The following is a 121,570-nucleotide window of genomic DNA, read 5'->3' on the forward strand; positions in this document are numbered from 1 at the left end:
AACCACTATCTCTTCTCCAGGGAGAAGCCTGGAAGTACTTCTGCCAGAGGAAGTATACAAATCCTGGTTTAACTCAAAATCCTACCTTCCCATAGACTACATTAACATTCTATTCAATACTATCAGGAGAAATAGAGACATGGCAATTGATACGAAATTCAGACTCCTGTTTTTTCTGCCACCTGTGCTAAAAAGAAAATTCTTCCAGACAATGAATGTTTCCTAATGTCCCATGCACATATGCCCATAATTTCCTCTTGTTCTCCAGTCGCTAGCAAAAGACATACTCTCACATCCTATCAAGAGATGGAATAGAGTTCTATTTCTGGCACATATCTGTGGAATTATACCAGAAAGGTCAGGATGAACAAACTTGCCCCTTACAGTGACCTCTTCCATACAAAATCTATTTATTTCACTTAATTATTAAATATTCTCTTCACAGAACTGAAAATAACATGGTTAGGATTGTGTTCTTTCTTTCCACTGGTATTTTCCTCATTTTGCCCAGTGAGACAACCTTTTGCAGTCTCCTGCTGCTTTTTGACCTAGCACAGGCCAATATGCCCTTCTAAAGGAGTTAGACCCAACCTCATCTGTTAAGTATCTGATAAATCCTGTCTGAGACCAAACATTTGTATACAGGTAGATTATAAAGAGTGGTGATTTTGTGGTGCAGGGCCATTACAGAGCCAAAGTTATGGGATGTAGGCCAGTTTCTCATCCCTGGGCTTCTGGCAAGATCCAAAAAGTTAAAAATCAAAGCTAAATGTGTAGAAAAGACTTCTAGAAAAGGGTGATGGATTTGCTGATGTTGCATAACACTGTCCATCTTTTCTGGGTGACAGAAACTTCATAAAACTCAGCAGAACAAATGCTAAGTACTTCCCATTGGAAAGACAGAAGACCCTGTAAGGTGGAGTCTGGCTAGAATGAGAGCAGCTCTGCAGGGCAGGATCTGGGGTTTTTGAACACGATTCAGCAGTGCGCCCTTGAGGTAATGAAAGCTAACCACATGCTAGGCTGAATTAGCAAAAGGGCAGCCAGCAGCTGGAGGGAAAAGGTTATTCCCTTTCAGTTGGTATTTGTGAGGCCACATGTGTCATAATGTGTAATGTCCAGTTTTGGGTTTCACAATGAGAGGCGCTGGTATGCTAGACTAAGTCCAGTGGAGGGCCACAGAGTCAGTGGTATAAGGCATTCAAGAAAAGCTGAAGAAACTGAGTTTGTCCAGGCTGAAGAAGCAACATCTTAGTAGGAGAGGGAGCTCTGATGATACTCTTCAGCTTCATGAAATGATGCTACAAACAAGACAGAGACAGTCTTCTCTCAGAGTCATGAAGCTAAAAGGCAAACATCAGTGGTCACAAGTGTAGCCAGGGAAATTCTCATCAGGTATGAGAAGGGAAAAAAACAACATCAAACAGCAGGAAAGAGTGGTCAGAAGCAGCCAGTGAGGTTGTGGAATCTCCATCCTCAAAGATTTTCAGTGCTTGACAGGAGAAAGACACAAACAACCTCATCTGACTTTTGAGTTTGTCTGACTTTGAGCAGAGGGTTGGACTAGATGACCTCCAAAGGTTATTTCCAGTGTAAATTATTCTGTGATTCTATAAATAAGATAGAGGTTGTAAGGAAAAGGACCTAAGTCAGATTCAGGAGTGGCATGAGTCTTTCCTGTGTTGAGAGATCAGGCTTGCAAGCTGTTAATACCAGTGACCTCCTAAGGGCTGAATGATTGAAAACCACTCTTGGGCGCAGCAGAGCATGTGTTCCTGGCACAGTGCTTGCACTGAGCCCTTCCCAAGTTTCTGTAAGCAATGGCTTTATCTGGGCGGAGTGCTGTCACTCAGGCATTTTTTCCTTCATTTTTCCCTCACAGCCTGTCATCAGATTACATGAAAACCAGTCTGTTAAAAGAACTCACCAAACATCCACACTTCAAGAACAGGAGTCTGATTTTTGCAAGAATTTTAACTTTTTCGTACCATTTTCATTTCTCAGAAAATCTCTTTTGCCTTTGGTAACCGAAGTATTGCACAAGTAAATAGGAACCAATCACACACAAATTCAGGTGACCTCAGAAAGCAATGGACTGAAGTTACAACATCTTTTTTATGGTGGATAGCTTAAACTGGTGAGATGTTTGCTCAACTAATTAATAAAAATGAAGTTCTAATACATCCCTTAGTAAAGTTTTATTTGACCATCAGCCACCTGCTTGATACACAGAACATCCCCCTTTACCTCTATTGAACCAACATTTGTTGTACTTTAAAAAAATAAACATTGTGTTCAATCTGTAGACTGGTCAGCTGAAGACAAAAAAAAAAACAACAACATTTTCATCTGGTAATACCAGCCCTCCTAGGGAAGCCAACAGACTAACACAACTGTCTTCTTATTTTCTATTTCTTATCAAGTAGTACCGGAGTATGGATTTTCTTGCATAAGAAAGGGTTTTAATTGCTCCCTGCTTATTTTTCATAGAGTTGACACCTATGAGAGGAGTAAGAACCTATGACAACAGTATCAAGAAAAGGTTGTGACTATTAAATTGTCAGAATATATAGGATTTTATCTCATGATGTTCATCAACTGATTGTTTAAAGTCCCTAAATTTTAACATTTCAAAGTAGTTCCACATTTTTTGTCCCCCATTGTAGGAATGTCATTTTGTGTTAATTCTCACATTTCATTAGGTTCAGAATTTGACACTGACTTGCCACAGTTAGCCATTTTGCTTATAGACAACAGAAAAAGTCAACAGAAGTATTTACACTATAGATGTAGCAGCAGACCAAAAAATGTAGGCTCACAATGGGAAACTCCACAGTATTGGTCCACATTCAGTCTGAACTGCAGTCTGTTAGTCCAGATGGAGCTAAAACTCACGTTCTGATGAACCAGACTCAAGATATCTTCTGGAAACTGTACTATTAACCTGATCTGTCCAGATCAGAATGGAAGCTCGGATTGCATCACAGTGCAGGTGTGACTGGGCTTTACCCTTAGCAAGCCACAGCTGAAACCAAGCCTATGACTAGTGTGTGGTTGACATGCTGAAGTAAAGTCATGCAAGTGGCCTTAGTTGGCAGTAGAAGAAGCCATGAGCTGGTAAAAATTTCAACCACAACTGAGAAATTTTTCCTCTTTCAAGCAGACATTTATTAGCTTCATTATAATGTCTTCTACTTCATCAGTTCTATTTTCGGTTTGATTTGTTCCTCCCTAGTCCTTACATTATTCAAATGCCTTCTCTCTGAAATCCATTGCAGTGAACATAATCAGTTCAAAAACAGTCTTCATCTGCAAGGGAACACAACTGTAAACATTCTCTTAGTCTTTAAATCTGGGAACTCAAAAATATGTGCAGATGTTACATGTAATAGAGCACAGAAGGAAAAGACTGCTGAAGTTAGCTCACATGTCCCAGACTCTTATCTAAGCAGCCTGCAGTGTTGAGAAAATCACACACATTTTAGTGTATACTGACACACATATCAGTCCTTTTGAAATGCATGGCAAAAAACCCACTGATTTCAGTACTAGTAGGTCTCAGTTCAGAGTTGGCAAGCTTGGAGAAAAAAATAAAGCAAAAGTATTTCTAAGTTTCCAAGTTAGAACAAAAAGCACCTTAGAGGCTCTATATCAAAAGTGAAAACTGAAGCCAGCAGTTAACTCCGGCTTCATGCGTACTTCTAACCTTTACACCAGTATACTGACCAGTTTCTTCAAATACAATAGAAACTCTGCCACTTTGAAGATAAGCCCTCACAGTTTGCTTAAAACAATAATTCTGTACTTTCTTTCCTGTTTCTAGATTTATTTTAAGCATTAGTATAAAATGTCAGAGTCTGATAGCAGCCAGATCAGTTTGTATAAAAATCGACTGCCTGTTTGTAGTATATTACGGGCTATATTTGACACAGGAAAGCACTTAATCATGAATGCTATCAGCATACCACACCCATCTTTGTAAGTGCCTTATAAGATAGATTTATCACTGAACTTGAACTGGATAGAGACAAGCAATGATGCATAGTGCAAAGCCCTTCTGTGGAGGTAGGGTTAAAAGTGTTTTATCCACAACAGACTTGTTCAGACGGCATGTTCATGTCTGTCAGCTGCACAGAAGCAGTAGGCCCAGCACTCTTTTCCTTTGTGCTGATGGCCTTCTCCCATTACACTCATCAGGTCTTGGTGCAGATAAGAGCAAGAAAAAAGAATTTGCCTCAAAAAGATGGTCACACAGATTATGCCCTTTAAATATCTTCTACTTTTGGCTTGTTTTATCTGCACAGTAGAACTGACAGCCCTTTGGTATCACATAATCCTTGCTATGTGTTACATATACTTTCATTTCAAATATCTGAATTGTTAGGCTTATTCTATCTTTGGAGTTCTAGTGTACTACTAGGTTTTATTAATGTATTAGTTAAACCTAAACTCGATCATTTTTCCATGTAGAGGAAAATAAAGCTTTTTTTACACTGAGTATCCTCCAAACCTAAACAATGCTTATTGAAATAGTGCTAAACTCTGCAACACTTTGAAAGTAAAAATTTCTGTTCCTAGTGAATCATTTCCCTTTTCACAGATGCCTCTTATTAAGCTTGAACAAGAAAACTACTGAACATCATGCTGACATCTATTTTAGCAGTTCAAGATTTGTACTAACAGCAAAACACAAATATTCCTTAAGCAGAACAGTGCTTTCTTTTCACATAGTCATAGAATCACGGAGGTTAGAAGGGTCTTGAAGAGATCATCGAGTCCAACCACCCTGCTAAAGCAGGTACCTTCCAGCAGGTCACACAGGTAGGTGTCCAGACAGGTCTTAAGTATCTCCATCAGAGGAGATTACACAGCCTCTCTGGGCAGCCTGTTCCAGTGCTCCGTCACCTTTACCGTAAAGAAGTTCTTCTACATGTTTGTATGGAACTTCCTATGTTCAAGTTTTAGGCCATTGTTCCTTGTCCTGTTACCAACAAGAAAAGCCTGGCCTTTTTGGTGAGAAAACACTCCAGAGTTTCCAATGGCCAGTTTTATGCCTCATCCGAAAGATGTCTTTATCAGAGGACTGTGCCCATACCCAGTGGTGACAGACTTCTCTGCTGTGACTCAGAGGGCAGCATGCCGCCCGCTGTGCGGTCATCAGTGCTTCCTGGAGAACCTGTAACCCAGGCGGGGTCCCCAGGTGGCCCGACCTTGACAGCTTGGGATGAGGTAATTTGGCTGCAAACTAAATAAGGAGAGAAAACAGTGAATCAAATTCAAAGGGATATAGCTGGGAGGCATCATTTGAATTTCAATAAGTTGAGGTTATTCTAATTTAAGACATGACTCTTACCCTGCCACACAAAAAAGACACATATACATTCACAAAATTCTTTGTTGATGTTATTATACAATTTTTATTAAATCTGTGATTTTTTCTGTATATATTTACTGGACCGCACAATACTGCATCTGGAAGAAATAAGGGGCTTAGTACTCAGCACCAAAAAGCAGCATGACACTAAGAATTGTGTCCTAGGATGTATTTTCCTTACCTTGTCACTCTAACCCTAACTTTTTTACTCACAGAAGTGATTCGTGACCATACAACCAATTAACATCTTAAAAAATGCAGATACATTGTTGGCTGGACCTGGTAACAAAGACTGTAGGCTACCAATTCATTCACTAGGGGTAGTCATCTTCACTTACTAGATCTAAGTTCAAAACAAGGCATAGGAAAAAAAAATCCATTAATAAGACACCGTTGATATTCAGGACCTTACATTACATCAGATGTTAAACAAAATAAACCAGGATAAATTGTATGTACAGAGCTATCAAGATCCTCACTCAACTCACTCCAGGTCAATATCACTAATAGCTTTGGGAAAAGCAGGTCTAGGACTCTGAAAAGTCTCAGGGCCAATAGATTGAAAGCTCAAGTAATAAAGTGCAAAGATTTGGAAAGTCTGGGAGTTTGGTGACAGGTCTCACCATTGGGATGATCTCTGAGTTTCCTCAAAGCATTTTTTAGGTAATGATTTGGTTATAATGCACAACACCCAGAGATCTACAAAACTGAAAAAATGCAGACAGAGAACTAACAGGAAATAAAGGCAGTACTTATGATGTGTGAAAGCTTACGTTTTCTATTCAACACCAAGTTAATGGCAACAAAATTAAATTACTAAGATCTATTCATTTCATACAAAAAGCATGAGAAAGAAGAATCAGTCAATCCCAACTCATGAAATTGCTGGACCAGCTCAGCTACTACTTACGCTTGAATTCCTAACCCCACCATCCCTGATGAAAGCTGCATTTCAAGGTTTTCTAGACAGATTTATGCTTAAGAGTACATAGTGACCCGCAGTTAATGACACAGAAACAAACAAACAGAAAAGATTGTATCTAATAATCATTCTGAAAGTTAAAGAGATTGATTAGCCTACTTCATGTTTTCTTCTTTTTCTTTAAAGTGAGCTTGCATCATCTTTTTTATCTAATCTCTTTTTTTTTGTAGAAAGTCAGCCTCCAAAATGCCTCTGCTTCCATTACAGAGAAACTGAGAATCAGCTGGAAAGGGACTTGACAATGTGGATACATCTTCCGATCAGGGGCCTGAAATGAAGGCCTAAGCAGTTCTTTACCTTCTACCATCTTGCTACGCAATACTTCAAAGAGAAAAAGCTTCACCCATCCCCTAAGCACTTACTATAAAATTCAAGGGATAAAGCAATAGTGATGGCCCTAAAAAAGAAACTGTCAAGAGCTGTTGAAAGTCTAGCACATACACCACATAAGGCTTCAAAACCACATATGATCTAAATCCACTTAATTACTTCCACAGCTATTCTTTGTACATGTCTGTTGCTGCAGGTTCTGGAGCCTCCCCCAGTATTAGTCCACCACTATCAACTACCCCAGGTTGTGTCAAGGAGCTTGTCCTGCACATGAGGGTGTCCAGCACACACAAAGAACTGCTAGCTTGTTCTGCTCTGGCACACACATATCTATCCAGGTAATCTTTTAAACCCATCCAAGTATCTGCAACAGCTCAATGAACAGCAGGTGAAGCAAATGACCAGTTATTCAGTGGCACTCATCAAGCCATTGGGAATGGAGACACCCATTGCCATCTTCACAAAGAGCCTACATCTGTGTGCTCCAGCTCAGATACATCTGGGCTTAGGCACAATTGTTACAGGGAGGGAACACTGATCCATTTGGCTAATGGTTTCTTCAGTCTCTCTGATTTTCTAGCTAATGTAGTTCTGGGTCTGCCGCATTTATGCTAGCAGGAGCACTATGAGTGCTAAGAGCTTCACTCTCCAATTTCTCTAGTCAGGACATGCAGCTGGAGACTTGTAGAGTCACAGAATAGAATCATACAATGTTCTGAGTTGGAAGAGACCTGCAAGGGTCATTGATTCCAACTCCTTGCTCCACAAATGACCACAAAAATTTCAGACTGTGTGTCTGATAGCATTATGCCTTTGTCCAAAGGACTCAGGAGATGGTGTTGAAGTCCCACAAAGCAGGAACATGTCTCACAGCACTGACAAGCATGGTGGAGGCAAGCTTAGTGCAGATCTGTTACTTACTATATATGTTGTGGAGTCTCTGTGGCCTCCACAAGAGCAAACCAGCATTACTGGGGCAGTATGAGCAGCAGACAGGAAAATACCAAGTACTCATGATTATAATGATTATGTAGATGGAAGCAGATCTCTATCAAACTACACAAAGAGCATATCTGTTGGCCAATGCCAAGATTAAAAAGAAAAATTTCTTACAGATCTAGAATAAGGTAATTTGCTGGCGTCATTGTATAGAACCCCAGCACATTAGTTTCATAGCCAAGAATTTAGCATTCAACTATCAGCATGGTGCTAGTAATGGCAGAGATTGCTGAGTGAAGTGCAGTACCTTCTGGGGTATGATGAAGCTGCCACTTTTGCAAAATCCTTTCCATTCAACTTCTCAGCTTTCACTCCTTTATTATCATTATTTCAGTGTAGCCACAGAGTTTTCCAGGGATAAGTGAAGTCCAAATTCTTAATATTAAAGAAACAAACAAAAGGAATGCAAACAGAAAGAGAGGGGGGGAAAAAGATCTGGAGGAAAACCAGATCTTTCAGCAGTACAACACAGTCAAAACAAAACACACCCACATTCCCCCCACTTTGTAGGTCACTTTTATGTAGAGCTGTGTCCAGCAGCTGGAAGCTGTCTCTCTGTTCACACTGTGCATGGGGATGTGCCAGAGATTCCCTCTTACTCCCCTGGGTGGGATGTAAAGAATTCCTCTGCACATAGCTGGCATTCCTATTGAACTGAGTCACTTCATAGCCCAGACAATAATGCCAAAGTCTTATCCAAACATTCGGAGATAGATATCCACTGTGATTTTTTTCTAATGATATAATAACAAGAATGCCCATTGGATATGAAGCTTCCTGGCCAATATCTGTGTTAAAAACCACATAGCCTATGCTCACCACCTGCAGTTAAGAGACATATTTGACCATCCCACTTTCTCAAGATTAATTATTCAAGCCTGAGGAAAAGGGGCCAAAATTACAGCGCATGTGTTACAATAAATGAGCTCCAGAAGATGCAGACATCATGTGTTCCTTCCCCCTGTGGCAATCAGAATAAGCACCAAACTGCTCTGTTGGTTTTTGTTCCTAACCATAAACCCTCACAACCCTTTACCAGTAGCTTTGGCAGAACATCTCATCTTTGCTATGTTTGTGCTGCAGTGGCAGGACTCAAACAGATTTATTTATTTTTTTACTGAGGCCATTAGTTGGAAATACAAGTATTAGTCAAAATTGAACTTGGGTCACAAGATGCTGGAGCTGTACTTTTACTTGGAAGACATTACTAGATAGATGGAAACAAATATCGTGATCACCGTAGGGTGAGACCTGATGGAATCCAATGTGAGGAAGAAGAGGAATGGAAAAAGAGGTGGCTCTGGCCTCATGCTTTGACTCTTTTTACTAAAGAACTAAATAAATAAATAAACAAATACAAATAAATAAGAATGTTGATGTGCAGATGTTTGTATGTGTGGTTCTGGAGCAAACTGCCAAATTAGGGTTTGCATTTTGCACTGCTTTCCCTCTGTCCTTCTGGGTTGAGGCTGCTGGTGTTGATGACTGTCAATTGGGCTTACAGATCTGTGTCTGACCAGGAGAGTACCAGAGCCCTGCGTACATTGGAGGCATGCAGGGTGTTAGCCCTGTTATGCAGTATGAAGTCATCAGCTATGAATTATACTTTATTACACAATAAAGACCTCATCAAGCTTCTCCCTGTACTTCTTACTCACTCAAAGATTCCTCCTTTCTATACAGAACTCCCCACAGAAAATAAGTTCTGAAGATGTATTAAATGTGTAGCAGCTTTTCAATACCAGGGTTTTGGATTCTGTCCCAGAATCTGACAAAGGAAATTTGGAATTATCCAATATGGCTTCCAAACTGTGCTGAGAAAGGCTATCTTGCCATTCAAGAGTAGATCTAAGTAAAATTGTAGTATTAATTTTTGCACAATGTAATATTTTTACAGCAGTTTACTGGTGCTGTAGCCCATGAGTGAGAGGGTCAGCTTCTCTACAGAGCAATGAATATCCTGATGATTAGGTCAAACCCATTAATTAGTCCTTAAATTCCTGGTCTCAAGTCTCAGGGCTGCTTTGCTGTTTCTCAGTCTCTCTGGCTTTATATACACTAAACAAATAAACAAGCAGAAAAACTGCCCCATTACCAAAAGGTCTACCTAGATACAGAGTACCTATGGGATCAGCTTTGGAGGTTGTGTTACTGTATAAATAGACATTTATGAGTACACACTTAGAACATCAGAATGTGCTAAGGGGATATCTGTGCATGATATGCACTAACTTTCACGGAACACCATTTGTGTTCAGCATGTTCCTAAGCTTTTAGCTTTGGCTTTTAGCCAAACGCAAACACAAGAATAATGAAGTCACTTACTGGAACTAGACTACTGATTCACTTTGGGGCAGTTTTACCACTCAGCCCAATGCTCAGGCAACAAATGAGTCCTTTTCCTGAGCTGGCAGCTGAGGAGGTGCCAGCTGTGGCCAGAGGCAGCCAGATCTGCAGGGCGAGGTGGGATGGGGAGCAGCAGGCTGCAGGGGTAGGTGAGGAGCTTACTGCTGAAGGACGGACCAGTAATTCATCTATCTGTCCAAACGCACATTAAAACACAGAGTATCAATTACAGAGCACAAACACACCAAAGTTCAGCCAATAATTTAAGTCCCGTTTCCTTGGTGAATACAAAACAATTTTTCAGATATGTTCTTCGAACAACCTAAACACATTCTTACTGCGAAAGACGCCTCTACACGCAGCGAGGATTACCCTTCCTTTGTACAGCAGCGCCTCATTTGTTTGTTTTGATTTTTTTTTCTTTTATTTTTAGAAAAACAAAAGCAAAACCAGAGTGCAGTCCTGTCAGAAATATAGGAAGTGGTGATACACAACATAATAAATCTGTGTCCTTCGCAGAAGCTTTAAGCAGCACACAGCTGCAGCTCTGTGGCTGCTGGTGAGCAGGGGACATCTTGTTCCATGAGCGAGAATTCAAAGAGCCATTATAAAAAACCTCTTTATCGTCACACGTCACAATATACAATACTAAAAAACATTTCTCTGCTTTTTGTTGTTTTCTTCCTTCTTCCTAACGAAGTTCCCGATAGCATTAAACCAGGCACATATTTGATGCAATAACTGAACTTCCATTAAGGAAGAATGAGGTATTGCTTGTGATATGGATCCAAAATTAGGCATCTGAGATGCTCAAAATGATCGTCTTTGCTCACTCTAATTACACCGTATGGATAGCAACTGTCCATCAATACACAATAAAAAATGCCAGCCTCATTTTTTTTTCTCAAACGCTGAAGAAATACGTAATCAGTTAAACAAGTTACTCTAGTGACCCCATTCCACAGGGAGAAGTGATTCATGCCTATAGCCCTCTTCTGCTTCCTTCAGTTTCACCTCTCTACCTCTACGTGTTCACATTAGATTTTGATGCACCAGCCAGTAGCCTTGTGACTAAAAATCATCTAGTCTTCCTATTTTTGTATGTTAAAAAAATTGTTCTTTCTAATAAACATATTGTAAAATCATGTCCCATGGTTTTGTTTATTTGCTTATTTGATTGATTGTTTGAAGCATTTTCCTTTCATTCCTATCTGAAAACAGAATACATCCTTGCTGTAAAAATCTGACAGCAACTCCAGACAAACGTTAAAGAGAGGCTGGCTTAGAAATGCTATTTTCTTTATAGACTTTGCAAGCTCAAAAACTGTGAGTGAACTGTGCCTGAGCTGAGAGCAGGTCAGGCAAGGTTCCTGGTACTTCACCCACAGCATGGTCATTCTGTTGGATATGCAGAGCCATGCCTCAGCAAGAGGCTTGGAGGTACCCTGGATTTCTTTGATCAGGCTCTGATGCATTCATTGAGTGCTGACAGGAGCTGTAATGCTGTGCATTGCTCCAGGCACTTCGCACTTCACCAGGACATGGCTGTGGTCCCATCTCCTGAAGAATCTCCTTTAATTGGGCCAGGTGGTGTTTCTTGGAAGTGAGCAAACCCTACATACATTCTCCTCAGCGAAAAGAAGGGGAAAACCTTTACAGCTGTGGTGATATACTTCAAACCTCAGCCATTTCTGCAGGCTATCATCACAGCCATTATGTGACTCAGTGCTCTACAGACACCAGGTTGCCCTGTAGACCAACCATAGGAGCATCTCTGATGCACCTCAGTGTAAGACACTGCTTAGGACCTCCTCCTTTACTGGTAATGAATATCTGGCCACTACATACAACACAGCAGAGAAAAATAGGTAAATAGTGCTTTGAAATGGAAATCTAGTTCTCATGTTCACTGAAATATTTCTCCAGTCCCCTGCATCCCTTTTCTAGAGGTGAATTTTTCTTGGAGCTCCTTTACATTAGAGACACTTTAGAGATAGATTTACCTGCACTTTGGTTTGCAACTCTGACATGCTTGCTTCTCCCCCTTTCTTGTGCATGTGTGTGTGCTTTTGTTACTTGTATTGTATAAGGTGTCTTGGGATATTCGCATCCTGTGCATTGTGTGGCATTGTGTTGAATAGGAGGTACAGAAATTAAAAGCAGGTCTCCTCCTACCCACATATGCCTTTTCTTTGCAGGTTTTCCTGGAAGTTTTGTGTGGGGAGGGAAGGGAAGAGGTAAAATATGACTTGGCTGAGACTGCCGGATGCTGAATCAGCTGCGATTGCCTCACGTTTTCCTTTCTTTTAAAATAAGGGGTGCAGTTTTTGAAAATGTCCATTTGATTTCTCTGTAGGCCCTACCCAGTCCATCACCTCTCAGCAAGGCACCTTTTTTAAATGGTGCATACGCTTCTCAGTCACATGGGCACCTTCTAAAAGCACCTTTAGAATCCCTTGCTCCTAGGCCTGGAGGGTATGTGTTCCAGTCTTTCAGCAACTTGGTACAGCTGCTGCAGGCTGGTACAGTGCTGGTATTCCTCCCCTAGATATCCTCTGCAATAAAAAGAGGAGGAGGTAGTCAAACCCATTAGCTCAATAAGAAGTTCACAATCCTCTAAGTTCCACATAAACAAACAACCTCTTAAAGTGTAACTGTGCCATGCTGCTCTGCTGTGGTTACGAAAGCTGATGTCACCAGTCACAACTCCCTGCTCCTCATGGTTGCACACAGCTGGCTCTGACAAGGCTGGCAATAACTGCATGATTATGCCAATGTCACTGCATGGAGGTGTACTGTGGGAACTGAAAACAGAGAGTGCAACATCACAATCCTATGAAACCCCAAAGAGAGTATTTTTGCTGGGAGAGGAGAGGAGAGGAGAGGAGAGGAGAGGAGAGGAGAGGAGAGGAGAGGAGAGGAGAGGAGAGGAGAGGAGAGGAGAGGAGAGGAGAGGAGAGGAGAGGAGAGGAGAGGAGAGGAGAGGAGAGGAGAGGAGAGGAGAGGAGAGGAGAGGAGAGGAGAGGAGAGGAGAGGAGAGGAGAGGAGAGGAGAGGAGAGGAGGAAAAAGAACAGTTCGATTTCTTTTCAGGACTGATAAAAAAGGGAGTTGTATTTGTATGAGTGGAACAGCTTACATTTGGATCAAATCTTGTTTTGTGCAAATTCCAACATCTAATAAAGATATTGCTGCTTTTGATCATTAAACACCTAATAGAGATATTGCTGCTTTTGATCATTAGGAGCTAATAGCAGATCTCTGGAGAAACAGCACGTGTCTTAGCACTGATTAGCGAGTATTTTGATTCCACAACACCCCTATCTTTAAAAGTGAGGAGCCTTTAAGTCAAGGGAGATGCAACCCTGTTGCACTCAGCCCCACGGTGCTCATCTGTTCCAAGCTCTCTTCCCTGCAGTGAACCACCCCACTCAGCTCTGTTGAGGTGATCCCCCACTGGAACATAGGCAGAAGAACAAAGGAAATGACTTGCCAATGAGGGCTGTGCACCATGAAGGTGTGTGAGGAACTGCTATCTGCCAGGCAAAGTGAAGACAGTAATTGCTAGTTGACATCTTCCTTCCTTCTACTTTGCAGAGATGTGAACATATCCACTTCATACAGTCAGCATTTGAAGCTGCAATAGCTGGTTTTACATGCTCTCCTAAAGGTTATTAATTCTTCCTACACCATTCCCAGTAATCTAGAGTACCTTATAATATAACTTCCTCATTAACATCAAGAGCTGTGATTATGTGGTCGTGTTACCAAGGGCTTCAAAGCCACCAAGCCTAAATATAATCTTACAGTACCTTGTTACAATACAAAGCACATCCTCTAATACATTTTTTTTTTGTTGTTTGCATAAAATGCAGCACAATAATGGTTTGCGTGACCTCTGCCCCCAGTATGGTTCATTGGGACATTGTTTGGGAGCACACGGTCTACATTTCACAGGGCACAGGTGCTCGGGTGCATACAGGCCCCAGGCCCAGCCCCGCAGCCCGGCGCACCGCCGCTCCCCCAGCAGCTGCACTCAGGGGACCGCTTTTGTGGCCCACCAGGAATTTCCTGTGATAGAATATCAGAAGCCTACTGGTGACTGCTAGGAGGTGACTTCACAGGGCAAAAGTTCTCCCTCCACAATAAACATTCTCCGTGTTGCCGTGTGGATTTCCTACACTGGGCTGACAGCAGTGAGGGACTTGTCATCTTGGCAGAGAACAGATCAGGGAAGGCATCGCAGTGGCTGCTTGTAAGGCTTTGTCACCAGAGGGGTGAAGTTGACCCTCCACCACCATTCTGGGAACACATCCCAAGAAGAGGAAGAATTTGAAGTATTTATACTGATTTAAAAAAGAATGGACAGTAAAAATTACACTAATCCACAGTCAAACATAAAGCATATACTCAGCACTACAAAACCTGGCAATACAGTATGGACACTAGTAAATTTATTATATCTACATACAGTATAGACAGAATATCTATATAGTCTTGAAATTATAGAATTAAAGAATCATAAGGTTGGAAAAGACTTCCAGGATAGACCAGTCCAACCATCAACCCATCCGTGCCCATTAACCATGTCCCTCAGTGCCACATCTATATGTTTCTTGAACACTCACAGTGATGGTGACTCCACATAGTACAGATTGACAAAGAACTAACCCAGCAATTAGGAATCTCTCCATACATGGTTTTCCATGTGAAAAATACATAGGGTTGATCAGCTACTGGCGGTAGCCCTGGGACTGTCACAGCTCACTTGGCCAAAGGAAGGCAGGGGACTGTCTGAGGGCACCTGATTTGTTTGGCCAGCTGAAGTAACGTGCAGCTCAGGCAGCCTGCAGCGAGGTTTGCCGACTGAAATAGCTTTGGGGAAACAATACATTAATTTCCTGTGGAAAATACATCTATTAAAATTGGACAGTAGCCTTGGTTGAGTCCCAGCACAGTAAAACTGCACTCTGTAGAGCTTGAAAGTAAACAAAGCTCCATGCTGGTTTCGAAGTCATGAAATGATGAAAAGTACTCATAATCCTCAGAATCGGGGCCATGGCAGGGTCCTCCTTGGTACAGGCTATGAGGAAGAGGGCGTCCTTTAGCTGTCTCAACTCAGCATACCTCAGCATTCATACATACCTTCACCACGGACTTTCCTGATCACAGAGAAAAGTTTGACGCAAAGCAGTGTGTGTTTATTTTGCTGTTGACATCTCATACCAGATAATGGTCGCGACCACAGATAGGTCTTAATTACAACTTATCTGGAAGACGAGGAGGTAAAAAGGTGGTGAGAAACCTGTAGGAAACTTAGCAGCACTAGCGATGTTTAATGCCACCCAATTGTTTGCTGTTCCTGACACTTCTCCTATAACCACCGCCATTTGCACCATCACACCAAGCACTGCCTGTTCTCATCAGAGCAATCTGTGCCCATTTGTGTGGGTGTGAGGATGGAGTCAGCACTTCAGCTCAGGTGAGCACAGCTCTACGTGGAACAAATCCCCACTCTTAAGAGTTGCTTCTCTTTATATTCTTAAATAAACTTCTCCCCCAGCCACGTACAGCCTTCCAAATAGCTTGCTTTTTATGAGAACACTAAACAACCCCTCCCAGGAGCTCAATTCCAAGAAATAGCATCTACCTTATGCCACAGCCTGTTCTTGATGGATTGAGAAGAGACCACATTGTTTGGCTTCAACGTTCTAACTGAACTATTAGTGGGAAATAGATGTTCATGCTGAAGGAAGACTAAATCCATCTGTTGAATGTTTTTCTTTCCTTTGTGATCAAGCTGATATTTTTAGTCTCAGTGACTGAACTTCAAATCAGTCACTATGTACCCAGGAGGAAGGAACCAGTTTGGTTAGCTTTTTTCTATTTCACAGCAAGCAGAACACTGTATTCCACTTCTGTGGACCGTGACATCCCATGGCATATTAAAAGCCTTATTCAAACTGCAAGACAGCCATATTTTACACTCAGTAGGAGACTGTAGGAAGAAGTATGAGGCCAGGGTTATTCTGACTCCAGACAGCTTGTCAGCCTGAGTACTAGGAACAAAGCTTAGGACATTCTCTGCCTGTTCATATGATCCTGAAACAAACAAGTGGAAGATTGTCTCAGCAGGAATTTTCTTTATATCATCAGAGACTCTGCATATACGCAGGTTTTATTTCAGAATGGCTGAACCCGCACTTGTGCTTTTGTTCTACGTCTCCATCCATTGTGCAATATCACAAAATCTGTGAAGAAACTGAGGGCAGATCTGAAGGGTTTTATTTTCTTGATTAGAGCAATTAAACACTAAGTTTTCAGGCAAGTTCACAGGCCATGTTCACTGATATCTGGGAAGTCTTCTTTGAACAACATTGCAAGTAATTATACCTTAAATCTGTACCAAATTCATTCAGTAGGAGAAGGGCTTGAGAATTCATTCATTAGCCTGCTCAAATTTTATTCCAGTTGATCTCTTCAAAGAGATGATGACTTCACTGATTGATAGAAACTGCAAGAATCTCTTCCAAATGCCTTCTGAAACAATACGTTGCATTTATTGAACTCAAACACGTGGATCTCCTGCATCATTCATCATGTAAAGGCAGAGTACATTATATATCCTGCGTCTATCCAGTTCACTGTGCTGGAGACAGGGCTTGTGCATTTTCACATGACAAGAACCCTTCCTCTTCTTTTCTTCCACATCTTTTCTTCCACAGTCACTTGAGACAAATAGAAGTTGAAAAGTCTCTTCAAGTGTCTCCTTACTTCACACACATAAGGCTGGACTAAAGCTGGGCAGAAACTGATCTGAGTATTCCCAGATGATATTGCTCATGATTGTGTTGTATCAACTAGAGCTATCAACCACAGTAAATAAAATTATCCAACCTTAGTTATGCACTTGAATTTCACACTTAAGATGCACACAGTCCAAATTGCCTCCTAGGCAATTCACTTCACCTTGTTCCAGAATGCTATGATACAGCTTCTTGTCTGATGAAGCTCATTGCAATCTGCAGGGCACAAGCTGACAGACTTTGCAGTGATGTTTGCTTCTGAATATGGAAAGTACTTTAAGGAGTCTGTTTTTCATGCCATGCAGGAGGAGAAACTCATAGATACATTTCATTGTACTGAGGAGCAGAGGGAAGACAACGGTGACTGCTGTCAGATCTGTGCTGCATCATTTCCTCAGGGCCATAGCTGGAGGAGTTGAGGACAGCCAGTGCCAAAGCTCTTGCTATACTCTACAGAAAACATGAAGCTGGCATTATATTTCGCATCTAACAAGTTATCAGATTGTAGTGGTGTTATGGGAAGGCAATTGAGTGTAGGGAAACACTGGCTTTCCAAAACCCAGAAGACAAAATGTTGTCTTCAGCAGAGCTAAGAACAAAACAGTTCCCCACAGACATACAAGGGCTGCTCAGAAAGTAATGCGTTCTATTTTATTATGTGAGCCCACAGTGCCAGAGGTGAATGTTTGTGGTAGGGCAGTAGAGGCTGAACCTTCCCATCAGTATCCTATTATGTTCTGTTGCTGTGTGACAGATGGCAGCAGAGAGGCAGTCTGACAGAATGGTGTCTAACATGGAACTGTGTGAAGCAAAGGTGTGGAACTGAGCTCCCCTGTGCTGAAAAAAATTACACCCAGTGACATTCATTGGTGCTTGCTGAACATTTATGGAGACCAAACAGAGGATGAGAACACAGTGAGGCAGTGGGCGGTGCATTTCAGCAGTGACAACAGTGATGTGAAAGACAAGCCACATTCCAGGTGGCCACGCACAGCTGTCACATCATGAAATGAAGAGCGTCTCAATCAGCACATCTGTGTGAATCAGCTAATGGGGTGACTGTGTTGAAAACAGGGTTTTTTTAGCTGAGAACTTGCACTGTCATTTAGTGCTATTGTGATCTTTGTTTTAGTTTCAGAGGTAATAAATAGGAAGCATTACTTTCAGAGCAACTTGTATACTTATTCTGAAATACTGAACTAAAAGATTTCCCAGGCTTGAGGAAATCTCAAAATATGACTTCACAATCCATTCACTTCTTTCCCAAACATGATGTGAAGAAGAAATAGATGACTCACTGATGGTAAAGGGAAGATAGATTGCTCTCCGTCCCAGCCTAACACTGTCAACTGCCACCGAGAAGGAAATACATCTATATTCCAGAAATACAGAGATGCTGAGGAGCATGGAATCAGCCACTTTGTGCTTGGGTCCACAGGGTGAAAAGCAGAATAGACACCTTTTTCCCTATCAGTATATACTTACAAGGCTTCTTGCCACATTACAGTCATGGGGCACACCTCACAAAATTGCTTTCCCGTAGTACTTCTGTAAACAATTCTGTAAACAAACTTCTGTAAACAAACATGAAAACGCCGTTCATTTGTATTGCATCTGATTCCCCAAGGCTTCTCGTTCCAGCGCTTGACTGCTTTCCTGCAGCACTAAATCTCTGCGTACCTTTGGTTCCTTAATTTGTAAGCAGAGCCCCAAGGGGATGAATTGACACCTGATGAACAGCAACTGTAGAGGCATCTCAGTAGGACTGTGTGCAGATGGGTGTAGGGTAATGTAATTCTAAATAGGTTAAGAAGTGGCCTGAACATCTCCTGCTTAATGTATACTTTGTATCACCATTTATTTATGGTAAGAGAAAGAAAAGGTAAATGTATAAGGAGCCCTCACATATTGTCTTGTCAGGTCTTCTTTTCGTGACAAACTTAGAAAGATCTCCACGGCTTCATTATTTCGTTGTAAGGAGAGCATTCATCTGTCCAATTCTGACTTAGAGATATCCTCAAAGACTGCGTTTTTTAACACCAGGAAATGTGAAGGTAATAGAGCAGCAGCTTTCCCATTTACGAACCATTATCTTACAAAACCCTCCTTTCCGCCCCAGCCCCGAGTTGTTGCCTCATTAATCTCCATGCACGACTTGAAGCGTTAAAAGCTTTTTATGATCGATTTATTACCAAGAGACGTCCCGGGGCACTACCGACGGCTGTGAGCAGCACCGAGCCCTTCGGGGAGCCCCTGGGGGCACCTCCCACTCCCCCTGTGCTGAGCGAGGCGGCGGCCAAGGGCAGCTATGGGTCGGAGCGCGGCCCCACACCTCCCCCCAGCGGCCCGGCCACAGCTGCGCCTCTGGGAGCTTCGGAACTGGGAAAGAACCACGCGATGTACTCAACGAAAATGTTTCTCGTTAACTTCTGATGGAACGATTTGTGGATTTGATTTCACTGCTTCCCTTTCCAGCTAGGCTGTTTGTGTGCATCCTTTACAGAGCTGCAGCAGGAGGAGATACGTGGCAACTTGGCAGCCGTACCCCTGGGAATGCATCCACTGGTGCCTGCAAGAGCATCCTAGCTTGTCTTCCCCAGGCATGCCAGCTTCCTCTCCTATCTGGCTGCTTGGCTGGGGAAACGTCCTCTCTCTGACATCTACAGTATCACAGAATCGCAGGGGTTAGAAGGGTCTTCTGGAGAGCATCTTTGTTTAACCTCCTGCTAAAGCAAGTTCCCTACAGCAGGTTGCACAGAAATACGTCCAGGTGAGTTTTGAGTATCTCTATAGAAGGAGACTCAACAGCCTCCCTGGGCAGCCTGTTCCAGTTCTCAGTTACCCTTCACTACTGAACTGACAGATTTTCAGGCAGAACAGTCGGATGAGGATTTCTATGCCAAACATACACAAGACCTGTCTGCTGCTGCTTCTCACCAGGAGAAGGCCATTCCTTTGGCTTGCAACCCTGCAAGCAGCAGGTTTGTTTAACCCAGTGATCTGGGTACACCGAAGCTGCTCCCCTCTCAGGTTATAACAGCAGGGAGGATGATGTGGTACCATGTACTGAGGTCATGGGTTCTCCATTCACTTCTGCATATGCACCTGCATCCCCACTGCTGGAGCTCCATGCTCGGTGGTACTTTAGGAATGTATGGATCTGGCTCTTCGCTCGGTCCCCTGCTCTGTGGGTAGTACTGTGAGGGTACAGGGACCTGTACCTACCCATAGAGAAGCAACTGTAGGAGGTGCTCTCCTTTTCTTCCCTATAATCACAAACCTTTACTCTGACAGTGGAAAACTTTACTTTTCTCCCCAATACTGCTTTGAACAAAGACAGGAATCCTTCCCTAGCAATCTGAAATAATGAAAACAATTGGCTCAGTATGGCCTATTAATGGAACTCCCATTACCATCAAAAAGTAGGGAAAAAAGAAATAAAAAAAGAAAAAAGAAAGAAAATAAGAGGAAAAAAGAAGAAAAATTAGAGGATTAACCAAGTACTGCATTTCTTCTAAATACAAAGATTACATGCAAGGCACTCGGGATAACACATATTTAGATTTCAAAACTGAGAATTACTTATAACTAATCGAAGTTACATTTTACCTGTTCTATGAGTACTGGCTCTGAACAGATCATTTGATCTTCGGTGTGAATGATATTATTATAAGTTTAGGGCTTATTTTCAAGAATTTTAAAAATAGTTATTCAAATTAATTACAGAATCACAAAATTACCGAGGTTGGAAAAGACCTACAAGATCATCCAGTCCAACCATCCACCCATCACTAATAGTTCTCCCTAAACCATGTCCTTCAACACAAACTCCAAACGTTCCTTGAAGACCCCCAGGGTTGGTGACTTCACCACCTCCCTGGGCAGTCCATTCCACCACCTGACCATTCTTTCAGAGAAGTAGTATTTCCTAACGTTCAGCCTGAACCTCCCCTGGCACAGCTTGAAGCCATTCCCTCCAGTCCTATCACCAGTTACAAGAGAGAATAGGCTGACCCCCAGCTTACTACAACCTCCCTTCAGGTAGAGAGCAATGAGGTCCTCCCTGAGCCTCCTGAACATTCCCAGCTCCTTCAGCCACTCCTCACAAGGCCTGTGCTCCAGACTCACTCCTCACCAGCTTTGTTGCCCTTCTTTGAACATGCTTCAGGGCCTCGATGTCTTTCTTGCAGTGAGGAGCCCAAAACTGGACACAGTACTCGAGATCTGGCCCCACCAGTGCTGAGTTCAGGGGGACAATCACTTCCCTGTTCCTGCTGCCAACACTGTTTCTGATACAAGCTAGGATGCCCTTGGCCTTCTTGGCCACCTGGGCACACTACTGGCTCATGTTCAGCTGAGCATCAATCAATACCTCCAGGTCCATTTCCTCTACACAGTCTTCCAGCCACTGTGATGCAATGACACAAATGAGTTACCTTTTAGCCCTCTTTCTCTGTGAGCTCCTTTTGAAGAGAAACCAAGTACAGATGCATACAGCAGTGAAAACAAAAAGCAGGTTTTCATTCAGGCACACATTGCTGGGTGACAGTGCCGAGACATTTGGACAAACTGCACCAGCAGTGCCCTGACACAAAGAACACGAACATCAAATCTGCACTAACAAACACCTACGACACTGTTCCTTTCTCTCTAAACAACCATAGGTGCCACTTGGACTGTTTGGAGGTAAGCATTTCTCAGTGACTTGACTCTGCTGCCTTTGGCAAAGGTTTTTGCTTGGGGAATTTGTTAACACATCCTAACAGAGGATGTGGATTTCAAAATGCAGAACCTTTTTTTTTTTGCCTTGAGCTAATTAGAAACACACTACAGGTACAGAACCTGAGCTGCCTGTAATGTTCTGAGTCAGAGGTAGGAGATTATCTGAAGGAAAAGAAGCCTGCTTTTTCCTTTCAGCAACACAGGGCTTGTGCAAGTTCCTAGTCATTTCATTCAGGAAGAATCAAAGTTTCCTTTCAGCCACAGAAAAACATTGAGATCTGATTATGCATAGACAAATACAGTGCTAGGAGCAATGGCTAATGATTTCAATGGGGAGAGAAAAAATACAGGAGGACTGAATCATCAGTCATCTCAGTTTGCTTAGAGCAGCTGGAAGGAGCAGCTCCAATGAGAGTGCGTGCAAAACCTGCATGGCTACAATATTTGAACAAGACTTCAAGGCTTCTTAATTCGACCTTTAGAAGAGCTATTCACTTCGGAGTCTAAATTTTCCAGATTAAGAGGTGACCGATGAGTGACCAAACCAAGAGCGGGCGAATTCCCTTAGGAATAAATGCATCTGGTCACTAGGTGTCAGCATTGTCTGTACCAGGAGGACAGTAGACCTGCCTAGCCCGGTGAGTAGATGCAGTTCTGAGCAAAACAGATCATCAGAACAGTCATAATTTGGGCAAAGGATGCTGTTTGCATGGGATGGTTATGCAACAAGAAAAGCAGTGTTCTGTTGAATATTATAGGTGAGTGTCGAATGTTACTTTCACACTGGGAAGGCAGGACTGAAGGTTGAGCGTAGGTACAGCAGAGGAGCTATACTTTCAAACAATGAATAAAAACCAGCTCTGGTATAAGATATGAATCAGTAACTGTTCTGCAAGCCTTACAATATTTACTGTTTATCCTAAAGAACAAGTTCCTGGAACAATGCCACCACACGAAAATGCTGGCACCCGCTTCTTAGATTTGTTTCTAGCCCTGTTGGATACAGGAACAATGCTTGGAAACAAGATTCCTGCAGGGCTAAAAGCACTAAGGACAACAAAGAAAACCTAAAACGTATTCTTTCAATGATTTCTTGAACATTTATGGTCCACAACAGCACAGTCAGCAAAAAAAATAATAGAGAGCAATTATGTATGTGGCAGTTTGAATGGTGCTTGCAGAACACTCGGAAGTTTTCTACTTTTGGAATCTCCTCAGATGGAGAATTTCATACTTTGTTTCTCATGTTCTCAAGTCTGTGAAAATTATACTTTACTTCAGTACAGAGTATGGTGCCAGAGCTGCCTGACAGTGCCCACAGTGGTTTGGTAGCATTCCTGGTTCTGTACACAGCTTCTTAATATGCTGCAAGCTAAGCCAGCCAGCTTTGTTGAGAGCAACAGTTTGAAGTGGGAAAACATGCGCTTTCACAAGATGCATCAAAAATGTCTTGACAGCTCTCTTCCCTCTGTTTTCTTCTTGGGTTCTCTTAATGGACAGATTATGTTTCCTACAGTTAGTAGACAACACATCTCTGTGCTTTGGTTCCTTCAGATGCGTACAAAGGAGTGCAGAATAACTGACATGGGCAGAAACGTGCTACATGTTCACATCCTCATTACAGTAATTTATTTCTCAATAGTAAACACTTGGCTGGAGCTTTCCAACAACAACAAAAAGGCAACAGAAACCAACAGCAAAGACGCAATAAACATTCCTCAAGTCCTAGAAGTCAGGGCAGCAGCAATGTCATGTAAGCCAAGGCTAACATAAAACCAGTGGAATAATATTTTGGCTGGAGCAGTTTCAAGTCTAGTACATGGCCCATACCCAGGCTGCTTGCTGTGGTGATAAGTACTATTTACTTAGGAAAGAAAAGACTGTCTACGCACTGAAAAACAAATTTGTCTGTGGGGTGTCGGGGATCCAGGAATCATCGACATTAGGAGGAATGGCAAGTCAAAATCTGTAAAGGAGCAGTCCCATATAGGTCTTCTACATTATCAGATCATCAGAACTCATCCCCACAGTCACAGGGTGACCCTGAGAGACACACTGACTGCATATCTCAGAGAGCAGTGAGACAACACCTACGTTTAAGTATCTGTCACCTGCTCCCATGGCTGCATGCACCATTTGCTGAAGTTCATACTTCAGAAGGGCGCCAACCTGCTCTCCCATTAGTTTCTGAGTTGCGTGTTCAGGCAGCTCTCATTTCCATGCTTTGCATACAGAAGAAATGCATACTTTAGAGTCAGCACAAACAACATCAGCTGATTGCACCAAGGAGGTCAAGAAGATAAGCAGGTTCTGAATGGCAGTACCAGTGCAGAGCTGGGAAATGGAAGTCATCCACCTGGAAAGAGTCCCTGATCTCTGCCTCAGAAAAGCTTCTGTCTCCAATAGCTGCAAGGTAATGCTCATCATATAATTGCCAGAGCTTCATCTCTTGTGGCATTATGACCTCTGGCTTGCTTTTCATTGCACCAGCGTGCTTATTCTTAAGGACTTGGTGCATCAAGCTTCAGAAGTTCCTAATGCTGATCTAGGTGACATGTGGTTCCTTCAGAACATCCCATCTCATGCTTGCAAGTCACTGAAGACACAGAGATTGGGATTCAGCTCTAGATGCTTTATAGCACAAATGCACTGTATGTCAAAACTGCTGATAGGGATAGTGGAGCCTGGAGAGCACTTCAGCTGCTCAGGTGCCTACTCCAGGCTAAATGCAGTGAGTGATCAGGCTCCGCCAACTGACAATCAGATTCTGAGGACTACAAAGTTAGCTGGAACAGTTGTCTGCTTGTGAACAATGCAAGGGAGATAACGTGCTAGTGTTCGATAAACTGATGCAAACTTGCCTATGCTTATAGATTAGTGATCACAGTCAGGGTGATCTCACTGGGAGACTGCTATGTATCTTACAGAGGCTGGGTTTCCAAAAGTGCAAGCACAGACTGGTTTGGGCACAGTACACAGAGGTCTCTGTTGAGACGTGGATCTAGTGTGTATAATTCTGAACTAAGCGCACAGAACTCCTTCCACGAGTGCTCTCCACACTGGTCAGCACGAGTCTTGGAATCTATGAGGTTAACAAGTAAACAACTCTGCTGTTGACATTTTTAACAACAAAAGCAACACCAGTTCAGGAAACTCAAGCCACGAGAAACCCCCTCGTATAAACAGATGCAGGAATGATCAACACTTTTCCTGCTCCAGAGGCACATTAAACAAGCAGATTTTCAAACTCGGAGTGGGCCAGACAGGATGACACTGTGAGAATGATTGAGCCCTGCAGTTCCCACAACTACAACAGGAGAAGTGAGAAGAGACCGCTGAAAGACACAGATGCAACAGAGGAGACAGAATAGATCTGAGGAGAGCTTGCTCCCATCAAGGAACTGACAGCTTGCTAGACAACGCCACACATTTCTGCTACAAAAGGCAACGATGGCCGCATGGACTAAGATGAAGGAGCTCAACGTTCACGGTTTTCCTCTGACGGGAAAGGATTCTGCCACACCAAGACTTCCAAGTTTAATACTTTGAACAACAAATAGTGCAACTATTTCAGATTAACGTAGGCAAATCTCACAGAACATCTGAGTGCTCAGCAGCGCAAAATTAGCTCTGGAGCAGCCTTTTAATTAAGTAGCGAAATAAAGCCCAATAAAACAGCAGTGGGAAGCTATCTTCGTAATTGATCAGCATTATATGACTTCCTGGAACACTGACATCAATTATGCCCGTATGTCAAAACAATGTTGGCATTCTGCCAGTGAAGATTCAGGCCAGGGCCCATAATGAATAACGCCTTTGTGTCTTCGGAAATCAGTGAATGGTTTGGTCAGCTTTTGACTGTTAAACACTAATAATTTAATAGGTCGTGTAATTAATGAATGACAAGTCAGAAGAAAAGACATTCATTTTAACTAGCTTCACTTCAAGCCTGCAGCCACTGGCAGGTACAATAGACACAGACCTAATAGTTATGGAGCTAGATAGTTGTTTGGAGGCCTTTTCCATTCCAGTCTCACATACATAATCCATGTTATCAAGGAACCATTCAAGCCTGAAGTTGATAAGATATGAACACCACTTCTGGTATTATATGGCACTAACATGCTTCTTCTCAACTAACTGGTAACACATCTCAGTTACAGCAGATTCCGGGCTTCTTGCAGTGCAATTAATTGTTACATATGAAAAACAAAACCCTATCCAAACAGGATATCGAAACCGTTTATCTTACCAACATGAAAACATGGCTCGGATTCCTAGGCAGAGGCTGCCCGTAGATGCCAGTGCTGGTTTGCAGTCCTGCATTGAAGGGGCTGACCATTGAATAAATGACAGCCCACTGGGAGGCTGTTTATTACAGATTCATTGGAAACCTTGTCAATAACATGCGTTTTTGATAATTCCGTATCCAGTTGCCAGGAGACTTGTGTTCCTGATGAGATAAAATGAACAGGAAATTCTCTATAGCTTTGTCACTTTTTTTTCACTAGTAAATAAAATCAGAACAAGTGTTATAAAATGCTAGCTACTATAAACAGAAAAGAAAAAAAAGATGAGCGTTGCATATTTTAAATAAGCAGCATGCAGCCCCCTTTGCCCTCTCCAATTATATGATGATAAAAGATCACCTTTATAAAGTAGAATGACCGGATTTTGTGGAACGTGGCTGTTTTGGCTCCAAAGTATTTGTAGCATTATAGTATCAGAGCCAGGATACAGCTGCCTTGTGACTAAGATGTCGTTCACTTGAATAAGTGCTATCCAATCACCCGACGTCACCAGACATCTGTTTCCTGTTTTCATTCTTTCTTTCACTGTTATCATTTTATCCAAGCTACCCTTTCACCTGAAAACCACTTAGAAACCTATAGCAAGCAGTGCGTACACATAAGTGTAGGTATCAAAGAAATTGATTGAGGAAAAAAAATGTCTGAGAGCAATTTGTTCATTATAATACAAAGAGCAGGAGTAGAAACAAGTTGCCTTCCCCCTCTCCTCCTCCCAGAAATACACAATGATACATAAACACTTTTGTCTTCTGGTCTTCACTAACATGACTAACTTCCTCCTTTGCTTCCAGTTAAGTAGCTTTCCTGTTGAGTACCACCACCACCTCCACATAACACAATTGTGAATTGATTCATAAAAACAGAAACATTATGGCACAAATAAGGGAAGGCAATAAATACTCTTCCCCCTCCAACTCCTTCCCAAATGGAGGTGGCAGCATTGTAACAACAGCAAGGAAAAAAAGAAAAAAAAAAAAAAAGTAAAAATAAGTATTGCTTGTCATTTAAGTTTCCAAACCTACAATCATCAGGATGCAGAACAGGATACATCTAAAGCGAGAAAGTTATTTACTTCACATTCAAGTTAACACTCACTATACTTTTTTTTTGGCACCTGCCATGTGCCAGAAATGCGTTGTGCGCCTTATAAAATACTGATGTTAACACCAGCGAGAGCAAATTCCTGTTATTCACAATCCAGTTTCATATAGGTGTTGTTTTGCTACGCTTCACCTATACTTAAGCTATAAATCAGGAGAACGCCCATTATTAATAGCTTCTCACACACATTAACAGACAATAGAAACCAAAGTGTAAATTGACACACAAAAAAAAACAACCAAACAGTTACTTTCCATTGCTAATCTCTGCATTCTGTGCTATAGTTATTCGGCACGAGAACATTTCACTTTGTCTTGCAATTACAGATGTTCATACAGATTGCCAACACCACTTGCTGAGTGAAGCAGAAATCTGAGTGGTTGACAAACACCAGCCAAAAGAAAAAGCAAATGCTTTTCTTATTGAAGCACAAAAGTGAGCTGCAGGTGTTACAAATTAGAAGCAGATTCTGGCACCTAGAAGGCTTTCCCTGGGTGATGGGGTGGTTTGTCTGCTACAGGAAACTATAAGCAGCATTTCCAAAGGCACATAAAAAAATTGGAAAGCAAGTGTTATTCTTATGTTCTGGTCTTCCGGACTGCTTCCTGCATCTTGATATCCAAATTATCCCTATTTTAATGCCAAACTCAGCTTCCATTAAAAGTCCAAGTTGTTATGAAACACCTCACTAACTTGTGAAGAGCCAGATCGGTTACTGTCAGATTAACTTGAGATTCACCTTTCAATTTACTGCATGGTTTGTCATCCCAAAATGCCCAATCCAAAGCATCCAGATAAAACCTAGGCTAGTAATACTTCAGTATTATTGATAAAACAAGCAGTTGTTGGAAAATCTTTACCTGTTTTGTAACACGTTTATCTTGTTATATACTGTGTTCCATAAAAATAATTGGCAATTTTTTTTACAACGCCTACATTAATCTCCTACCACACACAGACTGTGACCAAGTTGAGAACTGAATCCTTACTGTATGTTTTGTCCATCACATACTTCCTTTATACGTCCTTCACAATCTGACATCACTGGATGCACTACTAATATCCAGCGTCACTGAATTCTGTGCACGTTCAGCAATGACATTTTATCCGCATCAGGACAAGTTTTAAGTTCCATTTGAAGAAAAACAGTTGTTACAACAGTTATCTTTTGTTTCTGAGATTCAGATGAAGTTCTTCCAAACTACACACTATGGCTTCCTCAGTTCCATCAGAAGTAATGACTACAAGACCAAAAAAAGAAAGAAAGTTGAGATTTTTTTGGCAGTGGCAAAATCAAAAACATTGCTAGAAACTCCAAGAGGTTGATTCATTCTTCTGTACTTTGATAGTTTCCACTGTTATTTTATTTTCCCCATCCAAGAAAAACGGATGGTTTGTGCTTTGGAAGTGTTCAAGGCAACATTTTCTACAACATCAATTGGAATGCTGTATAACAAGTTTAAAACTAGTACTTGCTTTTGGATTGAAGGGAAAGGATATAAACTAATTATTAAGTCAAGCTACTCTTCGGAAACATCCACTGAAACATACAACACCAAACTATGTCTTCTGAATAAAATAATAGGCAAATAACAGCAAGAGAAAGTGCCCAAATACACGCTTTATTTCAGACTCCACACTGCTTCCAAATGTTAAGCATTTTCATATGCAGTATTATGACAATCAAAAACAGCAAAAGCTACACCAGTAGATTACATAAACAAAAACTACTGTTTTGTCTGCTGTAAAAGGAGTCTTACAGAAAAAAAACAAACACCACTTTGTATCCATTATTTCATATCCAGATGTTTCCTGTGCACCTGCAGTCGTCTCCAGTCCTGAATTCACGAGCTATAGTATTTTAGCAGCCTCTCATCAGTTGGCTTCAGAATTTTCTTGTCTGCCATGTTTACGATCCATCCTGGAGCAAGACCAAAAAATATCTGCCTAGGGTCTTTGCGCGTACTTAACATTTTGAAGAGCTCATCCTTAGTTATGTCTGGTAGGGTATAACCATATTTCTTGGCAAGTTCAAGTCTGGCTTCCGCAACCTTCGATGGATCTGCCAGGTACCCACGATTACTGGCATCTGTGTAGTAACGCACAAGGTCCTCAGGGGGAAGCATTCGCTTTGGAATAGGTTGGCCACGCAGAAAAAACGGGACTGGCTTAATTAAAATATCTGCATGCAAAGAAAAGGGATTAGATACGATCCTTTATAATCAATACCTAGAGGCAATAAATTACAGTCACTTAGTATTTTGTGCTAACTAACTTATTAAGCTAACTTAAGCTAAACCAAGCAAAAAACAAATCAAGTTTCTCCTACCCAAACAAAGAACTGTGTCATTATAAATATCAGTTAAAGCAGTCTAGATGAATTGTTTCTAATGCATTTAGAATGCCTTCATTGGAAAGATAACACTGAAGAAGATGGCATCTTCTGGCTTAAAGTACTGGCTGAAATGTTAAAAATCCCTATTTACACAGTCAACAAGTGATACCTTCAGTGTTTCTTTAAGTATTTTAAACAAAGAATCAATAGAAAGTTTATTTAAATTGGACATAAGGAAGAAATTCTTTACTCAAAGGCACTGTAACAGGTTGCCCAGAGAAGCTGTGCATGTACCATTCACTGGCCCCATTCAAAGCCATGCTGAATGGGGCCCTGGGCAGCCTGAGTGGGTGGCAACTCTGCCCATAGTGGGGCACAGAGAGATTGAACTAGACAATCTTCAAGGTCCCTTCCAAGCCATTCTATGAGTCTGTTTGGACATTTGAACATTTGGGTCCTCGCCTCATTTTTTGCTAGAGTTGACAAATAACATTTCAGATGTTTTTAAACTAAATACTTGATCATTTCCTGAATTAGGGAAGTAAAAGAGCTTGTATCAGTCCAGAACAACATATTTTGCACAAAAGAAGCCTATTTCTCTTGTCCTCAGCCTCATTCACACAAGAAAACTCCATTATTGTCAATACTAATGGCATGAATGAGTATCAGGCAGGATGCAGCCTCGAGCAAAGCAAAGTCACATTCTTCAGTGAAAGTGCTCTCAAAACAATAGCCATTTTTATTGGAATGATTCTGACCTCCTCTAACTTAGTTATTTCCTCATTTTAACTGGAAAGCAATTTTAAATTAAAAACATCATCAACCAAGTGTCATTTAAATCAACCTTCCCCTGCGTTTCCCAAGGGCTATTAAATGTGTGGAAAAGTTAAGACAAAAATTCAAAGAATCAATCCTTTATTAGTTCCTCTGCTTACACAGCAACTGACATTTCTTAAATTGGCTGATAGTTAAATAACCATTAACCGCAGAATCATAGAATTACTTAGGTTGGAAAAGACCTCAAAGGTCATCAAGTCCAACCTCAATCTAACCATGGTACCCTATCTCTAACAACCCTCTGCTAAATCATATCTCTGAGCACCATATCCAAACAGCTCTCAAACACATCCAAGGACAGTGACTCAACCACCTCCCTGGGGAGCCTATTCCAGAGTTTAACTACCCTCTCTGTAAAGAAGTGTTTCCTAACGTCCAACCTAAACTTACCTTGGTGCAACTTGAGGCCATTTCCCCTCGTCCTGTCAACTACCACCAGTACCTACCACCAGTAGAGCTAAACAAACGAACATCTTAAGAATAAAGAAAAGAGAGGAGACAGCGCAGCTCAACATTTATATAACGTATCTTTTCTTAAGCTTTTAGAATGGATGAAGTGGATGACTTTCCAATAAAAACTACCTTTGAAATTTGGACCCTTAATCTTCATATTTTAAGAAGTCAGAAATGAAAAGAAATTCTTACCCAAACTCCTTGGATCGTAGAACGATGTTGTAACAACACCTCCATTTTTTTCTATAGCTGCAATTGCTAATTCAGATGCCCTTTGCACTTCAATGTTTATTTTTGCTGCAAAGATATCAGCACCCTGTAAGTTTCAACACACATTCGATTAACATTAACAGGAGTATTTTAAGGCATACATACATTTATCTCTGTAAAGTTATAAGAAACATTTTATCCTGAAGAACACTACAATTTGTCTGTTTACCATCCCAAGAAGGGTAAACAAACTGCTCTCCTTTAGTCACCTGGGTTCAATTAAAAACGTTTGCCTGTCCAAAATTCTCATACATTTGTTTTAGAATGCTCTAATCTTCTGTCCCAAAATAATTTTTGACCTATCATTATGTTTTTCTCAACTATTATTTTTGTATACTCTCTCCGGTCTTAAAACATCTCCCTAATGTTTTGCTTGCCCATACTGCCCTCTAGTGGGTTAGATATCATCAATTCTACAGAAAACTAATTTAGAAAAGCAAGGATGCTTCCAAAGCGGTCAACAGTCTAGTGTGAGAAAACTGAAAACCCAAGGCTTTCTGCTGCCTGAAATCATATGTTTTTATTGTATGCCTACCTCTTCCACCAGCTGGACACCATAATCCCGTTTGAGAGGTTGTATTGTTACACCTCTAGCGTTAGTAAGCTGTGTTAAGTCAATTGGTTGCGTAGGGTCAACTCTACCCAAATCAATAAGGTACTGCAGCCTCTGAAGACTGAGGGGATGATACTGACGTCGGCAGCTGGAGAGGAATGAGGGGGGGGAAAAAAGGAACAAAAAGAAATGTACAAAGTACAAACTTTAATAGAGCTGAACAATGATATATAGCACACATTCAGTTTTCTACCTCGTCTTAAAACAACCAAGTACATGCTTAAAACAGCCTTATCCATAAGCCAAATTGGCATTAAATTAAAATTACAAGTCCCAGTTACAGACCAAGACTGCACTATATGTTCATACATTACAGTGATCCTTTTGCTGTTGACAAGCTGGTTGGTTAAAGGAAGCAGCAAAACATTATGAGTATAAGCACTTCTTGGTAATTCAACAAGATTCTAAATAACCAACACACTGAAGTGAATCCAACTTGGTAACATCACTAATGCCTTTGGAAAATCTGACAAAAAAAATAAATCAAGACAAACTACCACCAAAGAAAATTGAGTGTTCTCTCCATAGCCATCACCTTTAGCAGAATTTTCTGTTGCCTTTTATGAAGTTCTAAGTTACTTAACTACATAATCCGATCCTCAGAGTAGTTTCCCCTATTCCAGTGTCTCTGCCTAATGCATAGGATTCCTGCTGATGCTCAACACTATCCTCATAAAGTTTAATTACTGCTACTGGAAATCCGTGACTGTTTGTAGAAAAACAGACACTTATCTAAACTAAGCCAGGAAAAATAAAAAAGACAAGCAACAGAATTAGCTCAGTCAGACAGCTCCTAACAGAGCAAAAGTTGAAGAAGTAGAAGATGAGAACTGCAGGTAGGAAAAAATAAATAAAAATGAGGTAAGGATAAACTCTAGAGACATTGTTCACTATGCTCTTATTCTACCACAATAGTCTCACTTCAGTTGAAAAAGTACCTTTTGTTATTGTTTCCATGCTTACCCAATGCGATTAAAAAGCACATTAAAAAGGATCCTTTTATTTTTGCCACCACAGAAGCTTGGATTTTTGTTGTTTATTAATAAACTTATGAGCACTGCTAACATGAGAAGCTCAGTGCTTGCATTCTACAGCATGTCCTTTGTGGATGAAAAGTGCTCTACCTCTACTGTAAATTAATCAAAATAGAAATTGGAAATCTGAAACATTAAATCAAACTGCAAGTTTAACAGCTAACAAAAAAAGACATCAGTCTTTTCATTCTTAAACTGTCTGCATTTGTGGCATGTTTCTGTTACTAGTACCCATAACAGCACTGTATGCATATAGAAGTTTTTGTGACCACGTGTAAAAGGAACAAAAACCGACAACAAAAACCTAACAGCTTTCCATCTGTCAATATAGTTAAGAAAATTAATATAGAGACCAGCACACAGATCCGCCACTAAGAAAGGAGACAGAAGAAAAAAACAAGTTGGGTGAAAAATGTTAAAAAGCTGGAAGAGGGACAATGGCACAAACAAGCACAACATGAAAAGGGGACAGAAGCATTAGACAAGGCAGAGCACCTGATGAAAACAGTAGCAAAAATGATTTAATGTCTGACAGATTTGTTATAAATGAGCTTTTTAAGATATTGAGCAGAACAGATGGAGCACAGATAGACACAAATGCCACTACTGCAGGGCTAAGTGAGTAGAACAATGAAGAAAAGTAGAACTGCTTGGCTAGCAGACATCAGAGTTCCAGGTGAATAAAGCAAACTGAAATACAAAGGAAAGCTACACTTATGAAGCCTGACATCTTCACAGGAGTTCATTAAAGGCAACATGCCCACTTCCATTGAGTCCAATCAACTATTTGCTGTGAAGACAGGCATGGAGAATAAGTAGCATGTTTGGAAGAGGTTCTCAGAAGAGAAATAGGATTAATTGTAGGGGATACACTGCTACAAATGAGGGACTGTGCAAAGAGAAAATGGCAAACAAGAAGAGTTGCAAAGCAAAATGAAATAATTTACTAAAAGAAGTACACCATGACAATGAGGAGATTCTGCTTGTAGGTAACGTAACTATCAGATATATCTAGTCTATAACAAGGTTTGTTTTTGCATACTAGACAAATTCTGGCTTCACAAGAAAGATTAAGAAAAGCAGACTGATTAATTCGTGTGCTACTATGAAAGAACTTACCTATGTCCCTCATTAAACCCATATTTTGGTATTGACAAATAAAATGGAGTTTGGCCACCCTCAAAGCCTAATCGGGGGCGATTTCCTCTTTGTCTTTCCCCTTTGTGACCTCGACCACACTTTCTACCTCTGTATCGTCCACGGCCACGTCTTCTCTCCTTGAAAATAACAAACAAAACATTTAATTAACTACTTTCTAGAGAAGAACCTATAAACACAAGATTTCCGAGACATAACCAACACAACAAAATGACAGTTTTTGACAAAAGCTACAGAACTCCAAGAGGCACAACCATATCTGCACACCACTTTGATGAATGCATTTAATTCTACATAGTTTTTTTCCATTTAAGCTAGGATTCACTGGAGTGCAAACGCACAAAAGGAACAATGCCATATTGCTTACACTCTCGTGTCTCCACAAGTATTTGCTGTGTTCCACTGTATTCCTCAATTTGAATCAGTCATACTGGGAAATACGTAAGGCAACACAAGTTAAACGTGATTTGTAACGTTCACAAGCAACCTTTGATACGATAAGTCACTCCATAATCACTCTTGATTCAAAAATAAATAAGTCACTAGCAAATAGATTTCATTAAGTCTCTTCACATTCTAATTTTCTGCATCCAACACTCAGGCAAACTGTGGACACTCCTAATACCATAAAGCACGTTTTGCAGTTATACTGCAGTGGGGAATATTTAGTAAAACTAAGGTTTGAGAACTGTCACAAATACATAACATTTGTTGTTTTCTGCTTGTATTAAATTATGGAACACTTAATGTGCACTGGCATATTAATAAAAAAGCCAATATTGCTATAAATAATTAAAAAATTATAATTCTTTTCAACCTATTTGAAATAAGGCAAAGCCTACCTGTATTGATATTAAATAGAACAGAGTTCAAGTGCAAGTTCATGCTAGACTACACTGCTGGCACTAATGGAAGCTGTCTCATCCCAAACCCACACACTATGCTACTTTATTTACAGAATCTCTTGTGCTGTAAAGCTTTGCATTAGATAAATCAGGAAACTAAACTGGATGACAAGTATTTTTTGTCTAATTGGTTTTCAGCAGTTTCATCCCTTGATCTGGCTCAACACACAACCTTCAGCACCAGCACAAATACCCAAAAGGAATGGAAGTACTTGGAGGCAAAGGGAGGGCACCGCTGGCCCATCCTTTCCAAGGGCTGCCTGCACATACAGCGATTTGTGGTCAAACATAGAAAGCAATTGGAATATTGACCAGATTTTAGATTGTCGGTGGGGCTAATGAAAACACTTTGGTTCTTTTCACAACATCTGTTTGTGAAATAACAGCCTCTTAAATACACTCATTTGAACTGATTAACTGCAGAATAAAACCATCACACACCAAAACAAAAATACCAGGGAATGCCAGATGAGATCACCCCTACAAACTTTAACAGATAGCCAACAGGTAACAGGAACATGTAGGAGACAAACACCGATCAACACACACCTCATCTCCTATCTGAAGTTACAAGTTACTTGCTAAAAACCCAACAAAAAAATCTCATACATAAAAATCTCTACGTACTAGAAACAATAAATGATTTTCAAAACTCAGCAGCTACTTTGTGAAACAAAAAGTCCCGAGAACAAACGCTGGGCAGAAAAGCTCCTTTATACCTCAGACAACATGGGCGCAATTAGCTTGAAAAGAAACCAAAAAGAAGGATATCAGTCCCACACAGGGCTTCCTCTTCCAGGTCGTTATGACCTTGACAAAGCTGTATCTAGAGAAGCAAATTTACAGGAGAAACCCTGACAAAACAGTGGTGAAGAATATCTGTTCTATTGCCTTGCCACGGGCCTGTGGGATGCACATGCAGAACTCACCAGGTCTGCTAGCATCTCTGGGGAGCACTGCCAGGGATACCCTGCCTGGTGTTCTCTTTGTTCTTTATTCTTATGACTCTTCTTGCCCCCATATCGGTTGGGCTTCTTTTCCTTACTTCTCTACTGTTTTATAAGTAAGGAGTGGAAGAGAGAATTCAGTTTCGCTTTGGAACAATCACTACTAATAACAAATGCTGGCTGGAACGACTTTCCCTTTTTGTCTAGCCTCTCGTTTTTCACGCATTACTATCACTCCCAATCATAAACGTTTGGGTATTCCATATACTTTTTATAATGTCTCTCAACCACTGAGAACCCTGAGGCCTAATTAGGGCTGCCCATCAGCCAGCTGTCCGTGGGGATGGCCATAAGAACACAGGTTTAAGGGCCAACACACGTCACCACCTCACCTCGTTCCGCCTGGGCAACTCTCCCGGGCCCGCCGCAGTCTCCCAAAGACCTTAAGAGCAACAGGGAACCGGAGACCCACACCGACCAGCCACAAGCACTCACCGTCTTTTTTGAACCCGGGTTGGGCCTCAGGTTGGCCAGGCTGACCTTAGGCAGCGTCCGCAGCAGCTGCAGAGCCCCATGCACGCCATTCCCGCTCATCGCCACTGCCCTCACAAGGACGGCGGCGGCGCTCCGCAGGCAGAGCTGCTTTACGGCAAGAGCCGTAAACCGCGCCTCCAGCACTGTCGCGCGGTGCCGCAGCCTGAGGAGGGCGGGAGGGAGCAGGGGGTGCGGAAGATGGCGGCGGTGTGTGGTTGCTCAGTGGGATAGCTGCGAGTGAGCTACGTGCTGCGAGAATGGGGAAGCGCGAGTCAAGCGTCAGGCAGACCTCTCAGCAGACAACGCCAATGGCTTAGGTCTCAAAGTGGACTCAGTGCTTCACTGTTCTGTTATTCGCATTGCTCTCAGCCCCGTGTTTTAAAGCCAAGCTTTTAAAACTTATAGGCTGTATAAGAGCAGGAGTGGCTTTAGGGCACGGAGCGCATCGATCTGCTGGAAGTGAGCAGGCAGCTCAGCCTGGTAACCTTTACTGTGCTGCCAGTAAGCAACAGGTGAAATGGACATTTGGAAATGGAGTTACGGGATGAAGGCTGTATTGCTTCTCCTGGTGTTCAGAAACACCAACTATGTGGCAATACATGTAAAACGCAGCTATGGGAAACCATCTGTGTCAATTTCAGCCACAAGGATAGGGGAAAATACACAGCTTAGAGCATGTTCTGTCTCGTAAAGCTCCCAGTAAATTAGGTAAAAAAAAACATATGCAGATATATTTCACTGTAAAGACTCAGAAGCTTTTGAAAGATCCACAATTCAGAAGCTTACAGTGGTTCCCTTAGGAAGCAAGGCCCCGTGCTTTTTTGCCTGCAGGCAGCAGGCTGCCCTGTGCCCCACTGCCCTTCTGTTGTGCAACTCCCAGCTGCCCTATGCACACAGAGCCACGTTGCTCCAGCAGCTCGGAGCAGCACTGGCAGGGCTGGCAGTTCAGCTGAGGTCAGCCCAGATGCAATGATCAACTGCTTGGCCCAGCTGTCAGCAGGCAGGACAAAGCAATTCATTCTGGCAGCAGCGTGTTTGCCATACACATTCAGAGTCGGTCTGAGTTCTTGGAAGGAACAGATGAATAAGAGGCATTCACTCTTTGTCCATAAACCACGATTTAATTCACTGATGCAGGCATCCGATCTGACGGGGATAAATGAGTTCTGTCCAACAACGTTGCCCACTGTTGGTAGTTTTTTATTTCGCTGTTTTTCCTGCTTCTCATCATTTCACATTGAATATCTCCACTTAAAGAATATCGTGATTTCCCTTTTCGCCAAGCCTTTCAAAGCACAACAACTGATTTTCATAAGAAACACTGAGATGGCAGCCTGCCCTACCCTCACGGCAGCGCTTCCCCCGCGCCGCCCCGCTCTCCCGCCAACCCCGCCGCAGCCAATCGGGGCGGGCACGGCAGGAACAGCCCCGCCTCCGGCCGCCCCGCCTCCCACCCGCTGGCCGCCGTCCCTCGGCCGCCCGGCACTCCGGTGTATGTGCGGCAACAACATGTCGGCGCCGCTCCCCGCCATCGTCCCGGCCGCCAGGAAGGCGACGGCCGCCGTGAGTTCGGGCGGGAAGGGGAAGAGACAGCGCAGGCTTCGGGAACCCCAGCGGGCGGCGGCCCCCGCCCCGCTTTGTTCTTCGCCGGGCCGGGGCCGGGAGCGGCGGAGGCGGCCTGGGGGTGACAGCGCAGCGTGGCCGGGCCAGGCTGAGGGTGGGCAGTGAGAGGCCCGCGCAGCGCCACAGGTCCCTGGCGCTATGGGCTCGGAGCGGCGCCCGGTGCTGGAAAGGTCGCGGTGTCAGCGGGCGGGGCGGGGCGACCGTGGTGCCGCGGGGCGCTTCGGGTGCCTCCTACGGGCGGCCGGGGGCTGCAGTCCGGTTACGTCGCCCTGGGGCCCGTGCGGGTATTTGCGCTATCCGAGCGGGGTTCTCGCTTTCCTTAAGTCGTCTCATAGCGCGGTTTTATTTTTCGTAGGTGATTTTTCTTCATGGATTGGGAGATACCGGGTGCGTATGTCGATGTGTTAGCGCCTGCCTGTAGCTGTGAAGAGTTCCGGGTGTAAGATTGCATGCCTTAGAGATGGGAGCCGCTGGAAGTTGTTTGAACTTCATACTTTGCTGCATCCCCTCGGTTGACTTATCAAAGACTGAAGGCAGCGTGCAGCACAGCTGGTTGTTCTAGAGAGTCAGCATATATGTTTATGCAATGCGGTTTTTATGTGTATGCAATAAACATAAAAAGTTTGTTACAGGTGCTTTCTCTCACTGTTACCCAGTGTACTGACTGATTTAGGGATGCTGACTAATGAGAGAAGTCAGGAAAGCCAGGAACTGTTGAATGTTTGCTGAAGTAAAGTGCAGGCACAGCCAGCAGTTCTGCACAGGTTTGGCTTTGGGTCCAGTTGTGTACAAGTCTAGCTCAGCCCTGGTGTGAATCTCACTGAGCTTTTAATTTAAATGATGTATTCCAGTTACCTGATTTGCAGGAAGCTTGATAGCTCATGTCCTGAGCAAATCCCGGGCTCTGTGCATTCATACAGCATATGCCTGAGATCTGAAAAACTGCCTGATCCTGAGAGCATGCAGGCTAAGCTGGTGTCAGTACGCCAGGTTTGATTGGGTTGGTTTCCTCATAGCCCATGCTTAGGCATTGGTTTGCTCTTCAACCACATTAAGAGATGCAGTCAGAAATGAGAAAGTTGCTTGTGGGGAAAAAAGCTGCCTTAATTCAGCAGGAGCAGCACAGTGAGCTCTGGACCAGTGATGAGCCTGGAAGCAGCATACGTTCATATGTTTCAGTACTGAATCTGTTAAATCCAGCCAGGTAAAAGCTGTTTAAATTTAGTAATGTATTCATAACATATTGGACTATCTGTAAAATTCTTCTAGAAATATTGGCCTTATTCAGTATTTTTTATGTGCGCTGTATACTTGCAGCTTAGCAAGGGGCTAAGCTGGTACATAAATGACATACAAGGTGTTTTTTTTGTTAACAGGCATGGATGGTCAGAAGCACTTGCTGGTATCAAAAGCCCCCATGTGAAATACATCTGCCCACACGCGTAAGTTTGTAACTTTTCCTGTTTCATCTTTTCTGTAGTTAGATGCTAAGGTATTTGTGTGGATAATGAAGTCACATGGAATTTGGAATGGCTCTACTTCTTTACTAAGAAGACATTGAAAACAATTCTGATTCTATTAAATATTTTGTTGCTTTTTAGGAACCTTTGGACAATTGCATTCATATTTTGCTTTTGTTACTCACTCAGACTGAAAACAAATTGAAAGCCTTTACATGTAATGTTAGACTGTCTTGACGTTGTGCTTTCACTGGATTGAGGTCTTTCCTCACACCCAGTTACCTGTTCAAAGCCATTCTTAACAAGGAGTAATTTTTTGTTTTATTGACCATTAAATATACGGTATATACTGTATATTATGTACGTGCACATCTTAAACTTGTGTGTTTAGTAGTTGCAATTTACATGTTACATGCTAATGCTGTGTAAGGTCATGTGGTCATTATGTGTAAGAACCTGAAAGGTTCTTACAGTGAGAGTGGGGCAGGTCTCTTCTCACTACTGACTTGTGACAGGACGAGGGGAAATGGCCTCAAGTTGCGCCAGGGCAAGTTTAGGTTGGATATTAGAAAGAACTTCTTTACAGAAAGGGTGGTTAGGTACTGGAATGGGCTCCCCAAGGAGGTGGTTGAATCGCCATCCCTGGATGTGTTTAAGAGCCGTTTGGATGTGGTACTCAGGGATATGATTTAGCAGAGGTTTGTTGTTGTTTTTTAGAGATAAGCTACTGGTTAGGCTGCGGTTGGACTTGATGATCTTCAAGGTCTTTTCCAACCTGAGTAATTCTATGATTCTATGATTCTAAGGTGCCTTCATCCACCGAGCTTGTCTGTGGAACTGTGATATACAAGTCTATATAAGAAATAGCTACATGGATACATATATATGCTTGTATTTTACGTGTGTTTGTATATATAAAACAGCCTGTTAATGTTTTGCTTGCTCTCCAAGCAAAGGTTAGCTCTGTATGATAAATGTGTTTGGAGACACTGATTTCGGGGGAGATTTCTTGAGGAGACACTACAGGGTAGCTAGTGTTCATTATGATTTGGAAGAAGGAGTGATGTAATTCAGTGACATAACTGCATCTGTATAATTAAATTTCAGTATGTACCTTACATCAACGTTGTTAATTCCCATTCTTAGGCCATTTATGCCGGTTACTTTGAACATGAACATGAGTATGCCATCGTGGTGAGTATTAAACTGCAAACAATGTGTTTCAAAAGATATCCAGAGGTCTGAGCTCATTGTTCTTAATTAAAAATCCTGAACAACCTGAATGGCTTCTTTTAATTGGGTGGAATTATTGAAAGCTTTTTGCTTTAGTTTCCTTTTATAGGAGGGCTCTCAGAGTGTACTGCAGTTTTCTGTGTGTCTGTGGTAATGGTTATTCTTCAGTACTAATCTGCATGTGTTAAAGTACATGACAAAATAATTTTACATCTATAATCTATGGTCTGTGTTGTGTATGAATTTGTAGTCAGTAGTAGCAGAGGTTTGAATATAAATACCATTGCTACCAAGTGAGCAATTTTTAGTGCATCAGTAGAATTAGGATGTCTGGCAACTGTTCTTTAGAACATCCATTCTGAATAGAAAGCAGGAAAAATATGAGAATTTCAGTGTTCTTAAAGCATCCCTCGTGATTTTTTTTTTTTCTCAAGTAACTTTAGTTTGTTTCTCTGAACAGCGTTTTAATTTTATACTCATAACTGTTAAATTTAAATAAGTCCCTGCTGAAGTTTTTGGAGCAAGTATCGAAACTCTGCTGTTTAATATGCAATAAATGACAGAAGAAAGCAAAGCTCTCAAAAACTTGGTTGACTGGGTCAAGCATTTTATCCACGTTCACAGATTGTTCGTGATTTCTTGGAAACTGTGGGTAATTGATATGAAGTATGTCAGCTAACAAGCATTCTAGTTTGGAAAGCGTCTCAATTTTGTGCTTTAAAGTAGTGGAATTACTCCTCTAATGAGTAATACTCTTGTTGATGTTTTTGTAAGGTTTGATATCATTGGACTTTCTCCAGATTCGCAGGAAGATGAAGTTGGGATCAAACAGGCAGCAGAGAATGGTATGTTTAGGAATACTTTTTAGGTCTTGAAAGTACTTCTGTGTATTGTTAAGAGCTAATGATGAGTCTGAAAGAGCCTATTGGATTAAAGAAGTCAAAATAATTAGAGAAGGTAATGCATATGCACTATTATTGCTGATCTAAATTTAGCTACTGATGTTTATTTTATTTATTTATTTTGTATTTCATGACTAAGTAGGCAGTTCATCAGTGAAAACACTTTATACACTTCAAACCTTCAAGGATGAAATGGGCAGGGGAGGGCCTTCATGCTAAGAGCCTCTGGGTAGCAAGTTAAAGCTATATGGGCATTCATTTGTCATAGTGGATAGTTAGAACATGATACCATTTTCCAGGCAGTGGAAGACTTCCTTGCACATTTTCCTGGCTGGAAGTGATATGGGGGCACTGGAATTTTTGATTGCATCCTAGATTTTTTTTTGTTACTTTTTTATTGTATAGGTAACAAGTTTTCTCTCTCATGAGCTTTATGTTGACGTCAGGGAGGTGGTCTCTCTCTTCTCTTAGATTTTCTACAGAACAGAGTGCATTTTAATTCCCGGCCTTTGTGTTACAGTTAAAGCACTAATAGATCAAGAAGTAAAAAATGGAATTCCTTCCAATCGGATTATTCTGGGAGGCTTTTCTCAGGTAAGGTTTGCTTGGAAAGAACTGTCTTTTTCTGGGGGGATAGCTTAGCTTTCCCAATGTGGGAAATCCAAGCTTGAATGGGTGTTTGTTGCTTCTGACATTTTGAGGTGTTTGTTTCTCTTTACCTGAACAACTAAAGTCTGTTAGCTTATGTAAATAATTAATTTTCACTGATAAATGAGCTTGTGGAAAAAAAGTTACTAACATTAATAGCCTATTTAAAGTTATTAGTTGTTATATATATATATAGCCTCTGTGGTGTTGCCTGAAAATCTTTTTTTCTTTAACATCTTGGTAGCATTTTAATCTACCTTTAATGTGATAGTTATTTCTTGTCCCATCATTTGTACTTCTACAATAACCTAATTGACCAGTATGCTATAGACCTTTTAGATCTATTCGTCAACTCTGTGGTCATTGTTGCAGTGAATTAAAATATTAAAGTTGAGATGATAGAACCTTTATTGATACATGAATAATAATAACGATACTCCTTTATTTCGTGCCTGGGTTTCAGCTGTCAGTTGTGGTACATTTTACTTGTGAATTAATCACATGGGCTTGGAGGGGAAAAAAAATGCATGATAATGATAAGTACATATAATACTGCTTCTAGTATTGATTCTAAGGAAGAATAAATTGGAATATAAGAAATCATTTAAAGGAGAAACCAAAGATCCTGAAACAAACGTTAGAAGTGACATTACCTTCACCATTCTAATACTGATCTGTTTATTTTAGGGCGGTGCTTTATCATTGTATACAGCCCTTACAACACATCAGAAGTTAGCAGGTGTTGTAGCCCTCAGCTGTTGGCTTCCTCTTCGGAGTTCTTTTGTTCAGGTATTTATTTATCCTTTCTGAAGCAGTTTTGCTCAGGCTAAATGAGTGTATCTGAAGATTGTATGTTCAGACTGCAGCTGGATAACTCGGTAATTCTCAGAATAGGGCACTTGGGGGTTTAAATCCAGGCAAGAAGGGGAATTGGAGAAGTACTTGGTGGTTACCTCTGCTTAACGTGGCATTCATATGAAATCTTACCCACTTACTTCCTCCTTCTTCTCTTTCCGCCCCTGACAGGGTGCTGTCGGTGTCAACAAGGAGATTCCTGTACTTCAGTGCCATGGGGACTGTGACCCAATTGTTCCTTTACTGTTTGGTTCTCTTACTGTTGAGAAGCTAAAGAGTATGATAAATCCAGCCAATATAACCTTCAGAACTTACTCTGGCATGATGCATAGTTCGTGTATTGAGGTAATTTTCTTAATATAAGTCTTTTAGCTAAGTATGGTTTTACTTTTTCCTAACAATTACAGGGCGTTTTAATTTAATTTTTTTTCTATTAAAAGCATGTGATGCCACTGACTTATTTTACTGAATAACTCAATGCCTGTCTGAAAAAACATCCGAGGGAAAAGTTCATATGACCAGTGGGAAATTCCTTAGAGGAATGTATTTTTGGGGCTGGCATGGCTGAGCTATTAATCACATTAATAATTACTGAATTAGAAGGCAGATAGAATTATCGCAGTGCCAGTGCAACTTGATATTTTGAAGAGAATTTTGCATGGTATTGAATGGAGACATCAGAAAAACGTGGAAGGAGGGTTGATATTAGGGAAGTGGCAGCCTCAAAACGTATGTTTATGGCTCTGGCTCAGCAAACAGTTGAGTTGATTTAATGATGGCTTGCAACTGCCAGAAAAAGGTGGACTAGTTCTTGGGGATGTTTATGTAGTTTTATTACATTTAGGCAGCAAAAACATTGAGTTGTCATTCAAATGTGTAAATATGTGCTCCTTCTTAGAACACTTAGTACTATGTGAGTAAAGATACATTTAGTGCCTTGAAGAGCTAACAGTGTTGGCTTGCTGTGTGTGCTGATTAAAGCATGTCAAATAACTAATTAAACATTCAACATTTGTAGCCCAGCTGCTCATAATAACTGAAATTTTGAAACATTGTGTAGTGAATGTGTATTAATAAGGAACTTGACTAATACGTACCTTTATCTTTGAACAGGAGATGATGGATATAAAACAGTTCATAGACAAACATCTACCCCCTGTGGACTGAAATGACATGTGAGAAGCCTTCTACGTAAACACCAGCATCAACTGTGGTAGAGTTAGTCTTTTCACATGCCTGATAAGAAAGCATTACTTCTGTACCTGCAGTGTTACTACTGTGTTGCAAATTTATACTTAGGACAAGGAGTAAATTGTACACGTATGCAAGGAATGATAATCTTTCTAGTATTGATCATCCACTGATGGAACTGCAAAATGATGCAGCTAGGTAACAGTGATGGAATGTAACCCGAATGTAACTATTCTAAGACTTTTGAATGCAGACTTTTGAAGTATTTGTACAATCAAAGACTAAACTTATGTGAGCAACATAAATGTGACCAGTTTAGAACACTTGAGACATGATTTGTTCTTAGTACTCATTGAAAATAAATTAAAACATTTTGTGTATGTAATGGATGTATAAAGTACACAACATGTAACTAAGTGAGCATATGATTGTAGAATAAATGTTACTGAGGACAAAGCTTTAAATGTTAAGCATTAATTGTTGCTCCAAATAGGAAGGGCTTTTCTTCTAGGACGACTATTACAGTCAGTAGAGATATTTCCTGTATTTAAAACACCTCAGTTTTAAATGTTTTCATACAGGTAGATACTGTAGAAATTATAAAGGTACTCATTCCTCGTTAGACCATCGTTTGTTGCTGTGCTGCTGCAATTTGTTTTAGATCACTATAAATATAGGCCAAATGCTGACTCGAACAGAATTCTGAAGAAGCATGTAGGAATAATTTGAATTTTGTTTAAAATTTCTATTTTCATATTGAATATTCACTCTATACTTTAAAGATGTAGCCTTCATTTATGTAGAAATATCGATGATGTATTTTACATGAGCTATTCCACTCCTGCTGTGGAGTAACTAAATGAGAACAGCGCAGCTGTGTAGTTTTTAGTTTTGTGTATTGTTGAAGTCTCATCTGTAACACATTCTTACCACCTACTACTTTCTTTACTTTATACTGACACTTGAGATTTGTCTGGGAAAGAACACAGTGTTATTTTCAGTTGTATGATTTTACATTTCTCTGGATTGCTGTAGCTTAAAAATACGGTCACCTGCTATTGGGGGGGAAAAATCAAGATGCACAGTGTTGCTTCTTTCAGAAGATCACGATTCTAGAGTGCACTGGATTATAGGAATTAACGGAACAGCTTTCTTTTTTTTTCTTTTGTAATTTACTTTCAGAAACGTGAGGAGTGTTTAAAAAATACACTTTGCTTTTTACTATATAATATGCTGCGTAACAATGTTCTATACTAAAATATGTTTGCAAGCAAAGAATGTTCCTGTCTTGAATGCATCTGTGATGATCTGTTTTGTCATCATTGTGATTCATACCGGCATAAAAGGTACTTATTCCTTAGGCAGATTAATTAGTGCTCTTCTTACAGTACATTTGGATTTATATCAGGGCATGTGCCAGTACAAATATATATATTGGGAGCTGTGGTCTTTAACATAGCCACTGCCAGAAATCTGACACATTCACCTTGTCAGAGTTCTCAGATTTTAGTGCATTTCTTCATATGTATTACACTTCATTTTTAGGAAGCCAGTTATCTAACCCAGTTTCTCCAGATTACTACATATCTCTTAATATGTAAAACTTAAGAAATGATTTATTTTCATGGTATTGAAACAATTCTAGAAATTCTGTCTGTGGCTGAAGAGAGTATCAAGTTTGAAGTTTAATTAGTCTTCTCACTTGGTCACCGTCTTCTGTATATTTGCCAATTTGTCTTACAACTCATTTCTTTCAGGGAAGGAACCATAATGTTATTGCAGTTGTGCCAATGTTCTATTGAGAAAATAGTATTTTCTAGCTTGGAGTCATTCCCAAATTGTATTAGCTAATTTTGCAGTCCTGCCGAATTGCAAACTTGGTAACAAAGTGATGTATTCCCTCTACTTTTTAGGTGGCTGCTCATTCCTTTATGTCTAAATTATGCCCTGAATATCAGTGTGTTTCAAAAGTTCTACATGAGCTTATTTTTTTCCTGTGCCATTTCTTTGTCCTGTTTGTAAGTTGTCCTGTAACACCGTTCATGTGCTCTTGTTCATCTTCTAATTGACTGTCTACTTGTTTGATGTTTTTTCCTTCTATTGGGATAATTAAAGAATACTTCTAAGATGCTAAAGTGAGATCACTCCTAGCTTTATTCTGTCTTCAAGCTTTTCTCTGAGGCACTGTGTTCATAGTTTGCAATCAGTTTTTAGTACTTCTGCATTTTCAGCTGTTAGCTTCAACTGTTTTCTCCATGATGCTTTCAGATGTTCTCCTATAAATGCTTTATATGGTAATTGCCTTCAAATACCCTGCTATCATAACAAGATTGTTATTCTGTTGTTTTGCTGCTTACTTAAACCACAAAGAGCTGTGTTACCAAAGGGAATGTAAGTAAATGTCGTGACTTATCTGAGTTTCTGTCTTTGAAGAAGGGTCCTTCCTCATGTTTGTGTTGCAGGGGAAGATGCGCATGTTGTAGTTAGAAGTTCTGAAATAATTCAGAAATTAGAGAAAACTTCATGGATGTATTTGAAGCCTCTCCTGTCTCTTCCCATAGTACAGTGCCCTGAGTTCCTGACTTGACTTCTTTAACTTCCCAGCTACTTGGAAATCTGCGTTGTGATCTTGTAGCTGAACTTAGTCACTGCCTGATGTGATTTGATGCTAGGATTGTTGTCACAACTGTGTGTATGATGGTAGCTTGACTCAGTGCGTTTATTTCTATGATTTCTTATTAAAATGGGGATGTTGGGCTGTCAGTGCTCCAAATATGAAGACTGCACTCTCAGAAGCTTCAATTTAAAACAGGCCAAGAATTGATTATATTTTGCAGTATTAAACTTCCCCCAAAGGGGATGATGTCTGTCAAATCCGTTAAATCATTTGATATCAAAGTATCAGTTTTTTTTTCAGGGGGTTTCTAACTCCCTACCACATTTTGGTTTCAGCTGGTACTTACATTCAGCTGCAGTTTTGTGCAGTCAGAAGTCTGACTTGTTAGAATATGCTGCTCATTTTCTAAGTAAGTGCACCAAGTTAGGTATTATAAGCCAAGTCTTTCAGCCAGTCTTGAAGTAAAACTGGGGTGAGGGCTGTATGCTCAGGTTTCTTATTCCTGCCTTCTGTGATTACAGTGCAGTAGACTGATAAAAAGTACTGTAACTGATACTAGGATTGTTAATTAAAACATGTTCTCTGTGGTGGGGTACAGTGATCTTCATTAAAGCTATTAGGATGCATCTTTTGTGTAGGGGTGCTGTTCACGTTAATGGATGTGACTGAGAACAAACTTGAAGATGTTAATGAAGCCATATGTGCAAGGCCTGCGTATCTTAAGTTTTTATAAAGAAATACAGAATTTGATCATCTTGATCATCTATGATGAGGAACCTTAACTTGGAAAATTACTTCTTTAGTAGGGAAAATGTGAAATTTTCTAGTCAAGTCCACTTGTCTGCATAGACTGATGTCTAGAAGGTGGTGGAGTACATGAAGTTAATGTATGCAAATGCATATTAGATGTGGTGCTATATGTGAATATATAATGGCAACATGAGAATTAAGCTATTAACAATAAGGATGCAACAACGTACAAAGTAATTTGTCAGTTCATATTCACGGAAAACTTTTGGAATATTTTTCAGTGTCCATTTACTTTTAGCCCTGGCATCGTTTTCTGTAGTTAAGTAATCATGAGGAGAAAAGTTGCCTACAATTAGCGTCATAGTAAATAATAATAATTATTATTATTACTTTGTAATTGGAAGCTGGAGGGAGTGGCTGACACTAGGAGGCTGTGCTGCCATTCAGTGAGACCTGGACAGGCTGGAGAGTTGGGCAGTGAGGACCCTGATAGGTTCAACAAGAGCAATTGTAGAGTCTTTCACCTGGGGAGGAATAACCACAGCATCACTACAGGTTAGGGGCTGACCTGCTGCTGAGGGGAGCTCTGAGAAGGACCTGGCTGCTCTGGTGGACTACAGGTATCTAAAAGAGTGGGTATCAAGAGGGTGGCGTCAGTCTCTTCAGTGCTGCCCAGTGCCAGGACAAGGGGAAACTGGCATGAACTGGAGCACAGGAAGTTTAATGTGAACATGGAAAAGCACATTTACTGTGAGGGTGACAGAACACTCTGGAACAGGCTTCTCTGTCTGCTTCTCTGGAGATATTCAGAATCTGCCTGGATGCTTTCCTGTTCAACCTACTGTAGGGAACCTGCTTTAGCAAGGATGTTGGGCTCAATGGCCTCCAGAGGTCTCTTCCAGCCCCTACAATTCTGTGTAATATTGTACTAAACCTTATCCAATACGGTATGAGACCACTGGTGTGGTAAATGAAGAAGGGAACAGCATTTTCATAATGTCAACTCATTAGTTTGCAAATGGGATTCTTTGAAGAAGAAGAATAGGTGTAGAAGAAAAGATGGATTTTCTTTGCTTGCCGCTGACATTACTGCCACTTGCCTTTGGGACAACAGGTTTTATTAATTCTCTTTGAGTGAAATGTGCCTTTGATGTAACTCATTAAAACTGATTTAGTTTAAGTGCTAACATGATTTAATTGACATCCACAAAATAAACGAGTAAATAATGGTTTTCTTTTAGCTCCAGTTACTGCAAAAGAGCAACACGTTGCTTCCTTTTATCTCTGTAAAAACTCTTGTCCAGTTTGGAGAGGTACAGTCAACTTCACTTCAGGCATCAAAGTGTGAGGTTCAGCTTTTCTGTGTAGACAAGGTAGCTTTTCCTCGAGGCAGTTCAGCCTTTCTGAAAGGCTTCTTGTATATGTTAACAGAGGGAGTTGATGGACTTCAAAAGACAGAGTTTGAATGTTCACTGGTGGTGAATGTGAGCAAACTCTTGAATTAGCTTATACTTGAAATGATTTGCTAAGTAGTGCTTAAAATGATGTGGGGGTGGGGTGAAACGTCTTTAAAAGACTTGAGTACTTTGAATCTATAGTATAGAATAGTCTCCAGAATAGAGACATTGCTCATCTGAGTGACAGTGTAATAACAATCCCTTTATATATATATATATATATATATGTTTTTCTTAAATTTTCATCTATAAATGCCTCCAATTACTGATTTCAGTTGGAAAAGTTGAGAATAGCATTTTTAAATGATACTGCTAGCACAGTAGGCCATATGAGGAGAGGCTGAAGGAGCTGGGAATGTTCAGCCTGGAGAAGAGGAGGCTCAGGGGAGACCTCATTGCTCTCTATAACTACCTGAAGGGAGGTTGTGGTGAGCTGGGGGTCGGCCTCTTTTCTCGTGTCATTAGTGATAGGACTAGAGGGAATGGCTTCAAGCTATGGCAGGGGAGATTCAGGCTGGACATTAGGAAATATTACTTCCCAGAAAGGTTGGTTAGGCACTGGAATGGACTGCCCAGGGAGGTGGTGGAGTCACTGGCCCTGGGGGGGTTGTTCAAGGAACGATTGGATGTTGTGTTGAGGGACATGGTTTAGTGGGAGCTATTGGTAATAGGTGAATGGTTGGGCTGGATGATCTTTTAGGTCTTTTCCTGTGCAGAGCAAGGATCTGTTGGCTGATGTAGACCTTTTACAATTCTGTTTTGATAGATTTAAGTCATTGTTACATACAGCACTAAAATAAAAAGGGGAGGCGCGAAGAGTATAATCTGTTGATCCACAACACCCTTTGGAATGCTGCTTATTCTGTATTTTGCATGCTTGCATTAACAGCTAATTAGAGGAGCTTTTCCTCATGGGTTGCTAGTTTTGAAAATGGAGGATGTGAAGTGCATCAGTTGAAAGATCCTTCCTTACAAAATTTTTGTGCGCTACTGTTTGATCTGCCCTTGATTTCTCAGTATGCTGTCCCATAACAAAGGAATACAGTAGTATTCTACAGCATTTTGTATATGCACCCTGCTAGGAGAGCTATCCATGAATCTTAGTACTGCCTCTAGACAAAACAGTCCAAACCTGAACTGTCACAGCCCTTTACATGTTGTGAAGATTGTTGTTCAAAATCTGTCCATGAAATGAAAGGCATTTTTTTTCCTAAAGGAACGTTCCTCAGTTTTCATGTTTGGGTGCATCACAAAGGAAAAAGCTACATGTTTTCTTTATGCTAGTCCTGTTTGTGGGCTAGATCTACCTTCTGGGAAGGTCCCACGTAGCTCTCAAATACATGTTAGCACTTGTAATATCTGTGTATGCCTAGGCCTTCCAGTGGCAGATGCTGCAACCATTGTGTGCACGGAGTGCTCTGCAGAAGTGCCTTAAAAGCACCTGTCTGTATATGGCTTCAGAACTGAAGGCAGTCCTGCTGCAAAGCACGCAGCACGTAGTTGCAGTGGCAGTGCTCTTTGTTCTCCTTGCTTTCCTGAGAGTCATTTCAAGGACAATGCTCATCTCACCTCTTCTCCAAAGTATATTTTCCAGCCCTTGGTTTACAGACATCTGTAGCATTACAGGCTTACTAATAATAGAGCCCAGGGGCATGCATGAACGCCCTCCTGAATCTTAGCAGGGGATCATCTGCATGGCATCTTTATGTAACCTGCAGCTATACCTACTGCCTTCTTGAATTAAATGCTGTGAAAGTAGTTAAACGATGCTGGGATTTTTGTTGTTGTTTTTCTCCTGATGACAAAATTAAGGGTAACAAATTAATGGACGAGTTAACTGATGGTGCATATCGTATATTTACATCAAACTTCATCAATACATATCCCAGTTGAGAACAGACAAGGCTACTGTGAAGACCAGGAGGCGTTTAGCACCCTGCAGTGTAACGCGGGGCTCAGGTAAAGGTTTCTGCTGTGTCTGCATTGCTCTTGTACTGGACCTGAGTCCTGAGCCTCATCGAAAATTGCCATCTAAAATCCTCCGTGACACACCCTTCATAGTCAGACTTTCTGGAAGACCTTTCTGGCTTCAGGAAAGAAAGGATTTTCCTTCAGCTTAAAGCGAAGTGCTGTAACGGACAGCCGAGGGTAAGCTCAAAAACATAAAATGACTGAATGACTCCTGGCGGCAGGCCGAGGGGCTGGGCTGTAACGCTGCGTGGAAGGTGTTTTTCCTCAGGGCTGACGAGCATCGCGAATTGGAGAGGACAACGCAGCGAGCAGCTCATTGAATTGCTCTTTATCCTGCCTGGCAGCCCGCGCCGTGCCCTCAGCGCTATTTCTCTCTCGCTCACAAGCTGAGGCGGGTAGGAGCGCCGTTCCCGCGGCCCGCCCCCTGCCCGAGGCCCGCCCCGCCCCGCCTGCTGTCGGCGCGCCGCAGCGCTGCCTGTGGCTCTCGCGGCCGGCGCTCGGCGGGCGCTGCCTGGCGCCGCCGCTGGGGCTGCTGGGTCGGGGCGCTGCGCCGCGGCCCGCCTCCGTCCCGGCCTACCGCCGTCCCGTCCTCCTGCCCGGCTCCGCCGCTGCGTCCCAAGGCTGGGGGTGCCGCTGCCACGCCGGCCCTGGCAGCCATGACGACGGAGGACGAGATCATCCGTATTGCTAAGAAGATGGACAAGATGGTGCAGAAAAAGAACGCGGTGAGCCGGGGCGGGGCGAGGCGCGGCACCCAGCCGGCTCCGCGCTGCTTTCTCTTTTAGCGGGCCCCGCTCGGCCCACGGGGGCCGCCGCCGTTCGGGGAGCTCCGTGCGGCTACGCGGCGCTCGGGGGAGGCCCGGGGAATCCCCAGCCTGGCGGTGGGGTTGGAGTCGCTTCGCCTGGCCCGGCTCTTCGCATCCTGCTGCCGGACGAGGCGGACTCGGGCGTTGCCGGGCTGTGGAGTTGTCCGCGCTGGGCCCCCCGGAGCAGGTGGCGCGGCCAGCCGCTGGGTGGGAAACACGCGGGCGGGTCTCTGCTCCAGATACATTGTTTTCGTGTTCGGGCACGGATGGTGAGGCGTTCCGTGCGGTTTCAGAGCTATGAAGGTAACTGAGGAGCCCTGGTCCTGCTGGCCAGGTTTGTGTGGGCAGGGTTCTGAGGCACACGTGGGCTGAGCACCACCCTCCCCCTCCATTTATTTTGTCAGGCCAAGTGCCCGATACGGTGACACACAAAGTAACACACAAACAGTTAAAAACTGAACTGTGTGATGCTTCAGTTTACAGAACTCTGCAATAGGCACAGCAATATTTATTTTTCCCGCAGAAGAAAAAGAAAATCCGTAACACTTAATAAGGCTTGTAAATTTGTAGCGATATCGGTTGCGGTAAAGCAATGAAATGTATTCGGTTCCCGCTGATTGGACTGAGTTTTGTATAGCCAACAGCAGCACCAGATGCTTTAAGTAAGGTTGGTGCCGGAGGGACAGTTGCAAGCTGCTGCACCCAGGTGCTGAAGTTCTGGCAGCAGTACTCCACACACTGAGAGGGGTCTCACATCCTTCCTTGCTATTAGAAAACCCATCTGCAAGCTTTTCGTGATACAGTAATCCTCAGTACTTCCTTTCTCCTCCGCCCTTCAGCTTTTAAGCACGAAAGGATTCATTGTTTCACTTTCCCGGCTGTGATGTTGGTGTAGTGATTCTTTCTTAGGATGTATCATGGGACATCCAGTACGTTCAGGACAGCTGGGAAGTCTCTTTGTCAGAGAGTTCTGAAAAGGGACAAGGGTTAATGACTTTTAATAAATTAAAGGAGCGTAGATTTAGATTAGATGCTAGGGGGCAAGCTCTCTACTCAGAGGTGGTGAAGCACTGGCAGAGTCTGCCCAGAGAAACTGTGGTGGCCAGGTTGGATGGGGCTTCAGACAGCCTAAGCTGTTAGTGGCAACCCTGCCTATGGCACTCAGATGAAACTGGATAGGCTTTAAGGTCCTTTCCAACTCAAACTATTCTGTGATTCCGATAAAAACATGCTGACTGCAGAACGTTTGAATATCGTGATAGCGAGAATAGTGAGATACAGTCAATTCAGTGTTATCTGGGAGGCTTCTGACAGCAGAAGGCAAGTGGAAGCTCCCAGGCAACATGGAAATGGCCATCCATGCAGTGAACCCATGGGTGCTCCCAGTGACTGACCATCATCTATTTCCTGGGGATTTGGGAAACATAGAGCTGCAGCTCAGCAGCAGCTGAGGACATGCTCATGCTCTGGTGCAGGTAAGCACCATGTCCATGGGGCAAGCCTCAGTGGGGTGCTGCCAGGGGAGGTTCAGGTTGGACATTAGGAAAAATTTCCTAAAAGAGGAGTGAGGCATCGGATCAGGCTGCCCAGGGGAGTGGTGGAGCCACAGTCCCTGCAGGTGTTCAAGGATTGTGGAGATGTGGTGCTGAGGGATACGGTTAGTGTGCATGGTGGGGATAGGCTGACGGTTGAACTAGATGATCTTAGAGGTCTTTTCCAACCTTAATGATCCTATGATTCTAAACTGAACAGGAAACATTAAACCCTTTCTTAATGCTGCCAACATGCATTTTAGTCTGAAACACTTTTGTTGTGTGTGTGTCAGTGTGCACTTTGTGTGTGTCTTTGTGATAGATTTGATGGAACCCATCAATAAAAAAGACTTTGATGCCATTTCTCTCTGAAGTCGTCAAGAGCCTGATGGCAGGAAAGAATCTCCTACACAGGGAGGCTCTGTGCTTGTGACAGAGAGCTGTGCAGCATTTCTTTTAATGGGATGAAGCGGCGGTCAGAGCAGACACCCATCCTGAGTCAGGCTCTCGGTGACTTGCTTTGATGGAGGGTTTAATTGTATCTGGGCAGATTTCATAACTATTTTATTGAAGTGATGCACACAGTTCTTTTATTTCAAAGGACAAAAGAGCAGTGGAATTTTGTATTTAATTCACAGTGATATACGTATTTCTGCTGTTGCTTCAGGTGGTTGCATTTTTGAAATAGATGTCACTACTTCTTCAGAATTAATGGGATTTGGTTAAAATGCATATTGTACCTTCCTGTAGCTCTCGTTTGTGTGTAGCTTCACTTTTCTTCCACTAAGTTATGTTGATGAATAGGTATAAAAAACCAAGCTTGCGCCTATGGATGATAAAAGAGTTGAATAAGTTCAGAAAAGAAAACATAAAGTCGTCTGTGTCAATAAATGTTTCCTGAAGCAGTTCAGATCTGTAAGTGTATAGATCTGCCATCTTCAGAAACATACTACATTTTCTGCAGCCTGAAGCCTAATGTTAAACTATACATGTAGAACACATTTCTGTTGTTATGATCTGATCAACTAAGGGAGACAGAGAGGGATAACCCGTTAAATGTGTAGATGAAAGGTAAGCTAAGCTGGAAGCCACCTGCAATGGGGCCTTGTCTTTCAACTCCTATAAAATTACAGGAATACCATGAAAAAAGATACATAATAATCTTTGTAATGTGTTTTTAATTCTGATTTAATTGTAAGCACTTACTATTTAGGTCACTTAATGTAATTGACTAGAGAAGAGTTAAGGATTAGAAAGCATCAATGCATTACGGATTTGGAGGATCTGAGGGCATGATATATAGACAACTACTGGGTAAAGAGTGCTTCATTATTGTATTTTTGGTAGGGACATCTTATTTTTTTTGTAATATGGTGCTTATTTTTGGCTAAGAAAATTTTCTTGAGTTTCGTTTTATTCTGTATTCCTAAAGCTAATGAACTTATTTGGCTTTGAAAAGGCGTTTGTGAAGGAAAAAAAGCCACATGTATGAGTGGTAAGAGAAGGATATGGATTAGCACGGTAGCTCAGTTTGGAGAAGCCTTGTATTTCATGCATAGAAGTTAGGGTTTTTTTTCCTGTAACAGTGCAATAGGAGAGCTTTGGTTTCATGAGTGAATCGGGTTTGTATTAGATAGGAAGTAATTACATTTCTTTTGTTTTAGATGCTTGTCATTCACAAGAGGTCGTAGTGGAACTTGAAAGCATCCCAATCTGCGTCTGTTTGGATGTGATGCTGCAATTTCACTTTTATTTTTCTCAGCCTCTCAGAGGTTTTGTGTGTTTTCTTTAGTGGTTTAGACTGTAGGACGGCACAGGTGCAGCAGCAGGTTACTTGAGTTCCCTTCAACAAGTGTCAGAAGTTGATTAGGGAGAACTTAAAAACAAGGACAAATGCAAATAAAGATATGCAAAGTGTATATTGTAAGTATGGAAAAGCAGATTTGTTAAGCAAAATAGGACACGTTGAGTAAGAGGTAAGGAAAGAAAAGGGAATTGAATTTTAATGAACTGAAAGGAGAGGATTTGTTTCCAAATAAATTTAAATTAAAGAAAAAAAAAAGGCTGGGATGTGATGAAGTTAACTGAAATACGGTGGCTTCTTATGGGAGAAGTCCTTTGTCTTGCTCTCCTTAAGTCACAGGCTGAGGACTGCATGCCTTTGAATAACAGGTGATGTGTCTTAAGTTTTGTGAGGCTGCTGTCATCTGCTGGGCAGCCCTGTGTGTGGTGAGGAGTGCGTGCTGCAGAGCTTTGCAGAAGTGAATGAGTAAATTATGAAGCCTGTTGCTCGTGTATTTGAAATCTTTTAAGTAAGGCCAGCACGGCAAGTACATGACTTGCTAAAGTAGCTAAACTAACTACAGCAGTAGTTGCTAAAGTAGCTACAGTAACTAAGTAGTAGCAGATTAGCTAAAAGTGTGGTCTCTGAAATGGGCTCATCTGTCTTGAAAATTAGTGCTCATACAGTATTTGTTTGTACCTTTCCTTATCATAGTGCAAAAGGAATAAAGAGAGGCACATAGCAGCCTTATAGTAAACAAAAGTGTTGGTTCAGATGTTGTAGTGCATTAGGATGGGCTTTGGCTTCCATTTTGGAAAAAGCTGATGCTTGGCCAGTGTGATATAGGATGAATACTGTTATCTGTCTGCACCAAACTATATGATCTAATGTATGTATATTTCACTGAATTAATATTTAAAGTGAATAGTTGAAAATAAGACTTACAAGCAAGTCTTGCTCAGCTTTTTTACTGGAATATTCGTTAGTTGTAAGGGTGGCTAATATAAAGATATTACTGAAGATGATGGTAAATATACAAAGGTTATATGTAAAGGAAAACTCACCAGTGTTGATGCCTTGACTGGAGAGGCTGGGGCAGTCTTCACTGAGGAGTGATCTCCAAGAGATGCTGCCTCAGTGGGGGTCAGCCCTTAAATGAGGTCTCAGAGGAGGTGGAGTCGAGCTCCACCCCTTCCGGGAGCACAGCTACATCACTCTCACCTGTGCTCCCACAGCTGACCCAACACTTGCCTCAGCTGATTAATCAGAGGTTCAGGCTGTGATTACCAATCTCCCATACAGTTAGTAAACATGCTTATGCAGATGTCTCTTTTTGTGGTGGATGCTAAACCTGTGTCTAGTAAAACAGTGTAAACATTTATAAACCAGTATAATTTTATGGCTGAAATTAACCACTCTAAGTAGAGATAGGAAAGTTTGTTATAACAAGCTGCGTTACTGATGGACTCTGCAGAGTTTCTTTACTCCAAGTTCTTGTCTCAAACATGTGAGGCTCTTAGCTGAAACTTGCTGTTTGGTTTGTTTCTGTTGTTAAGTGATGTACACCTGTGGACATTTTCTAGAGGATGTGTGGTGGTTAAGGAGCAACTTACAGAACACACTGGGAATAATACAAGATAAAACTTCTCTAGTCTTTCAGTGAATACTGTGATTTATGAGTTCAGGCCTGTTAATTTTTAGAGTTGGTGAATCAGAACGTTTCTTTTCCGTTTTTTTTTTTTTTTTCTGTGGATAAATTGAGAGCTGATGGTTTGGATCCAATCTGGGACATTTAAGACTAAAAATATGCTGTTGGTATGGTATTTGAAAGTCTCGATTCCTACTAACTTGTCTTTTTTGTGTGTTTGTTTTTCAGGCTGGAGCTCTTGATTTATTAAAGGAGCTTAAGAATATTCCTATGACCCTTGAGTTATTACAGGTACGACTTCTTCATTGTTATATTAATAATTCACAATTATATTCACAATTTATTTATTTATATTCCATAGGGAATAGTTTCCAGCTTCACCAGGGGAGATTCAGGCTGGACATTAGGAAATATTACTTCTTGGAAGGGGTGGTCAGGCACTGGAATGCACTGCCCAGGGAGGTGGTGGAGTCACCAACCATGGGGGTGTTCAAGAAATGTTTGGATGTTGTGTTGAGGGATATGATTTAACTGGGAAGTATTTGTGATGATTGGACTGGATGATCTTCTAGGTCTTTTCCAACCTTGATAATTCTGTGATTCTGTTACACTGCAAAAGTTAACTCCATAATAATGAAAGGGAAGCCAGCAAATTTGGAAGATTGCATTATTTAAATAGATTCCTGTGGAGAAACCTCTTGAAGAATCATTGCTATTTTGGCTGAATAGTATTATTTCACTATGATTTAGGGCTTTGAAGTGCTTTCTTCCAGTAGCAAGTTCTTAAACTTGAGCTTTGATTTGAAAATGGTGGATGTTGTCACAGGCAAAGGGAGATCTCTCTTTATAGGTTTTCCTTACATACACTCTTCTTATTAACACAAGTGTGATATGTTTCCCTCTTTAATGAAGGAGAATGCACCTGGTAGGAGGTCCTCCTTTTATGTAGTTAGTTCTGGTTTTGGACTGTAAGTGAGGAGAACCATAGTTCATACCTTCAATAGGTTGTTTTACCATTGCCTTTTTAACCCCATACCTTTGAGTAGTGTAATTCTTCAGTTAGTTACAATAACAATTTTGTATCCTCTGCGTGGGATGTGATGGTGCAGTACAACCTCTCTCACTTACATGCATTACATTCTCATTTTGCTTATATTTACATCTCTTACATATTACTGTTATAAATTCTTTCCAAAAAGTGCATCAGTGAACTTTATTTACATGTAAAGTGTTAAGAGTTGGTTATGTAGTTCTGCAGTGATCAACTTTTGTTCCAAATTCACTGGAGATTACCCGTCTCTGTGGAAATTTGCAAGTAGCAGAGGTTAGCAGACGTTCAGTTTTTTTGCTGTGGTAGCCACTTAAATTGGAAAAGACTGGAAAGTAACGTTCTTTTTAAGTGATGTTTAATTTGCAGATGCAGAATTAGCTTGGAAAAAGCTAAGTAGTGTCAGTCTTACCTGTGTATTTGTAGAATGTATTTATTTCAGCACATTATTAGTACTACTGGTTGCCATTTAGTACTGGAATTTGAAGGTTTCACCTTTTTGCATGAATTAGCACAACACTGCAATAATGCAATAATGCAAAAAATGATTCTTATTCAGTTGCTGTGAAAACATTTCTTAGTAATGTTATAAATAGAGATGGCTCTTGATTTTGATAAACTTTAGCTCAGCTGTTTGTGTTTTAGGGTACTTGTGTGACACTACTCACTTTATATGGGGCTGCGTACTAATTCCGTCCTGTTTTCAGTTCTATTTGAAAAAAGCTTATTTATTCCCATCTGTGTCACAGGGTTCTATTTTAAAAGTAAAATAATGTTTCTAATACAGGCTTGGTTTTAATCTGTATTGGGAGACGTCGTATGTGTTTTTTAAGAGAATTTATCTGTTACAGTAGGCCTAAAGGGATCAGAAAGGGATCAGCTGTTTTTGTCCACTCATACTTAGTAAACTAACTGTAGCTTAGTCAAGTTTTTCTATCCACTCCTATATCCAAAATACTTCTTTGGCTGCAAAATAATTCACTTAGACTGAAATTTGTGTTATTTATGTTGAGTTTTTAAATATGTAAAATCTGCTGTATGTTTTCTCATAGTCTCCCAAAATTGCTTAAGCAATGGAGGACTTGCAACAGTGGTTCAAATGTGAAGCAATCACACTATTGGTTCTGCTAGCTAGCGGTCATTGGTGTGCTAATATCAAGGGGAATGACAGTGAGACAATGGAGCACTAACTTCCTCTGTGTAGATGAAGGTATCATACAACTGATATATTTGGACTGGCACAAGACATGAGAGAAAACCATTTCAAAATTGCCTACACAGAGAAGAACATTTCTGACTGGTGAGATAGTTTCATTATGCCTTTGCAGTAAGAGAAGTGACAGTTCGTCTTATGGCATGACTGTCACTTTAGTCTGGAGTCACGCTTTGACAGCTTACAAGTGCATGGGGTGGGAAAGTACACTTCAGCAGTTTGGGCTAGTGCTTGTGTCACGAGTCTGTCTTATTAGACTTCTGTCACTGAAAAATGAAGTTAGATACAATAATCTGTTTCACATCCCACAAGTTATGTGTAAGCTTGCTCACCAGTGTGAACAGCCAACAGCTCATGTCACATGCAGTTTACTAGCAGCTGCTTAATAATAAGTACATTGGTTCTCAGATCTTAATTGTAGGTAGCGCGCAGCTAGACAGTGAGTGAGGTAGCTGTCTTCATTTGAACCAGCAGGTTTTACTGGACATTATACACATGCATGTGCACACCCCTACATGAAACCAAGCTGTGAAATGCAGTCCTTGTTAATTACTTGCAGGTTCACTGGCAAGCCGTGGAGACCTGGAAACCTGGATGTGGTTATTCTTAAGGGCTTTATTTGTCAGTCCTTTGGGCCAAGTTCTCCAAATTCTCTGTCTTATTACTACATTGCAATTTGAAGTTGGTAACATCTCTGCTTGCTTTAGTGATTGCTGTTCTTCCTCAGCTGCTTGGCTGAGCTGTTAGGCCTACAGCTTGAATGCTTTGGTGGCACAGAGGTAATTAAATTTCAGGGGTTAAATCGAACTAGACTAAAATACCAGAGTCTTTGACTTGAAATGATTCTCATAGTAGCAGTTCCTTAGGCTGGAAGACTGAGGAAATTTCAAATGCTGATAGCTGATGTGTAGTAGGAGCAGTAATTTGGTGAATATAACTGACCTTTTGTGATTGCTTGCATTAGTTTGCAGGTAAGTAAATTGGAGGATCACTCCCTCTTATCTTTTAGGCAATGCCAAATCAATTGTTCTGTATAAAAAACAAAGGAGGTGTGTTTACATATAACCTTAAGAAAGCTGAGAGTTTAGGCAGTTATCATCATCAGTCCTGCTTGCATGATCAGAGAAAAACAGGATCAGTCTAATTAATTCTGAATTTTATTTCTTTGGCTGTGCTTGTAGCTTTGGTGTCTCATCCCTTCTCTGTTAAGACTATTCCATGGTTATGTGCAGTTTTCAGCAAAGGGAAGGTTTCTTTGTTTTATTGTTTTTTTGTTGTTGTTGTTTTTTGTTAGGTACAATTTTCTCATTCAGACATGACAGGGATTTTATGGAGTTTAAAATATATTATCTTTATAGTCTAAACATAATCATAGAATCATAGAAATGGCTTGGGATGGAAGGGTCCTCAAGGATCATGAAGCTCCAACCCCCACGTGACAGGCAGGGCCACCAACCTCCATATTTAATACTAGACCAGGCTGCCCAGGGCTCCGTACAACCTGATCTTGAACACCTTCAGGGATGGGGCATCCACTGCCTATCTAGGCAGCCTCTTCCAGCACCTCTCCACTCTCTTAGTAAAGAACTTCCCGCTGACATCCAACCTAAGTCTTCCCTCCTTCAACTGAAAACCATTGTCCTGCTATTACCTATGCTTTCAAAGAGTTGGCTCACCTCTTGTTTGTAGGCTCCCTCAGGGTACAGGAAGGCTGCAATGAAGTCTCCCCACAACCTTCTCTTCTTCAGGCTGAACAAGCCCAGCTCCCTCAGCATGTCATCATATGGGAGGTGCTCTAGCCTTCTAATTATTTTTGTGGATAATATGCAACAATTGTTCACTTCTGCTCTGTTGAGGCCTTTGTGTGATACTTAGCTAGTTCCTGAAGCTTGTCATGGAAAGTGAGTGCAGGCAGCAGTAAAGAAACACCAAATATCTGCCCATGAGTGAAATCCTTGGCCTGTCCTCAGTGCTCAGCCATGAGGAGGAAAGGTGAAATGTGGAAGAACTTCTGCACCTCTTTGATGCTGTCTGTCAATGTGTATGTGCACAAAGTCCATCCTGAAAAGCCTTAGTTACTTGTGAGTAGCCATCTGTTTTCTTCAGTCAGAACTAACGTTCAGACCTGAAATTTGCTGAAATATCTGCTGAAGATTTCAGTTCATTTCCAGTCAATCGGCACATCCAGAGTGCTCTAGAGAAGTGTTCTGTGTGGGCTGTAAGGGGTAATTTACGGGAACAAATTATTTCCTTTTTTAGTGTAATGCTGAGATATAACTTTTCCTTTAAAGGAAAAGAAGAAGGAGATATTTATGACAAGCCACTGCAAAAGTAAATAGAATAAATTGTACTTAGTGAGTCTGGCAATTAATAAATGCAGCAAAGCTGGGCATCTTAAGAACGATGTAAAAACGTAGCCATCATTCAAAATATGATCTTGTAGTACAATAATTGTTCTAAATGTTTCTTTCCCAAAACTAAAAGTGTGAAAGTGTTCTATTTTTTATATTAAGATGTTAGCTGAAAATATTCTAAAATGAAACTTTTACTGCTGTTTATCCAAATTTATATCCGTGAGGACATAAGTTATAGATCCTAAAAGGAAAAAGAAATAAATCTTAAGAGTAGCTCATAAATAAATCTCATCTTCACTCTATAGGTGGCAGTAGTGCCAAAGCTTTAAAGCCCATCTCCAGCTTGGACTTTTCAAAAGGACAGGCTTTTCTTATTGTTTCTACCTGAAAGCAGAAAACTCTGCTTAAAATTTTAGTAAGTCTCACTGTTGCCAAAATGACTTGGAACGTAAAACGTGATCACTCCCAGCATGATAGTACGGCTTCTTCCATAGCCAGTAAATGGGAATATAAGAAATACGAAGTTACTGAAACATTTAGCAAGTTTTTGCTCATACCAAAATATAAATGCAGTCTTTGTGTCACAAAAAAAAATATAAGATTTTGTAGTTAGAACCTTTAGTAAAGTATTTTATTTTTTTTTATAAATAGCATTAAAATGTGATCTTCATGTTTTTAGACAGACTGAATGCCATGCTTAGTTTACGTCAGTAGTCTGTAGAGTTGCTTTGAAGTGCTTAAGGGACAGAGAAACTTCAGCCAATTTCCCTTAGCTCTGACCTTCTGTGATGGAGACAAATGGTAGCGTTGTATTTCTTTGTGAAATGTACTGATACTCATAAAGATAAATAAAAATACATCCCTTTAAAATAAAGTTGTCTAAAAAGCAGCTTTAGAAACGTTAATCAGTTATCTTCATGCCACTTTTTATAGTGTATACTTTTATTTCTGTTGCAGACTACCAGAATTGGAATGTCAGTGAACGCAATACGCAAGCAAAGCACAGATGAAGAAGTTACATCTTTAGCAAAATCTTTGATCAAATCTTGGAAGAAACTCTTAGGTATGGCACAACAACCTTTTTGTTTTTTAACTATTTCTGTTTATTACAACTATATGTGGACTTGGTGCAGATCCTTATGCTTCTATTCTTCAGAAACAGTTGTGCTCTTGCTTAAGTATTGAAACTATCTGTTCTGAGGTAGGTTTTTGGTTATTTTAACTTCTTTGACTATCACAGATGATTACTGTGCAAATATAGTCAGAAGCAAAGTTAATATGCGTTGACTTGTGCTGACAAACAGTAGGAAACCAGCTTCTGCAACATGACTCATTTCTCAAGCTTCACTGCATGCTGTTGAGCGAGCAGTACTGTACTGCAGTACTGAAAGCTAACGAACCTTTTCTTGACTATTTCCTCTGTCAAATGTAAAAAGTACTCTGAAGAATTCGTGCAGAACCTCATGTGGAAGTGTAGACCCTTTGAAGTTTGGTTATAAACTCATTTGTGAAGTGAAGAAACAGTAAAAAAAAAAAATTAAGTTTAAAATTCTGTTAGAGATAGTGAATGTTTCTCTAAGTAAACCTGCACTTTCTAAAAACATGATAGTTTTAATAAATTTGCTAATTAGTGAGCCAATAGTTTTTCTTTCATTTCCATTACTGCAATGAATGCAGTTACCAAAAGCTTTCTGTTAACAGGGTTTTGTATGAGGATATCTTGTAGCACTTACTGTATTTGAACTGATTCAAATCTCAGGCTGTGTCTTTTAGATAGTTGTGTTCATAACACTGTATTGTACTCAATTGTGTTTCTTTGTATCCCAATTTAGATAAATTAAGCTTCAGGAGGCTTATATTTTTGAAATAGGCTTGTATCTTGTGTTATTTTCTACTGATTTAAATATCTGATATTCTGTCTAGATAAATGTGACTGCCATTTAAATGCCAGACTCAGTCAACTTCATTTTATCCATTTTGTTAGCCTCATTTTATCCCAGTTAGCTGTGTTATCAGTCACAAAGTATAGTAGATATTTTATTACTCCTTTTGTAAATGGCACAGAAATGTCTTTGTTTCAATTTGACAGTGTCTAGATATGTAAAAGAGGACAGATTGTGACAGTTTTTATAATCTTCTATGATTTGTATATCTTTGTAAGCAACATATTTTTACATCTCTCTTTTAAACATTAAACAGTTCTAATTAGTCTAGTAATAGTAACTCTACTTGGCATCACTGCCCATTGAACAAAACAATTGCTATTTGTTAAGATGATAGAAGTACTCTTCTTCTTCATTTTTATTCATTTTCTTCATGTCTGAAGTCAGTAAAGTTTGTGTTAATATATTGTTACGTGTGTCTGACTGATATTCAACTGTTCAGACATTGTGAAACACTTCCTCTACCTCTGAGTGTGTTTTTGCTGTGAAAGACTGGTGTAAGTCTGTGGTGTCTGATTGTAATGGTAGGTCCATCCAAATGTAGGTTGCCGCTGAAAGAGGTTTTCCTTCCCTTTGCAGAGGGGCCTTCTTGCTCATTCCTGTGCTAAAGAGGTCAGAAAAGGGAACTCAGCAGTTGTAAACCAATCATTTTGTTTATTTCTTCTGAATTCTTTTCAACTGTCGGTTTCATGATCCAGCCCTTTTGCAGTCCTTGCAAAGGGACTGTAGCAGTAGTGCACGGCTGGGGAAAGGCGGAACTTTAAAAGGTGCCCTTTTAGTGGCTTGCTACATTCAGGTTGTTTAAAGACAATTGTGAGAATGTACCTTTAGGTTGCTTACATCAGGTGATTTCAAACATGTGAGGAACTGGAAAGTAAACAGTAAATATTTGACTACATTCAGGACTGTACATGTTCTTCCTGGGACAGGGAGTATGTTAACTTTATCTTACTCTAATTTTTGTTACAGGGCAGATATTGCTGCTTGTGCATGATTGTACCAAGTCTGTTACGCTTATGGTTATGCACTTACAATATAAAATCAAATTATTTTTGGAAATACAGCACTGTTTATATTAGAATCTGACATAATTAGATTCTTGTTGATGACCATGTAGAGCATACAATAAAGTGCAGTAGGTCAAATGTTTCACGTCTTGTTTCGCTGCTCAGTAATTATTAGAACTTAACTTCCAGAATTACAAGACTTATCTGGGTTTCGTGACTTATTGGGTAGGAATCTTACGAAGTACTGTTATTCTGTTTTAGCATTAGTTTTGACTTTCTCAGAAGAACACAAAATACCCTATGTTGAGCTGCTAGAGAAATCAGTTTCGGTTTTGCGGTTTATAGTGCGTGTCAAATGATATGGATCAAAGATGGCAATAGAAGCGGATGGCTGTTAATCATACCAAGCATTGTACTCAGAGATCTGAAATCTTTGTGAGTTATTTTTATAAATGACATTTGGAATTTAGGAAAGAATCTTTGTTCAGGCTGCACGTACTGTCTAAGTTGAATGCTTTTGGAACTTATGTTTTAAGGATGCATGGGAAACTGGAAATCAAAATATGGTTGTGAATCACCAGAGTTTTAACAGATTTTTATGGCTTGCTTATAACTATGCCGGGTTACAAATGGATTTTCAAGTGAGGTCAGAAGCTGCCCAGCAGAGGGCTCGCAGGCATTATCTGGAGTGAGTCACTGTGTGAGCTGTAGTGAAAGATTGCTTTCAGATGTTGCTATAAAAACGTTAAACCACACATCCTAGTTGGTCACAATTTAGATGAAGAAGCAAATTCTGTTCTCAGACTAAAATAACATTGTGTCATAATGTGGAATTTGCAAGGAGTTATTGTTTTGCCAAGTAGTTGAGAATGTAGAATACGTTACACAGATGAATCAATGAATATCAACTTTGGTTATGAGGAGTTCTTCAAATATATATATATATATATATATATATATATATATATATGAAGAAAAATAACAATTTCTTACTAAAATCTACGAGTATACAGTGAAAAAGAATGTCTAGACCTTTAAGTAGATTTAACCTCTCTAACCCCAGTTTGTGTACTGAGCTGGAAATGCAGAATTACTGGACAATAATCTTATCATTATGTGTAAGTCTGATCCTGTATTGTCAGAAAAAGAACAAACAAACAACAAAACACAACAATAAAAATGTGTCCAAGAGCATTTTGAACTGTCAATGAAAGAAAAAAAAAAGATTCTTTCTTAAAACAAAATTGTTCAGGCCTGCTTAATGTTACCAAATTAACACTAGCCAGAATATGCTGAAGTGTATAATTCAGTTGAGTTTGTGTGTAAGATCCTCTGTTACTTCAGACATAGTTTTGACTCTGCTGTAGCAAGTCTGGTACAGTCTAGGACCATCTTACAGGTATGGTAATGCTGTCATTAGGTTAAGCTGTTCAAGGGTGTCTAAAAATGTACTGGTTGAGTTCAAAATTTTATTGAGAAAACAAATTCCTAAATTACAGTCTGTGTTCAAGAATCGTGTTTACTGTCAGTAAGTATATGTCTATTTATAAGTTATCTAGTGCAAAAGTAGTTTTAGAATCTCTCTTCTTTTACATATCACACATGAGCTGTAGAATCATCTGGTTTGTAAAAGATGATCGAGATAATCAAGTCTAGCTATCAGCTTGACTTGCTGAGTCCCATTGCTAAACCATGTGCCTTAGTGCTCTGCCCACACATCTCTTAAATACCTCCAAGACTGCCTCTGCCCTGATCAGCCCATTCCAATGATTGGCTCCTTTCTCTTTGAAGAAATTCTTCCTGATATACAATCTGAACCTCCCGTAGCAAAACTCAAGACTGTTTCCTCATATCCAGTTACTAGGCATGTGAGAAAGAGAGCAACATCCTCCTCTCTGTAACTCCCTTTTAGGGATATTTAGGGAGCAGAGAGATCTCCCCTCAGCCATCTCATCTACAAACTAAGGAAACTCAGTTCCCTCAGTCACTCCTCATTAAACCTTGTTTTCTAGTCCCTTCACCAGCTTTGCTTCACCAGCTTCTCTGTCCCTTCTTGAGTGACACAGTCTCCTTGATGTAGTGAGGAGCTCTCAACTGTCTGTACTAAAGGTTCAGTCTAAACAGTGTGGTGTAGAAGGAGACAGTCACTACCCTAGTCCAGGTCATGCTCTATTTCATACAAACCAGGAGCTATTGGCCTTCTAGGCTACCTCGGCATGTGACTGGTTCACGTTCAGCCACCTGCTGACCCAGCATCCCCAGGTCCTTTCCTGCTGGGCAACTTTCCAGCCCCTCTTCCACTGGCCTCTATTGCTGTATGAAGTTGTTATCATCCAAGCTAAGGACCCAGCAATGGGTCCTGTTGAATGTTAGATAATTGGATGCAACCAGTCCATCTGCTCAGCCTTTATACCCTCAAGTAAATTGACAGTCCTGCCTAATCTGTTTTTGTCTGTCACCTTACTGAATGTGCTCTCCATCCCCTCATCCAGATTTGTGATAAAAATGTTAAACAAAACTGACCCAGTGCTCACTCATGGGGAAGCACCATTGATGACCGTTCAACAACTGGATTAAGCTCCATTCACTGTGACTCTTTGAACCTGACCATCCAGCCAGTTCTTCGCCCAACATATTGTACAGCTGTCCAAGCCGTGAGCAGCCGGTTTCTCCAGTAAATATGGGAAACTGTCAAATACTTCACTAAAGTCAAGGTATACAATATCGACAGATACTCTCTCATCTTTTAAGCAGGTCATCTCATCATGGGAGATAAGGTTAGTCAGGCAGCACTTGTTTTTCATATACCTGTGTTGACTGTGTCTGATTACTGGATTGTCCTGTATGTGCTGTATGATGACATTCAAGATGGTCTGCTACATGGCGTTCCCTGGTACTGAGGTCAGACATACAAGCCTATAATTCCCTTGATCATCCTTCCTGTCCTCCTTGTAGACTGGAGTTGTATTTGCGAGCCTTCAGTTAGCTGGATATTACTATGAATTAACTTGTGTTATTTAAAAAAGGAAGAAAAACCCTCAAGTGTGCGTGTTAGTCTGTTGTTAATCGGCTTCTGAAGCAGCAGCAGCTAAAACTGAAGTAATGTTTTTCATTTCTAAAATTGGTGACAATTTCAGTCTGTTCCTGGAAAAAAATAAGGGGGGGGGGGAGGGGCTGTAAGTTATAATAGCTGTACAATTAAAAAAAAACCCATGCCTCTTTGAAAGAACTTAGATAATTTATATTACAATTCCAAATATTTATCTGATTCTTTATGTTTCCTGATGTGAATCACTTGCTCATTTGAATTTTTAAGTGTCTTTCACAGGCTGCTTTTCCGTCTTTCTTTGTTAGATTCCTGTGGTTGTTTGTAGTTCCCATTAGCTGCCATTCTTCCTTTGCTCCAGAGTCTGGCCGCTGGGTGTAAAAGCTAATTAGAAGAGACTTTCATTTTTCAAGGTTAAATATATTTTTTCCCCAATGAAAAGCTGAAATGCTGCCCAGCAGACTGTTAAATACTGTGTTGACAAAAGAACAGTATGTAATTAATAAAATAAGGAATCCTTGTTCACGTGTGAGTTTAAGAATAAATACTGCTTGGCGCTGAATCTCCTCAATACTTTCAACGTAAGATGCATAAAAGTGAGTGACTTAGTAAGAACATTTCTACTAAGCAGAGAATGTTTTTATTTTCAGATTTATGAAGCTGGATTTAAGAGAAATATATATATATAAACTCTTCTCTGAGAGATTAAAGATAGTGTAGTTTCGAACACATATTTGCTGAAGATGGTACAGTTGTCTCAGCTGCTGAAGTTTGACCTTTTGTTTGAGACATGCTTGCATAGACTGCTCTGCAGGTTAGAAAGAGCCATGATTTTACCTCCTACTTTAGCCCCTGGTCTCATGTATGCTTTGCCCTACATAAGTGAAATACGCGATAAGGGTATCAGAAAATGTTCACAAGTGCTTACCCCGAGATACATACTGATAGATCTGTCTAAAAACCTCCAGCAAAAATTGTCATGTGCTTAAGATGGGAGTAGATGAGATAACACGAATATACAGAATGCTTTAAAATGTATTTATCATGTAAGTGTTTGTAGCCATGGAGACTAGTTGTGACTGTGCGTGTTAAAAATGGATCATGGGTTTGTTTCCGTTCTCTGAGTACAGTGTCTTCGGGTGTCACTGCAAGAAACTTCTGCAGTCTATTCTGCTTATACTTTGTTTGATTTTTAATGACTTTTTTTTTTTAATAAATCCTTTGATTGAACCAGTATATTTATTAGGATTTTATTATTATTTTTTAATAACACGTTCAGTTTATTAAAGACAATCACTCAAAATATATAAGGGAATATATATATGATAATAATAAGTAAGGGGAGTGTATATACACATACATCCCTGTAGGAAGTATTCTGGAGAATTTTATGGACTTGCTTGGCTCTCAGACTGTTTTGTAGGCATTGATTTTTGGTCACAGCTGGAGATGGAATACTTGATGTGTGCTTTAAGTGCTTGAATAAGAAGAGACCTGAATCTGTGTGTTTCATACCACCAGTTCCCATGAGAAACATAGGGATAGGATCCTTCAGGAAATTTAGTTCCTTTTTGATGCTTAAGCAAAGGTTTAGATACCCAGTTCATGATTGACCTTTTCTGTACTTTTCTTTACTTTTCTGTACTATTTCTCTTGTAAAATTCATAATAAGTTCAACCAAGTAATAACAGTCTACAGAGTTAGGTGTGCAATGACAGATCTATGAAAGCTTGGAAGGAGAAATCCACAAAAATTGGGTGAATGATGGCAGTGTCACTGGGCTCTTTTTGAAGGCAGTGGAGAAAGCAAGCCAAAGCAGGCGGCTGATTTAACATCAGGCTCCTTCAGAATCTTTTTTATCATGCCTTCACTGCCAGTTAAAGGAGATGCTGGACTTGACCTGAAGGATTTGGTTTTTGTTTGCTGGGTCGGCAAGGGTGTGAAAGGTGGAAAGCTGTACTGCAACAGAGTCTCAAATCAGAGAGTAGGAGCTGATAGCACGTCTAACTGGCTCAGAATTTGCCAGAGATATTCTACCACTTCTTTAAGTCAATTTCTGAGTAAAAGTTTCTCATGTTTTGTATTCCCAGATGGACCTTCAACTGATAAAGATTCTGAAGAAAAGAAAAAGGAGCCTGCATCTTCTTCACAAAACAGCCCTGAAGCAAGAGAGGAAAGGTACTTATTTCTTGAGGACAAATAACCATGTTCAGTATAAGTTAGGATTAACCTGAAAAATCAACCAGTTTTCACAGATGTTTTGGCCAAACGTTTACATATTAGAGATGACTTCCATGTTACTTTGTGAAATATGTACAGTTGTACAAAAAATGGTGTGTTGCTAGGGAAGAAGATCCGGCTGCTGCTGACACACTAAGAAAAGATGAAAGCCACAGGACAAGATATGGTCAGACTAGTTATTGTTTATTCTGTCTTATCTGTCAGAGACTCCTTCCTCTCTCGATACTAGTACTGAGCTTTGAGAAGTGTAGCTTTCAGTTACAACTCTGTGGTAATTACGTACGTTAGAGGTTTAGAATACTTCTTTTGTCTGTTAGCTTTTATGTTTGACAAACAGTCTTGTTCTGCACCTTTTTTGGTGCAAAATATACTTTGGTAGAAAGATGAGCCCATGTAAATGGCACTTGAGGTGCTGAAGAGTATTTGCAAAGTAGAATCAACAAGTCCAGTTTATCTACATACTTCTTTTTGTAGTGAATCAGTTTAGAGCAGCCATTTTCTAAGTGTGGCCTCTATTTGTCCCAATGCTAGAAGAAAACTTTCAGAGTATGCAGAACTTCAGAAACCATAGTACCAAATCAGCAGACTCAATGTTAGCATGATATTTCCTCACTGTTGTTCCTTAAACAAAAAAATGTTTTCATTTTAACATTAAGAACTGTGAGTTAAAACATATTATATAAGTATCCACCTAATGTGATTAAATACTTGCTGTCTCTGATGTGTGGAATAGCCTGGTAAATATTCCAAAGACACTTTTAAAATTGTATTGACTCTAAAGCTATAAATAGCTTTTAGATGGTGTCTTGTGTTCTTATTTTCTATTAATATCATTAAATATATATTGCAAAAAATCAGTGTTTTCCCCTCAAGCAAAATGATTTGAATAAAGCAAAAAACCATTTAATATTAGGTGTTTTTTTTTTTGTTTGTTTGTTTGTCTTTACTTTTTGTTTTAGCAGTTCAAGTAGCAATTCCAGCAGCAGGAAGGAGGAGGGTAGTGCTCCCTCAAATTCTTTCATCCCTTCTTTTCCTCGGGCTCCAAGCACTTCGGATTCTGTACGAGTGAAATGTAGAGAAATGCTCTCTGCAGCTCTCAGAACAGGAGGTGAGCTCCCTAGACAAAATATTTTCAGTTTTAACTGTTTCTTCCTTCTGTTCTTTCCCTGCCCCCATTTACTGTACCCTTTGTGTCCCATTCTGTGCACATACTCATAGGCCAGTTCACCCAAGATGCAATAAACTGGGTAACCTCATCAGCGTGGGAGTGTATTGAACTACTTTCTTGTATCTGGTTATATGGGACATTTTGTGGCTTCTGTTCATCTGATATCTTGCCTACAGTAAAACTTCATTACAGGAAGTTATATTCCTCTGCAATTCCTCATTTGACTCTATTAATGGAAACTGTTGTTTTTCATCTTATCTCTGAGTGAGAGCGTCACCATAAGCGTGACTGCCTTTCTTACTCTAGAGGTCCTGTGAGCCTTCCGATTCTTGGTTTTGAAGGCTGCCTGTCTGTTTTGATTTAAACTTGAAGTTTCATGGAAATAGTCACAGTCTTATACTCTTTTATCTTCCTGCCTTTGAGGCATCTGTAAATTGCTTGATTTTGTTGTTGTTGTTTTGTTTTTCCCCATCCTGTACACTTGTGTGTCTTTAAACTGATGTATGCTATGCTAGATAGTGAGCAAATCAAGTGTTGTACTCAGTGTTCTTAACTCTTTCCTATGCATTGTTCTCGTCAGCAAGAACTTTTCTCTGTTCTTAGCTTAGTGTAACCTGACTCAGTGTAAGCGCACTTCTGAAATTATCTGTTTTTACTCTATTTCATTCTGTTTTGTACTTCACTTTTAATTCACATGAATTTTGACACAGGCAGAAATCAAGGCTGACTAAGGACCGTAAAATTCTGGTCTCTCCGATGTATAATTCAGAGGACAGACAGGTTTTTAGGAAGGTGCATTTATCTTCTTGGTTTTCGAAATTATGTGTTATTGGAATTTTCACTAGGTTTCCAATAATACTTTTTGTAATGTTACTTCCTATTATACGTGTTAGCTGATCACCTGTAAGTTTAATGTCAGTCTCAAAATATACGGTTATTTTCTGGTTCTATGGACTTATGCCTGAGATCAAGAAGAAACTGTGTTGTTATTACTCATCAAAGTGCACCATGAGGAGGAGGAAAACACATATTGTGTCTAATTTGTCCCAGGCTGTGTTGGAAAGGCAGCTGTCTTTATGGAGAAGGGTTTGGAAACAGCAAACAATTATCTGGAGCTGTTTTAGGTCGTGTTGTTTTGTCTTCAGTATTGCTATGGTTCATTTCTTCAAATTTACACATTTTATGACCATTCCCTACTTGACATATTTTTAACAATAATATTTAATTACTATATTTCTAGAGAAATCTTTCTCTTACATGCATACGAAACATAGCTAGTGTTGTGTGGGCTGAAAGAATTGATGAAACTCAATACAGAATGTTTTCTCATTATAATAGCCTATTCTAAATACAGATGCACTGTGTGTAGAGATGGGTAATTGCCAAGCATGATAGAAGGCAGTGTTTTCTTTTATTTTTTTTCTGTATAGCAAAGTTGTTTTTAATTACAATTTGTGTTTCAACTAGAGATCATTTTGTCTGAAGGATTTAAGGTGATTCTACCCTTTTTTTTTTAACAACTCTTGTTGCTCATCATTTCACTGAATTTTCTTCACAAAGGTACTGTTAACAGATTTTTCTAAGTCAACTTAGAAATACAGTGTAGTTATTTATAATTTGTTTTTTTGATGTTCCAAGTTGGATCTCAGTGCTGTGAAATACTGCTGAGATCGTCAGAGTGCTAATATTGTAACTTTTGTTGTCCTCAGATGATTACATTGCTATTGGTGCTGATGAGGAAGAGTTGGGTTCTCAGATCGAAGAAGATATCCTTTGCTGGGCATCTCTGTGCTCTAGGATGATAGTATTAAAGAACATTGATACTGTTAAAAAAATAGTTCACTTAATCTGTATTTTGAGTATTTTATTTCATTTAAAACAAAAACAAGCAAATTGTGTTAATGCATCGTTACTCAAATTCAGTACTTAGAAAAGTACCACGAACTAAACAGAGGGACCTCTGTGTGTGTGATTTCTATTTTTACTTTGTAATACAGAACTTATATTAGAAATCAGATAAGATCAAGGAGCTGGGTTTAAGTCCTTGGGTGGTTTTTGAGAATTTTTGTTAAAATCCCATTATCCCCAAATTCACATCTTGCCAGCTGTGTGCTAAACAGTGACTAGGCTTTGGCAAGACATGAAGCACTGTCTGCTGTGTTGAGCAGAGAGTAACTGTTGTTTGGAGACGGGAGTGTGGGGAGGGGCTTTACTTTAAAAAGGTTGCTCCCCCCCTGAAAAGAACCAATCCGCAGTGGTCTGTTTTACTTGTTTTGTTCCTTAAATCTAAAGCACCTATTTTTCAAGAATTAAAAAACACTGATATGAAATACAAAAATAGGGTACGGAGTAGGATAGCGAATCTCAAGGACGCAAAGAATCCAAACCTAAGGAAAAACGTGTTATGTGGGAACATACCTCCTGACAAATTTGCCAAAATGACAGCAGAGGTAAGTAAGGCATGGCTCTTGAACTGTTTCCCTGCTGGACTTATGTCCTGGTTGCTATCTAACTGATAAAAATGCTTGTACTTTTGAAGGACTAAGACTTGTTCGTGGCTTGCACAATCTGAATTATAGAGAGCAGAGGAAATGAAAATGGTGTATTTTAATGGCTCCTGAAAATGTGATTTCTCTGTGAGTCGGGTTAAGCTCTCTGCCGAATTCTCTGCAATACAGGACAATGGGCCTCAGGCTCAAAGAGAATAGATTTAAGTTAGAGATAAGGAAAAAAAATCTTACACTGAGGGTAGTGAGGCAATGGGACAGGCTGCCCAGTGATGTGATTGACTCCCTGTCCCTGGAGACTTTCAATAGCAAGGCTGGATAAGGCCCTAGACAACCTGATGTAGCTGTGGTATGCCTGTTTATTGCAGGGGAGTTGGACTAGATGGCCTTCAGCAACCCCTTCCAACTCTAATTCTCTGGCCTGTTGGTGATGGTTTATGCTCAGGGCAGTGACTTCAGGTTGCTAAGCCATTCACCCTTATTGATGGATATGTAACTCTACCATCCATGTTAGCCTGTCTTGCCGTTCGTTTTTTTAATACTAGCTTCTGCTGCTATTCTGTGAAAGGTATAGCACCGTGCTTTTAAAGATCAGTCCATCTCGTGTTGGCGTTTTTAGTGTTGATTTAAAGCTTATCTGAGATTTGACAGATGATGTAAAACGATTTTGAAGGTAACTCTTTACAGTAAATAGAATACAGAAATGATGCGGGAAGGAAGCTAGGAGAATTGGCCTTTGAATCAAATTAGATTTGCTATTGAAAGAACATTTTGAACACTTTAACAAAAGCTCCCATTCAAATAGATACTCACTGTCTAGATTTGTTTTGATTTATAAAGAAAGTCAGAAGTGAAAAATTAAATGTTACAGGAAAGAAAAATAAAGGCATGGATAATATTTGATTTCAGTTTTTTAGTTCTGCTTATGTGTGTTGAGTTCTGCTACTTCCCACCCTCCCCTATATATACCCTATATTCCCAACCCCAGATAAGTATTTTTGAGATCCTGCTCATTGGAACTGTGGTTCACACTTCATTTTCTTTAAAACAAGAAGTCCCTACTAAACTCTGCTGTTTTTTCTGTGACAGGAAATGGCAAGTGATGAGTTGAAAGAAATGCGCAAAAATCTGACCAAAGAGGCTATCAGAGAGCACCAGATGGCCAAAACAGGAGGTACCCAAACTGATCTGTTTACATGTGGCAAGTGCAAAAAGAAGAACTGTACATATACCCAGGTATGTGGTTATTCAGGGCATTCGTTTTCCTTTCTCAAAGCTGAAGTCCTGTATAAAAACGGTCAGAGAAAAAAGTTTTCATTACAAAATGCTAACAGAATACAAAACATGGAGACAGTTGGGCCTGCATAGGTGTGCTTACATAAAGAATGTTTGTTGTATTAACTGTATTAATTTACCAAATATTTTATGTAAATCCAAGCAGATTATGTATGTAGTGTGAGATGCTAGTTTATTTGTGCTGAGTTTTTACTAATTTTACTGATTAAATTTTAGTAATATGTTTTCATATGGAGAACTATTTCACTGTTTGTAATGTGTAAACCTTATTTTTTATGGAGGTAGTGAATATGTACATATAATATTATCTGTCATCTGATTGATGCTAGGCTCTGAACTTTTTCATATTATATGTGCAAGAAGTGTAGTGGTCCTGCAGGGCATGTAGCATTGATCACAGGATCAGCTGTGTTTAGTGTTGTGTATAGGGTACTGCAAACAGAAAGCTGTGTTTCAGTCACGAGGCTTTAAGCCTTTGTGTCAGTATGCAATAAGTAAAGATGAACTGTAGCTTTAAAGTGTAGCCTCACCGCTGATCATTTTCCTAGAAATATATGAACAGTTTCTATACCATAATTGCTTTTTTAGTGCTTCTAAAATTGTCAAAACAGAAGCTTCTGATCACTGTGTAGTCCAAACAAAATAGTTTCAACTGGGATGCAAAGTTAGCTTATATTCTTATCCAGATGTAGTTTCTTAACATTAAACTTTGATTTTCAAGCCTTTACATTGAACACATGCTAACAAAACATACTAATTTTCCTTTTCTGCTCTGGCTATTTCCTTTGCTAAAGGTTCAAACCCGCAGTGCTGATGAACCTATGACAACATTTGTTGTTTGTAATGAATGTGGAAACAGATGGAAGGTAAGGCTATTAGACCGTTCTGCATACCTGACAGCAGACAACCAGGCTTTGTGCTTAATTTTATGTTTTAGCATAAATGACAGTTGAGTTTCTGTTGACTTGCGGTTATTTCTTAACCCATTAATGATACTGTATGTTGATATTCCAAAATAGCTTTATGTTAGAAAACTATCTGTGGCCAAAGGTGTTGCGAATGTGCAAGTTCTGGCTGAGGGTAATTAAGGGTAGAAAAGTCAGGACGTTGGCTTAGACCTTGTGACATCTAGGTACAGTACTATGCTTTGCCATAAAAAGCAGCAGCAAGATAGCCACTCTGTTTTCCCAGTCTTCTCCCAAAGATATTCTAACTATTTTTAATCTCTGCTTTGATTGGTAGAATAGGCCCTTTTAGGCATTTTGTTCGGTTTCTTTTCCCTTTTATTTTCTCCTCTAAAAAGAAGGGGAATATAAAAAAAAGGTGACTGCTGCCATATTCCTGCATTGGGTTAAGTGTAATACAGTGATAATTTACTCTAGTATTTCATTTCTTAAAAAAAACAAACAAACAAAAAACCCCAGACTTCAAGAAATAGGAATTATAAGATATTAAAACAACAACTGAAGCTGTCTCATGAACGATCATAGTGTAATGAAGTAGAGAAACACTGAAATGAAGGCCTGTATAGTTTACAACTTAAGATATGATATTAAGTTTAATATTGCATGCTATCTTCATTTTGTTTGTTTATATGAATAATACTGCAAAGCATATATTAGGATTACTGCATTAGGAATTCTTTTGTGTCTTGCTTTATGTTTCCCGTTACTGAATGCAGTTCAGATCTGAGCTCCAAGATATCTAAATAATATATAAAGCTTAGAAGTTGCTTGATGCAGCACAAAGTTCATTTGTCCTTAAATCCCCTAGTGAGGTAGTAGTTATAAAAGTCTCTATATAAAAATGCTTGAGTGACAGCATACTTGTAGGATATAAGCAAATGATTTGAATACTAATTTCCATATCCAAAGTATAGTGTCACATGAGTGTTTCTTCTTGCAAAGATGTGGAGATAAGTTTTATGGAGACCTCATAAAATTTCTTTTCCTTTCACAGTTCTGTTAGAAGAAGAAATTGTCAAGACATCTGGACCAGTATGAAAGAGGATTTTGTAATTAGCTTTAAAAACTAGGCTAAGCAGCGCTAGCTTCCTGCAAACAAGAGGTTATTTGGTTTTCTTTTTTCCTTTTCATCCTTTTCCTTTCTTTTTTTTTTTTTAAAGCAGCATACATGCCTGAAGTTAGCCTTCATTTTGCCACAGCCGTCATTTCCTTAAATGCCTTCCTATAGCTGATAGTCGGTAGGGCCAGGTTGCTCAATTGTATGGTGAATGTTAAAATATTTTTTCATTTTTGTAAGTAAGTTGAAATTAAACTTTTACCAATGAAATATTTTGATAATTTGCTTTGTTATTTTTTAAAGTCTGAAATATGCATTCCCTTAGCGTATCTTATTATTATCTTATTATTATGCATAGGAAAAAAACCAAAGTGGCTTATATGGTGAAAGGAAAAATGCTTAGATCAAAGAAGCTGAGTTACGTATCTAGACACATTTTAGGCACAAAATAGCTCAGCATTTCAAGGTTTCCTGCATAACTTTGCATAAAAAACATTTTAAATTCAACTTACTTGATAGTATGGCTGTAATTCAGAAGGTATCCCTTTTTCTATCAGAACAATGGATATATTTGATACATTTTCTTGCCTATGTGTGAGTTCTTTGGCAGAATTGCTTCTTAGAAATTATTTACAGGTTCATAATTGATTTTTCATTTAATTTGCTTTAGGTAGCAGCAAACTAATAACAGATGTTTGCTATTGGGGAGAGTGCTGTGTTTGAGTGCATTTCTAGAGGAATGAGGCAAAAAAAAAATGTTAAAAATGATTGCAAATTGGGTAACAAGTAGACCTAAATTTGCACTGCTGTTCAAAACACACACAGAACAGTAAGTGTTGGTTTACGCAACCTTCTTAATGCTATTTGTTCTTTAATCTTTCTGCCTGTCACACGTAAGAAAGTCATTAAAAGAGCTAGAACTGGTAGTGCTTTCTATGTTGTAGATACATCAGAATCACAGTATTGCTCAGATTGGAAAAGACCTTAAAGATCATCAAGTCCAACCACAACCTAACCATAGTACCCTAACTCTAACAACCCTCTGCTAAATCATGTCCCTGAACACCACATCCAAACGGTTCTTAAACACATCCAGGGACAGTGACTCAACCACCTCCCTGGAGAGCCTATTCCAGTGCTTAACAACCCTTTCTGTAAAGAAGTGTTTCCTGACATCCAACCTAAACTTACCCCTGTGCAACCTCAGGCCATTTCCCCTCTCCTGTCACCTGTCACCAGTGAGAAGAGACCAGCCCCAACTCTCACTTGTAAGCACCTTTCAGGTATTAGAAGAGAGCAGCCTCCTCTTCCCCAGACTAAACAACCCCAGTTCCTTCAGTCTCTCCTCATAGGGCATATTCTCCAAGCCCTTCGTAAACCTTGTTGCCCTTCTTTGGACCTGCTCCAGCATTATGGCTGTGGTAGCAGCCTCAACTTTTCACTCCTCTGACTTCAGAATAAAGAGCTGTCACAGCAGAATAGTGAAGTCCAAGAAATGGACTTTAAAAAAAATTATAGGTGCCTAAATTCTAGTTATGCTTCATTTTGGTTATCCAAATCCAAAAATAGGAGTGCTCAGCCCTGAGCTTTTCATGCACATCTTTTCAGCAAAGAAGAGTCCGGAATGCAGTTGTCAAACAGTATAAGCTGAAGTTTATACATTAGTCTATTAGCAAAGAAGAGGAAGCCATATTCCTCATAGAGTTGGAATGGGATTAAGTGCCGTGTTTCTTGAGAGACACTGCTACTCAGAAGATACTGAAGGCTTCTGGATCTTTAGCTCAGAGCCATTTCCTCACATACAATTCTGTTAACTTTCACAGAACATTTGATTTTTAAATGATGCTGTCCTGACTGTCTTTTTGACTTGCACTAAACAGAAGGTAAACAGCTGCTCAGTGACCTAGGCTTTTGTGAACACGGCTTTGAAGTCACATTGCATTTCCCAGGTATTGTCAAGTGCCTATCTTTTAAAATTCAGTGCCTATCTTTTAAAATTCAGAGTTCCCCTTGTGATCACATACATTAAATTGCACCGAGGTGGACTCTGATCACAGTTTCTGTTTCAGCTGTTATTAATCAGGAGGCATGCATAATGTTTCTCTGATCAATTGTAATTTATAGAGTAGAACCTTTCAGCAGTACGTTTAGATGGTTTTCTTTTTTCCCCTCCATTTGTACTTTGCTAATTACTTTGGAATTTAAAGGTCAGTATACAGCACAATGTGTTGACTGAAGGAGGCCATACAATTTTAATATTACTTAGCAGGCTCTTGGAAAGAGCAGTCTTTAACAGTATGCATGTTCTGTGAGCGTTATTGGCTTGTAAAGTGCAGACATTGAAGAAAATACCAGAGGACCAGAAACTTGTTATAGCTTAATGATATCCTGTGGTTAAATAAAGGCCAAGGCAAACCACCCATGCTTATTTTCATGGTAGGATAAGTTGGCTTGGTGGTAGTTTTTTTACTTTATGAATTATAAATAATATCTTGTGTCAGTGTCATTATTTTCTTATAACATCTTGCTTATAGTAATTTTTCTATATAATTCACGTTCACTATGGAAAAGATTTGTGCATAATTAACAAGTACGTCATAATGAAGTACAGTTAAAAACTTGTCTTCTGTGTGAGTTTTGTTTTGCTTTTTTTTAACGTTTTTTTCATTTTTTTTCTTTTTCCTTCAATTAAATCCAGCATTAAACAGCCTCACAATAATGTTGTTTAAGGGAGAAGTATGTTGTATGAGATGTTTAAGGGAGAAGTATTTTGTATGAGATGCTCTCAGGGTACTTAGGGACCAGTACTGAATGTGAGCTTAAACCTAAAACGCAGCATTAAAGTGTAAGGTTTTCCAAGAAAGATGAGCATTGCAAATATCGGCTCACTGTAATGCAGAAATAAAATGAAAATTGCCTCGAGTATTTTAATTATTTGGATGTGGAGAAGAAGTTTAGAAATAGCTACTTTTTCTTTTAGTACTCTCATGTTAGCCATAGAACTGCCCAATCCAGTATCGTTTTGTCTCCCCTTTAATTTCAGCATATCTTTTTTTTCCCACGGGATAATAGAATGCATTGTCTACTATAAAGCATGAGCGTTCCATCTGTCTTCCAGCTTTTAATGAGGTATCTTTGCAGGGAAGGGAGATAACTTAAAAGAAGCAAAACAGTCCATTTCAGTGAAGTGACACACTTTGAACTTTTTTTTTTGATGTGTGTATCTGATCTTTCCAGCAAGCAGAATCTGACCTAGTTAAACTTACTTTGTCAGCCTAGAGTTTTAGAGCAGCATTACCCAGTCTGATTAAAACAGCACCGATGGTATTCTCAATTTGACTGCAAGCTCCCCTGAATACTGCCTTACCAACAGGTCCAGTTTGTTCCTTCGTAGCCTATCATGCTATACTTTATATAACCGAGATTATACTGGTAGCGCTTTGGGATATGCCAAAGTCAGTTGAGAGAACACGCGTTCATACATGAAGCAGTGGCGTGTCTGCAGTAGTAGTAGATAGAAGGAATTCCCCTTGACTTGGTGCTCCAGGTCATCCACTGTTGTTCTAGAGAAGAAAAGTACTTTGCTTTCCAGTTTTCAAGCTGGTTGGTTTTATGGGTTCTTCTTGTTGTTTTTAAGCTGGTGTGTTGAATTGTGTTTCATTTTTAGAAGAAGACTGGAGAAACTAGTCCACAGCTATTGTAAACTTACCTTGCATTAGGTCTTCTCCTGCAATGAAAAAGCTCCTTATTTGTTTGATAATGTGAATGCAGTCAGGGGAGGTCACGTCTCCTACCTAGTGCACTGAGCAAATTAATATCCTAAATTCTGCTTTCCTGTTCCCATTTCTTTTTCTGAAAGTGCTTTTTTCATTCTTTTCATGGTGCTAGAATTAGGGGTAGTGTAATGCCTTGGGTGAAGTGTAATGAATTTAAGTTTATTTGTTGTTAAAGCCATTGCTTTTCTTTTGGACAGTCAGAAAAAGTGCCGTGGAATAAAATAGTTCTGGCTTCCATCTTTTGTCAATGTAAGGAACAGGTATTTGTTACCTAAACCTTACAAGCTGTCAAATTAATATGTACAAAACTGAGATGGCTGATAGTGCCACTCTTTCAGGAACAAACAGTGAAATGCTTTTTACACCTACCTACAGTGGGAAGACAAAAATATGTGAGAGCTGTGCTTTATTGGAGAATTTCAATCCCCAGACTCTTCTTCCTACTAAGTAAATAGCTGGACATTATAAACATGAACAACATGAACTTAAAAATGCTCTCAGCGGACTCCAGTAGTAAAAGAACAAATTTTTTTTTCAGCAAAATGTTTTTATAGGCAGCATTAATTATTTCAACAATAAGTTTTCAGAAACTTGAGATCGCCATACTGATTTCCATTATCACACACTGTGTACGCATCAGATAACACAAGTGGGGTGTACCTGTGCTGAGCACAACTCATACAGGAGGTGAAACTTGGTCTCACGTAACCCAGAGAGTAACGGTACAACTGTTTGTACTTTGGTCATAGTGCAATGGAGCAACTGGTTTGACTTTCAAGAAAACTGTGACAGTCCACTTAAAGTTAGTTCTCATGCTTCAGATATACATTATAAGAGACTTGTGTCCGAGTTGTATGCTGCAATGTAAAAAATACTGCTTTGTTTTTTGAACATAAATGTTTGTTCCTCATTCTCTTCTGCAAAGTAATACTTGATTTGATCAGAAACTGTAGTTAGCTGACCATATCAGAGCCTTGTGCGGGTTCCAAGCAGTCAGTTGGTAGTAAAACGTGCCTGAGTTGTTTTCAGGTAAATGAATACTAAATCCCCTGCTGATCGGGGTAGCCCAGAGTCCCATTTGTTTTAAAATAAATACAATATAAGAAAAAAAGGAATCCTACGCTTCAATGGATTTTTCAGATAAGGACCGAAGCAAGTCCTTATAGATAGAAGAGTTCATGAACCGTGGGTAGGAGTCTCTGTGCATTAAGGTATAGATTTGAAGCTGTGCGTCATCGAAGGTATGTTGTGAGGGTTCCAGCATATTTCGGTTAATCACTTCCCTTACTCTGGAGTCCAAGCTGACCTGCGTGTTAAAATAAAGAGTTACGTAAGTAATAATGGTGTACAGTAGCTGGTTTCTTTGTTTGCTTTTTGTTCTGTTGGCTTAAAAAAATGTATTTTTTAATAGTTCCAGTTGGTGTCCTTCAAGAGTATAAGGACTGTCAGGTATGTGTATATTTACACCAAGAATGACTGTGTTGGAATTTGGCAATAAAAACCTGTTGATTATCATCAGAGAAGCTTTCTCATGGAAGCAGCGTTACTTTGAACAAGGCCGCCTGCAACCCCATTGGCAGTAAAACCTGAAGGTCTGGAAGATTATTTCCAGACCGACTTCCTGCTCTGTAGTAGAGAGGGTTTGTAATGTTTTGTGACAGCTGGTTTCCTTGGGAAGTAGTGCTGTGCCAAAGAGACTGAATTTGGAATAAGCAGGATGACACAGACAGAAACTGGAACCTGGGAAGCTGGTGCTTAATCAAATCCCTATCTTAAAAAGCATGGTGAATTGATGTGGACCACAGGCATAACTATACAACGATTCCATACAGCATTCAAGTGATGTTTTATTTCTTTTTCCTTAGAGCACCAGTCTGTGGAAAGGTGTTAGCATTACTAGAACGGACTGACTAGATTTAAACAGCGTTTTTATCTGCCTGCACTTTGCACCACAAATAATGAAGTGTGGAAATTTTGCAAGAATATAAGAAAGCTTAAAATTCCTCCTGCCTTCTTGTAGAATTATACTCAAATTATGAACCGAGACGTGTTTGAAACTTGGGGCTTTTTTTTTACCAGCAAAGTGACGGGTAGGTTTGAAGAATTTTCAAGGTAGTGTTTTTGCTGTGTGCCATATTTGGAGAGCTGCTCTTTGCACAGAGGCAGTTTGTGCTGTGCAAACAACACTTAATTTGTTGCTACTGTGCTTTTGGAGACCTGATCTACGTGCACTGCAAAAGCAAACCCCACTGGTTCATCCAACAAATAGAATTTAAGTTGAGCAAGGATAAAACCTTCATCTCTGTGTTGAACTTCATGATCTTTATGGGTCCCTCCCAAATCAGGATATTCTGATTCTGTGCCTCAGACTGAAGCCTTCACATCAGCATCCCAAAGCAGTGTAGGAAGAATTTTCTTACAGTGAAAGTAGTTCCGACCATCTCACCTCAGTGCTGAGTTTGTCTTCTACCCCTAAATCTCTACATCTTAATGGTGGAATGTAGGGGAAAGAGTTTTCCCTGGGTATTCTTCTAGCTTTAAACACGTCAACCATGCAAAACAGCATCAAAAAAAAATGAGGAAAGTAATATACCTCCTTTGGAGAAAGGATAGAAATATAATCTTCATAAATCAATCTTGCTTTTTCTTCGATGACACTTTTGTTGGATTCCTGTTTCAGTTCCTCACAGGCCATCCAGAAAAGCATGTTTTCTTCACTGAATTCTGTTCGTAGAAATTCACGAAAAGCATTTCGACCAGCTGGCGTAAGCATCAACTTGTCAAATGACTGAGCCCAAGCATTCACTTCTTCAAGAGTAGGAGCGGGGCTGTGGAGGTAGGAGGACAAGAGAGAAGCGAACAATTGTTACTTAGACTGTTTTCATCTGATAGAAGGCATCTGCCATCATGATGGAACAAAAATGCAAAGTTCACGAACATCCTTAGTCCTCACTGGAACTGCCCAAGTGCAAACTGCAGTAAATAGATTCGTTTTTGGTAAGATGATTGCCTGTATGTTGGTGAAGAAATTGTGCTTTACTGCTCAGAGTAATTACAGTAAAGAAACCCGTTTGCAACAATTAAGCTTTTCCTTATTCCTAATAGTCCTCATTGAATCATTGTGTTACAAAATGAATGAAAATATGTAAAAAAGAAGCAGCAATCCAAATACCACAACAGACACCCTCTTGTTTACTTCAGCTTCACAGCTCCTCCTACCTGCTTGGGCAACTCTTAAGATACAAATGCCTGATTCTTGAGAGTATCTGAGCTCCTTCATTCCTTTTCTAAGGCCGAGCTCTGCCAGTTAGCCCCAGTTATGTATTAAGTGAGTGGGAAAAAGCTTAACTTTGTTTTTACAGTCAGGCTGCCCAGAGAGGCTGTGGGTGCCCCGTCCTTGGAGTTGTCCGAGGCCTGGTTGGATGAGGCCCTGGGAAGCCTGGTCTAGTATTAAGAGTGGAGGTTGGCAGTCCTGCCTGTGGTAGGGGTGTTGGAGTCTGATGATCCTTGAGGTCCATTCCAACCCAGACCATTCTGTGATTTTCTATGTCTGTTTTGTTTTTTTTTTATTTGACAGCATTGAAAATTGGAATGTGATTACACGCTGCATAGAAATACAATGAAAGGTTATAGATCAGGCTCTTGGTTCTTTGAGGGGCAAGAGATGGATGACTTGCAAATTCAGCTTTATTATTATCCATTTGCCATTTATTTGCATATGTCAGATAATTAATTTTAATTATTTAGTAAGATTTGAATTTTTGTTTCGTTTCTTGTTTGACAGAGCACGCAATAAAAGCCATACCTTTCCTCACAGTTCGGAATACCCTCTGCTTGGAGTTCATGGGATGTTCTCCTTGCTCTCTCTTCTTCCTGGTTTCTAACAGTAAGACTGCAAGGTAGCAAGCGAAAGTTTTGTCAGTTTTATGAAGGGAAGGATTGACTGGTTACAGGTGACAGGATGAGAGGAAATGGCCTTAAGTTGTGCCAGGGTAAGTTTAGGTTGGATATCAAGAAAAACTTCTTTACAGAAAAGGTGGTTAAGCACTGGAATAGGCTCCCCAGGGAGGTGGTTGAGTCACCATCCCTGCATGTGTTTAGAAGCCTTCTGGATGTGATGCTCAGGGACATGATTTAGCAGAGGGTTGTTAGAGTTACGGTAGTATGGTTTGGTTGTGGTTGGACTTAGTGATCTTTAAGATCTTTTCCAACCTGAACAATTCTATGATTCTAACAGTAGCCATAGTTATACTCTGATGTAGCTCTTCAGTTGTGTAAGCTTAGCACTTTCATGCAGCAGAACTATACAATATCAGGAATGTCCTTGGATAGAAAGTAACCTGTGTCTGCAAGGAAGTCTGTGTGTACTCCACTGAGGTTTATTATACTGTATTGTTGTTTTTACCCAAGTTACCCTTACTGCAATCATTTCAGGTCACTTAAACTTGAGTGTTCTCTTTTCTTTGCTGATGATTCTTTTGATGCTGGCTTTCAGCATGTCTCCTTTCAGCAAATGGGGACTGAATTCTGAGATTATTGCAGTTCAGTGAGAAGTGCACATGTGCACGCATACGCTCTCATAATCTGTAAAGCTGCTTACAATTTGTCAAGAAGAAAACATCCCAGTGATTTACAACCAGTAATTTATATGAAGATTGTGCTTCAGCTGAGATAAAGCAGTAGAGTTTAGGAAAATACCAAACTCCATTTCTTCATTTGTTGCTTTCTTTTCTTCAGCGTAACAGTTTGCTTTAATCTCTAAGAATCTCATTTGTCTCTAGCAACTGTTTTGGTTAAACCAACCAATTCTTCTTCTTTTTTTGCTTTCTTAAGCTCTTGGCTTTGTCTTATTTGCAGCCTTACTATAAGTGGTAACACTTATTCCTTCTCTTGCTCTCTCCACTGGTGATCCATCATCTGCAGGGACCTGATGGGGGGATGGAGAGTGGTAATATTTTAAGGCTTGAGAAGAGTGGCTGGAGGTTTGGCAATAGAGGAGAGAAAAGCTTTTCTCTTTGCCATGCATTGAAGAGGTAGGGAAATTTTCCTGTTGCGAGGTTTTTGAGCATGCATGTTTCCTATCGCAAGCACATCTTTTCTCAGCAACATCCGAACCATGCATTGGAATCAATGAACTACTGGAGAAAATACTTAATAAAGCCTGTTAGTGCTTTTCTATATAATTTGTGTGTCTGCAGGATTCAGTCTTTTAATACGCTTTTTACCAGTGGTTCTGGCCTTTTTAAATAAGAGAAGTGGTATGCATTCCTCACACAAGAATTGATGTGCTTGCCAGAGTTGTTTTTAGACTGAGGGGGACAAACCTATCCAACAGAAAGGGGAAGAAGACAAATAAGCCCCAAAGAAATAAGTTTCCTTCAGAGGTCATGCGGTGCCTCACAAGATGCCCTTGCAGGTTACCTCATTTCCTAGAAACATATGGGTTAACAGAGCTAAGAGTCAAAATGCGTATTCTCAGGTTTCCAAAGTGTCACGTGCTGGAGGCTTCAGTTTTAGCTGCAGAGTGAACATGGCCTGTGGGAATCTGGCTGAGAGACTTGTTTCACCGTTTCTAAATCTACTATTAAGCGTATGCTGGGTATTGGCTGTTCTGCAGATCAGCTGCATGACTCATGCGGACTGTTATTTTTATTCCTATTCATAATTTTTCTGTTCAAAGTGCTCAAGCTATTTAGAGGAAAGGCTTTATGAACAGGGAATAAAAATAGCTTAATTATGGTTTGTTTTGCATTTCTTGCTACTAGAAAACAATTGTTCTCAAAGAAATCAGAGATTATTTTAAAGACAAATTGAGTGACTCTCTTTTGGAGCCTGTATTGGTTTCTGATTTTATTCTGAAGTGCAAGTAAGAGTTTTCAGCATTGTGAAGTTTGGGTAATTTAATTCCATCTATTGAGTAAATTGCTTTCTTTGAATTGTTAGCCTAGTGAAGTGCACAGATAATCAGCATCCTCAGGGATATCAGGTAAAACGTTAAATAAAAATAAAATGCTTATCAATAATTTCAAAGACAAAAATGCAAGTTTTATATACTCTGACTTCATAGGTAAACGTATGGGGTTTCTTTCCTTATATACAAGTATATTTGCAAGTGTTATAATGCAGGTCCCAGATGACCCACGTGAGATTGCACTGGACAACTGTTCAGATGACACTGATGTTTGTATGGTGATGGTTGAGTATAGGCACCGTTCTGCAAGGAAGCAAACTCTGATCCTGACCAGCGCTGTATTTCTGCCTCAACATCACCATAGTTTACCTCTGAGCACCTACTGCATTGCTTTGTAGGAAAGAGCCAGAGTCCTTGGCATCCTGCAAGAAAAGAAGCCTTTTGTTCATCTGGTGGATGCTGCGCTTACAAGGAACACTCAGCGTGCTGTCAGCGGTTTGGTTTAACTCTTATGGCTTAGAATTTTTTTCTTTATTTCAGTGCAAATTCTGGTCTAATTAATACTACTAATTAATAATGCAAACAGGAACAGGACTTTAGAGTATGGCAAGCTTTGCTTGAATTTTAAATGAAATAAACTGGAGCTGATGCGAGAGTGAAGGCGGACAAATTGTTCTTTAAGGAGTCTAGTGACTTCTCTTCCTCTCTTGATTTCTTCCCTGATAATTTTTCCTCTTCAACAGCTTGTAATAGGAGTTCTTTGAAAATATGTTCTGCTCCACTGTTTACTTAAGGTGAGCACTGAACACCTCTCTGATCCCAAGGGTTAGCTTCATATGACTTGCAGGTGCTGTGAGCTGACACCGCTAATTAACGACTACAGATCTGCATGCCTTTGCAGCAAAGAAGCAGTGCCAGACACTTGGCTATTATCTTTCTGACTTATGCATCTTTACACATGCTCTTAATTCCCTGTAGTAATCTGTGCTCCTTCTAAGGCCCAGTCCTCCATCTAGAACTGTTACACGGTCTGATATTGCTTTTTAGTGGGAGTCCCGATGAAGCTCAAGGTTCAAGGAGGAGATCCAGTATTAGTGCATTATATACACGAAGTGTTTGTTTAGTAGGTGATATAGCAATTCAAGGTTCTAAGCTCTGACCCCAAGTACTAATTTAAACAACGAAAAGCAAGGATTTCCCTGAGCAGAGGGCCACCAGTTACCACAGCCTTTTGTCTAAGGGTAAATGGCTATAGAAATTGAATCAGCCTCAGATGCTTGCTAACAAGGGTAAGCAGAGGGAGGATGAAAACAGAGGGAGTATGATATGGATTTGTAAAAGGAGGTATATGAGTGTACTTCACCAAACCCTTAATGTTCTTACTGCCTTTTTGTTGTTGTTGTTGTTCTAACTTCAGTGGAGTGTGTTGCTGGGGCTTAGTGAAGAAGGTGATCACTTGCGTGTGCACCTGCAAAGCTTAGAGAAAAGCTAAGGCAAGGACTAAAACACCTCTTAAAATGCTTTCCTACTTATCCTACTATACAGAGATTAAATATGTATGTGTATGTTATTTCTGTGGCAAACAATGCACTGCAGCAGAAATCAGTGCACACGTGTCTCCTAGTCGCAGCCTTGCTGAATACTCCAGACAGCTTTTTGCCTTCTGCTGTCCCGCATGCTGGCTGTTACCTCCCTCCCCTTCTGTGCTGGGTAAGGGCCGTACCAGGAGCAGCTGCAGCAGCAGCACCAGCAGAAGCAGCAGGCGTTGGGCCCGCGGTTCCCCATGTTGTGCTGAGCCTGCGCCGTGCCCGGAGTCTCCTGAGTTGCTGCCATCTGCCGCTTGCGCATCTCCGTCCGCTCCGATCCCATGGGCTGCAATAGAGCAGGACAAGGGGAAGGTAAGGCACATCTGGGTTTTATCATGTTAGTTTTGTTGTAAAAGTCTTACTGAAAGCTACCGAAAGGCACAGCTTCAAGCCTGCAAACAAACTATGAGGCAATTCTTGGTGGAGCCCAAGTTCTGCCAATTGTAAAGAAAGATATCAGTGAAGTGGCAAGTCCTGCTGCAAGCACTGTCCCTTTCTGACCTGTGTGAGTTTCAGCTTTGCTCGGCAGCACTCAGCATGTGCTCTCTTACACAGAGGGTTGTGCCATGTCTGAGTGCCTGATGTGTTTGTAGATGAATTATCAGCTTGTAGAAAAGTGCGTGTAGCTTCACAGAGTTGCAGGGACCTTTTGTGACCATTTAGCCCAACCTCCTGCTGAAGCAGGTTCCCTACAGCAGGTTGCACAGGAAAGCATCCAAACCTGTCTTTGAACGCCTCCAGAGAAGGAGGCTCGCAGCCTCTCTGTGCAGCTTGTGTCAGTGCTCTGGGGCTTCGGTTGGATTGTGTTTGTGTTGGTTTTTTTTTCAGGTTGATAAACCTTCCAGAGGGACCTGAACAGACTGGAGAAGTGAGCCCATGTAAACATAATGAGGTTCACCAAGGCCAAGTACAAGGTGTTGCACTTGGGCCAGGGCAATCCCTGGTGTTTATACAGAATGGGCAAAGAACCCATTGAAAGCAGCCCCGCAGAGGAGGACTTGGAGGTCCTGGTGGATGAGAAGCTGGACATGAGCCAGCAGTGTGCACTTGCAGCCCGGAAAGCCAACTGTGTTCTGGGCTGCATTGAAAAGGGGGTGGCCAGCAGGAAGAGGGAGGTGATTGTCCCCCTCTACTCAGCTCTTGTCATGCCCCATCTGCAGTACTGCATCCAGGCCTGGGGCCCGCAGCAGAAGAAAGACACGGAGCTCTTGTGCAGGTCCAGAGGAGGGCCACAAAGATGATCAGAGGGCTGGAGCACCTCTACTATGAAGAAAGGTTGAAGGAACTGGGATTGTTTAGCTTGTAGAAGAGAAGGCTCTGGAGGGACATCACTGTAGCCTTCCAGTACTTGAAGGGAGCGTATAAACAGGAGCAGGAATTGCTGTTTACAAGGGTGGATCATGATAGGACAAGGGGGAATGGTCTTAAACTGAGAAAGGGGAGGTTTAGGTTGGATATCAGGAGGAAGTTTTTCACACAGAGGGTGGTGACGCACTGAACAGGTTGCCCAAGGAGGCTGTGGATGCCCCATCCCTGGAGGCATTCAAGGCCAGGCTGGATGTGGCTCTGGGCAGCCTGGTCTGGTGGTTGGCGACCCTGCACATAGTCGGGGGTTGAAACCAGATGATCATTGTGGTCCTTTTCAACCCAGACCATTCTATGATTCTACAAAACTTCCTTCTCTTGAGGCCATGATGACTGTAGGGAAACTAAAATTAGTGGTTACAGATTTGAGGTTAGTTTTGTGTTGATAATTTAATACCATATTTGAAATATAATCCGAGAGCCAAACAGCAGGTGGTTAAAAGTTGCCTTGTTAAATTGTTCAGTCAGGTTTAAGAAACGCTGTTGTGAGGTGGGGGAGGAACGCAAAGACATTGTCGCAGACTTCAGGAGTGTCGGAAAGAAGTGCATTATTTTAGCAGAGCACAGCACTCCGCTGTGCTGGATTTCTTTGTTTTTTTTCCTTTTCTGCTGAATTTGTTTTTCTTTTATAGAGCTTAAGAGTTTTTATTTCGCTTTTTTTTTTAATGCGAGAACCACCCACTCTCCCAAAGGAAATACATATGACATGCTGAGCAGAAGATGCACCTGTTTTGCAGGAGGAATAAAGCACGAGAACAGTGCAGATAGAAATGATAACCCATCTGGAAGTCTGGAGACCTTAAACTCAGCAGCAATACCTAAATGCCCAGAAATAGAAAATCAGAAAAAGAACACAACTTCCAAAAAACTCGCAGCATTGCTCATTTCAAAGTGTGGAAGCATGAATGTGAAATGCCGAGCACAGCTGGAAATTCAGATTTCATAGTAATAGAATAAAAGTCTCAGTATTAACATCCCTCCGGATTCCCTCTCCTGTTTTAAAATCATGTGTCTTTGCGTTGCAATTAGAATGTAATAAGCTGTAACGCACTGAGGGATTGATAATATATCTAACAGTATGTCAGGCTTCCTTGTACAGTAAACAGTTATTATTGACAAGAGAATTATTATTGACAAGACATCTGCTGGTGCGGGTTCACCGAACAAGCAATGAGTCAATGATCCATCCAACACCACTCTCCTAACCTCTGGCTCTAAACCAAACCATGCTCACGTTGTTACCTATACTGTTCCACTGGGGCCAACTCTTGTTGGCCACATAGGAGTTATTAATACATGATAATGCAAAAGAAACAGATGTCTTGTATAAAAAGTCTACATCCTTGTGGTTCCATCTTCTAAGCAGAATTGTGACATACAGGTAAAAATTCGTGCTTGCAACATTACATGGTCTCAGTACAATCGCAATTTAAGTGCCAAACATGAGGCCTGAACCCACTGTAAGTTACTAGGCTCTGCTTACCGCCCTGTGGATCCTACGGCTATAGTACGTAGTATTAGCGACATGTTATCTCTGCAGGTTTATAATTCCACAGGATTAGGCTGAGGGGCTTAAACCACCTGTAATCAAAACAAAAGCATGACTGCTAATGCTACGAGAGGGCTTTCCTTGTTTTCCAGACCAACAGTGCAGGCGATCAGGTTGTTTTAATACTGAAAAATGGCAATTATCAATGCCATCGTGAGCCAGTAGCTCACTCATATAGTTGATAAAGGGAAGTACAGATGTTGATACACTCATATTTAGCTAGCTGTGCTTCCTCCCAAGTCCCAGCTGAGAATACACTTTGCAGACACACAGACAGTGGCACAAGGAAGAAGCACAGGTGCACCGCTCCCTTCCAGCTGCTGCTTTTCACGCATAGCAGAAGAGGTGGCTTACAGCCTGACTAATGATTTGCTTTGCTGTCTTGTTTTAAACTGAAAGGATGATCTCTTTTTTCTCAAACCAGAAACGTGGCGTTGTGGAGAAATGAATGTACACAGCTGGGCAGGGAAAGCATTAGCTGTAGCAATCAGCAGGAAGATTTTGGAGCTTGAGGAGCTCTGAGAGCTGAAGTGTGTATAAGTGTGTCCAAGGGTAAGGGGTTCCTTGGAGCTGTTACTTGGCTGTAGAACAAGAGGGTAGATTGCTATTAAAAATAAGCTGGTGCCTCCAGATCACCTATGTCAGATAGGAGCCTGCTTTCCAGTCAATATGGAGGTATAAGTCCAGATTAGTGGCCTGTTGCTTTTGAAAGTCCCTTTGGGCAGTCTCACCGAGCTTTGCTTTTTGAGCAAGGCTGTATCACTTCTTCAAGGTAAGAGAAAAAAGGTCCACGAAGAGAGCTTAGAGAGACATTCATCAACATAGCTTGTGAGAGATGTGTTACCCCCAGCACGCCAGCATCACAACAAACTCAGATGCTCCTTACTCTCTCATGCTTTTTTAATTCCCTGTCACCTGAAATGCCCTCGCTAGGTTGTTGTGCTACAAGACAGATCTGTGCTTTAACGTCTGTTCTGATGGGGAAAAATAACACAGTCAGAAATTGCTTATCTTCCTCAGGATAGTCTCTTTATACCAAAATGAAATTGCTGCTGCTGTAAACTCCCTGTGCCGTGAGCTTTCTTTATCTTCTCAGATTTCCAGGCCCCTTAGGAGGTACTATGAAGCAAGAACAAACTGTAGGAGAAGCTTCTGTACTGGATGCTGTTTGATCTTGAGAATCGGGGTCTGTTTCCTCTGTCCCCCACCATACGCAGCAGAAATGTGCATGGTTTGAAACGGATTTCAGAAGAAATCAGTGGGGAAAAAGATTTAACAACTGGAGTTGGGCTGTTCATATGCGTTCTGAAACTAGATCTATAAATTCTTTCAGATTTGTGATGGAATGAGGTAAGATACCTTGAACAAAGTAGTTTAACTTTCCTATCTCCTGCATTATTATCTGGGTACAGGTTTAGCCAACCGCTGGATTTAGCATGAAATAAATCTCTCTGTCCAGTTCTGTTAGTTTGCCCACTCTCAAAGACACTTCTATTTACCTAGTGAGGGCTTGAGTAACCATAAGTTAATATAAGTCTTTCTAGTTCCTACAAATAGGGAAGGACTAAAAGGCACTCAAACTGTCCACCTACAACCAATATTTCCCCACTCAATCACGTCCCTCAGTACAACATCTAAACATTTGTTGAACACTTCCAGGGACAGTAAGTTCACCACCTCCTTGGGCAGCCCATTCCAGCATCTGACCACTCTTTTCAGAGAAGAAATTTTTCCTATTATCCAATCTGAATCTCCCCTGGCACAACACGAGGCCATTCCCTCTTGTCCTATTGCTAGTTACATGAGAGAGGAGGCTGACCCCCACCTCACCACAACCTCCCTTCAGGGAGTTATAGAGAGCAATAAGGTCTCCCCTGAGCCTCCTCTTCTCCAGACTGAACAATCCCAGCTCCCTCAGCTGTTCCCCATAAGACTTGTGCTCCAGACACCTCACAGCTTCTCTGCCCTTCTCTGGACATGCTACAGGGCCCCCATGTCTTTCTTGTATTGAGGGTATCAAAACTGAACACAGTACTTGAGATGTGGCCTGACCATCACTGAATACAGAGGGATGATAACTTCCTTGGCTCCTGCTGGCAACACCATTTCTGATACTATGCTGGGATGCCTGGGCACACTGCTGGCTGACGTTCAGCTGACATACCCAAGTCCATTTCTTCTACACAGTCTTGCAGCCCTTCTGCCCCAAGCCTGTAGTTTTGCCTGGGGTTGTTGTGGCCAAAGTGCAGGACCCAGCACCAACTTGGTGTCATCTGCAGACTTATTGATGGTGCACTCAATGCCCTCATCCAGATCATCAATAATGATACCAAACAGGACAGGCCTGAATACTGACACCTGAGGAACACCACTCATGACTGGCTGCTAGCAGGATTTAACTCCATTCACACCCTGGGTCCAGCCCTCCAGACAGTTCTTTACCCAGCAAAGAGTGTACCTGTTCAAGGCACGGGCTGACAGCTTCTCCAGGAGGCACATCGTGGGAGACAGAGTCAAAGGCCCTGCTGAAATCTAGGTAGACTACATCAACAGCTTTTCTGAATCTGCAGGAAGTTTCTTCTTACTACTTCCAAGCAGAGACTAGCAACAAATTTCTTCTGTTTACTTGCAAGAGTTTGGCCAATTTTGCAGCCTTGGAGTTTGGAAGGATCAGATCCAGGATGTTAAACAGCACAGAGAAACACACAGAGGCTGGGCTCGGCATAGAAGGATCTGTCCAGAGACACCCACAGTCCCATTCCCACATCAGTCAAGTGTTTAACTGGGGAAAGGATGTATTTGTTGAGACAATTGTCGTGTCTCTGGTTGGCTCACAGTTACAAGTCCCTCTAATATAACATCCCACAGATCTCGCAGGGAGAGAGATGTCCTCCTCTATTTAATGATAACTACAAACTTTATCTGACCACGTCCCTCAGTGCCACATCTCCATGGTTCTTGAACATCTCCAGGGACAGTGACTGCACCACTCCCTGGGCAGCCTGTGCCAATGCCTCAGCACCCAATTTCCTAACACCATAATAATGTCACAGGAATACTCAGGAAACAAAACAAAACAAAACAAAACACACAAAGCTTTTACACTCCCATCTTCATTTTATGCTAAAGCACAATGAGATCTTCTCAGCCTACCATGTGTTCGGGCCCACCTGCATGGCCACAGCCTGACAACCTGGAGGGAGCACACAGGAGCAATGGAGCCACATGCTGCCAACACAGCGGTGCTGTCCTTGGTCATCAAACACCTTGGGTGGTGCCAAATTCCAGAGCACTCAACTTCAGTAGCTCTGAGTGAAGTTACATCCACATCGCAATCGCTGCTCATTCTTCAGACCTCCCCCAGTAGTGATAGTCAGAAGTGCAAGAAGGATTCTGTTGTTGCCCACTAAGGCCCCACAGGGCTTGCAGCTGGGGTTGGGCTCACAGTAAATCTCAAGCTGGTGAGAGGTTGGAGCACAAGTTTGATGGGGAACCGCTGAAGGAGCTGGGATTGTTCAGTATGGGGCTCAGGGCAGACCTCACTGCTGACCTGAAAGGAGGCTGTGATGAAGTGGAGTTCGCCCTCTTCTCCCATGTTACTAGCAATAGGACAAGAGGGAATGGCCTCAATTTGTACCAGGTGAGACTCAGGTTGCAAAGTGATATAAGCAAAGTTCCTTCTCTTAAAGAGTGGCCAGGTGCTGGAATGAGCTGCCCAGAGAGGCGGTTGGGTCACCGTCCTCAGAGGTCTTCAAGAAACATTGTACTGAGGGACATGGTTTAATGGGGAAATCATGGTGGTAGGTGGATGGTTGGACTGAGTGATCTTTTCCAACCTTGGTAATTCTATGATTCCACAAATCTTTATTAATTCAGAAAGAAGTTCTTCATAAGAACTACAGCCTATGGCAGTGTGTTGTCAACTGAAATATGAATAGCAAGTTTGACAGTCATGTTTCTTCCTCTTCATTGAGGAAAGTGACACAGGCTTCCCGCGCTAAGCAGCGCGCTGTTTTAAATATAGAAGAATTAAATGCACGTTAATGAACACATCCCCACACACGCACATGCTTTAGGCATAGTTATTGTGTTACCTGCCGTGTGAGTGCCTAGTAAGGGCTCTTTGGAGATTTTGTGTCAGCAGAGATATGGCATCTTGCAGCAGAAACGAGATGATGGCAATGTTGGAGAATGTAGGAACGAGGGATGGCTGTAGGTGAGGGGATGCCGGCAGCCACACCACATAATGCAGCTTAGTGTGGCATGGCTGCACCTGGGCCTGCTGAAGGCCACAGCAGATGACAGTGGACTGCAGGGCCCTTCCCTGAGTGTAAGTAACAATTATGGGATGCTTTTGGGTTCAGAAACTGAGTGTCTTTACCTGGTGTATTTATTTGTTTCAGTGGAGCTGGGTTCATCTCTCCAGATCAAAGCATTGCTTTACATTTCAAAAGAAATAGCTGAAAATGCATCACACCCACATAAATAACAGGTACCACTGCCTCCATCGTATCATTTCAGCTCAGGTCTTCTGCCAGGGGCTTAAACGTGCTCTGCTCCTCCTTCACTGGCACAGCTGCCTTGAGGAGCTGCGGGTGCCCCATCCCTGGGGGTGTTCAAGGCCAGGTTGGATGGGGCCCTTGCCAGATGAGCTGGTGGGAGGCAGCCCTGCCCATGGCAGAGGGATGGGACTTGGATGATCTCTGAGGCCCCTTTGAACCCAAGACATTCTACCAAGACACTCACGTGATTCTACCATAGCTCTGATTTGGACTCTATCCTCCTGTAAGACTCGACTGAAAAAGTCATTCTAAAATGCACTTAGTGGAGTTGCTCTCTGTCACTATTTCTGCTGTAAACTGGGAAAGATGAGAGAATCTTGCATCTTTTACACAGCAGAAGCAACAAGAGCACCCTGCCACAGCTCAGCCACGTGTACGGGTGCCATGGCAGTCAAGCGGTACAAAAGTGAGTTCGGGTGATGTTTGCCCAATACTGAACCCTTCCACAAACCGCATCATCGCGAGCTGGAATTCAGCTCATCCAGCCCCGGGCTCCCAGCCGCCACACCTCCAGCTCTAAAGCCGGAGCGAGCATTGCTTCAAGTACTTCTTGCTGCGATATTCAGGCAGCTCACTTAAAAAGCACGCACAGCGAGTTCATTCAGCTCCGTGCTTTACAAACCTCCCCATCACGCAAACCGCGCACCCGGCCGCCGCCACCGCCGCCCTCCGCGCAGCGCTATAAACGGGGAGCGCTCCTCCCGGCCGACGCTGCCGTCCCGCGGTGACTCACGGAGCTGCGCCGGGTCCGCGCAGTCGGAGCGGCCGCTGACTCATCCAGCGCGGTGCCGGGCGCGGGTTGTGACTCACGCGGCTCCCGCCGGAGCGGTTGCGGTGCGCTGAGGGCTGCGCGGGGTGAGTCACCGGGGGGGGGGGGGGGAGGGATGCGACTGACGCAGCGCTCCTATCGCTGCCCGCCGTCGCGATTCGCTTCGGGTCGCGCTACGGCGGGATGATGCCGACGATCCGATCTGAGAACCGGATTCGGCATCCCGAACAGCCGCTTCAGCCCGGACGCTCTGTGGACTCCTTCGCATCACGCGAAGGCTCCGTGGGCAGAACGCAAAGGATCCTCGCGGTGCTTCCCGCTGCCCGCTCGGGACAACAAGTGGCGGCCGTTCGGAGGGACGGACTTTCGGAAGCGGGGACACGGGGAGGGACCCCAGGCACCGGGGGAAGTCCCGAACAGCCGAGAACGGGCTCCCTGCTCCGCCCCGGGGCACGGAGAGCACCTCAGCCGTGGTGCTCCCGCGATGTGAGACCCAGAGTGAGGGCAGGGATGGATGGGGTGGGAAGGTGGGATGCTCTCGTCCTACAGCAACCCCGCACGCCCCGCTACAGCACGCGATTGACTCCGACACAGCCTTCGTTGTTCCGAGCTGAGGGCGGCGCTGTGGCCCCGCTGCCCCGCACGGAGAGACACCCGGTTCGGAACCCGCACGGAGCAACCGCGGCACGGCGCGGAACGTTCGGATCGCGTATTTTTCAACAGCCAAAATGAAATGACGGAGCGGTCGCTCCGAGCACATTGCGTCGCTAGTCAATTACTGCAATTCCCATCGGCGTGTACCGGGATAATCTCATTCAGTCTTTGCGGCCGTGCCTCACTCTCACCACCTGCAGCGTCCTCCCGACGGCGGTGCCAATGACGGCGGTGGTCGGAACCCGCGGAGGGGCGGCGGGGGGTGATGTTACCACTCGTGAGGAGGGGAGCCCCGCGATACCGGCGTGAGGACCGCAGGCTACGGGGCGAGGCAGCCCCCGCCCCGCCCCGTCCCGTCCCGTCCCGCCGCGGCACCGAGCGCTACTTACGGTGTCGGCGGCGGCGGGGCCCCGTGGGGCGGCCGTGCCCGCTCCCACTCCCACTCCCGCTCCCGGCCCGGCAGATGCGCTCTCTCCGCCCGGGGACGGCGGCTCCGCGGCCCTGCGCATGCGCCCCTCACCGACCGGAGCCGCTCTGCGAGGCCGGGGGAGCGGAGTGAGGCGGGCAGTGGGCGCTCGGCGGGGATAGATGTACCGGGGGAAGCGGGTGCGCGTGTGCGTGTGCTCGGGAGAGGTGGGTGGGAAGGGCCGGAGGGGGAGGCGATGCAGCCGCGGGGCTCGCACAGCCGCTTAGGTTTTCAGAGATGCCCTAAATGAGAGCCGCGTTTGTACAAAGCGGGAACGGAGCACGCCCGCACGTTAAGTACCTGCAGGGATGCATCCTCCCGCCCGCCCCCTCCGCCCGTCGCTTACGGCGCGGCACCGCCGGTACACGGAGCTACCGGGGGCAGCCGGGCAGGAGCCGCCCCCTCACCCCTCGCGCTGTGCGAGCTACCCCGAGGCCGCGCCGTCGGGACCGCTCCTTCCCCGCCCGCGGTGCTGCGGAGCCCGGAGCCGGCTGGGGGACGTGGGCGGACGGCGGCTTTCCCGCTGCGGGAGGAGGAGGAGGAGGAGGAGGAAGAGGATGGGGCGGAGGCGGCCCCGAGCGGTACTCACGGCGCCGGGAGGCTGGAAGGCAGCGCGGGGCTGCGGCGGCGCGGCTCCGTGGCACGCCGGGCATCTCCGGCGCTCCGGGGAGGGGCGGCGGCGGGGCGGTGGCGGCGGTGGGGCGAGGAGGGGGGCTGCCGGGGGAGGCAGAGCCCAGCGGCCACGCAGGAGGGCGGCGAGCGGGCAGCGGGGAGCCGTGCCGCCGGGGGCCGGCAGAGCCGTCAGAACCAAGGGGCCGAGGCGGAGACCCGGGGAGTCCCGACGGGGCGCACAGACGAAGCGCGGGCGGGGCCGGTGGGAGGGGAGCTGCGGGCGGAGGAAAGGGCTGGAGAGCAGCGCTGAGAGCGGGGAAAGGGGCCCGGCGGCCCGCGGGGGCTGCGGGGTGGCGGGGTGGGATCGGGAGGGGGAGAGAGAGAGAGAGAAAGAGAGAGAAAAGACATGATAAAATAAACAGCCTTGGGGGTCTCTTCCAGCTCAGGATGTTCTATGACTCTGTGACCCGCCTAACGGGGAAATCGAGCAATAAAATAAGCAGAACCAAAGCACCAAGGCAGGAGTCACCGCGGCGGGACACTGTCCAGGGTGCTGAACCCACCCGGCTCCAGCTCGGGGCTATCCCGACTGCTCGGCAAAGCCTCTCCTGTTTCCCAGCAGTAAATCAATACAATCTTCCCCTTTCCCAGCAGAATTACATGGTCCCTTAGGAGAGGAAGCCACCCTGCTACAGTACGAGCCCAGAATCGGAAGATGCAGAAATTACTCACGCCATTCAGATTCTGCCTCCCTTTTCTTTAGCTGCAATTTCTGTCTCTTTCAGTTCCTGGCTCGTTTTATTTACAGCCTTTCTACCTTCCCCTTTTCTGGCCCACAGCCATTGTCTTGGCATCAAAGAGAATGAGAAGAAGTGAGGCCTGCCTAGTGTGAAGACAGCCTTCCCTGCTGTGGTGTGCTCTCCCCCAAGGCCTACACCACTGTCGCAACACTGTTGGTGTGAGGAGAAGAGGCTTGCCTGAGTTGAGGCTGAAGGGAAGCTGCCATTCTAGCACACACGGAGTCTGCTGTTGCTTGGCAGCACAGGGAGCTCCCTTAGGTCTGCTCAGAGGGGTAAGCTAGGAATCTGGACAATGCTCCCAAGAGAGAGGAGACAATAGAAAGAGCATTTCTACTGTGTGGTGGTGAGAAGCTCTTCTGGAAATCTCTGCTCTTTTTGTTGTGGCACAAAGCACGTGACTGGGATGTTTAATACATTTCTGTATTGAATTACAGTAGTCGTGGCTTGGTCAGGACCTACGGAGCCATCACAGGCTTGACGATTAGTACTACATGCCCCAGCCTCACTCCTTGGCAGAGAAAAAGAAAGACTTGGTGAGGGTTCCAGCTTTTCCTCTGTCCTGAGATCAACAGCAAGACACCTGCTAACATCAGTGGCCTCTGATGTCTGGCTTTCAGCTGTTCTGCAGGGATGGGCTCAGGGCAGTAAGCTGGGGTGAGTCCCTTAAGCCCCCTCTAGACCAGAGCCATGTCAACAAGGGCAAAATGTAACCCTGTGGGAGGTATGGACTTGCTCTGTTACTTTTTGGGTGAGGGGGGAAGGGGTCATGATCAACTAGCACCTAATTAAAGATGGTCAGTTTCTTCAACATGAATAGCAGTACTGAATAGTGTCAGTACAAACAGGCATCTTCCTCTCCTTTCCCCTTGACTAATGAATGCAGGCTGATGTTCGGCTGCATAAGGCAGGACTGCATAAAGGAGAGCCTGAACTTCTTTGAAAAGAGGTTTAAAAAGATGCAGAACTTCAGAAGTTGAGATACAAAGATGCATTCCCTTTCTTTGCCTAAAATGAGTTTGAGCATGTGTTTTTCATGTGCTTATGGGAAGACAGTTCCCTCTGACATCAGAGAAACCTGCACTGCACTTGCGCTGCTGTGACTGCACGCCCAGTTCCCACTACTGCATCACTTCTACAAGTTAATTCTACTTCACTAGGACAGAGAGAAAGCAAAATGTGAACGCCTTGTCAACCTGTTTGTGAGTCCTGGGTCTGGGTCTTGATTGTGGGCTGGAAAAAGTATCATGGAAAACTGACCGTTTACACATGAACTGTGTATTTAATAAAACTAATCCCACATAGTTGCACCTCTTTGTAACACACAAAGTATTAAATCATATCTTAATTTCAATATTGATATTATCTATTACTATATAAGGCATTATAAATAAATACATCCTTATTAGACTCTCACGAACAGTTGTGGAAATGAAGGAGCCTGTAATTATTATCACAAATCTGAACTGTAACTTTTAAAAGCTTGTCACCATTGAAAATGTTAAGATCATGTTATGATATAGGCAATATAGGATATGCCTTCGTATTTTAATATCATTGTATTGCAGCATTCTGTCAACCAGACTTAATGCCACGCAATGACATAATGCCAAAAGCTTTTATTTATTGGCTTGCTTTACTTTAAAGTTCTAGGATAGACTGTGGGCCTCACTCCTCAACTCCCTCTCCTTGCCCTAGGAGAGCTTTTGCACATTTTCAGGCGAAGGAACAGGTAGCCTGGTTGCTTTATATATACCAATCTATTTTGCTGTTCCCTGCTTACTTAGATTGTTAAGTAGAGATTTTCTAGACTGTTGGGTGGAGCTGATTCATAGTGCACTGGGGAGCAATTCAAACAGAGGTGAGGAGCCATGTTTGCCTGTTTTCAATGACGTGAAAGTGCCTTTGCCACAAATTACTTTGAGGCTTTTTTGGGAGAGGAGATATTTTCAGAAGTAAAATGACTTTACTTGAACTTCTTAGGTTTTTTGTTTGCTTGTTTTTGGTTTTTTTATTAATATCAGCGATATTCTAATATTTATTTTATTCATTAACGAAAACTCAAAATGTGAATATATGTTTATAATCTTAAAAGATGCATTTGAAGTTTTGCAGTGAACATGTTGCAGATGATATTCTGGGAAATGAGCTTCTTGAACTTCTGGCTATTAGTGTTCTTTCAACATTAGTTACTTACAGGTGAAAGCAGCTTTCCTTGATGGACCTGCTACTAGTTGGTTTCAAAAAGAAGACTTAGGTTCAAGGCTGATGGGAGGCAGAATAAACCAGAGTCTTACAGGACATTAAAGAAGCTATACAGCTGCATGGAGCAGCCCACAGAGAAAACCTATATGCAGGGCCTGCATGTTACTGCTTGATGTTTTCACAAACATTAATGGAAACGCACTCATTTTTCAGCCGAATTTATTTTGTGTTGTGAAATTTACACTGGGAAGAAGTTCCTCCTGTGGTTATTTACCCCGTTCATGTGTAACTGTTCATTAGGAGGTATGCAAAGCACAGAGTTTCTCTTAGACTTTTGCTGGTGCTGTGCTAAAACTTGTGGTTGCATTGTTAGGTGGCCGTATTAACTTATGCTTGAAAAGTTATTGTGATTGTTACACAATCTCAGTGCAGCCAAAATTGTTTGCTATCGATGGCTCTGCTGAGAACTTTGCTAATTATTACAGCTCCACACGGTAGTTTTCTGGGGTGATGTGCTGTCACAAGGTTGGCTAAGACTCAGTGTAGGTTCTGCCAAAACTATCAGACTCTATTTCTTTCTGCTTCATCATGATTATTTTTTCATGCTCTTCTTCCAAAATTGAGCCTCATTACTTGAAGACGTGGCTCTGTATGCAGTCTACACCTGAATCCTTAGTGACTGTTTTATTTTAGATAGTGGTGAAAAACATTTGTCCAGACACATCAGAGAAACTCTTTGGAAACTAAAGAGTCAATCCACAGCTGGTGTGAATCACAGATCTATTGAGTTCTGTGGATCTCTGAGTATTTCTATCAGTCAGCGCCTACTCTGAAGTCTCAGGAAGTCTGGAAATCAGCCTCTGCTGTCTCCACTCACAACCCTGCTCCTTTCCCACTCCTACATATCACATTTTTGTTATTTCTAAGGATGAGGCAGCTTAAGGAGAATTGAGCCGGAATTGAACATTAGAAATAAGGAGTGGCTTTCCAGTAATAGGAGTGAGTGCTGTGTTTTACAGCATCATTTAGCCCTAGGATGGCTCTGCTTCTGTTGTGGCTCCCATCCAGCTGATGCTTGCAGGCACCATAGGGTGTGTGAGCCCTTGTACTGAGGTCTGGGTCACAGCCCACATGGTGAAAAACCTCATTGACTCAGAGTTGCTGGCAGATTGACAGTGCAGACTACTCAGGGAGCTGTCGGCTTGGGCAAAGAGCACCGAATTAGAAACTGCAATATGACATAAACAAAAATGAAATTTCTGCTGGAGTAAGACTGCATTAAGAAACTATGCCATTCATTTAATTTGCTGCGTTAGACAGAGCGATGTCTGATCTGAGTGTATTTTGTCTGATCCTCTCCTGCGTAAAAAAATAGTTAACAGTGAAATGCTTATAGCATTTTTCTTTTTTTTAATCATGAGCTTAACATACATTTCCAATTCTACCCTACTTTTTCTTTTTGTCCTTTGCATAAACATTTGAATTATTTGTACTCATTAAAAACCCTACACTTTGGAGTTGACTTTGGAGGAAAACTCTCCCATCAGGGCAGTGTTGTGCTGCTGTATGTCCCAGTGACATTATTAAACGCATGCCAAAGATCTGATAAAACATTGGCTTCCACATGTAAAATCTGTGGGTTTCCAGATGATGGAAGCTGCTCAAGTTACTCATATATCAAACTTCCAGAAGGTGTCACTGTGCACCTACTATTTGAACGGGGAACCTCGCCAGTTGAGGATTAATAAGGTTATGTGCCAAAGCGCTATTCCTATCAGGGGTCTTTTTCTCTGCCCACAATGGAAAGCAACCAAACTAGATCTGGGAACAAAAAATACTTTCTTCATGATTAGGAAAGGAAAGAAAGGGTATCGACGTCACTCAAGAGATTCATATCCAACCACGACCTTCAGAAGTATTCCCAATATTCTGTGTCATAAGTAAGCAAATTGTTATGCAGACCCCTTTCTACTCCTTCCTACTGATAAATACTTAATATAGTTAAATTATAGAAGAATTGAAAAGTGACATGTCTGCAACTTTAAGGCCTGGAAAACTACAAAAGTACTTTGTAATTATATTCCAAAGCTGATTCAGAAAGGAAGATTGATAGATTAATTTAGAACCAGTGCTTCTGAACAGCTTGGTTTCTCACAGTAGTATCAAAGTGTGTTTAGAAGCCTGGTTGCACAAAGTGGCTGCACATTAATATTGTGCCTTGACAACATTCCTGAGGAAGACGCTGGGACTTGAGCTACTGACTTGTAAGCAAGTTTTGGGCTTTAGAAAATCTGGAGGGATTTGGAGAATCATGTAGACCTCTTAAAAGACCAATGGGAGAAAATTCACTTGCCAGATGTAGGGGAGAACGTGAAAAGACATGATGGCTAAAATACACCATAATTCCTTTGATGAAGAAGAAAAGAAAAAGAAAAAGAAAAAGAAAAAGAAAAAGAAAAAGAAAAAGAAAAAGAAAAAGAAAAAGAGAAAGAGAAAGAAAAAGAAAAAGAAAAAGAAAAAGAAAAAGAAAAAGAAAAAGAAAAAGAAAAAGAAAAAGAAAAAAGTGCACAATAAGATAATGTGAAAGAGTACAACGTTAAAAGAAGTTATATCACAAACAAGAATGTTCTTGGCTGGTAGATGCTGGCACAAAGAGCACATCCTGCATTTGCTTCATTGCATACTAGTTTGAGGTTGTAGATACTGGTGTTACTCCAGCATGATCTGGGTGTGCACGTTCCTGTTTGTGGCAGGGTAGTTGAACTGGATGAACTTTAAAAGTTCCTTCCAACTTTAAGGATTCTATGATTCTGCAGTACTGAAAAAGATCTTCAAATGATGATTTGAGGAAGGGGAGCAGATCTGATTGGAATGATGGAGAGGGGCAGCCATGATTTTGTTTGAGAAATGGAAACATTTTAGATGGTACTTGCCCCAGCACACTAAATTAGCAATGGCAGATAACAAGGACAGATTTGGAGAGGCCAGGTCATCCCTATTATGTAGATATTCCTATGGAATCAAGAAGAAAGCCCTGTGGCTTCCTTGTAAAATCTCCTACTAATCTTAATCAGAGAAGCCCTATGTAAACTTACCCGCATAAGCATACATGCCTAGATTACACAAACTGTGACTTCAGATAGCAGAAATTACTGACTAAATAACATGCTTGATTTAGGCTCAGGGGCTGCCTCACAAACGGTGTTGGTTCCCAGGTCTTCTTTAGTGCCATAGATACTGTTCTGGACACAGAGGATCTGTTCTGAGCTGTGTGGGGATGGTATATGATTTTTCCCATGATTTCTCCCATCTGATGCTGAGAGAGGAAGGCACTCCTTCCTACAGGCCAGTCCTGTTCCCCTGGACACCCCCAAGCTGTCTGCCACTTTCCCTGTAATCACAATCAAAAATACAATACACTTTGCTGTGAACTCTAGGAGCGTTTTAGGAGTGGGAGAACAGAAGTCCAGATGGGTAGAAACTGGGACAGACTCGGTTTTATATCTCCCCTTTACACATTGCTGTTCAAAGCAACTCATTAAGAGTTTGGGATTGGTGGCAGTTTCTCTGTGACACCGCTGTTTCTAAAGACCATCCCCTCTTCCTGGGCAGACCAAAAATGCCTGCCAGCTTCCTTTCTGCAGTTCATTTCAAACCTGTCCAAACACTGAAAAAACAAAGTGGCCCCAAAAGTGTCCTGTTTGCAACAGCCTGTGCTTTCTTCTCTGATCCCTAATCCCTTCATGTCACTTCTCCTAATGATTTGAAAAGGCTGGTAGAAATCCGGTGGAGCTTGGCTTTTCTTTCTGTTTAATGGGTGCCTCCTCACCACACAGTCTGATACTCAAGAGGGCACAGATTTCTATGCGTCTGAAACAATTCTGCAGCCTGAGCATGCTGCTCTTGATCAGGTAAATCATTCAAGCAGATACTGTTCTGTTACTTAAATGAAGCATATGTATTCATCTGCACAGGGCCTGCACCAACACAATGGGCAGTGCAGCAAGGAACTCTGGTCTGCTATAAGAACAGTAATCATCCTTCAGAATCAGATATTTCAGTGAACAGCAAGTAATTCTAGTTTGAAGAAATGTCCTTGTCGTTTAAGGCTCTGACTCAATGTATCAGTCTTTGACAGAGAAACAGCCTGCTGTTCCATGCCAAACCATCCAGATGATCTGGATGAAAATGCAGAAACACTCCTTACTGCTCTTATTTAGCACCACTTGTGTGAATCTGAATGCGAGTTCCAAGTACCAGAAGCTACAAGGAGTGTGGGTGTCAGAGCTTATTTGTGATGCTCAGCTCCAGGAGTGGTAAGGAGCCCCTGAAAGGATATTCCTTTCCCCAAAGACATTCCTAAAATGGTGTTTAAATCAACGTTTTTGGTCACCAAATGAGAAGACACACTTTTTATTTCAAAATTAAGCACTGCAGTTCAAGAAATTGGATGCTTTAACGTATTATAAGCCTCTACTTTTCATAATAAATGCTGTTTGTTATTCAGTTAGAGAACAAATAAATATCTTATCTCCAAGGCTGATCCATGGGTTTTGCTCTTGTTATCCTGCTAACCCCCAAAGGAAACAGGCAAGTTGAAAGAATCATTCAGAGATGTCTTTGCCTTTACTGAGCCCAAAGAACTCAAAATCAAAGTGCCCAAATATTTCTTTGGAATCAGCACTGGGTGCAGGGGTGGGCTATGGTAAATCACAACCAGTCAGTATAGAGGCACAGGCCCACCAGGAGCCAGGTCTCACCGCTGCACATGTTCACAGATCCTTTGCATTTCACAGGTGTCTGCTTTCAGCACATCTTTTGGATGTGACTATTAGGAAAAAAAACAGCATTCTGCCTGCCTCAGAGTTAAGTTGCTATGCTTGTGATGAAGCATATGCTTCCCTTTTTGGTATAACACAGCACTCCCGTTCCCTGCATGGACTCTGGGCTCTTCCCTGCATATCCTGGTGTGGCAGGGGAACCCTAACAACCCGGAGCTGGGCTTTGAAATTAAGGTGTTTATGGTAGGGTTTAATCATTTCCTTTTACATCTTGCTTTCAGCTGGACAAAGGCGATATATATGAACAGATGCAACTAAATATGAGTACAGAGCTACCCTGCTTTTGCAGGAAAGGGGTCAGAAAACATAGGACTGGATAAGCTTGGAACAGATTGGAAGAAACATTTATCTGTCTTTTAACATTTTTTTTTGGTAGAAAGAAGCTGCTGTGAAAAAGCATGTTTGTGATGCCTGTGTCTTTGCCTCACTTGTGGCAAACATATGGAGCAGTGTGTGCTGAGTGCAGATGGGGAAAGAATAAACTCCTCTTCATGCTCACTACCTGTACAGCAGCTAATAATGGATTTAACCTGCAGACAGGGATCTCTAGGTTAAAAATGGGTTTTTAATGATAGGAGCATGAAGAAACGGCAGGCTGCCTAGACTGTAAAGTCTGTGTTAGTGAGGTTTTAAAGAGCAGGTGAGAAAAACCCATATGAGGAACGGCTTGAGGAGAGCTGATCCTAGCAGCAAGGGTCAGATGATACTATCAAACTCACACCCAGAACTGCCCTTGGCAGTACTGCAGCTGTGCACTGGAAGGGTGTGTTAATTAAGGCGGATTGGCTGACACCTGTGACCCAAGCACAATTTATTCTGTCACGTGGAGATTCTTTTGAGACACAGAAATCACTGAGAACTCTGAACTCAAAAAACCCCAATCCACCACCGTTCCTCTTTCTTATTTCTTGTAATTGAATTTTCATTTTTAATTGGCAATCATTTATTTTCATCCATCTGAGTGTGGGAGATGTACCATGGAATAAACATTAGTTCCTCCTACCTCACTGACACAGAATTACCTGCCTTTTTAAGAAGCTGTTTCCAAGGTTTTCCAGAGAGAAAGAAAGGCTGTTTTTACTCTGTATCCTTTAGCTAAACTGTTGATTCTTGCTCGTAGAAGGAGATCCTAAATTAGTATATTTTTAACTACCCATACCTTGAGTTGATCGATTACTATTCAGCTGAGCAAGTAAGATATTGGTCAGTGTAATATTTTATTCCACTTAAAGCCTGTAATGTATTAATGAAAACAAACTATAATTCAGGCCAGTCAGTTTAGGATTGCTTTCTGACAACATTCCAGAAGTACTGTAATAGTTTGGCTTTTGTGATCACTGAATTCTTCATCTGACAGTAGTATCCAACCAGCTCAGGCTTTGGCATTTACCATTTTGAAGGTTCATAGCTAAAAAAGGAATTTTAGTGCTATTTCACAGGTGAAATATGTAAATCACTAAATTGGAAAAACACATGATTGATAATTAGTGCAAATTATCTCTGAGGACTAGAAAATTTGCACGTCATTAATATGCAAGCAGTCCACCCATTAATGTGTAATACATTATTATTATGACAACTTTTACAGAAGAATGCCCTCTGATTCTTGTCAGCAGAGTTATTGCTGGCTCACAGAGAGCTCTGAACAATAGACGTCTATTCTCTGAACAGTGTTTATCAATGCAAAAGAAAAATCTTTTATTAAGTAGAAAACAATGATTATGCCAATTAGATTTAGTTTAAAAGGACCTTGTGAGGAGCTCTTTGTTTCACGAGCTCTCTGTGCTGAGCGTTTCAGAATACACTGTAGCACAGCTCCCAGAAGGACCTATAGATCTGAGCCAGGCTTCCTCCCTGTACATGGGCATCCAATCATGCCACCCAAAAAAACCCAGAGCACTGAGCAAGGAGCTGCTTCCTGGAGACAGAGGGAACTCCCAAACACAGGAACAAGTGTTTGTGGTGCACCTCTCAAAGGAAGTTATGGGACTGATTTGACACTATACTTACATCACCCTTCACCTGGGAGCAAGAGTTTCAGAGATCTCCCCAGCCCCTTCACAGACCTACACCCAGCTGTTAGCATATCTACTGGCCATACATGTAGAGCTCCTTTTTTCGCTCTGAATTTCACTGATCTCTCAGGTTGGTGGCCTGGCTGCGAGAGGTGGTTGACATCAGCCTCTGCTTCCAGAAGGGCCCTCTTGGGTTTGGATGTGGCTAAATGTGGAGGGGAAGGGGGATGACTTTCCACTCTGGCTGCAAGGAAATTCCCTATGGATTTTGGTTCAGGCACGCCGAGTACCTGTTAAGAAGGAAAATTGAATCTCACATCTCTACTTGGTAACGTCACGTCAGAGAAAGTTTTTCAACTTGGACTGCCCATAATTTGGGCAAAAGCAGTAAATACTGGGCTATCAAATGAGAAAGCATTCCTCTGTCCTGTGTCAGGCCTAATTTCAGGACAGTGAGTCTGTGATTCACAAATGAAAGGAGAGGTCAATCTCTAACATTATTTGGTGTTTCTGCTGATGGCCACCTTCCCAGAAGAGTGCTTTTTGAATCCAGTTCCTATATATCCAGTTCTGCTCATCCATTACTGAGATAGCCAGTCCCTACCTTGAAACTATGGGCTTTAGTGGACACCAGTGCGCTCACATACAGCGGCATATCAGTCCTGTACCTTTTCATTTCCAGTTATTAGTTTTAGTTCCCTCACTCAATACAGAAAACTGTAGGAGATTTACCTGACCTTTAAAGAAAAATGCCTTGGCCACAGTGTGTGTTAAGCTAGAAGAACTCCCACTTCAGAAAAATGTGCCGAAAGACAGAACTCTCACCCTCCAAATGACTACTACAGTCTTTCACAGCATGAATGACCCTAATAACTGCTATAGAGCTGGGAGTGAGTAATGCTGAAATAATCCCAGCATGCTTTTTGAAAGTGGCAATTAATGCAACAAGCTTTTCCTTGGAGGAATTCTCTTGAAAATGACAGAAAACATGGCGAGTTTTCACCTGATCTCTCTACAGGATTGGGGGGGATCTTAATCTTTGTTACAGATCTGCTTAAGAGATGGACCCCAGTAATTTGATAAACAGTGCAGGTCTCAGAAGGACTGATAGTCCAAAAGCATGCAGAAGTAGCATTTCCTCAGTAAAAACACATCAGGGACAGGATAAACTCCTCTTATAAAAGATACATGTCAAGAAAGCTAAATTAAATGGTGCAGACAATGGCATATTATTTTACCTCTTATCTATTGCTAGTGAGGAAAATAGCCCTTTTTCCCCCTTAAAGAACAGCGTATCCTCAAATAAGTTGTCAGTAAGACTAGACAATCATAAATTGGTGGTGTCAGCACTCTGTAATACTCCTATTTCTCTCCCCAAAGTCTGGCTCCAGTTGAAGCAATGCTGCTCATGAATAAAACAGAGCACCAAACATGTCTCAAATTTTACAGCTGCTATGTAAGAGTAACTGTTCTGGCAAACATGAAGAGCGTTAGCTGCCAAGTGATTCAATCCACAGACATGTAGTTAGCATCCCCTGCTCATCTCAAACATCAGAATTAAATAAAATGTGACTATTAAACTGTATTTCAGCCTATTTAACTAGGAAAAATGCCTGTTCAAAAGGACAGTAATAATTTCTTCTTGGTATAAATTACTCTTTGGTTTGCTTTCAACATCTTGTGATGCAATCACAATCTTTATGACATACAAGCGCTACTGTGACTAAGCGTGAAAAAATGACTTCACCAAATAAACAATATTGCTATGAAAATCTACTCAGCAGAGATTATATTGACTGAAGGAGGTGAGTCTGTTTACTGATATTAGGGCTCATGCTGCTCTTATGAAAGACATGACAATACCTGACTTCAGCAGGACAGTTATCAGTAATTAATACAGCACTTATCACCTGAAGACATAGAGTGTTTTGCAGAAGAGTGCAATCATGAAAATGGCACGCTGTCTTTCACAAATAGAGGGTTTTTGTTTTTTGTTTTAATGATTTCTGGAGTTCTGAATGGATGCCTATTCAATCAGACAAATTATGATTCATAGCAGTAGCTGACTAATCTAGACGAGCTATGCATGGTCATGAGCAATTTCCACGTTATGTGCAGTTAGTGGAATAATGTCTGACACCTCCAAACCCAGCGGATGCTGCTCCAGTGTGCTTATGTCCATTTCAGTTTCTGCCTTGTCTTGCACACAGCTCAGACTGGTGAGACTTGGGAAGCAGAAGGGCAACACTACTGTAACCAGCATCATCTGAGTACTCATAAGGCCTCAGCCCGCTGGTGGTTGTTTGGCGAGGCCTGAGAGCTGCTCTCTGCCTTTCCTTGGCACACACGTCATTTAACAAAATGTTTTTCTTCACCTTCCTTCATCTCTCTGTTTTATACCTTGGGGAACAGTAGATAGAAAGGTATTACAGGTAAGATAATCTCAGCAGAAGCTGAAAAAGATTTTGCTTGTCAAGGGCAAGAGGGTTGCTCCCTTGGTAAGTTTGAAGCCAAGGAGATCAGCAGCCAGCAGGTCCTCCCCTGCCACAGGCCATGCCACAGTACCTGGGCAAGGCAAACAGGACAGACATGGAGATGGTGGTCAGGTCCAACCAAGAAGTCAGACCCTTGAAGCCACATCATAACACCATGGCAGGATGGAATTCAGTCCCCTAGTCAGGGTTAATACCAGGTCCCTCAATCACCTGGCAAAACTAAACTGTCAGGGGACAACAAAAGTCAAGCCAGAAAGTTAGCCCAGGGGTTATGGTCTCAACCAGGCGGCTCCATCCCTACTTTAAATGTGACTGAAGCTTTGCCTGAGACCAGCACTCCTCCTACATGGCTCAAGCAAGAAATAAGCACCCAAGGTTGATCTTAAATAGAGCAGCTGGGCCCATGGAAAGGTGTGGGTGGAAGCCCAAGGTGTTAGGAACACTTAGGCTTATTAGTACCCTCAGACAACTGACACTGTCATCCTATTTGCACTTCCAGTCACGTGTTGTCCATAGGCATATCATTTTTGAAAAAATGAATTGAATCTGTGGCCTATATGCTTAAAAATAATAATTACACTATGTGAGCGAAACAGACCCTATTCAGATGTAACCTTGACACAAATGAAAATATGACACCTCTGAGGAGACTAGCTTCATTCTCCTCTGAGGCACTGAGATGTGTTTTATAGACAAATAGTTACCATTAGGAACATACTGTGACCTATTTGTACCCTCTCATTATATTCCTGCTCAGTGTAGTGTTTCTGGGCTGTTGTTAGGGAACACTGAGGGCATATTAGAATGTATCCACAGTAGTTTTAGGTAAAATGGCTCTTTGCATCTTTGTGCTGAGCCTGGTAAAATAGTTTATTTGCTTTTGCTTTTAAACGCTTTTACAAAACAAGATAAAACACGTCAGAGGGAAAGATATTTTCAACAATGCAAATGAAGTTTAGGAATATCTAAATGAATCAATTTAAACATCATGAAGAGAATTTAAAAGGACTCAACCCAGCTTAAATATTCATCTAGTAGTTCAGTTTCTCTTTAAAAGCATGTTCAGGAATAAATAAGTCTAATCAAGTGTTTTGTTAAAAGATTCTTTTTTTAGCCTCATTTATTTAATGTTTCAACATTTTGCCATGTTGAATTAGAAGGTGAGTTGCTCTCAGAAGCAGCTACTGCTCACATTCAGAGGCATCACATTCAAAACCTCATCTAAGGCTGAAGGGAACATCAGAATTAATGAGTACTGTGGAATCAGTCTGATCAGAGTCCCTGTCAGTCAAGCAAATATATGGGTCTAATGACATAGTTTGCCCACAGTGATCAGCGTCACATGTAGAAATACTCAACTAGATAGAATCTGAACTTTCTGCTTACTTCAATGTCTCCGTGAAAAAAGTTTTAATTTCATCTTATCTATTCTGGGAGTGTAAGTGATAAACTGGTCTTCAGCTTTACAAATTTCATTTCCTTCATTTCAAGACCTGGGAAATCATGCCAACCATTTCTGCCTTGGTTCCCCACCAGTAAAAAAGGAAAGTATTGCTTTCCTACATGAAGTAAGGCTTGCAATTTATTTTATTTTCTCAGTCTTAGGGCTGTACACGTTCCTAGGCAGGTATGTTTTGTAATGTCTATCTCTAACACAGCCCCTTTGGACACCTGGTAACTACTGGTAGCAGTGCTCAGATTGCATGTGGAGACTGAATCATTTGCTAGAATGATTTATGAAGCCCTGTAAGCATGTTCCCCCAACACATGCAGTCTCATGCAAGATATGTCAGAAATTTCACTGCAGCTAAACTCATGAAGCAGTTACAGAGCAGTTTCCAGGCTGTCCCTGCTTCCAGAGATCAGAGCCATGCTGGTGGAGCTGCAGCATTGCACAAAGTAAACACTGGTAGCACCAGCATTTAAAGAATGATGGACAGTGAACAACCCTACGCCTTGCAATGTCATTTAAGTCCCTCCATAAACTCCTTTGCAGAGCAGTGAAATATGTTCTACTCTGTTAGGTCCCTGACTCCATCCTGTCCACTATAGTCTCAAAGATGCATCAACAAACTACAGTTTCAGGTAAAAGACAAGCTGAAAGGAACAGTTCATGCAGAATGAATAACAGGGCAGCTAAACAAGACCTGACTGGGATATGAGCTGTGGAGAACACAGGGTTCCAGAAGCAAAGGCTATCAAGGGTTATATTAAGAAGCAGTTGTGCATGTGACAGAACTCCCATTCCCTTCAAGGAAGCCAAGAAGTGGTCAGGCTAAACAGACAGATAATGAGGTGGAATGACATGAAATTTTTAAAATGCTTTGTTGATGAGGAGGAACAGGTAACTGACAGTGGCAAAGCTGGCTGAATATTTCCTCTTGGTAAAAGCACTATCACTTAAGATTTCTGATGAGTGTATTTCTGTCTATAATTCAAGCGAAACGGCCCCCAGGAAACAGATGTGTTGGCTAAGGAGGTGAGATGGAGAAGCAAATTCTGGCTCTAACTTAAAGGATCTTACGGAATGGCTTCTCCCTTCTTGCCTTTCACCAATGAGATTTGCTCTTTTGATAGGTTACCTTAGTTTCTCTCCAGGGTGTATTACTTCTGCATCAAAGTTTTAGTAAGATAATTTCTTACACCTGCTTCTCTTGCTCTGCTGAGGGCACAGGAGCGTGCCCTTCACCATAGATTATGTTGGTTCAGCCCTCAGCTTTCAGGCTTTTGACAAAATCTAGAGGATAGATAACAGTTGTTTTTCATTAAGAAAATGTTTAATCTGCAACATTCTAGTAGATTTTAGTACTAAACTATTTGATTCCTTTGAGATATCTTCTTTTGTTAATTATCATTAAAAAACATCTGAGGTAGCATCAGTAAAAATGCAGATCTCCTCAGCATCTAATTGCCATGAAACAGCATGTTTTGCCTCACCCTTTTACCACAGATAAGCTCCATGAGGTATGAATCATTTTTATGAGTTTAGATAGATGCATTTAATTTGTTGTTTGAAAGCAGACTTAAAGGGAAGGCAGATCACCAACTCCCTTGTCCTTGTGGTTATAAAATGCAGAGGAACAGAGAGTAGAGGTTGGGTCTCAGCAACAGAGGAAAGCTACTGATGTCTTGGTGACAAAAAGTCTAAAGCTGTTATATATCGCATTCACAGTTTCTTTCAGCTTCTTTCCAGATAGAGTGTTATTATGCCTCACCATGCAGGACACTGGGAAACCCTGAATTCTACCTTTGAATTAGAATGATTCCTTTGCAAAGGACCTACAAAGATCATCGAGTACAACTGCCTGACCACCTCAGAACTAACAATAAGGTAAAATGTGTTTTTGAAAGCATCGACCAAATACTTTCTCAACAGTGACAGGTACGGAGCACCAACCTTCACTCTAGGAAGCCGGTTACAGTGTATGGCCACCCTGATGACAAAGAAATGTTTCCTAGTGCCCAGTCTGACCCTCCCCTAGTGTAGCTTAGGTGATCCAAGTGTCCTCTTCTTCTCCTCACAGGACATGCCTCCCATCCTTTTTACCACCTTTATCTTCCTCTTCTGGATGCAAACTTTAAAAAGATCTTACCTTGAAAAGCTGCTGCACCGTTTTAATATCCTCTTCATTTTCATTCTGCAGGGCATCCTTTGCTTGACAATTGTCTGCATGGTAGCTGTGAGTCCTGAAGTAGAGCAGAAGTTGCCTCCACATTGAGAAATAAAAGGCTCTTCTTGAATTCAATCTTGCAGTGACCTTTCTCAGAAAACCACCAATTTTATTTAACAATGAAACAAAACCAAATCCCAGACATTGGGCTGAATGACAACAACATAGAGATGGCTCGTCCTTACACCAGCAGGCAAATGTCAGGGACTCTCACAGCTTGCCAGCTCCTCCTGTGGTCCCCAACATTCTGGAGGCAAACAGGATTATCTGCCCTCAGATATCTACAATGCCTCATCCCCTGAGCACTGCACCAGCTTAGAGATTAGATTTACTGCTCTGTGGGTTTTAGCAAGCTGAAAGGGAGGAAGAATGGTGTGTAGTGGTTGAATATCTGTCAGAGAAATAGGCTGTAACAACCATGAAACACATTCTATCACAAAGGAAGAAGCAGTTCACCATTTAGTTGTACTCTGCAGACAGTACCCAAAAGGAGATGCCCGTCTTAGGTCAGTGGTACCTGTCAATCACATTTTTTCTAACCGACTGAACAGATGGCCTAGTGGTAATCCTTCCAGATCCAAGGAAAACACCACATTAGAAGCAGCCCTGTCTGAGGGTAGAGACGAACTAAATATAAAGACTAAGGCTCCAGGTAGATTATTAATAGTTTACTCTCTCAGCTTTGCAGAGGACTGCCAAGCCCTTGTCTCCTGTTTGTCAACTCAGGATTTATTTTTTGTCCTTTTTGAAAAACAAATGGGAGAAGCACAAAGAAGTAGAAGGAACATTGAGCAATGCTGAACTTTTCGTTCAAATATTAATTGCAACTGTTTAATTCATTAATTACGAGTGTTAATCGCAATTCTTTGCCATTTATAATTCTGTTTTAAAGAGAATTAAGGAAGTGATAGCATTCCCTGTGTGGCACAACCTTTAAAAAATTCTTATCATTCAGACTGCATTAAGTCAAAGTCACACAAGTTAGTGTGCATTGAAAATCATCAACTTTTTAACTTATTCATTGTTTCAAACAATTTCATATCTTAAGTTATTCTTACTGGCATTAGTACGAGCTGAAACTTCCAAGTGAGAATTTACCATAAACAGGGACCAAGAGAGTTTCTGTTTTGAGTGCTGGATGGGATACTCCATCAGTTTTGAAAGTTTACTACAGCCATTTCAAACTGAAAAAGATTATAGAATCATATAATGGTTTAGGTTGGAGGGGGCCTTAAAGACTATCTATTTCCAATCCCCTTGCTGTGAGCAGGATGCTCAGGGCTCCATCCAACTTGGTCTTGAATACTTCTAAAGATGGGGAATCTACAACCTCTCTGGGTAGCCTGTGTCAGTGCATCAACACTCTGAGTAAAAAAATTCTCACCACCCAAGCTAAATTTGCCTTTGTTTAGTTTAAAGCCATTTCCCCTTGCCCTATCACTATCGGACCATGTAAAAAGAGAGTCTCCCTTCTGTTTATAAGCTCCCTTCAAGTACTGGAAGGCCACAGTGTGGTCTCCCCAGTGTCTTCTCTGAGCTAAACAAGCCCAATTCTCTCAACCAATCTTCATAGGAGAGGTGCTCCAGCCCTTTGAGCATCCTCATGGACTCCTCTGGATCTGCTTCAACAGCTCCACATCTTTCTTGTACTGGAAGCCCCAGGCTTGGACGCAGTACTCCAGGTAGGATCTCATGAGGGCAGATTAGAGGGGGACAATCACCTCCCTGCTGGCTGTCATCTTTTGAAGCACACTGCTGGGTCACATCCAGCTTTTTTCCCATTAGGACCTACAAGTCCTTCTCTGCAGGTCTGTCCTGAAGGAGTTTTTCTCCCAGTCTGTACTCATATTTGGAACTGCCTGGACCCAACTGCAATACCTTGCACTTGGCTTTTTTAAACCTCATTAATTTCTCATGTGCGTGCTTTTTGAGAGTGTTCAAGTTCCTCTGGATGCTATCCCTCCTTCCTGTTCTGTCAGCTGCACCACCCAGGTGGCTGTCATCCTGCGGAGGGTACTCTCAATCCCACTGTCTGTGTCACTGATAGTGTTGAAAAGCACTGGTACCAAGATGGAATTCCTGAGGGATATTACTTGTGACTGGCCTCCACCTGGACATAACTGACAACTCTGGCTATGATGATCCAACCAAATCTTTATCCACCAGTCCAGCCTTCATATCCATTTCTCTCCAATTTAGAAATAAGGATATGGTATGGGATCATGTCAAAGGCCTTGCACAAGTACAGGTAGATGACATCAGTTACCTTTCTTCTTTCCATCAATGCCGTTACTCTGTCATAGAAGGCCACCACATTAGTCAGTCATGATCTGCCCTTGGTGAGCTGTGCTGGCTGTCTTGTATTACCTCCACATCTTGCACGTACCTTAACACCTCTTCCAAGGGGATCTGCTCCATGATCTTCCCAGGCACAGACATGAGGCAACAATCTTCTTCTGCTAAGACTAAAAAGTTTTGGCAATTTAGCACTGTAGGTATACTGTAAGTGCAATGCTACCCACTCTTATACTGCCTTTTGTAAGAAGAAATGCCTTGGTCACACCTCTTTCTTTTCAGAGAAATCCAGTTAGTGCTGAGGAGAAAAATACAGAACAATGAGAGAATGCTGTTTCTAGCATTTGGCTTAACAAGCTGAATTGCACTAGAAATCATTGCATAGAAAGAAAGCTGTTGTATAAGCTTTGTTAGTAAGCCTGACTTTGGCAGAGTTACTGCTGAGATTTAGGTAAGCATTCTTATTCCTGTCTTCCATATAGAGTTAACCTCAACAGCATCAGGTAGCTCAGCATTTACTTCTACCACCAAGACGCTACTGCTCTGAGCTAGCTTCTTCTGTCAGGTAAGTTAGACGATCTCTTCCCTTTTATATTACTATTTTATCCCAGAAGTAGGCTTCATTTCACCTGCAGCACATTCCCAGAGAAGAGAGCTCTTTCCACACGTTCAAGTGCCACCCACTTGTTCAGAACTGCCATCAGCACAAAGCACATGAGACTGCAGCAGAGAGGGATGGTGACAGAAGAAGAAGTACTGTAGGCTGCAAAGAGGTGCTGAAGAGTCCAAGATACTCCAGCTTTCAATACAGAATTGAATACTCATTGGACTGAGAGACACTTCTTCCTGATCTCCAAATAAGACACCTTCTTTTTAAACCTCAGCTGCATTTATTACTCAAGGTTATAAATAGGTACCTTTGCTCTGACATTTATGTTCCTCTTTCTGCATGGTACTTCACTTTCAGTTTGTGGACAATATAGCATTGTGCCAGTCTACTAGAGGAAAAACTGAAGATGTAGTCATTACAATAAAATGTTAGCTTATTTTTCTTTTAGTTCCTACTAAGGATAAGGTACATGTCATACACTAACTGAGCATGCAGAATTTAATTTCAAAGAGGTTGTGGGAGATCAGAAGATTTCTTGGTAAGAAATTTGCTAAATTGTGGATCAGATCCTTTAGGATCTGATTAATTTTAAAGTAAATCAGCCAAGTCCTAGCCTAGAAGCCACACCATTCTGTATTGATTACAAGAAGCATGGTTTAGTCTTGTTTAAAAAAAAAAAAAGTACACAAAATAACCATCTCCCACAGTGTCACAGACACTGAAATGAAGATAAACTAAAAGTAGAAGACAAAGAGCCAAAGCAGTAAAGGTAAAGCTGAGGGCCAATCCTTCTCTAATTACCCAGGAAAAAGCTTCAGTGAATTGGGCCCATTGAGAACACTTCTGTGCTTGTAAAGGGGAAGACCCTTCCGTGACAACTCTTCACTATTAGACAGGAGACACAAGCATCTTGCATCCCCCACCATCCTGCCCCACAGGATGCATGTGGCACCTTACTGTAAGGCAAACCTCCTATTTTATTATGCAAGCCCACAATATCAAAGGTGGATGTTGGTGATACGGCAGTAAGGGCTGAACTTCCCCACCAATATTCCATTACATGTTGTTTCTGTGTAACAGACGGCAGCAGAGGGGCAGTCTGACACGATGGTGTCTGACATGGAAGTGCGTGTTAAGCAAAAGTGTGCCACTGAATTCCTCCATGAGGAAAAATTGCACCCGTTGTCATTCATTGATGCTTGCTGAACATTCCTGGAGACCAAACAGTGAATGTGAACACAGCGAGGTAGTGGGTGGCATGTTTCAGAAGTGATGACAGCAACATGAAAGACAAGTCACGTTCCAGACAGCCATGCAGATTTTTACAAGCACAATATACAGGCTCTTGTTCACTGCTGGTGAAAATGGTGGTCACTAGATTGAAAAATAGTGTTTTGAAGCTGAGAATTTGCTCTATCAAATAATCATTGTGCTCTTTGTGCGTGCTGCAGTTTCCAGGGAAATAAATAGAAATCATTACTTTCAGAGCCACCTAATTATATACCTATATTATGTACATTTTAAAATCATAAATAAATAAAAGTTCTAAAGTATATTATCTGAATATTATTTAAAAATTTAAAATAATTAGAATAATTAAATTTATTCTATCCTGAAATTTAGACACAGTGCCTTACAATTTCTTGAGCACATCCACATGTGGAAGAGAAGAACACATCATATCCCATGGGAGAAAACTAGTGATCCTATTCTTCAGGAATCAGGGCATAATGTACCAGATAATGTGCCAGAAGACATAGACACATTCTGATATCTTTCTCTTCTTGCATTAAAGACAAATTATTCTAAGCTCATTTCTTTTTTGAAACTTTCTCTACCTCCATACAGTGGGGTACAGAAATGCTTTGGGGAAAGGACTATTTTACATTTACGTGCCATTTGCTTTAATTTTGATTTAGTACGCTCCATTCATGTGACCTTGAGCTAAGTTCTCCATACTTCCCTGTGCCTCAGTTTGTCTAGAAAACTCTTTTTTTACATTACTGTTAGTATAGACTTAGCTATTGATGCTTAAAATGCCTTCATGTTTCATACCTTTGAAAATTTAGGTCCCCTCTCACATTTTCCTCTTCCAATCCAAAAGCACATCTTAATCTTAGTTATTTCTTCTATGTTCTTCTCTCTATCCTACTGCAGAATCCCCTTCACCAGAAGTAACAGGCTTAATATATGGTCCACTGACCAAGTGCACCTGACACTGAGATCTGTGATAGAAAAATGATGCCCTCCAGCACAGCCATGGATGGTTCATGCTTGAAGAACTCATGCTAAGAAGCCCATGCCTATGGCTATCTTCCCTTCCCTGTCATGCAATGCATGTACTGTTTTCTTTCCATTTGCCCTCTAGGGTGGGTTTTAAGCCTTGGGAAAGTGGAAGCGTGAGCACTCAGAAGACCTGGTCTGAAGCCCTGGATGACCTTAAGCTTATTTTATTAAGCTTATTTTGGGAAAACACTGAGACTATTCTCTATGCTTTTCAAGTGTATAGGTACCACTTCAAAAATGTACTCCTTTACAATTCAAATAGTTTGTGGACTAAAGAATTGCACTCACTTCTCATTACCTTCTACTGCTGTTTTTAGCTGGATGAGCTTTCCAAGCCACTTCTATACATGCTGTAAACTTGTACGGACATACAAGAGACAGCCAGGTGATGCAGTGAATGCTGAGAGGTTAAATGGCAGACGTGTAAAACACTTCTGTAATTTGCAGAATACATGAGAGATGATGATACACCATTCCTGTTACAAGAAGGAAAAGGGAACAGAACAATACCCTCACGATTCAACTATCTGCAGTCTTACTGTGAGGATGACTCATCTGCATCCATTTTTCATAGTATTAAACTATTTAGCATATTTTTTTTTTCTTCTTTTAAATGTATTCTCTGTGATCCAATCGGTGACTTTTATTCCTGCATGGTCAAACTTAATTCTTCTCTGTGCTTCACACATGAGTAAGGTCACCTAAATATAGCAGCATTATCTTTTAATGGATGTGATAAAAATTAGTTAAGTGAGATTAGTTTTGCAGTACCAGAATCCTAAAGGCTGGATGCTTATGAACAAAATGGAACACAGCACTTCTTCAGTCATAAGCTTTAGCAGCATCCAGTTCAGAGAATCAAACAGCATGGATAAAACACTATGAGGTGCTCTCCAAAGCTGATGGCATGGAGTGGGGTTTTACTGTTTGTTCAGATAGCATCTTGCTGTCTTTAAAGTCCACAATAACTGAGAAATGCTTGAGGCATGTTCCTGTAATTATTATAGAATGGTTTTATTTCTCAAAGCCTACTCTTGCAAGGCAGTGAAGTTCCTTAACACAAAATGCCTCGTTAGACTCATACTGGCTGAAATTCTCAGATGTGCCAAGGTGTTTGGCAGATGAGGGATGAAAGCACGCAAACCTGTAGTAACCCAGTATCCTGTGACAAGGTGGTACAAGGTTAAACTGTACCTGCCAAAGGAGCAGCACTATCACTTGAAAGGTTTTCACTTCACTGCCTACCTCCTTTCTCAAATACTTCTGAACAGCAGACTCCAGCCAGATGCTTTTTTTCTGCCATGAAGGCCCTTCTTCATGGTGAAAATTGCTTGTTTATTCTTACCTTTGCTGTATATACACCATTCAGGAGTTAGTAATCAATAAAGAAATCTTTCCTTTTAATGCAGCAGAAGGCCAGTCTCTTCTCTTCTCTTCTCTTCTCTTCTCTTCTCTTCTCTTCTCTTCTCTTCTCTTCTCTTCTCTTCTCTTCTCTTCTCTTCTCTTCTCTTCTCTTCTCTTCTCTTCTCTTCTCTTCTCTTCTCTTCTCTTCTCTTCTCTTCTCTTTCTCCTCTCCTCTCCTCTCCTCTCCTCTCCTCTCCTCTCCTCTCCTCTCCTCTCCTCTCCTCTCCTCTCCTCTCCTCTCCTCTCCTCTCCTCTCCTCTCCTCTCCTCTTTAAAATTACCTGGAAATCAGGAATCTCACTGAACGCCTCTTGCAAATCCAAGCAGAGTGTATCAGCCAGATGGAATCCACTGCGACAACCATCTCCAGGCTCACAATGCGCTCCAACAGGAACATGAGACCTGGTTGTACTTTACAGAGCTGTTGTGACTTCTGGTTAATTATTTCCTTTTTGTCCAAGTGTAGAAAAATATGTACATAAAGCCTATTACTTCACAAGTGTGTTGAAGAATATTCATTGTTGGTGTTCTCTAACTGGGTGCGCCGTCCTCCATAATTTGATTTCTCTGATAGAGTCTATTAACTTGCCTGGTATAAACGTCATGTTTACTATTTGGTAGTTCCTTAAAAATGCCCTGGAATTCCTATTACAAAATTAATATAATTAATTTATATCACAATTACTTCTCCTTTTGCACTTCTCTTTCTGCTAGTTCAGTAGATGCATACTTCTAGCCATCATGACTCATTCCAAGGACACAGAAAAGCTATAGGAAAATATTTCTTTACTGTAGCCTCTCAACAGCCAGTGAAGCGAACAATAAAGCTAGAATCTGCCACTTATGACAAAATCAACACGGCAAATAACATCCTTTCAGAGTTTTTTACTGTAGAAAATGATCGCGTGTCTGCAGTACAAAACTGTGACTGCAAACAGCAGAATCTCTTCTTTCAGCCAGACTGAGTGGACGGTGCTAAACTCTTGCAGATGGTGCAATTAGGGGAAAAACGGTCTGCTGTGAAAAGGACCAATGACAACCTACATTCTAAATAAGAGATCACCTTGGGCACCAAATTGAAGCCATGAATTTGTTGTTCTTACATGAACACTTTTCTACAAAGCATCTGAAGCAATAATATTAGCACGCTCATGGCTCTCTGGTGCAGACCCTGTCCCTCACCCCCAGCTACTGGCACAGCTCCATGCCGTTCCCTCGGGCCCTGTCGCTGTCACACAGAGCAGAGCTCAGCGCTGCCCTCCGCTCCCTGTGAGGAGCTGCAGCCGCCATCAGGCCTCCATCAGCTCCTCTGCTCTGGGCTGAGCAA

General features: G+C 41.6%; 4 protein-coding genes across 11 annotated transcripts; 2 read left to right on the forward strand and 2 right to left on the reverse strand.

Moving 5' to 3' along the window:
• Positions 1–28,574: 28,574 nt before the first annotated feature.
• On the reverse strand, positions 28,575–36,220 carry MRPL15 (mitochondrial ribosomal protein L15). The gene is made up of 5 exons (XM_072329115.1): positions 36,016–36,220; positions 33,630–33,787; positions 31,399–31,564; positions 30,786–30,909; positions 28,575–29,150 (listed from the first exon to the last, which is right to left on the reverse strand). Exons 1-5 carry the CDS (start codon positions 36,112–36,114, stop codon positions 28,813–28,815), a joined length of 885 nt encoding a protein of 294 aa, XP_072185216.1. The 5' UTR covers positions 36,115–36,220; the 3' UTR covers positions 28,575–28,812.
• Positions 36,221–37,490: 1,270 nt separating this feature from the next.
• Positions 37,491–46,107, forward strand: LYPLA1 (lysophospholipase 1). The gene is made up of 9 exons (XM_072327263.1): positions 37,491–37,617; positions 38,033–38,064; positions 39,054–39,119; positions 40,284–40,331; positions 41,145–41,215; positions 41,793–41,866; positions 42,608–42,709; positions 42,947–43,120; positions 43,889–46,107. Exons 1-9 carry the CDS (start codon positions 37,549–37,551, stop codon positions 43,940–43,942), a joined length of 690 nt encoding a protein of 229 aa, XP_072183364.1. The 5' UTR covers positions 37,491–37,548; the 3' UTR covers positions 43,943–46,107.
• Positions 46,108–51,252: 5,145 nt separating this feature from the next.
• On the forward strand, positions 51,253–78,115 carry TCEA1 (transcription elongation factor A1). Of its 3 annotated transcripts, none has more exons than XM_072327253.1 (10): positions 51,253–51,486; positions 56,759–56,821; positions 62,103–62,208; positions 69,232–69,319; positions 70,342–70,490; positions 72,260–72,316; positions 72,846–73,000; positions 74,147–74,293; positions 75,148–75,219; positions 76,313–78,115. In XM_072327253.1, exons 1-10 carry the CDS (start codon positions 51,418–51,420, stop codon positions 76,319–76,321), a joined length of 915 nt encoding a protein of 304 aa, XP_072183354.1. In that variant the 5' UTR covers positions 51,253–51,417; the 3' UTR covers positions 76,322–78,115. The 3 variants fall into 3 exon arrangements, with proteins under 3 accessions (XP_072183354.1, XP_072183355.1, XP_072183356.1); XM_072327254.1 differs by having other exon boundaries at positions 70,345–70,490; positions 76,313–77,833; XM_072327255.1 differs by lacking the exon at positions 51,253–51,486 and adding an exon at positions 56,285–56,389 and having other exon boundaries at positions 76,313–77,834.
• A 2,550-nt stretch (positions 78,116–80,665) lies between these two features.
• RGS20 (regulator of G protein signaling 20) lies at positions 80,666–113,694 on the reverse strand. Of its 6 annotated transcripts, XM_072327258.1 has the most exons (6): positions 98,358–98,880; positions 97,603–97,968; positions 87,786–87,934; positions 83,957–84,043; positions 82,745–82,979; positions 80,666–81,457 (listed from the first exon to the last, which is right to left on the reverse strand). In XM_072327258.1, exons 3-6 carry the CDS (start codon positions 87,929–87,931, stop codon positions 81,269–81,271), a joined length of 657 nt encoding a protein of 218 aa, XP_072183359.1. In that variant the 5' UTR covers positions 87,932–87,934; positions 97,603–97,968; positions 98,358–98,880; the 3' UTR covers positions 80,666–81,268. The 6 variants fall into 6 exon arrangements, with proteins under 6 accessions (XP_072183359.1, XP_072183357.1, XP_072183361.1 ...); XM_072327256.1 differs by lacking the exons at positions 97,603–97,968; positions 98,358–98,880 and adding an exon at positions 113,572–113,694; XM_072327260.1 differs by lacking the exon at positions 97,603–97,968.
• Positions 113,695–121,570: the final 7,876 nt, after the last annotated feature.

Source organism: Excalfactoria chinensis, chromosome 2 (assembly GCF_039878825.1).
Source record: "Excalfactoria chinensis isolate bCotChi1 chromosome 2, bCotChi1.hap2, whole genome shotgun sequence".
Classification (NCBI taxonomy): Eukaryota; Metazoa; Chordata; class Aves; order Galliformes; family Phasianidae; genus Excalfactoria; species Excalfactoria chinensis.

Bases quoted from the DNA above. Each gene is read 5' to 3' on its own strand.
- MRPL15 (XM_072329115.1), bottom strand. From the start codon at position 36,114: ATGAGCGGGAATGGCGTGCATGGGGCTCTGCAGCTGCTGCGGACGCTG. The intron at 33,788-36,015 runs GTGAGTGCTTGT...GTTATTTTCAAG, and splicing joins ACCCGGGTTCAAAAAAGACG to GAGAGAAGACGTGGCCGTGG. The intron at 31,565-33,629 runs GTAAGTTCTTTC...ATTCCTCTCCAG, and splicing joins GGGTTTAATGAGGGACATAG to CTGCCGACGTCAGTATCATC.
- LYPLA1 (XM_072327263.1), top strand. From the start codon at position 37,549: ATGTGCGGCAACAACATGTCGGCGCCGCTCCCCGCCATCGTCCCGGCC. The intron at 37,618-38,032 runs GTGAGTTCGGGC...TATTTTTCGTAG, and splicing joins CCAGGAAGGCGACGGCCGCC to GTGATTTTTCTTCATGGATT. The intron at 40,332-41,144 runs GTGAGTATTAAA...TGTTTTTGTAAG, and splicing joins AACATGAGTATGCCATCGTG to GTTTGATATCATTGGACTTT.
- TCEA1 (XM_072327253.1), top strand. From the start codon at position 51,418: ATGACGACGGAGGACGAGATCATCCGTATTGCTAAGAAGATGGACAAG. The intron at 51,487-56,758 runs GTGAGCCGGGGC...TTTGTTTTTCAG, and splicing joins TGGTGCAGAAAAAGAACGCG to GCTGGAGCTCTTGATTTATT. The intron at 73,001-74,146 runs GTAAGTAAGGCA...TTTCTGTGACAG, and splicing joins TTGCCAAAATGACAGCAGAG to GAAATGGCAAGTGATGAGTT.
- RGS20 (XM_072327256.1), bottom strand. From the start codon at position 113,694: ATGTGGAGGCAACTTCTGCTCTACTTCAGGACTCACAGCTACCATGCA. The intron at 84,044-87,785 runs GTACGGCCCTTA...GCTACCTTGCAG, and splicing joins TGCTGCTGCAGCTGCTCCTG to TCTTACTGTTAGAAACCAGG. The intron at 82,980-83,956 runs GTATGGCTTTTA...CTACCTCCACAG, and splicing joins ATTCCGAACTGTGAGGAAAG to CCCCGCTCCTACTCTTGAAG.